Source organism: Oncorhynchus mykiss, chromosome 1 (genome assembly GCF_013265735.2).
Source record: "Oncorhynchus mykiss isolate Arlee chromosome 1, USDA_OmykA_1.1, whole genome shotgun sequence".
Classification (NCBI taxonomy): Eukaryota; Metazoa; Chordata; class Actinopteri; order Salmoniformes; family Salmonidae; genus Oncorhynchus; species Oncorhynchus mykiss.
Window position 1 is genome coordinate 13,032,310 of NC_048565.1, and position 143,838 is coordinate 13,176,147.

A 143,838-nucleotide genomic window follows, 5' to 3' on the forward strand; every position below is an offset into this window, starting at 1 on the left:
TTATGAGCCGTCCTCTCCTCAGCAGACTCCACTGCTATCTGCAGCTTGCTTGCAGAGGATTCCTTGCCCGCCGGATAGCCCTGTTCTTCGTAAGAAATTTTCCAGAATGTTAGGTCTTAATCCCATAATATTGAAGGCAGCTGTTTATCTTCAGACATATAGCCAGTAGCCACCCAAACTAGAAAATCTCTGATCAATCAAATCACCAGGTAGCCTATTGTTCTGGAAAAGATGAGTTAGTAGATTGCAAAACTAAATTTTATATGGATGATGAATGTAGGCCTACTCTGTTTCTGCAAAACTGGAGGAAATTAAACAAGTTCTTTCTGGTCGCTAATCTGGAAATGAGGGCCGCCTTTGCTCTTCAATGCTGATGACTGGTCACTGGTCAACAATCAAGACGCGCAGCTTTTTGGATCTGAAGAATAGATTACACTTTATCGACAACTTGCGGACAGTGGGTTCAGAACAGCAATGGCAAACATTTTATACAAAAAAAAATACAAAATTGGGGGAAATTATAAAACCACTGAAAAGGGCACTTTGGAGACTGGAAGGGCAAAGGGGCATGTGCTCTGCACAGGTAGAGCCCTGTCTGTGCATGTTCATGATGTCAGTATCCTAATTGCGGTCGTAGCTAGCTACCTTGCTAGCTAACTGGATCCCCAACCTAGGGAAAGTGTTATCTGGAAGTTTTATGCAAAGTTCACCTCATTTCCCAAAGGGTTTGGCTGTTTTGAAAAAAAGAGTCTCAAAAGAAGCTCTGAATAAAATTAAAATGTTGCTAAGTTCATAGTGCATAACCTCCAGTTGCACCTCTCTGTACCTCATATTGGGGCGAAGGTTCACCTTCCAACAGGACAACGACCCTAAGCACACAGCCAAGACAACGCAGGAGTGGCTTCAGGGGTCTATGAATGTCCTTGAGTTGCCCAGCCAGAGCCAGAACTTGAACCCGATGGAACATCTCTGGAAAGACCTGAAAATAGCTGTGCAGCGACGCTCCTCATTCAACCTGACAGAGCTTGAGAGGATCTGTGGAGAACAATGGGAGAAACTCCCCAAATACAGTTGTGTCAAGCTTGTAGCATCATATCCAAGAAGACTAGAGATTGCTTTCAAAGATGCTTCAACAAAGTACTGAGGTAAAGGTCTGAATACTTATATAAATGTGGTATTTCAGATTTTTATATATACATTTGTAAATGTTTTTTGCTTTGTCATTATAGGGTTGTGTGTGTAGATTGATGAGGGCAAAAAACAACAACAATGTAATCAATTTTAGAATAAGGCTGTTACGTAACTAAATGTGGGAAAAGTCAAGGGGTCTGAATACTTTCTGAATGGACTGTATATATATTTTTTAATCTGTTGTTGTATAGTACTGTCTTTTTACCAGCTAGGGCCATCTACTTCAAACCCATTCCTGCAGTCAATGGACCAAATCTCCCTCTAGTGGCCTCATGGGTGGGATGTTATTAATATTTTTCATAATATCATAATAATAATTAATAAATGTTATTTTTAAAAATCCACCAAAAATCTGGTGTTTCTATGTCAAACAATGTTGTTATATTTCAGTCTTCTGTGATGTAAATAAAGTGTAATATTGGGATGCAAACTCAAAATGTAATACATTACAACTCTAGATCTGGTATGATACAGGTGTCTTCTTTTTTTATAAGCCCATAACCATGTGTGTGAGGTGTATACTTTTGCTTCAAAGTAGATTTGTTTAAGACTCCCAAGAAGCACTCTGCATGACCCTGATTTAGCCCACTGCTGTAAAAGGCTTTAATTAAGAGCTGTCTGTCTTCCCAGTAGTCTACTTTGTGTGTGAACTGCTGACTGCACATCATTTGCAGCAGACTGTTGACACATCAACCAGGATTACGGGCAGGAATTTATGACTGTTGTCGTTTTGGCAATCAGTGGCTGTATTGGAGAGGGAGTGGTTTCTCCTCTCCTAGGCAATCAGCAATTAGTACCAGGAGGTGTGCTCTTTACCTCTTCTAGGCAATTAGAAATTAGTGTTAGTACTTCAGTCTCCCCTGTTTTCTCAGCGGCAGTCGTGTTAGCTGCAGTCTCATCGCTGAAACAAAGACGATTCCGTGGAGTTGTTCGAGGACGGAAAGATAAGGTTTCATTCACACCACTCTCTCACTTGAGTATTTTACCTAGATTTTTTTGTCATTTTTCTCTTTTGTAGCTTTGTCAACTATGTCTGTGTTTTCTATACCTTGGCCTGTATCCCTTCTCTAGTGAACAAAAATATAAATGCAACATTTTCAAAGATTTTACTGAGTTACAGTTCATATGAGGAAATCAGTCAATTGAAATCAATTCATTGAGCCCTAATCTATTTCACATGACTGGGAATACAGATAGCTTTAAAAACAAATGGGCCTCAGGATCTCGTCACAGTATTCCTGTGCATTCAAACTGCCATTGATAAAATGCAATTCTGTTAGTTGTCCATAGCTTATGCCTGCCCATACCAAAACCCCACCGCCATCGTGGGTTACTCTGTTCACAACGTTGACATCAGTAAACCACTCGCCCACACAAAGCCATACACGTGGTCTGCGATTGTGAGGCCGGTTGGCCGTACTGCAAAATCTCTAAAACGACGTAGGTGATAGCTTATGGAAGAGAAATTAATGTTCAAATCTCTGGCAAGAGCTGTGGTGGACATTCCTGCAGTCAGCATGCCAATTGCACGCTCCCTCAACTTGAGACATTTGCGGCATTGTTTTGTCTGACAACTGCACATTTGAGTGGCCTTTTATTGTTCCCAGTACAAGGTGCACCTGTGTAATGATCATGCTGTTTAATATGCTTCTTGATAGGTCATATCTGTCAGGTGGATGGATTATCATGATAAAGGAGAAATGCTCACTAACAGGGACGTAAACAAATTTGTGCACAATTTGAGAGAAATAAGCTTTTGTGCATATGGAATTTTTTGGGGATCATTTATTTCAGCTCATGGAAAAGGACCAACACTTTACCTCCTGCATTTTTTTAAAAATATTTTTGTTCAGTGTAATTTAGTGTACCCTTCACCCACAACCCATGTGGAACTCCTGGTGTCCGGCAGCATTTGGAAGGCTGAGATGAACTCGGCCTATGCTACCCTTCAATCCCTAGACTTTTTGGCCCTGTTGGAGACACTGCTGCTCTCCATCTGATTATGTGTTCTCTCATATTCCAAGAGCATCTGGTCATTGCGACGGTAGCACAGAGCTACTAATTTCTCCTAAGTGGTTTTATTTTCTCCCTCACTCAGTGATAGAATAATTGGTATGTTTTAAGATAATGGCTAAAGTGTTCCACTCTGAAATTGTGTGTGTGTGTGTGTGTGGGAAATGTTTGAGAATCATAAGAAGATAATATGAAGATGTGTGTAGCTCTGTTAGAATTGTAATACTAGGGTATTATAGTCTTTAGTAGGAGTGTAAGCAGAGTGAAGTTGTAAATCACCATTCTCTATCCAAATTGTAGCATCACTTTGGGAGACTATTATTATTTTCCATGGGGAGGTATAAAGAGTTGTAATTCTAAGTTGATTAGTTATTAGAATTTATTTTTTGATTCAATGTGTTTTTTTTATTAATGACGTATTTGAAAGTGGAAAATGACCAGTTCCCTGAGGTCCTGGTCTTGGGGTACTTATACAGTGGTACTGTGTTCAGGCTGCACATAGAAAGGAAAATATATGTTCATAAGGGATAACAGCAACTTCAAAAGGAATGTGATATGTGTACGGCTATCTTCATGATCTGATAACCATCCTAGAGGTCACCAATAGAATAAGGGAGTATGGATTCATTTAGAAAATAGTTTTTAGCGGTAACATTTATATATTTTTTTACATTTTGTCTTAGAGGGTATAAAGAAAAGGTTAATGTCATAATGCGACATGTAGTCAATGTTTGTCTAGTTTCCTGAAACAGAATTGGTATGAACTTTTATGATCTGTGCTTTTTTTTTTCATGGAAGGTGACGTCAGATCGTGTTTCAATGCATGGTAGAAATAGTTTGACCATAGACGGTGTGTGTTAACCTTAAAACCCTCCCTAATCGGCTGAAGAAAAAGGCAACATTCGCTCCTCATTCACTCCGCCTATTGGCCCAAACCAGTCAGGCTTCAAGACAGGTCACTCCACCGAGACTGCTTTTCTCTGTGTCATGGAGGCTCTCCGCACTGCCAAAGCTGACTGTACAAACTCAGTCTCACATCAAAATTAATGTTCATCCATGTTAATCAAACTCTACATTTTGACGTTGTTCCAAATTTCAAAGTATTTAAGGTTAAGTTTAGGCATTAACTATTAAAGGCTGAAAACAAAAATATAAACAACTTTCTCTATCGCTGGATTCGAACATGTAACCTTTGGAATAAGAAGCCGACGCTTACGCCCATCCACCTTCCCCGCCCACAATGCTTTAGCAAAACCTACTTGAAAGTAAGTGTTCACTGCTGCCCCTTGTGGCCGGTTTCCACATCATCTTCCGACATCCTCAGACATGGATGGACGTCGAATACGGACTTGTATCACGGATGACCTGCTTGGACTCTCTCTCCTGTGTATTCTCCAATATCTATCCACTGCCTTTGACATCATGGACCATCAGATCCTCCTCTCACCGCTGGGCGCTGGCATCTCAGGCTCTGCACACTCTTGGATTTTGTACTACCTGGTGTAACAGTACAAATTTAAACCGTCCCCTCGCCCATACCCGGGCGCGAACTAGGAACCTTCTGCACACATCAACAGTCACCCTCGAAGCATCGTTACCCATCGCGCCACAAAAGCCGCGGCCCTTGCAGAGCAAGGGGAACTACTACTTCAAGGTCTCAGAGCAAGTGACGTCACTGATTGAAACGCTATTTAGCGCCCACGCTAACTAAGCTAGCCGTTTCACATCCGTTACACTGGCAGGCCACTCCTACCAGGTAGTAAACCTCTTCTCTTTCTACACCAAGTCACTCAGCTACGTCATATCCTCACATGGTCTCTCCTATCATTGCTATGCGAATGACACTCAACCACTCCCCCCCCCCCCCCCCCCCCCCCCCTTCTGACACCTAGGTGGTGACACAATTCTGCGCACCTGGCAGATATCTCAGCTTGGATGTCAGCCCATCAGCTCAATCTCGACCAGACGGAGCTGCTCTTCTTCTCGGGGAAGACCCTGCCTTCTTCAAGGACTCTCCATCAAGGTTAAAGACTCCATGATGTCCCCCTCCCAGAATGAAAATAACCTTGGAGTGACATCAAAGCAGGGACTTGCTCCTGCAAGTTCATGCTCTACAATATCCGTGGAGTACAACCCTACCTCACACAGGAAGCGGCGCAGGTCCTAATCCAGGCACTTGTCATCTCCTGTCTGACCTACTGCAAGTTGATGTTGGTTGGGCACCCCGCTTGCCATCAAACTCCTGCAGCTTATCCAGAATACTGCAGTTCAACCTTCCCACGTTCTCCCATGGCAACCCACTCCTCAGCACACTCCACTGGCTTTCAGTTGACGCTTGCATCCACTACAATACCATAGTTTCTTGCCTACAGAGCAGCAAGAGAAGCTGCCCCTTCCTACCTTCAGGCAATGATCAAACCCTACACCCCAACCCTAGTACTCCATTCTGCCACCTCTGGTCTCTTGGTCCTTTCACCTCTACGGGAGGGCAGCTACAGCTCAGCCCAGTCAAAGCTCTTTTCTGTTCTGGCAACTGAATGGTGGAACCAGCTTCCCCTTGAAGGTAGGATAGCAGAGTCCCTTCCCATCTTCTGAAAAAAATCTGAAATCCTACCTCTTCGAATAGTCAACAACAAAAAACATGCCTTTCGTAAAGTGATATGGTGTGTGTGGTCCTCCCACTACAATTCGGGCTCCATACAGTTTTAGGCTACAGATAAATAATTTCATGATTAATTTCCTAGGGTGGTGATAAAACTGCACATTATCTTGATGATACTTTCCAAAAAATATTGAGGGTTTTATTCTGGTCACATGATGATCGATGCTTGACTGCCGTATGACAAATATTCTCACTCTCATCCATAATAATATCATCATGTAGACTTGCCTACCCGCACAACAACCCACACAATCTGCCAGCTGTTGGCTAGAGCACATGTGCCAAGACTAGATTAGGCACATTTTGATATTTAAAGCAACAGTTTTTGTGACAACTATCAGTAGAGTTGAACATGCAATGAAAACACATTGAACTTTAGATTTTTAGTCGGGACATAAGAACTTATGCAACAAAAAAAAGTACATTTTGTGTGCACTGTCATTACGCACAGCTTTTTATCTGCAACAAGTCCGTGTGGTGGAAACACACCACTGGCAGGAAAATGTGCATATTTACTTTATGCAGATTTTTTTTAAAAATATTTGCAAAAGTCTTTTGCCAATTGTATGAAAACCAAGCTAGTGACTTAGATGTGGTTGTCCCAACTAGCTTTCTAAAGATGACTGCACGAACTGGAAGTCGCTCTGGATAAGTGTCTGCTAAATGACTCAAATGTCATATGTGGAAGTTTAAGCTGAGAATGTAATGCACTGCGAAAGCAAATCCCTTGTCATTTTCCCTTGATTCAAGGGAGCTGGGTATACTGTAATGTATTGAACTAAACACTTAGAACAACGCTTTTAACGGTTCCCTTCAAGTAATTACATTCAGTCTCACATAATGTCCTATGTTCTGCTAGGTTAACGTCATCATACTGAGCACCCAGGTCCAGGGCGAGTGTGCGTTTCTGGACCCCTGGGTCTACATCCTCCTGAGGAAGGCCATCCTCCTGAGGAAGGCCATCCTCAAGAAGCTCTTCCTGCTGGTGCACCAAGTCCAACCCCAACCCTCTCAACCACTGGAAGTAGACCAACGGCACCTCCATCAGCAGTAAGCCAGACTGCTTCTACTTGGATGGAAATGTCAGAGGCCTACCAGACACAATATTGTGCTGTACATTCATGAGAAGTACAAGACACTGGCATGTTAGTCATCATTGACAGTGACAAACACTTAATGGCTGGACCCAGATGGACACCTGACGGACACCTATTGATTGCTTCTAGCCAACCTATTAGTACCTTACTACCTAACCTTGAAAGGATGAACTCTGCAATCAGCACTAGGATGTCAATGTTGTCTTCTTGCGTCTTCTCTGAGACAGTTATGGCTTATAAACCCAGCTGCTCAGAACTAAAGACATCTGTAGCTCTAGAGTCCCTCACAGCCCTCAAAGCAAGTGCATAATGACAAGGCCAATTGATTGTTTTACAGCTCAGTCAGTGAGTGATTGAAATATCGCCTCAGCAGGTGTTCCTCTGGTAAAATGAATTGCTCTGTTTCACTGCTGCTGATGTGTCTGGCAGATGGTTGGCAGATTAAAAATTAACACATTTAGGATTCATGTGTCTCTGTCCTAAGTGAGTACTTTTTGTCTGACGGTTTTCTGGATTTTTTTATTTTTTTTCCCAATTTGGTTTAAGTCATTTTAAATATCAAGTTTGTTTTTCAATTGTACAAAATGTATTGTTTTACTCAAACCACCGTCGGATCGGACCCCCTTGCATATGTTTGACACCCCTGCCCTAGGCTATGCTGCCCTACAAAGGCAAAACTCCGTAACCACGCCATCAGCGAAACTGAAATGGCTTGAAAGATGTTTTTACTAGCCAGCCAAATGTGTTCGGTAGATAAGTGAAAATGCAATTATTGAGTAATACTTTATGCATATCAACCATGAACACTGATTTGACCTATGCCCCCTAAAATGCAGATAATGCACTCTGTATTTTGTATGGTATTAAATACCTATATGGGTAATGCAAAGTGCTGTATCTACAATCTAAATCAATTTCTACAACCTTCTTGTTTTCCTGTTTGATGGAAACAGTTAGAAATCTCAAACTACATTCTTACTGTAATGGTTTTGTTACGTTTTTGTATTTTGAATGTTGTATTGTAATAACCTGCAAGTGTATATTTTTTTGCCATAAGGTGCAGAATGTTTATACTTCAACATTTTACTTTTTGCAGTAAATACAATCTAAATGTGTTTATCCAACTTTCCTGTTTTCATATGGTCAGTTATTTGACTTTGGTCATAGGTCAAATGGGTGATCATCAAATTTTTTGGGTCACATACACATGGTCAGCAGATGTTAATGTGAGTGCAGCGAAATGATGGTGTTTCTAGTTCCGACCATGCAGTAATATCTAGCAATTTCACAACTAACTTGTATCAAATTTATTTATATAGCCCTTCGTACATCAGCTGATATCTCAAAGTGCTGTACAGAAACCCAGCCTAAAACCCCAAGCAGCAAGCAATGCAGGTGTAGAAGCACGGTGGCTAGGAAAAACTCCCTAGAAAGGCCAAAACATAGAGAGGAACCAGGCTATGAGGGGTGGCCAGTACTCTTCTGGCTGTGCCGGGTGGAGATTATAACAGAACATGGCCAAGATGTTCAAATGTTCATAAATGACCAGCATGGTCAAATAACAGTAGTTGTCGAGGGTGCAGCAAGTCAGCACCTCAGGAGTAAATGTCAGTTAGCCGGTCATTAAGAGTATCTCTACCGCTCCTGCTGTCTCGAGAGTTGAAAACAGCAGGTCCGGGACAGGTAGCACGTCCGTTATACACACAAGTGTAAAGGAAGGAATGAATAAGAATATGTACATATAAATATATGGATGAGCGATAACCGAACGGCATAGACAAGATGCAGTAGATGGTATAGAGTTCAGTGTATATACATATGAAATGAGTAATGTAGGGTATGTAAACATTATATTGTGGCATTGTTTAAAGTGACTAGTGATACTACATACAATTTACATTTACTACATACAATTTTTAATTATTAAAGTGACTAGAAATTTGAGCCAGTTTGTTGGCAGCAGCCACTCAATGTTAGTGATGGCTGTTTAACAGTCTGATGGCCTTGAGATAGAAGCTGTTTTTCAGTCTCTCGGTCCCAGCTTTAATGCACCTGTACTGACCTCGCCTTCTCGATGATAGTGGGGTGAACAGGCAGTGGCTCAGGTGGTTGTTGTCCTTGATTATCTTTTTGGCCTTCCTGTGCCATCTGGTGGTGTAGGTGTCCTGGAGGGCAGGTAGTTTGGCCCCAGTGGTGCGTTGTGCAGACCTCACTACTCTCTGGAGAGCCTTACGGTTGTGGGCGGAGCAGTTGCCTTACCAGGAGGTGATGCAGCCCGACAGGATGCTCTCGATTGTGCATCTGTAAAAGTTTGAGTGTTTTTGGTGACAAGCCAAATTTCTTCTGCCTCCTGAGGTTGAAGAGGCGTTGTTTCGCCTTCACCACGCTGTCTGTGTGGGTGGACCATTTCAGTTTGTCTGTGATGTGAACGCCAACGAACTTAAAACTTTCCACCTTCTCCACTACTGTCCGATCGATTTGGATAGGGGGGTGATCCCTCTGCTGTTTCCTAAAGTCCACAATCATCTCCTTTATGTTGACGTTGAGAGTGAGGTTATTTTCCTGACACCACACTCCGAGGGCCCTTACCTCCTCCCTGTAGGCCGACTCGTCATTGTTGGTAATCAAGCCTACCACTGTAGTGTCGTCTGCAAACTTGATGATGGAATTGGAGGCGTGCATGGCCACACAGTCGTGGGTGAACAGGGAGTACAGCAGATGCACCATTGTGGGGCCCCAGTGTTGAGGATTAGCGGGGTGGAGATGTTGTTTCCTACCCTCACCACCTGGGGGCGTCCCATCAAAGTCCAGGACCCAGTTGCACAGGGCGGGGTTGAGACCCAGGGTCTCGAGCTTAATGACGAGTTTGGAGGGTACTATGGTGTTAAATGCTGAGCTGTAGTCAATGAACAGCATTCTTACATAGGTATTCCTCCTTTCCAGATGGGTTAGAGCAGTGTGATTTGCATCGTCTGTGAACCTATTGGGGCGGTAAGCAAATTGGAGTGGGACTAGGGTGTTAGGTAGGTTGGAGGTGATATGATCCTTTGACTAGTCTCAAAGCACTTCATGAGGATGGAAGTGATAGTCATTTAGCTCAGTTACCTTAGCTTTCTTGGGAACAGGAACAATGGTGGCCCTCTTGAAGAATATGGAAACATCAAACTGGGAAAATGTTCGTAAACACACCAGCCAGCTGGTCTGTGCATGCTCTGAGGACGCAGCTAGGGATGCCGTCTAGGCCGGCAGCCGTGCGAAGGTTAAGACTTTTAAATGTTTACTCACGTTGGCTGTGGTGAAGGAGAGTCTGCAGGTTTTTGTAGCGGGCCGTGTCGGTGGCACTGTATTGTCCTCAAAGCGAGCAAAGAAGTTGTTTAGTTTGTCTGGGAGCAAGATATCGGGGTCCACGACGGGGCTGATTTTCTTTTTGTAGTCCGTGATTGACTGTAGACCCTGCCACATACCTCGTGCCTGGGCCGTTGAATTGCGACTCTACTTTGTCTCTATACTGATGCTTAGCTTGTTTCATTGCCTTGTGGAGGGAATAGCTACACTGTTTGTATTTGGTCATGTAAAAGCAGTGGTTTGCGCTCTCAGTTTTGTGCGAATGCTGCCATCAATCCACGGTTTCTGGTCAGGGAAGGTTTTAATTGTCTCCATGGGTACAACATCACCGATGCACATGCTAATAAACTCGCTCACCGAATCAATGTCTACATCAATGTTATTGTCCGCCACTATCCGGAACATATCCCAGTCCACGTGATCTAAGCAATCTTGATGCGTGGAATCAGATTGGTCGGACCAGCGTTGAGCAGACCTGAGCACGGGCGTTTCCTGTTTTAGTTTCTGTCTATAGGCTGGGAGCAACAAAATGGACTCGTGGTCAGATTTCCCGAAAGGAGGGTGAGGGAGGGCTTTGTATGCGTCGCGGAAGTTAGAGTAACAAGGATCCAGAAATTTTCCAGCCCAGGTCGACATGCAAATAAAATTTAGGGAGCCTTGTTTTCAGATTAGCCTTGTTAAAATCCCCAGCTACAATAAATGCAGCCTCAGGATATGTGGTTTCCAGTTTACATAGAGTCCATTGAAGTTATTTCAGGGCCGTCGAGGTGTCTGCTTGGGGGGGAGCGGTTAACACGACTGTGATTATAATCGAAGAGAATGTCCTTTGGTAGATAATGCGGTCGGCATTTGATTGTAAGAAATTCTAGGTCAGGTGAACAGAAGGACTTGTGTGTTGTTATGATTACACCATGACTCGTTAATCATAAGGCATACACTCCTACCCTTCTTACCAGAGAGATGTTTGTTTCTGTCGGTGCGATGAGTGAAGAAACCAGGTGGCTGTATCGACTTTGATAACGTATCCCGAATGAGCCATGTGTCCGTGAAACAGAGAATGTTACAATCTCTGATGTCTCTCTGGAAGGCAACCCTTACTCGGATTTCGTCACCCCAATGAAGTTGAAAATTAAAACGGTTAAAGGTAAGGGTTATTATGGTAAAGAGTAGGAATTAAGGTTAGAGTAGGGACATTCCAAGGATTCCAGACAGCACTAACTCTAGGCTATGTAGCCTCTGAATTTTTATGTTTAACTAGGCAAGTCCGTTTAGATCAAATTCTTATTTTCAATGACAGCCTAACCCAGACAACACTGGGCCAATTGTGCACCCCCCTATGGGACTCACAATCACAGCAGATTGTGATACAGCCTGAAATCAAACCAGGGTCTGTAGTGACACCTCTATCACTGAGATGCAGTGCCTTAGACCACTGCGCCACTCGGGAGCCCATACTAACCAGTCTGCCAGACTGATTACCGCTGGTGTGTAGCAAGTTTAAAGTTTTATTGGTCATATGTAGAGGATACACGTGGTATACACCATCCAACAAAATGCTTACTTGCAGTTTCCTTCTTGACAATGCAACAACAATAAGAAGAAGACATTTAAAAATAAGAATAGGTAAATATAATAAAATGCTCAATAGAATAGACATTTTAGCATAAGTAGAATAGAGGAAAGCACAATATTTACATATGTATCATTGGGTCACAAGTGTTTAAATTGTGCAATAGTAAATAAGTCTGGTAGCAGCACAGTGTGTGTGTGTGTGTGTGTGTGTGTGTGGAGAGAGAGAGAGAGAGAGAGTCAGTGCAGGTGGTCAGTCTAGTTCAAGTGTCCAGCAGTCTGATGGCTTGTAAATTGAAACTGTCTCTGAGCCTGTTGCTATTGGAACGTTAGTTCTGATACCATCTGCCGACAGTAAGGAAGTAAACAGCTCATGGCTGGGGTGTGTGGGGTCCTTGATGATGTCTTGGTTATAGGCTATGCTGGCAGGTGATAAAAGTGATTTAATTCAAATTAATTTCCAGTGATGGGATAGGTGATGAGGGATATTGTTTATACAGAGACTTAGAATGGTTCTGTTTAATTGCATTTAAACTAAGAAATCTTATCAAAATGTTGTCTCAGACAGTCCCCTTTATACTACTCCTGTGCGGTAGGGGGATTCGTAAAGGTTTTATGATACCACGGAAGAAGATATTAGTCATATGGTGAGTTACGTCATTTATCGCTCATAGTCATCCTCCATCTTTCGCTGTCGCATGCTTCCTCGGATATCTTCGGATCAGGTATGGTATATCGTGTTTACGTAAATACGAGAGGTTTCGTGGTCTACAATTACATGTGTGTTTGATAGTTGACCGGGAACGAAGTATTTTAGGCGAAAAGAGGCGTTGACACTTCGTGTGATACCCAGCAAGTCCACTAAATTAGCTTGCTAGCCAGCCTGTCTGGTTAACGTTAGCCTGGCTAGCTAATGTTAGTTATATCTGGAAATGTGTTTATATTACGTCGGCGACAGACACCATATTTTGTGAAAGGTGTCGCACGTGGATTAAACTAGTTTTCAAATTGCATGTTCTTGTGTTCGCTACTTACTGTTCACCGTAGTTAGTTACACCCCCCCCCATGTTAAATGTGGTTAGCTAACTAGATAAAGGGCTCATTACTAAACATAGTAAATTAGCTATCCTAGTTAGCAGCAGCCGTATGGGGTTGTAACCTGAGTGGAGAGGTTATCTGACACTGGTCATCTATGGAACACATTGTTTTACTGATATTTGATGATTGATAAATTCCCAACCCATATTGACTGCCTCCAATTGAAAACAGATAAATTGTCATGTTTTACTCTAACTCATAGCCCCTCTCATTTTCCCAGGAAACGTTAGTAACATGAACCAAGAAAAATTAGCGAAACTTCAAGCCCAGGTCCGGATAGGAGGAAAGGTAAGATAATTCTCAATCTTTAGTGATGGTTACTTCCCTTGGTGTGCAGTCGTAATTTCAACAAAAACGGTGCAGTTCTGAACGACAAATTGAAGAATGTGATTATGGAGGCAGGAGTGTTCTTTCAAATGCTCTCACACCCATATTGATCTGGCCACACCCACTGAACAGTAGCATATGTACCACTGAGACTATTGAGGGACATGTGCACCGTTTTGGTGAAAGGTATCATTCAGTATAAACAGTCACGCAACATAAACGTTGAATGAACTGAACACACCCCTGATTTAGGGACTATGGGCTTCACCAGGCAAATTCAAGTCTGAACCTCGACTCAGTGGCACATGATGTTTTAATTCTCCCGCTGTAATGAAGGACTGATTTAGACATGAGACACCAGGGGTGTGTTGTGTTCAACGTTTGCTACATTGCGTGACGGTTTGTACTGAACAACACATTTCCTCAAAATGTTGTGCACAGTCTTCAACAGCCTTTGAGGTATATTTGTTCCTGGTTGATGAGGTGTGGCCTTTTTTATGGCTGTACCCATTTTTAATATATTAAAACTCGTGCAGCACTCCATAGACAATCGCCTTCTGGGCCACCATAATCACTCCTTTCTCCAAATGGTTGTTCAGCAGCCCATTTTCGTGAAATTAAACATTGAACATTGTTCTGTTGTGCAATTCATTATGAGGTAGACCAGAAAACACGCAGTACTCGGGACCTCCAGACTCGGATTTGAATACCCCAGGGCTACAACATGAGATGCACGCACGTGCCATTGAAGGAAATATAGACACGTGGAGTGTCCAAACACTGTTCTTGTTGAGAACCACTGTGTTGGCTGTCTTAGTTGGTTGCCGTTGTAAGCCCAGAGGGACCTTTTTTAAAATAAAAATAAATATTGCTCTTAATTTTGGGGGGCTTTAGGCCTGGTACAAATCACCAGGTGGAGGTCTCAGAGGACTGGATATACCCCTGCTGTGTTTAACCTCTAAGTATGTTCCTACATCTCCCTGTATTGTTTTTAGGGCTCGGCACGTAGGAAGAAGAAGGTCGTACACAGAACGGCAACAGCCGATGACAAAAAACTTCAGAGTTCGCTAAAGAAATTAGCTGTCAACAACATTGCTGGTATTGAAGAGGTAAGCAACAGCAACCGTTTCACACGTCTTTGCATTTCGTAGATAATGTATTGTAACACATGCATTGCGCGTTTCATATATATTTCCTCCCTCCTTTGAGACTCCTGTCTCCAGTTTATAGATTAATTTGAATGAAACGACTGCACTTCTGATTACTCTTGCATGGGCTACAGTCTTGTATGTCAGTCACTTTGGGCACCAAACTTGGAGAAGAATCTGAAGTAACCGAAACCCCCACCTGCTCTGTCACTAGGTAAACATGATCAAGGATGACGGCACGGTGATCCACTTCAACAACCCCAAAGTGCAGGCATCTCTGTCGGCCAACACCTTCGCTATCACTGGCCACGCCGAGACCAAGCAGCTCACAGAGATGCTCCCGGGCATCCTCAGTCAGCTGGGTGCCGACAGCCTCACCAGCCTGCGTAAACTGGCAGAGCAGTTCCCTCGGCAAGGTGGGTTGGCAGATGCAGTAGGCTAGGGTGTATTTACGAGGAACCAAACGGGTAAATAAAAACGGAGGGACCTACCTGAATTTGTCCAATAGAAACTCTTGTTTTTGTTTAACTTTTGCTATAGCTTTCTGCTGTGTGCACTAATGAATACACCCCTGGGGATTATTCTGCAACCTGAGACCCAAAGAACGTCATGATGCTTATTGTGTACAATTTCTTGTTTTGTTTCAGTGCTCGACAACAAAGCCCCTAAAGCAGAAGATATTGAAGAAGAAGATGATGATGTTCCAGGTAAGGATGATTCTGTTTAAGACTTCAGAGGAAACCTCACATCATTTCAACCTGTAAAAACATCCTTTGTTTTCCTCTTCTCTTCAGACCTGGTGGAGAATTTTGACGAAGCATCAAAGAACGAGGCAAACTGATTGATCTTCCCCCTCGAGACCCGAAACAAGGATTGGAATTGCAATTAAGAAAGGCGACTTCTCCTGTGTTTTAACTTTTAGCTATGAAGGCATATCATTTCAAGCACTATCCCGTCAGCCGGAGACTTGTGTATTTTGAAATGGCCCACGGATGCAGCCCTTATCAGACTGGCTTGCGCACTTAAACTCCCAACACATTGGTCAACAGTTCAGTACTTTTGCACCACATTGTCAGTCTCGATCAGGATTGCGGTGGTCTTTAAATAAAGCTAGTCTTCAGAGTTTTTTTGTTTATGAAACAAAATAAAGGTGATTAACATTTTGTACATGGTGCTGTGGTCTTTCTAGCTGTTGAATGGGGGTATTTTGTTTTTGGATACTACAATTTTCACAATGTCTGCCACCCTGGTTCATTATTGTAGTATCAAGATGCATAGCTTTTCTTTGTCACTATATATTTAAATTCAGGTGTTGCCTTCAACTCAAGTAATTCATTCAACTCCAGCATCAGGCTGTGCAGTGGATATCAGACTGACTTGGATGATAATATCACTGGTCAAAGATAATGGCCTTTCGTGGTTGTATTTTTAGACAAATGTTTTCTTTCTGAGGTTTCATGTACACATGACTTGTATTATGATTTAGACTTTAACCACTGGGATAAATACTTTTTAAATGTTTTATCAGGAATCATTAATTGCTATGTGCAGTAGACACTTGACTAGAAGTGAGGGCAAGATTTAGATCAAATTAAACTGGCTTGTGTGGTCTACTGTACATTGTACACTGGTTTAGAAAAGGACATATGAGGACATCCTTGAGTTCATTCAAGAAGACCTGCAGAGTATCAGGGGGGCAGAAGGAGAGGGGGGAATAGAGGGAAAACCTCCCTCTGATAGTGAGCAAGACTGTTTTATTTTCTTCGCTACTGTTACAAAATGTTGAAGTTCTTCAGTGCCCGGGACGATGAGAATGAAAGCCTCTTGGGTGCATTGACAGACGGTAAGGTTTTTAATTCTATTGTATAGAGATGCAAGATGTATTTCAATCAGGGGAAATTGTAGCTGATCTGCAATCATGCGTCTTGCTGCTCGCGACACATTCATAGAACGACAGATCGAGGCACAAGTGAGAATATTGTTGGAATTACTGGAAAAATACGACTATTTTGGGGAATAGCGTGATAAAGATAATATTGTGCTTAATTACTCTGCAACATTTAATGAAGCGAGATGAGCAGCAAATGTCGCATTGCCGTGTTCGCTGGTTGAGGGGATTTAAAACAGTTGCACGTGTGCTGGATACTGAGTCACCGTACCGCAAACGCTCAGTCAGCTGAATAGGTTGGGCCCTATTGTTGTTTAGTAATCGTCAGCATGAATGGAAGGGTTGGGGTGCGATAACGGGGTTGAAGCTGCAATGCAGTTTTACCCCGAAAATAATTCACCAACGCCAGTAAAGGCTATGTGAAATTGTGCAATAGAGGTAATAACCAACCGAGGAGAGATCAATCACAGCATATCCCAAAATCTGAATTATGATTCCGATTTTCTCTCTCACCGTAATAACATTTTGGCGCATTTCAGTCGATAGTGAAGTAGATTTTTTAAACGATGTAGAATTACATTAATATTGTCTTAATTTGTGTTCTTGTCGTTATCCATTAATTATCTTGTCATTAAGCCTATAACTATTTGTATACACCTTGATTCATAATGTAGAATAATAATGCAGGCTACATAATCTAACATGCAATTTTGCCACTGTTGGGGAAGTAGGGGTGATGAGGGTGCTGCAGCACCCCCTGAAAAATATATATATATATTTTTTCTTCACAAAAGTAGTACACTGGGCCTTTGCTAGTATTAGCGGACTGATATAGAAGTCTATAGTGCTGGCATTTTTTTTGCGTGTGCAGTGGTTGTATAAGTAAGCAATAAGGCCAGAGTAGGTGTGGTATATGGCTAAGGGCTGTTGCAGAGTGCCTGGACACAGCCCTTAGCCATGATATATTGGCAATATACCACAAACCCCTGAAGTGCCTTCTTGCTATTATAAACTGGTTTCCAACATAATTAGAGCAGTAAAAATACATGTTTTGTCATACCCGTGGTATACAGTCTCATATATAATGGCTGTCAGCCAATCAGCATTCAGGGCTCGAATCACCCAGTTTATAATTGAGAACAGTATCTTGTAGGATTCAATAGTTAGAATTGTAAGAGTTATTGCCTTGTCCCTTATCTGCAATTGTCATTCTAATGTGATCTAGAAAGAACAAAACCCTGTCCTCAAACATTTACATCAAAAGGTTCAAAGTTATGGGCAAGACACAAAATGTCCACATCAAATTAAATATTTTTCTTAATCAAATTATGTGGAAAACAACCACTTTTTGTGCAGTACTAATTTACCATCCTTACAAACCACTTAATGTAAGTGTACATTACTGTATTGTACATAGGCTGGTCATCTAGGGTTGTACCTGCAGGCTTTTCATCACAATGAAGGAAAATAATGCACAGTGCATTAATTGAGTACATTGAGCCATCAAGTGGTTTGTGATGATGTGATGTGAGGATGTGGCTCAGTTGGTAGTTTTATACAGATACAGATAATTATCAGACTGAAGTTACAAATGCTGGTAAACACTCAAATACATTGTTTACATTTTTCACAAAAGTTGTACACTGGGCCTTTACCGGTCCTGTATTAGCAGACCGATAAAGATGTTTTCAGTCAACCATGGGCTGAATTTTTTATTTAACATTTATTTAACTGAAAAGTTAAATAAAAGTAACATTTATTCAAAAGTAGTGCACTTCATAGGGAATAGGGTCCCATTTGGGATGCAAGAAAAGCTTTCTCAAGGACGACAGTGCACTTATGTTGGAGTCAGTGGATAATTTAACCTAGAGCCATATACAGTGGGGCAAAAAAGTATTTAGTCAGCCACCAATTGTGCAAGTTCTCCCACTTAAAAAGTTGAGAGAGGCCTGTAATTTTCATCATTGGTACACTTCCACTATGACAGACAAAATGAGAAAAATAATCCAGAAAATCACATTGTAGGATTTTTAATTAATTTCTTAGCTAATTATGGTGGAAAATAAGTATTTGGTCACCTACAAACAAGCAAGATTTCTGGCTCTCACAGACCTGTAACTTCTTCTTTAAGAGGCTCCTCTGTCCTCCACTCGTTACCTGTATTAATGGCACCTGTTTGAACTTGTTATCAGTATAAAATACACCTGTCCACAACCTCAAACAGTCACACTCCAAACTCCACTATGGCCAAGACCAAAGAGCTGTCAAAGGACACTAGAAACAAAATTGTAGACCTGCACCAGACTGGGAAGACTAAATCTGCAATAGGTAAGCAGCTTGGTTTGAAGAAATCAACTGTGGGAGCAATTATTAGGAAATGGAAGACCTACAAGACCACTGATAATCTCCCTTGATCTGGGGCTCCACGCAAGATCTCACCCCTTGGGGTCAAAATGATCACAAGAACGGTGCATTTGGATGATCCAGAAGAAGATTGGGAGAATGTCATATGGTCAGATGGAACCAAAATATAACTTTTTGGTAAAAACTCAAATCGTCTTGTTTGGAGGACAAAGAATGCTGAGTTGCATCCAAAGAACATAATACCTACTGTGAAGCATGGGGGTGGAAACATCATGCTTTGGGGCTGTTTTTCTGCAAAGGGACCAGGAGGACTGATCCGTGTAAAGGAAAGAATAAATGGGGCCATGCATCGTGAGATTTTGAGTGAAAACCTCCTTCCATCAGCAAGGGCATTGAAGATGAAACGTGGCTGGGTCTTTCAGCATGACAATGATCCCAAACACACCGCCCGGACAACGAAGGAGTGGCTTCGTAAGAAGCATTTCAACGTCCTGGAGTGGCCTAGCCAGTCTCCAGATCTCAACCCCATAGAAAATCTTTGGAGGGAGTTGAAAGTCCGTGTTGCCCAGCAACAGCCCCAAAACATTCACTGCTCTAGAGGAGATCTGCATGGAGGAATGGGCCAAAATACCAGCAACAGTGTGTGAAAACATTGTGAAGACTTACAGAAAACGTTTGACCACTGTCATTGCCAACAAAGGGTATATAACAAAGTATTGAGATAAACTTTTGAATATTGACCAAATACTTATTTTCCACCATAATTTGCAAATAAATCCATAAAAAATCCTACAATGTGATTTTCTGGATATTTTTTTTTTCTCATTTTGTCTGTCATAGTAGAAGTGTACCTATGATGAAAATTACAGGCCTCTCTCATATTTTTAAGTGGGAGTTATATCACAATTGGTGGCTGACTAAATACTTTTTTGCCCCACTGTATATATAGATCTGGTTCAACCTATTAGATGTGACAAGATAAATGGCCAAGTACCACCTAGGAACACAGCCCGTCAAATCTGGGGTCATGGTCATCGAATGTGTGTGTGTGTGTGTGTGCAAGCATACAACGAACGCTTTTGTGAGTGTATGTATGCGCTTGTGGACTGAATGTTTTATGTTCCTTATAGCCTGTTTTTTCTCTCGGCGTGAAGCAGAATGTCTTTGTCAGGTTCATTTGACGTTTCTCTTCCAATGGTTTTGATCTGCATCCACATCTTTGTATGAACAGATGAATCGGATGCTCCGTCTCTGATGGATGCTAAGCACCACTGGCTCCACAGACCCTGTCTGCTGATGCTCGAAGATGGTGATGTCACAAAGCCAGGACAGCTGGGCTGTGGTCACATCGGATCAGAGTCCCCTGCAAAATCCAAAATCCCAGGGGCGACAAAAGAGGGTCCCATTTCCCAACTAGAGACCCCCACTCAGAGGCTGATGAGACAGCTGGAGGAGGGGAACTGCGCTGTGACAACTCTCTCCACATGGCATTTCGGGAAGGCCTCCACCCCTTTGATGCTCATACCCTCCAAAGTGCCAGAGGTGGAGATGAAGGAGGAGAAGAAGAGGCCTCAGCTGCCCTCCTTCAAGGAGGACTCTGTGGTTGAGGAGAAGGAGCTGGAAGAGAGTGAACGTAAGCTGCAGGACTCACCCAGTGGCTCAGATGGCATAGGTCCTGACCTGGACGCCACGTCTGATCGTCCTGTGGAGGAGCTCTATGAAGGCAGCCAGACCCAGGGGCCCAGACTGGGGCTTCAGAACCAGACCAAAGCCAACGGGCTAACTAATGATGTGACTAATGCCAACAGAGCACAGGTAGACAGTGAAGAGGGAGCTGTGGGGGACTGCACGCCTTCCCCTATGTCTCCGTCAGTGGATCCAGACAATGAGCTACAGGCCGGCCCCACAGGCATTCTGTCCAGGGAGCGAGGCACTATCCTGGGGGAGGTGGCCCCCGTGTGGGTCCCTGACGCCCATACGCTGGTCTGTATGATGTGTGAAGTCAGGTTCACCTTCACAAAGAGAAGGCACCACTGCCGCGCCTGTGGCAAGGTGAGGGTCTTACACTACTTGGTTGTATTTAAATTAAGAAGGGATTGCATGTTTGTCTATGGTCTCTTGTCCCTGAGAAAGGAGGCTGACCCCGTTAGTGTGTGTGTGTGTGTGTGTGTGTGTGCGTGCGTGCGTGCGTGCGTACGTGCGTGCTTGTGTGTCCTACAGGTATTCTGTTCAGTGTGCTCCGGTCTGAAGTTCCGACTAACACACCTGGATGGGAAGGAGGGGCGTGTCTGTGTCTCCTGTCACTCAACTCTAGTGAAAGGTGAGTATCACCTGACAACACTGTTACCATGACACTACAGGCAACAACGGTGTTTTACACAGTTCATTGGTGCAACATGCAGAAACATGTTCCTGTCAATATTATTGACACTCTCTCTTGTTATTTTCTTTAGGAACCCCTCCCAGGGGGAGACGGAGGGTGTGGTTTGCTGATGAAATCCTATCCAATGAGAAATCAGACTCTGCTCCTTGTACACCAATCAGAGGCCCCACCTTCTCACCGCTATTATTGAGGAGAAGTATAGCTGCTACAATCAGAAGCGCCACTGGCTCACCACAGACCAGCAGGAGGACACCAATAGCACAGGGGCCGCCCCTGCTCAATGTATGTAACCATTGTCAGACAAGACTCATTTCATGCCATTGATTTCAAATTAACATAAAATAGCTAAGGATGTGCTCACATGTAGTGTACTATCAGTCTTTCTGTTGATACCTTTGATATCCATAACCCAAAGTAATCTATAAGCTCTCTCTCTCTTTCCTTCCTCCTCCCTCTCTCCTCTTCCTTGGGGCAGCAGGTAGCCGAGAGCCTCAAGGCTAGAGAAGTGGGTCGTTGCTGGTTCTAATCCCATGTCTGACAGGGGGACATCTGATTGAGAGTGTCCTAGATGCCATCGCCTGCAGTTGTGGCCTTGAGCGAGGCACTTAACCCCTAAAGTGCTCACTGGTGTGGTACTAGTAGCTGCCCACTGCTCCAGCCACTGTGTGTGTGTGTGGTACAACAGAAGACCAATGTCTGTCTTGTATGGATGAATAAAGTTTTCTTCTCCCCTCTCCGTATAGCCTCTGCAGGAGGTGTGTGGGCCCTGTGGCTGGGGTACAGCAACCCTGGTCAGTAGCCACATCAGTAGCTCTGCCAACCTCATCCCACTGGATGGCCTCCCTCCCATCCTCACCTCTACTGGAGTCAAAGGAGGTACAACCAGGCTACCAACACTGGAGATGCTTACCGCTAGCTCACTTTAGCTAACCGCTAACTCACAACCCTTATCCTATGAGGACCGGTGCCTGCTGGTTTTATGTTATACCTGATATTTAATTGCAGACACCTGGTGTCCCAGGTCTAAATCAGTCCCCAATTAGAAGGGAACAACAAAAAAACGCAGTGGAACTGGACCTGGCTTCGAGGTTGAGTTTGAGGGTCATAGGGTTAGGTAGTCAGCTACAGGATATGCAGAAGGCTAGCCCACTGCACTGGGATTGTCATAGCGTTAGGTAGTTAGCTACTGGAGATGCTAATGGCTGGCTAGTTCACTGTACTGGGATTGTCAAATGGACACTTCTTTTGAATAGTTTCTAAGGATGTCTAGGTCACCGTTTCATCTGTCTCACCAGACTACACGGTGGAGGAAAGGCCCTCTGAGAGGGTTCTCATCCAGGACCTGGAGAGCGGCAGGCCAAACTCCCTGGTCTTTGTCCTCAATGCCAACCTACTGGCCATGGTCAAGCTAGTCAACTGTATGTGACATTTTTTCTCAACATTCAACCTTTTTTCAGTTATTGACACTGTGTGACACCCTATTTTCATCTTAGCTCACTATAGAATCATTCAAGTCACATGTAACCTCACATTGAAGCGCTACCTCTCATTGGCTTTCCCCAGATGTAAACAGGAAGTGCTGGTGTGTGACGTCGAAGGGCATGCACGCGGTGGGCCAGGTGGAAGTGGTGGTGCTGCTGCAATGTCTGCCTGAAGAGAAGAGCTTCCCCAAAGACATCTTCAGCCACTTTATACAGCTCTACAGGGACGCCCTCACAGGTGAGACTGGCATTGACGTGGTCTGGCAAGTTAGCTACCATTGATCAGCACTGGATTGAGCTCTGAAGCAGGTCTTGAAAGAGTCCCATTTTCCTTCCATTTTACATTTTAGTCATTTGGCAGATATCCAGAGGGATTTACAATTAGTACATTCATCTTAAGATAGCTAGGTCAGACAACAACACATCACAATAGTATCAAGTACATTTTCCCTCAACATAGTAGTTATCAACAAAGTCAGTGTTAGTGGGATGGGTGCACCATGAAGGTTAATTAAGATACTCTTCAAAGAGGTAGGGTTTCGAAAGATGGGCAGGGACTCCGACTTTAGGGAGAAGCTGGTTCCACCATTGGGGTGCCAGCACAGAGATCAGCTTTGACTGGGCTGAGCGGGAGCTTTCGTGCCTTAGGGGTGTGAGGGACCAAGAGACCAGAGGTGGCGGAACTGAGTTGGGATGTAGGGTTTTTAAGCCTGAAAGCTTCTCCACCAAATGGACTTCCAGCCAACTTGACACAACTGTGGGAAGCATTGGAGTCAACATGGGCCATCATTCCTGTGGAACTCTTTCGACACCTTGAAAAATCCATACCCAGACAAATTGAGGCTGTTCTGAGGGCAACTCAATATTAGGAAGGTGTTCCTAATGTTTTGTACAGTCATTGATTATCTTTCCCTCCCTCCATCTTTATTTTTCCCTCCATCTCTCTCTCTCTCTCGCTCTCTCTCTCTCTCTCTCTCTCTTTCTCTCTTTCTCTCTTTCTTTCTCTCTCTCTCTCTTTCTCTCTCTCTCTCGTTCGCTCCCCCTCTCCGCCTCTCTCTTTCTCTTTCTCCCCCTCTCTCTTTCTGCAGGCAAGGTACTGAGCCACCTGGGTCTCTCCCAGTTCTCCAGTAGTTTCCTGGGCTGTGAGGAGCATGCAGGATTCCTCTGGGTGCGCCCCACCCTCCAGTCCCTGCAGGGTCTCCCTATGCCCAACCAGCCCTTTCTCTTTGGCCTGCTGATCCACCGGGCTGAGGTGCCCTGGGCCAAGGCTTTCCCCCTGCGCCTCATGCTCAGATTGGGGGCTGAGTACAGATGTGAGTCAGCGCTCTGGAGGCAGGAGAGAGATGTGTGGCTGGAGAGAGAGAGAGAGAGAGAGAGAGAGAGAGAGAGAGAGAGAGAGAGAGAGAGAGAGAGAGAAACCCCACAGACCACATTGAGCCCCAGGACAACAACACAACCCAGGACAACAACCCAACCAAATCAGGAGAAAACAAAAAGATAATTACTTGACACATTGGAAAGAATTAACAAAAAAACCTGAGCAAACTAGAATGCTATTTGGCCCTAAACAGAGTACACAGTAGCATAATACCTGACCACCGTGACTGACCCACAATGAAGGAAATATTTGACTATGTACAGACTCAGTGAGCAAAGGCAGACCTGGCTCATCCCATATCTATTGGGGGAAATACCACAGTGTGCCATCATAGCAGCAAGATTTGTGACCTGTTGTCACAAGAAAAGGGCAACTAGTGAATAACAAACACCATTGTTAATACAACCTATATTAATGGGAGTTTGTGTGTGTGAGAGAGTGAGAGAGAGAGATAGTGAGAGAGAGAATATGTGTGTGAGTAAGTGAGAGAGAAAGTGTGTGTGCACCTGTATGCATCAGAGACACAGTGTGCAGCTTTTGACGGCCACGTCCAGTGTCATCCCATTAAGGCGTTCCTCTCCCTTTCCAGTTTACCCCTGTCCTCTGTACAGCGTGCGCTTCAGGAAGGCTCTGTTTGGGGAAACCGGCCACACCATCATGAGACTACTAGTAGTAAGTATTTTGCCTCTCATTACACTAACAACAATCAACACCAAGGTTGTGTTCATTAGGGCACACCGTACCAAAGTGTTTTACAACGGAAAATGAATGGAGCGTTTTTTACTGGACGAGTTCAGAAAATCCCTCTCTGTTTAGGTCTGTTTTCTTCCATTTGGGGCCTAATGAATCACACATTTTTGCCTCATTGCTTACCAGGACTTCAGGAATTACCGGTACACTCTGCCAGTGGTGCCTGGACTCACTGTAGATCTGGAAGCTCAGAGGACCTGCATTAAAATCCCTACCAACAGCTATGATGAGGTACAGGCAAACCATGAAGCAGCACTTGGTTACGCTTTATAATAACTGTAATGAATACGGTGTTATAAATGCATATAAATTATAAAGAACTCCGTTATAAACAACTCTTTCAGCAATAGATCAAGGGTTGATATCAATCATGCCTCTCTTTCTACCCTTCCACCTCTCTCTCTCTCTCTCGCTCTCTCTCTACCCCTATCTTTCACCTCTCAATTAAATTCAAGGGGCACGGGAAACATGTGTATACATTACCAAAGCAAGTGAAATAGATAATAGAAAATCTCTCTCTCTTTCTCAGCTGATGAAGGCTTTGAATAAGTCCAATGAGCATGTGCTGGCCATGGGGGCCAGCTTCAACGTGGCGGCAGACTCCCACCTCATCTGTGTTCAGGGGGACGATGGCGAGTACCAGACCCAGGCCATCAGCATCCACAATCAGCCTCGCAAAGGTGGGAGCGCCCCTAGAATCAACAGAGGGCGATGTGAACTAGGGGAGACCTTAATCTCCCATGGGCATGTAATATTTAAAATTGTATATAACTGTCTTAATGTTGCTGGACATTAGCAGCAGCTAATGGGGATCCTTAATAAATACAAATACAAGTCTGAACAAATGATGCAAGATTTTACTTCTAGGTTGCAGAGATTATTAGGGAGACTGAGACAGAGTCCACTGCCTGTCCTGTAATCAAAGAGAACCACCAGTAGAGAAGGAATGCTACACAGCAGCACATCACCTACAATCAGGGAGAGAGAGATTATGGTACAGAGATGTAATACTGACTGCCACATAACATCCACCATGTATCTGTCCTTTGACAGCCGAGGGAAAATCGTATGTATGATTTGCAATGTTTTTAAACGCGCTCACTGCAAGAACTGTGCCTTAGCTACCACTGGAGGGCAATGTGGTGTCATGTGAGAGGGTGAAAGATACAGGTGGAGAAAGCTTAGTTCTGTCATTATTTTTGGTTTGTCCAACTGTAATATTGAAGGTGTTTATATACTAAACTCAGCAAAAAAATCCAAATAACTTCACAGATCTTCATTGTAAAGGGTTTAAACACTGTTTCCCATGCTTGTTCACTGAACCTTAAACAATTAATGTACATGCGCCTGTGGAACGGTCGTTAAGACACTAACAGCTTACAGAAGGTAGGCAATTAAGGTCACAGTTATGAAAACTTCGGACACTAAAGAGGCCTCCCTACTAACTTTAAAAACACCAAAAGAAAGATGCCCAGGGTCCCTGCTCATCTGCATGAACGTGCCTTAGGCATGCTACAAGGAGGCATGAGGATGGCAGATGTGGCAAGGGAAATAAATTGCAATGTCCGTACTGTGAGACGCCTAAGACAGCGCTACAGGGAGACAGGACGGACAGCTGATCATCCTCGTAGTGGCAGACCACGTGTAACAACACCTGCACAGGATCGATACATCCGAACATGATGGCAAAAACAACTGCCAGAGTTGCACCAGGAACGCACAATCCCTCCATCAGTGCTCAGACTGTCCGCAATAGGCTGAGAGAGGCTGGGCTGAGGGCTTGTAGGCCTGTTGTAAAGCCAGGTCCTCACCAGACATCAACGGCAACAACAATCGCCTATTGGCACAAGCCCATCGTCGCTGGATCAGACAGGACTGGCAAAACATGCTCTTCACTGATGAGTCGCGGTTTTGTCACACCAGGGTTGAGGGCCGGATTCGCGTTCATCGTAGAAGGAATGAGCGTTACACCGAGGCCTGTACTCTGGAGCGGGATCGTTTTGGAGGTGGAGGGTCCGTCATGGTCTGGGGCGGTGTGTCACAGCATCATTGGACGGAGCTTGTTGTCATTGCAGGCAATCTCAACGCGGTGCGTTGCAGGGAGAACATCCTCCTCCCTCATGTGGTACCCTTCCTGCAGGCTCATCCTGACATGACCCTCCAGAATGACAATGCCACCAGCCATACTGCTCGTTATGTGCGTGATTTCCTGCAAGACAAGAATGTCAGTGTTCTGCCATGGCCAATGAAGAGCCCGGATCTCAATCCCATTGATCACGCCTGGGACCTGTTGGATCGGAGGGTGAGGGCTAGGGCCATTCCCCCAAATAAGTCTTGCAATGCCTTGGTGGAAGAGTGGGGTAACATCTCACAGCAAGAACTGGCAAATCTGGTGCAGTCCATGGGGAGGAGATGCACTGCAGTACTTAATGCAGCTGGTGGCCACACTGTTACTTTTGATTTTGAACCCTCCTTTGTTCAGGGACACATTATTCAATTTCTGTTAGTCACATGTTTGTGGAACTTGTTCAGTTTATGTCTCAGTTATTGAATCTCGTTATGTTCATACAAATATTTACACATGCCAAGTTTGCTAAAAAAATAAACACAGTTGACAGTGAAAGGACGTTTCTTTTTTTGTTAAGTTTACAAGTCAAGTGGTGATATGTGGTGTTTTGTTTCAGTTACTGGTTCCTGCTTTTTTTTGTTCAGTGGAGCCCTTAAAGCAGCATCAGGATATCTGGCCAAATCCAGCATCGTTGAAGGTACTGTCATCTGTGTGTATCTTCATTTAGATCTGGAACATTACCTTACTAATCATTTTCATCTATTCACATACAGAAATAGTCTTATTAAGAGAGCATTACTACTAGCTTTCATCCTAAATAGGATTTCCTTATTTAGAGTCTCTCAATGTTTGTGTGTATGTGTGTGTCCATGTGCACTTAAGGTGTGTGTGGCTGTATGTATGTGCAGGTGAGTGTGCGTGTCCTTGTTGCTGTCTGTGTGTGTTTTTGCTGTATTGCTGTCCCTCTCTCTAGATGGGCTGATGGTGCAGATCACCGTGGAGACCATGGTGGAGCTTCGCCGGTCGCTACGGGAGATGAAAGACTACAACATTTCCTGTGGGCGGATCGACCAATCAGACAGCCAAGAGCATGTCCAGGTCCAATGGCAAGAGAAAGAATGCACTGTAAACAAGGGGTAATGGTTTGGTCATTACATCTGCCCTGATCAGTGTTCCATGGCTAGTTCTGTAGTCTATCATTATACTACCTTTAACCTCTTACTAACCCTAACCCACTGTCGTTTCATCCAGTCTCCAAGTCTGTCTCAGACCTGTGAGCCCCCTGCCCATTAACCATTCTCTATCGATGTAGGCTACTCTTTATCGTTGCCTGCAACTTTGTATTACCCTGTGTGTGTGTGTGTGTGTGTGTTTCCCCCCAGGGTTATTAGCCCCATTGATGGCAAGTCCATGGAGTCCATCAGCAGTATCAAGATGTTCCAGAAGTCTGAGTACAAGGCCAATGGAAAGGTCATCCGCTGGACAGAGGTTAACCCCAGCCTTTGGACCAAACAATATCTAGGGAATATCTAGGACACATCTAACCACTAGTCTTGACTCCTACTCAAAGCCTCTTTATTACTGTATTCTGTAAGTGCATTGTTGTCTTGTGTCCTTCAGGTGTTCTCCTTACAGAAGGGGGGTCATCCTAAGAGCCAGGGTGACCACCATACAGAACACAGCAGGCTCACAGAGAGACTGGCCCGGGCATTCTGCCTGGCACTGGGCCCACACCTCAAGTTGCTGAAGGAGGATGGTATGGCTAAGCTGGGGCTGCGCGTCACGCTGGACTCCCACCAGGTGAGGGCGCCATTGGCTAGGATGAAGATACTGCACGTAGGTCATTGGCCAATTTAGACCTTTGAGGAAATGTAATCTTTGAAATTGTATATCACTTTATTCCCGCCTGACTTCAATAGTTGTAATACTTCTTGAATGACTAATATGTGAGTGGTTGACCACCTTTTTAATATAAAGTTATTCTTTATTTAAATAGTGATCGGATATAGGCCTGCATAATATTACCAAAGCTAGCAGTTGAACCCATAGATGTGTAGTGGTTAACATCGCTTTTCCATGTTCCAGGTGGGGTTTGTGGCCGGCAGTAATGGCCTGCCCCTCCCAGCCCCATACCTCAAAGCCCTGGAAACAGTGCTGATCCCCATCATCCACAGCAGGGGGCGCAAGAGGAGCGAAGAACCCTTAGTCATGGAGCTCATTTTCTATATCCTGGAGAACATTTCCTAGGGGAAAGGGGGTCAAAGTGCACACACTCATCCCCACATCATCCTCTCTCCTGGTTCTCCATTTGTGCTGGTGTGAGTTCGATAGCTTCAAAACAGCATTGGTTGGAGGAGTAAGCTCTTTCATGGGACATAGTAACTCGCCTCCAGGATATATGTCTCAGCCAGCCTATAAGAACGGGTGGCTGGATGGTAAGGGGTCTGACTCACCAAAGCTCACCCTGCCTTGGCCTCTGCAGCAGTAAATATTACATGGCTTGAGAATGGTACATTTCTGTATATTTTCAATAAATACCCATATTTTGAGAATGCCTTTAAACTGGGGGCTTATTCCGTTCCAGTGGGAAAATGAGAATGACTTGAAATGTTATTTACCAGTAGACCTGTAGCTAGCTGTTTGATGCAAACTGAATTCATTAATGTTTAATAACGTTTTAAAATTCGGATGTATTTTAATTCCTCTCGATTACCCCCAAAATGCTTTACAGTCAACCTAGGGTGAATAAACATGAACACAAAGGACATCATACAAGGATTTGTCAAACATTGTTTGAAATGCTTGTGGAAATCAAGGTATAAAGTTCAATTTTCCGTCAGGATCAGTATCCGAGCAGATGTAAGGAGACAATGTCCACCTTTATTTACAGTGTCAAGGTCTCACAAAAACGCTTTGAAAGAAGCACCATAATGTTGCTCTGTCATGACAAGCAGGTCATTTACCAACTCATTGAGGTTGTTGGACTTACAGCCCTGTGAAGTAAGAATGGCATTAGCCTTGACACGTCATAGATACTGTAGACATTTCCAGACAGTCATTACCATTAGAGGTTGTGTCGTTGGCATTATTAGGTAATTTACAGTACACATGTCACCAGCTCAAAGTCAAACTCATATACCGGTATTATGTGTTTGCCCTAGTCCAACCCTGAACCAGGCCCCTCCCCCACACGAAGAGCTGTGGGTTGGGTGAACAATGACGAGTGAGAAAGTTACAGAGGGTCAAAGATAATGCCAAGACATCAAATTTCCCGTTTTTGGAAAAGCGATTAGCATGTCTGTATGATCTTTGACCCTCTGTAACTTTCACACATCATTATTCACAATTAATTCAGGATTATTGATAATCATGGTAGCATTATCCATAATCAAGTGTTTAGAAACATATTCTATTCTTATTTACAATAAAAATGACAATACATTATTTACCATTCCTTTCTATTGGGCACAAAATAATCTGACACACAATCAAAAACTGCAAATCCAGCCAACAAGTTTGTAGAGTCACAAGCTTGATGTGGTCATTGTGTGCTAGGAATATGGGACCAAATACTAAACTTTTGACTACTTTATTTACAATAATCTTTAGAGGTGTCAATTTTGAACCTTACCTTTTTTAGAAAAAAAAGAGTGTTACTTGTTAAACAAAATCTCTTTCTTTTAGTATAAAATAATATAATTTCCCATTTTTTTTGTATACAATATAGCTCAGTATTTTTATTATTTATTTTATATAGTCATTATTGCTCATCTTTATCATAGGTGGCAACATCAGTAAAGAGATAACATCAGGTCATAGCATGTCTCTTCATAAATTGTGTTCCATAGTAAGTTCAGTTTAAAAAAAAACAAAAAAACGAAATGTGGGACCCCAACCGCAGAAGTCATTGACCTCGTCATTTCCCCAGCTTTTTGTGCTGAATAAAACTAAAAACGATCAGAAAATAAACATAACCAAAACATTCTTTGGAATCCACAGTAGTTTGTGCGGGATCTCGTATTCACGCGTCTCGGATGTTCTTTTCCGAAGACCCTAGGACTTCTTCATCTTGCCCGCATGGGCACTGCCATTTTCGTGGTGACTGGAACCATTGCTTGTGCCATTACTGTTACCTTTCTTGTGGTGCTTGCCATTGGCGACCATGGTGGTCCCGTTGGCCTTGCCGTTGAGGCCAGGCTTGGAGTCCTGCTTGGGCAACCGCTTTCCCTTCACATATGCCTGGTACCAGAAGTTGGAGAAGAGCACGAAGAAGAAGGTACCATACATCCAGATGAGGTGGATGAACAGGGGGACCTGGTAGTCACAGCTGTCCATGAAGTAATACTGGGTGACGTGGAGGGACACCATCACAAACTGAACCTGTTGGTGAAATGAAGAGGAACAAATCGCATATGGAGAAGAATGTTCTGAAGTGGCACAGCTATTGCACTGATCAATAATGGTATCTCACACTAATTATTTTACTACTTTAGTATATTGCATTTTTTTAACTAGTACAGATCACCTTTTAGAGAAACAACAAAAAATGGTTGTACAAATTTATACTGGAAATGACAATGTCATAAACAGCCATTCAAATTAAGAAAACATACCAGTTGGATGGCGGTCATGTACTTCTTCCACCAGAGGAACTTTTGGAAGCGTGGTCCAGCCGCAGACAGGCCGTAGTAAGAGTACATGATGACGTGGACGATGCAATTCACCATGGCATGGAAAGAGCCTATTCCCCCTGAGGTAAAACACACAGAACACTTCAAACCAACCCTGCCCATATTCCACTGGATCCACCAACAACATACCTTTGTCTACTGCAAATAGATTTGTCTTCCCACCATTTTACAATACCAAATATTGTGGACTCACCAGGAGCTAAACTGACACCCCACCACCAGGTCCAGGGCATGAAAGAGTGGTGGAAGACGTGCAGGAAGGTGATCTGGCCATGTTTCTTCCTCAGAACGAAAAACACCTGACCCAACGAGAGAAACGTGTCAAATACAACTATGATGGCCATTACGTGAACAGGTGGGAAAGACTGAAGAGATGCAAATCTGTAGGAAATAATCTGAAGTCTTACCGTGTCCAAGAGCTCAATGAATTTGGAGAACAAGAATAACCAGGCCACTCGAACCATCTAGTGAGGGAACACAGCACACCATGCAAACGTGAGAAATTGGACAAAACAGCCTATTAATAGTAATCTAAAGATAGTATTGTCACAGTGGATCAGTAGGAATATCCTAAGAATGTGTATCTTGTCTTGCATACTTTCTTTCAAAGATGATGCATCTCATGACCATCACGGGGGAGGGGGGGGACCATGTGTGAAGCAAAGACTCAAGACTTACTCTAAGGCCTTGGGGGCTGTCCGAGTAATCAACGGCGTCACATCTCCATGTGTATGTCGTGGCCCAGCCTGACATCAAGAACTAAAAAGACAAGAGAACAAATTGAGACAAACAGATACTGTAGCTACCGGTAGTCAAACTAGATTGGAAAGAAGCCATACTGTTATTAACATAAGCAAGTGTATATTGACTATATGGGTCATCTTCTACATGTAAATCTCAATCTAGGCAATGGTTCCTTTAGCTAATGTTCCAATTATCCAGCACACTCTGGCCAAGTATGGCAATAACCCATTCAGACAGAGCTGCCACATACCAAACACCAAATACACTGCTAGGGAAAAGACTGGCTCCAAGTCCTGTAGAGATGCCTCTCAAAAGAACCAATCAAGAACCCCGATCTTTGAGAGACAAGAGATTTGCATCATAGTGTTTCACCTCATAGACAATAAAGGCGTTCAATGCCACCATGGAGAAGTTGTAAGTGATCATGGCCTCCTTGAGTTGGAAGGGCTTGCGGTTGGCCATGAAGCGAGGCCCAGCAACCAGCACGAAGAAGATGTAGGTCAGCAAGATGGCCGACATGTTCACCGGACTCCCCATGAGTGGGTAACTCCATAGTCGCGGGTCTGAGAAACAAAACATGAGCTGTAAAATAAACTACAAAACAGGTTTATGACCACAAAAAAAAAAAAAAACTTGCTTACAGCTTTCACGGTACACAAAGCAGAGGTATAGTTAAGTAATTAACTAGGCATAAAAATACCTCACCTGTTCCCTTCAAGAGATACTCATAAACCCCCATGGCTCTAGCACCAATGTCCTGAAGCATTTTGACTAGCTTCCGCCTCTGGTATCACCACCCAATAACCTGTGGAAAATCAAATTAATTAGTCATGATGTCATTTTTATGGATTTTGCATTACCCGCTTTAAAAAAAATACATAAAAAAATATATATTATATTGTATATAAATGTTTGTTTTTTTACTCAGTAGAGCTTTGAGATAACTCTGTAATGAAAAGCGCTATAAAAAAAATGACATGTATTATATATAAAAAATAAAATAATACACTACTCCAAATCCCTTACATACTATCTAATGTGATATGCTATTGCAATATCTTTAGGTACTGACTTTACAATATATTTTACCCAAACATCATTCATGGTATTAAACTGCCTGCATCATATTTAATAATCTAGTCACAGTTGTATTTGGCAAAACCATCAACCCTTACTCACAAAAACATGACACAGAACATCACTTTACAGCTAGAATTTTATTTGGTTTCATGACATGAAAGAAGGAGACAGGAAATGTGCTTGTGCTACAGTTGACTAGGTCAACAACAGTGTGTTCTGGTTCTGAACAAATATCACTGACCCAGCATACCACACTCTGCCCCCACATCCCAGCATGCCTTGCCCCTGTCCCGGCAGACATGGCCTGACAGCAGAGAGGAGGGGCTACAGGGGACAGACTGGCACATTTACCTTAGGGTTATAAGGACAATTGGACTGAACTCAGCGACCTGCAATTTATATCAACAACTGAACTACAAGTATCAATACTGGTATAAAATCTTCAAACTTCTAATCTCTCGACACATTGGCTGACTACAATGTGTATACAGTAACACAAAAAAGTGTACACAGGGGCTGAGCGCAGTCTTCACAAAACCTATCCGTATCAAATCTCAACTCCATATAGGGCATGTCGTCAATGTTATTGGTCAATAGCTGGGATGTGTGGGTGCGGTAGCATTCTTGCCCCACTATGGAGCAAGAGGGATCCATTGTTCAGAGAAAACCTACACTGAGCTCTCCCTGCCCTAGGAGTAAAGTCTACCCTAAGCTAATACCATTGGAGGTAATGGAATGTACGGGGGGGGGGGGGGGGGGGGGGGCAACAGCAAAAAGTATAGAAAAGTGTCTAACACAGAGCAAAAACATATATCCTTCCTTAGAGCTGAACACAGTACACAATCAACATGGAATGACAATCAGTAACGTCTGAGCATACAGGGAACAGCAGTAACGTCTGAGCATACAGGGAACAGCTGTAACGTCTGAGCATACAGGGAACAGCAGTAACGTCTGAGCATACAGGGAACAGCTGTAACGTCTGAGCATACAGGGAACAGCAGTAACGTCTGAGCATACAGGGAACAGCAGTAACGTCTGAGCATACAGGGAACAGCAGTAACGTCTGAGCATACAGGGAACAGCAGTAACGTCTGAGCATACAGGGAACAGCTGTAACGTCTGAGCATACAGGGAACAGCAGTAACGTCTGAGCATACAGGGAACAGCAGTAACGTCTGAGCATACAGGGAACAGCAGTAACGTCTGAGCATACAGGGAACAGCAGTAACGTCTGAGCATACAGGGAACAGCTGTAACGTCTGAGCATACAGGGAACAGCAGTAACGTCTGAGCATACAGGGAACAGCAGTAACGTCTGAGCATACAGGGAACAGCAGTAACGTCTGAGCATACAGGGAACAGCAGTAACGTCTGAGCATACAGGGAACAGCAGTAACGTCTGAGCATACAGGGAACAGCAGTAACGTCTGAGCATACAGGGAACAGCAGTAACGTCTGAGCATATAGGGAACAGCAGTAACGTCTGAGCATACAGGGAACAGCAGTAACGTCTGAGCATACAGGGAACAGCAGTAACGTCTGAGCATACAGGGAACAGCAGTAACGTCTGAGCATACAGGGAACAGCAGTAACGTCTGAGCATACAGGGAACAGCAGTAACGTCTGAGCATACAGGGAACAGCTGTAACGTCTGAGCATACAGGGAACAGCAGTAACGTCTGAGCATACAGGGAACAGCAGTAACGTCTGAGCATACAGGGAACAGCAGTAACGTCTGAGCATACAGGGAACAAGCAGTAACGTCTGAGCATACAGGGAACAGCAGTAACGTCTGAGCATACAGGGAACAGCAGTAACGTCTGAGCATACAGGGAACAGCAGTAACGTCTGAGCATACAGGGAACAGCAGTAACGTCTGAGCATACAGGGAACAGCAGTAACGTCTGAGCATACAGGGAACAGCAGTAACGTCTGAGCATACAGGGAACAGTAGTAACGTCTGAGCATACAGGGAAGAGTAGTAACGTCTGAGCATACAGGGAACAGTAGTAACGTCTGAGCATACAGGGAACAGTAGTAACGTCTGAGCATACAGGGAACAGTATGGGAGACATTGTCAAGTGTACACATGGTTGAAATCGGAGGGACCCTACATGATTACAACAATAGTTCAAGTGGGAAGTGTTCGCTCTCAGCTCCCATCCACTGGTATGCTCACGGAAAGAAGCCCTTTCAATTAACCAAACACTAGGCTGGAGGTCTTTCACACAGCAAGAATGTCAAGCAACACCTGTTTTCCAAAGGGAATATTCAAGATAAATGCTTTGTGTACATGTCAATATTTAGTCCTTTATGCACTTTAACATGGTTTGAAACTTTGCCCAACATGATTTGGCTCATGTGGTGTGAACGACAACCTACATATACACGTCAGAGTTGAATCGATGACAAAGAAAAGCTGGTCAACACTCAGTAAAGGGAGCTCTCACAGATAGCATCCAATATTCTAAAGTATGTTGAATAGCAGGCCACTCCATTTATCTACTTTAGCATCTGTACTCAATGAGCCGAATGCAGTCTCTTGTTATTTTTATGTAACAGTGATTATGAACTTAAAATCAGCAGCCAGACATTTTCAGACCAACAGGGCTTTCTATAAGATGTATGGCCTTTAAATCATATAACCTGCACACATATCTGTATGTAAAGTTAACTGGCATTATCTGTACTTCTCTTGAACTCCGGTACAGGTCCGAAGTAGTTTACCAGCAACTAGCCACAACTCACATAAAGAAACACTATAGTATGGTAAAAATACATTAGTATTAATTGTAGTGTTTTTACAGACTTTACTGTAGTACTCACTAGTGTTTACTGTAGCATTTACAGTTAACTAGTCTAAATACTGTAGGAAAATAAAAAATATAATATATACTATAGTAATTAATGTAGTATACTGTAGTATTTACTGTAATGTCTTGGTTTTGCAGACTATAGTGTTTTTTGTTCTATTATCTTTGACATGGAAGTAGAGGCTTTCTCCTGAGGACACCTACTAGAGAAATACTAAAGAGCTATAATTTTCCATAACATGTAGGTAGCTACAGGGACTGGGGTCTGAAAGGATCATTCAGAGCTTCTGCTCTTTTCGGAACACAATATACGGTATGTAGGTTTCTCACTTATGGATGGCACAAATTGTGATATGGGGAGGGGAATGGGCAGGGTCTATGCAAATTAAAAACTGTAGTATTGACTATAGTTAAAAAAGTGTGGTGTTTTTGCTGACACTACTGTAGAATTTACCAGTGGGTTTTTTGTGTGGATGAAACTGTAGTATTTACTACAGCATTCTACAACATGTAAGTACTACACATGATCTAGGGATACTACAGGACCATGCCCCAGGACTACCTGACATGATGACTCCTTGCTGTCCCCAGTCCACCTGGCCGTGCTGCTGCTCCAGTTTCAACTGTTCTGCCTTAATATTATTATTATTTGACCCTGCTGGTCATCTATGAACATTTGAACATCTTCGCCATGTTCTGTTATAATCTCCACCCGGCGCAGCCAGAAGAAGACTGGCCACCCCACATAGCCTGGTTCCTCTCTAGATTTCTTCCTAGGTTTTGGCCTTTCTAGGGAGTTTTTCCTAGCCACCGTGCTTCTACACCTGCATTGCTTGCTGTTTGGGGTTTTAGGCTGGGTTTCTGTACAGCACTTTGAGATATCAGCTGATGTACGAAGGGCTATATAAATAAATTTGATTTAGTATAGTATTCTACAGTTTATTATAGAATTCTAGAGTAAGTACTGTAGTATTCTATAGTAAAACGGTTGTATTGTTTCATCTGGGAAGGTATAGCAAATGCACATTCTCGAAGAGGCAAAGGAATATCCAGTTTGCAAGATCTAATCTAGCAGCTAAGATCACCTGCACATTTTGTTCACCTGGAACCTTCAAGGACACCGATAACAACCACACAGCAAGGGGGATATCAGGCTAAACCGCTATTGTCTTGATTATGAGAACATTCCTGAGAAATCGGAACATGTAGGCCTTTGAACTTAAATGCACATGCCATGGTACATTATGGATGCAATAGGTGAAAACCTCAAGGAAAAGCCTGCAACTAAGGCAGAGGTTGGCATTTACTAAACCACAATTCATTGTGTGTTCCAAGCAGAAAAGCCAAGCTTCATGGGCGCCTACAAGTGATATAGGGCAAAGTTCATTGTATGCAGATTTACAGCGCACCGGCAGGGAGTTTCCTGGTTGTTGAGTGAGTGCTCACCTGTCGGTATGATTCTCATTTCCATGCTAATTTAGACCAGAGACGAAGAATTTCAGAAAGCTCTTACACAAATAGCTGTTGTTCCTTTGGAACCTGAAAACAAGGTGAGTCGGCAGGTGTGCCTCATATCTGTGGTGACAACACACATTTCAGTGCCTCTAACTCGGGCAGATTCAGACATCAATCGTCTGTCTTGATCAGAGGAGTAACACTTGCACATTAAGAGATCATGTGAACATTATGACAAAAGTTAGATATCTATTGATAGTGATAATCTACTGGTCCTTAGTTTGAGTGTACCCATGCGAGGAAGATGAGCAAATTTACATTTTAATTTATTTTTTGAGTCCTCTTTGCGCTTTCCACTTGGAAACGAAAATAGAAAAATGTTTTGGCATCTTGCCTAAATTTCTGACTCAAAGACGAAACCTTTAACTAGGCAAGTCAGTTAAGAACAAATTCTCATTTACAATGACGGCCTACCGGGGAACAGTGGGTTAACTGCCTTGTTCAGGGGCAGAACGACAGATTTTTACCTTGTCAGTTCAGGGATTCGATCCAGCAACCTTTCAGTTACTGGCCCAACGCTCTAACCACTACGCTACCTGCCGCCACTACTTTAAGCCTATTCTGCCGTGCCCCTCTACTTTGACAAAAATATATTCAACATAACCCCCAAGACAACATTACCTAAAACGCCATATCTGCTCAAAAGCAAGTGTGTATAACCCTGAACCGACATGTGATTTGTTAAAAATCTCACTGAAGAACTGGATTTTACTGAATGGAATTCACCACCAGAGATCTGAGTATTGCACACAGAGGGGCAGTTTGCATTGCCAATCTTTCTAGTCAAAAACCTGAACGCCTCTGTGTGAGTATGAGAATGTATAGTGTCAGGGGCTTGTCTTGTGGCTAAGAGGGACCTAACCAGACACAGGAGAACACAACACGATTCTTTCAATCCACATCCGAAGGCACCAAAGAAAGAGACAGACCAGCGAGGAGGAAATAAACCTGTACAATAGCCATAGTGGAGATATCCAAAGAACATCGGAGAGACTAGAGACACCCCATTCTCCTGTCAGAGACCAGAGAAGGAAGACAGGCCAATAACCTAATGAGTGCGGAATATTCAGGATATTTATTTTTACCCTTTTGGCTTCTTGTACGAGTCTATAAATGTATCTAGACTAAAGCAAACAACCACAACTACGGATAGGAAAATCTCAGTCAGGACATTAATTCCAACCTTTAGCAACACCAAACCATCCATCAGAATCTAGTAGTTCAACTTGACTGAGCGGTTAAGCAGCAGAGGACTGTGACACTGTTCATATTTGTTCGATTCACTTTAAAACAATGTGCGATAACAGTAGTCCTTCAGTTCTGATCTGACAGTGCCATCACTTCAATCTGGCAACCTCACTCTACGGAAATGTCTCAAGAGTCCAGACATACCAATCCCATGAGCTCACTACAAACACGTTTAAACTCCACAGTCACATTGTAACAAAGCATTCTGACTGCTACTGTAAAGACTTCCAGGAGAATTTCCTCATGGTGTTGTGACTACTAAGTCAGCAATAATCTTTCCACCAGCACTGTGGTGGATCACAAGGTGGCACTTCCCATCACCCTGACCAGAGAGTCAAAGTCCAAGCACTACACTAATCAAATCTAAGTTTATTTGTCACGTGCGCCGAATACAACAGGTAGACCTTATAGTGAAATGCTTACTTACAAACACTTACCAATAGTACAAAAAAAAGGTATTAGGTGAACAATAGGTAAGTATAGAAATAAAAAAAACAGTAAAAAGACAGGCTATTTACAGTAGCGAGGCTACATACAGACAACGGTTAGTCAGGCTGATTGAGGTAGTATGTACATGTAGATATGGCTAAAGTGACTATGCATATATGAAGAACAGAGCAGTAGCAGTAGCGTAAAGAGGGGTTGGCGGGTGGTGGGTGGGACACAATGCAGATAGCCCGGTTAGCCAATGTGCGGGAGCACTGGTTGGTTGGCCCAATTGAGGTAGTATGTACATGAATGTATAGTTAAAGTGACTGTGCATAAATGATAAACACTACCTCAATTCCATGAAAGAAACGCCATATCGGCATAGCTAACTGTAAAGCGGACAGACAGATGAAGCCAATTAAATGTAGCTCTTTTTGGTATTCCAGTCATCTAACACTGGACTCAACAGGGCTACACAGTTAACAGCCATAAACCAGGAGGGAGGAGACTGTCAGATCACCTCATCCCTCTCCGTTCCAGAATGGAGGGAGTGTAGCTTTCCTCAAAACTATCAACCTATCGTGTGATGATCAGCCATCTCGAGACCTTGAACAGATACAATTCTCTGTGACTACACTATTGACATAGAAAACCCAGAACAGAATTGTGACGCTGGTAATAGGTGGGAGTAAATATTGGTTTAGGAATAACTCTTCAAATCGTCGACTAAGTGCCTCTTTCATGACTTGCAGGGAAGAGTAGCACAGTGGAAAGGGTGGGGAAAATGCATGTGTTATGGAAAGCCTGTCAATTAATCATAGTGATGAAAAAAGGAGCCTTGTTCAAAAGGTTAGAGTTCATGATGAACAAAACGACAGAGGGGAGGGGTAAAAAACGTCCGCAGGGAGAGAGGGAGGGAGCCAATTAGAAAAAAAACACAGTGCAGCTTATGTTTAAAGGCCTAATGCACACGTTTTTATTTCTACATACATTTATTTCTGATTAACAATTATGTAACTTACTGTGATTGTTTTCAATTAAAATGGTCAAAAATAAACAAAAATAGCTTATTAGCAAAGAACAATTTCTCAAGCAATAATTTTTCTAAGGCTGTCTGGGAGTGGTCTGGGTGGAGTGGGGGGAACTGAAAACTAGCGGTTATTGACAGAGAGGTTTGAAACTCTTTCTTACTGGTCTATTAACTAAATTTACTCCATACCAACAAAACAGGCTGAAATGTATTTTTACTTACACTAAAAAAAGTGCATAATCATAATTTTCACAGTATTATTCCAACCTCAGTGTGGGAATATATATATATATATATATAACACAGAAAAATCACGTTTTTGACTGTACTGGGCCTTTAACAGAAGTGTTGGCAGGGATGCTCTACCTACTGTACGCACACACACTGGGTTTTCAAAGTCAAAACAACATCTGTGTGTTTACCCCAGCTTGTTAAGACACATAATATAGGCCTTCCCTGAAGAGATAACGTAAACACAAGACCTAAAAACCCACTTAGGGAAACAAACCCAAACCATTAGCTCAACAAGCGTGCCAAAATTAGATAAAGGGGGAGAAGACGTTAGGGTTCGTTTCCTGGGTACTCCATCTGGTGCTAAGTGAGCAGACTTACCTCGTCTTTGATGTGGTTTATTTCTTGTTCACCTCAGAGCGGGCCAAAGGATGCCAGTGTGGACACCAACACTAAAGAGCACAGCTAGCTTGCTTGCTCCTTTTGGAGAGAAGCGCCAGGATAGCAGTCAAGGGAGAGAGAAAGGGAGTGAAAGAGGAAGCAGGAGTGAGTGAGACAGAGAAAACGGATGAAGTGTGACTGGTACTGCTGTCCTCCCCACCCACCGTGACGCACACACACAGTGAATGAATAACGAGTTCAGAAAGAGAGAGCGAGGCAGGCAGAGAGAGAGAGAGAGGGAGGAGTGTATATGTGTCAGTGTAAATGCAAGCTGGGTGGTTAAGAGAGTGAAAACAAGAGGAAGCTGGCCTTGTATTTCAACCGGCAGTGTGAAAACCTCAAAATAAAGGAAAGGTAGGTGGCCGTTTTGTGACCACAGCCCTGGTCTGACAGGAGTTGCCCCTTCCCCTCTTACCTCCATCCTCCCCCCTCTCTCAAAGCTAAATACAGCAGAATATGGCATCATCCTGCAGGTTTCTCTCCTAGGGGGTGGGCTGATTATATTATTCTCATACACAGCGGGGAGAAATCAGTGGCGACTGTTGTTGTGCCGCTAGTCTCTTTCCCCAGCCAACACCCCGAAAGCAAAGCTAACATCCATTTCACCCTCCATCTGGACTGGAAGTCAAAGTCATTACCAAAATAAACATTTACAACTCCATAATGACACTTACAAAAACAATCATAGGGGCTTTCCAAAATGTAATTTAAAAAATGTATTGATCATCAAACAATATGGAATACTTCTTCTGGAGACTGAACACCAATGAGGAAAAGACCAGTTGGAACTAAAGTATAATTCTACGGGTTACTCAAGGCTGGTTGATAAATCTGCTAACATAGATAAGGCCATTTTGGCTCCTACAGGAAGACAGTGACTTACTGGCAAATATGTAAGCATATTGTACGTTCTGCTTGCTCTCACGCATATGAAATCAGAGTCTGATCTCCCTACCAAGCCCAGTTTTAAAAGGAGGAACAGATATTGAGACAATCTTTAAAGCTATGTAGTTATGACGCTCACTCTCCCTCTAGAACAAACACGTGCAGCACACATACTCACGTCTTGGTGTACCTTTCCAGGCCTAGGCCATACAGAACAGTCAGGTGGGAGTCAGACACACTCCACCCTTTAGTTGTATATTAACAGGTTAAGTAGCCTACAAATTCCTCTCTTACTTTAAGCAAGCTCTCAGATCCTTTGTGATGTAAAACATTTGTCAAACAAGCCACCCCTAACAGAGCGAAGGACACTCGTCAAGTACTGCTCTAATATTTTATCTAACATCAATCTACTTCAATTAGGTACTTAGTCGTGACTAAAAGTGTGCATCACAACTGGCACCCTAGTCCAATCAACTGTTAATAGTTGTGTAGATGTACTTGTCTGGCCTATCTGTGGACAGAGACGGGTTTACCTGTTGCTTTGTCCCAAGGGATTTGATGAGTTTAGGAGTTCTTAGGATCCGCATTAGCCGACGCCAACATCTAGTCTTACTGGGGTCCTACATTTTTTATAAATAAATATAAGACAAGTGTTTGTTTTTTGTTTCCTTGAATTTGTTTTGGACCTGAAAAGACCCCTGGTGACATGTCTGGGGGGGTGGGGGGTAAGTGTATCTGCAGCTTCAATAGGTCTTTCTTTGCAGCACTTGACCATATGACTGGACAATATTAGAGATAAGATAAAACTAGAGCCTGCAGGACTTGCTTTGTGGAGTGTGGTGTCAAAAAAGCAGAGCATTTCTATTATGGACAGACCTCTCCCCATCTTTACAACCATTGAATTATACTACAGGACCAAAAGTATGTGTACACTGCTCATTGAACATCTCATTCAAAAATCATGGTTGGTTGGTCCCCCATTTGCTGCTGTGAAGGCTATCCGCTAGTTGTTGGAACATTGCAGAGACTTGCTTCCATTCAGCCACAAGAGCATAGTGCGGTCGGGCACTGATGTTGGGCGATTAGGCCTGGCTTGCAGTCGGCGCTCAAATTCTTCCCAAAGGTGTTCAATGGGGTTGAGGTCAGGGCTCTGTGCAGGCCAGTCAAGTTCTTCCACACACCGATCTCGACAAACCATTTCTCTATGGGCCTCGCTTTGTGTAAGGGGGCATTGTCATGCTGAAACAGGAAAGAGCCTTCCCAAACTGTTACCCCAAAGTCAGAATCATCTAGAATGTCAATGTATGCTGTAGGGTTAAGATTTCCCATAACTGGAACTAAGGGGCCTAGCCCGAACCATGAAAAACTGCCCCAGACCAATATTCCTCCTACACCAAACTTTACAGTTGGCACTATGCATTCAGACAGGTAGCATTCTCCTGGCATCCGCCAAACCCAGATTCATCCGTTGGACTGCCAGATAGTGAAGCACGATTTATCACTCCAAAGAACACGTTTCCACTACTCCAGAGTCCAATGGAGGCTAGCTTTAAACCACTCCAGCCGATGCTTGGCATTGCGCCTGATGATCTCAGGCTGTGTGCGGCTGAACGGCCATGGAAACCCATTTCATGAAGTTCCCGACGAACAGTTCTTGTGCTGACGTTGCTTCCAGAGGAAGTTTAGAACTCAGTAGTGACGTGTTGCAACCGAGGACAGAGGATTTTTACGCGCTACGTGCTTCAGCACTTGGTGATCCCGTTCTATGTGCTTGTGTGGCCTACCACTTCACGGCTGAGCCGTTGTTGCTCCTAGACTTTTCCATTTCACAATAACAGCACTTACAGTTGACCGTGGCAGCTCTAGCAGAGCTTACTTGTTGGAAAAGTGGCCTCCTATGACAGTGCTACATTGAAAGTATTCAGACACCTTCCCTTTTCACATTTTGTTACATTACAGCCTTATTCTAAAATTGATTAAAATGTTTTATCATCAGTCTACACACAATGTCCTCTAATGACAAAGCAAAAACAGGTTGAGAAATGTTTGCAAATGTATTTCAAAAAAGCTGAAATACCTTATTTACATAAGTATTCAGACCCTTTGCTATGAGACTCAAAATTCTGCTCAGGGACATCCTGTTTCCATTGATCATCCTTGAGATGTCCACCTGTGGTAAATTCAATTGATTGGACATGATTTGGAAAAGCACACACACCTGTCTATATAAAGTTTCCCAGTTGACAGTGCATGTCAGAGCAAAAACCAAGCCATGAGATCGAAGGAATTCTCCGTGGAGGTCCGAGACAGGATTGTGTCGAGGCACCGTACTAAAACATTTCTGCAGCATTGAAGGTCCCCAAGAACACAGTGGCCTCCACCATTCTTAAAATGGAGAACCTGATGGTCACAGAGCTCCAAAGTTCCTCTGTGGAGATGGGAGAACCTTGTAGAAGGACAATCACCTCTGCAGCACTCCACCAATCAGGCCTTTATGGCAGAGTGGCCAGAAGGAAGCCACTCCTCAGTAAAAGGAACATGACAGCCCGCTTGGAGTTTGCCAAAAGGCAACTAAAGGACTCTCAGACCATTAGAAACAAGATTATCTGGCCTGATGAAACCAAGATTAGAAACCAATAACTATTTTGCCTGAATACCAAGTGTCACATCTGGAGGAAACCTGGCACCATCTCTTCGGTGAAGCATGGTGGTGGCAGCATCATGCTGTGGGGATGTTTTTCAGCGGCAGGGACTGGGAGACTAGGTAGGATCGAGGGAAAGATGAACAGAGCAAAGTACAGATGAAAACCTGCTCCAGAGCGCTCAGGACCTTTAGACTGGGGCGAAGGTTCACCTTCCAATAGTACAAGGACCCTAAGCACACAGCCAAGACAACGCTGGAGTGGCCACTCAATGTTCTTGAGTGGCCCAGCCAGTACCTAAGCTTGAACCTGTTCGAACATCTCTGGAGAAATCTGAAAATAGCTGTGCAGCGATGTTCCCCATCCAACATGACAGAGCTTGAGAGGATCTGCAGAGAACAATGGGAGAAATTTCCCAAATACAGGTGTGCCAATTTTGTAGCGTCATAACCAAGAAGACTCGAGACTGTAATCGCTGCCGAAGGTGCTTCAACAAAGTACTGAGTAAAGGGTCTGAATACCTATGTAAATATCAGTTTTCTATTTTTAATACATTTGAAACATTTCTAAAAACCTGTTTTTGCTTTGACATTGTGTGTAGATTGATGAGGGAAAAAAACAATACATTTTAGAATAAGGCTGTAACGTAACAAAATGCGGAAAAAGTCAAGGGGTCAGAATACTTTCCCAATGCACTGTATGTTTTGACAATGAAAGTTTACAATCTAAGGTAACAAGTCATTTATTCCCCTCAACTTGATCAACAGCCACACCATTCATTACCAGATTCCACTGAGGTCTAAAACTTAGGGAAACAAATACAATGCTCTTAGTTTTCGAGATGTTCAGGACCATTTCATTACCAGTGGTGTAAAAGTACCACTTAAGTTGTTTTTTAGGGTATCTGTACTTTTACTATTTATATTTCTGACAACTTTAACTCCACTACATTCCTAAAGAAAATCATTTACCTTTTACTCCTTACATTTTCTCCGACACCCAAAAGTACTCGGTACATTTTGAACGCTTAGCAGGACAGGAAAATTGTCTAATTCAAACACTTATCAAAAGAACATCCCTGGTCATCCTTACTGCCTCTGATCTGGCAAATTCACTAAACACAAATGTTTCATTTGTAAATTGTCTGACTGTTGAAGTGTGCCCCTGGCTATTCGTACCTGAAAAAAAAAATCTGCTTTGCTTAATAAGGAATTTGAAATTATTATTTATACTTTAGCTACTTAAGTATATTTTACTGGGTGACTTTCACTGGAGTCATTTTCTTTTAAAAAGGTATCTTTACTTTTATGCAAGTATGACAATTGGGTACTTTTTCCAATACTGTTTATTACTAGCCACCCATTCCAAAACAGATTGCAACTCTTTGTTAAGGGTTTTCGTGACTTATTATTAGCTGTTGTTGGCTGATACTTATATGGTTGAATCATCAGCATACGTAGGACACACATGCTTTGTTTAAATGCCAGTGGCAGGTCATTGGAAAAAATAGAAAAGAGTAGAGAGCCTAGAGAGCTGTCCTGTGGTACACCACACTTTACATGTTTGACATTAGAGAAGCTTCCATTAAAGAAAACCCTCTGAGTTCTATTACATAGAACATTCTCTCTGCTACCCGCACAGCAAGCGGTACCGGAGCGCCAAGTCTAGGACCAGAAGGCTCCTTAACAGCTTATAACCCGAAGCCATAAGACTACTGAACAACTAACCAAATGGACACCCAGACTATTTACATTGGTGGTGGGAGGGTGGGGTCATTTGTTTTTACACTGCTGCTTTATCTATGCATAGTCATTTTAACCCTACCTACATGTACAAATTACCTTGACTAACCTGTAACCCTGCACATTGGCTCAGTACCCTATGAATATAGCCTCAATACTGTATTGTATTACTTTTGTTAGTTTGGTAAATATTTTCTTAACTCTTTCTTGAATTGCACTGCTGGTTAAGGGCTTGTAAGTAAGCATTTCATGGTAAGGTCTACTACACCTGTTGTGTTCGGTGCATGTGACAAAGTTTGATTTGATTCCACGATATGGCAGAGGTTGAAAAGTCCCACAAGTTCTCAAAAACAGGTTATGGTCAATAATATCAAAGGCTGCACTGAAATCTAACAGTACAGCTCCCACAATCTTCTTATTATCAATTTATTTTAACCAATCATCAGTCATGTGTGTCAGTGCAGTACATGTGGAGTGTCCTTCTCTCTAAGCATGCTGAAAGTCTGTTGTTCATTTGTTTACCGAGAAATAGCATTGTAATTGGTCAAAAGAAAATTCCAACAGTATACTAAGAACTAGCAGGTCTGCTGTTAGAACCAGTAAAGGCCGCTTTACCACTCTTGGGTAGCGGAATGACTTTGGCTTCCCTCCAGGCCTGAGGACAAAGACTTTCCTCTATGCTCAGATAAGAATGGATATAGATTCAGCTACCTCAGTTGTCAATGCCAGGAGGTTTGTCATTATTGATCAATAACAATTTTTCCACCTCTTCCGCACTAACTTTCAAAATGTACATTTTTACAAAATGTATAAAATCTAAACTTTCATTATTTGTTTTTGTGTGCATGAGTACGATGGCTCACTGTTCATTGTTGGCATTTTCTGCCTGTTTGCCCACTTTGGAAAAATGATTGTTATCGATCAATAATGACAAACCTCCTGGCATTGACAACGTAGATGGAAAGCCATTGAGGATGGTAGCTGACTCTATAGCCACTCCTATCTGTCATATCTTTAATCTGAGCCAAGAGGAAAGTCTTTGTCCTCAGGCCTGGAGGGAAGCCAAAGTAATTCCGCTACCTAAGAGTGGTAAAGTGGCCTTTACTGGTTCTAACAGCAGGCCTATCAGCTTGCTGCCAGCTCTTAGCAAACTGTTGGAAAAACTTGTTTAACCAATTACAATTACAACACCTCATCATAACATCTTCTGTAAGCATTACAGAGATATGGCTCTGAATATATATACAGTAACACCTCCCCATAAGCATTCCTGTCTCTTCTATAGATGTTATATCCTTTTATTGCTATATCGTCAAATTAATTATCTAAGTGAGTCCGTGATTGGGAGTCCCATAGGGTGGCAAACAATTGGCCCAAGTCATCCGGGTTAGGGTTTGGCCGGGGTAGGCAGTCATTGTAAATAAGAATTTGTTCTCAACTGACTTGCCTAGTTTTTAAAAAAAAATAATAATAAAAAATAAAAATAAAACTTTATTTAACGTCTGATGTTAGCAAGTTATTGACTTCATTAACCTTATTTCTAAGGTTACATATATTAATATGGGCTGTTTTCAGTCCTGTCCTGGGTAGCTTATCAGAAATAGACAATATGGAAGAGCCAACAAAGTCAGATAAAAAAATAAAAACATAGTGCTTGTTATAAAATACCAAAATAAACAAAATCCTTATCGAAACCCCAAATCATAATACAGACATTCCAAGTAAATGACAAAATATATATATATATATATTTAGATTGTTTATTGAACAAAAGTAGTTTAACAGAAACTCAGATTTGATGTGCAAAAATGTGACCTCCTTCAGTCAATAGCTTGTGGCACCTCCATTAGCAGCAATAACTTGGAGTAAACATCTCCTATAGCCAGTAATCAGTCTCATGATTTTTGCCCACTTCCTTACAGGTTTAAGGGGTGCCTGCCATGAACTGCCCGCTTCAGGTCCTGCCACAGTATCTCGATTGGAAGGTCAATTTTGGACTCGTCGGTCCAGAGAATGGACTTCCAGAAACCTTCAGGTTTGTCCAGGTGGTCTCTGGCAAACTTAAGATGGGCAGTTTGATTATTTGATAGCAGAGGCTTCTTCTTAGCAACCATCCCATGAATGGCATTTCGATTCATGTTCCTCTTATTGTCACCTGAGCTGCAGCAAGGGAAGTCTGCAAATCTATAGATGTTATGTTTGGGTTGGCTTTTACCCTATTTATTATTGTTCTTGTGGCTCTTGGGGATATTTTGGAAGGGCGTCCACTTCTAAGTCGAGTTGCTGACATGTTAAATGCTCTCCATTTGTAGATTATTTGCCTGACAGTGGGCTGATGAAGCTCAAATCTTTTTGAGATGATTTTATAGCCTTCCCCAGACTGATGTCCTCTGAGATCTCCTTCACTCTCGGCATGGTGTGCTTTGTATTCACATGGATGGGTAACACCAAACTGACCAAGTTTCTTACCTCTATTTATCAGAGTCCCGCCCAAACGATCTCTCCTTTGATTGGTTCATTTGGTATCAAATTATTTACCCACCTGATTCTACTTAACTACTTAATTTAACCAATGCAACTTGGGTTCACTTATTTTTGCACCTGCACTAATTCCTTTTTAATTTCGTTTTTTTTACTACATGCATGATTCTCTACACCAACATATGGTATTGGTAAATATACAGGGAAGCAAACTGGTGAGGGCCCACTGAAACATGCAAAACTATGTCTCGGTGTGTAAAATAAAAAGTGGTTCATATGAACCCAACTCACAGCTAAAAAATGTAACGAAAGCAATCCAATGTTATTTGTTGCCTAGACTTTACTGAAAACGACACAAGTCTTGAGAAAGAACAATACACTAATATTGCAGTTAGCCATGAAGGCTTTTATAATAGAATGCTTGTGACCACACAGACCCTTGGGGGGGGGGGGGGGGGGTAGAAATACAATGAAACAAACAGGCATTCTATTTTTGCTCTATTATAGATATCGATCAAGTGCACAAGGCTACATGTGTGCAAAAATAACATTCACTTAGTAAAACATTTCAATAACCCCCCCTCACTCTCGTGTTACTGTCAAGTTCAACACAACTAAAGCTAATATCTTTGGCCTACACTGCCCATTTATTACATTGTATACTTTCTGCCTGTGGACATCTGTTCTACAATGTGCCAGCAGAGCATGATACCCTTTGTTAGCATAATTGATCTCTTTCAGGCAGAGATTACACCTGGCATAGCCCATTTTATCCACGGTATTAAAAATACAGAGGTAATGTTGGTTTTAAATTCACACATTCACCAAAAGCCATTTTATTAAAAAAATCAATATGGTGGACAGCCCCATCAAGAGGTATGGACAGCCCCATCAAGAGGATCCACCTGGTGATGTATTTTGGGAGAGTGGTAAGCAGCCTGAAACTCCTGAAACCTATAGCAGTAGCCATTGCACAGATTGAGGGAGACAATGCCATCTTGTCTGATGTTTAGACTGCTTGCAGATGTAAGAGAATAAATTCGTACTGCCCTGCCCACTTCACTGTTGCTCCAAGCAGAGGAAACTGCAGTTCTGAAATACATCAAAAAGACTTCTGCCTGAAGCTCATACATGCCGCAGCGTGCATGTTGGACGCCACGTATGCTGGCAAGAATATCCTGTCTGGTGCAGAGATCAACAAGGCCTATGGTGTCATAACTACCGTGTCTCGCCACTTTGGCCTGGATGAGGGCAAGGTTCTTGGCAGTCTGGCAAAGTACACTTCCAAGCAAGGGATCGGGATGCAGATGCAAAATGGCAGTGGTGCCAACATATCTCATCAGCTACCTGGTAGAAGTGACTTTGTGGATCTGAGGCTCTTTCCCCTGTTGCCTCCATCACCCTCCAAATCCCACTAACATCAGCTGCCTCAGAGCGCAACTGGTCCTTGTTTGGGAACACACACCCAAGCACTCAACAGACTGACCAATACAAGGGTTGAACAATTGGTGGCCAGCCGGGCAAATTTGAGGCTTTTTGAGCCTGACAACGAGCCATCCTCAACAAGGTTGGAAAGTGACAGTGAAGATGAGGCCTCAGAGTCTGATGTTCAAGAGCTGGACATTGAGGAGGTCCAGGGAGAAGACATGGAAGCCTGAGAGGATGACAACCAAAGCTTTAGTTTCTAGACTATCATTTTATGTATGTTGAAAACGTTTTTGGGAGATGTGATCCTTTCTTTTGTTGTTCAGTGAAGTCATCCCATGTGAAGAGTTAACTCCTTTAATTAAAGTTAAATTTGTAACTAAATTGTTGTTGTTTTTCTATTGGAAGGATTTAATCATTTGCAATTATGTCTTCTTAAGAAAAGGTCAAATGTTTTGTTTGTCTCCATATGATACGGTAAATATATCCAATGCAAAAAACATCCACATTTATTATTAATATTAATTAGCATATTTCCCATATATTCCCATGGAAAGTTTCCACCTCTGAAAGTTCCCCAAAATGTGCAACTCTACTTGATTGAAACACCTGATTGGCCTCTCATACCACAATGCTGTATGTCTGTCAGCATAAACTGCAGCACTAACTCGACCTCTGTTCCCTGCTGGCCTGGAGTGTAATCATAAATCCTAAACATTTTGCAACGGAAATCGTTTACTCAAAACAGAATACGTTTTGCAACAATACAAGAGTTTATATTGAATAAATTCAAGTATGTCCTTTCCCGATTTGTACCGTTTGTTTGAGTCCCCAGTCTGTTGTCTTAACCTGCTTTAAAAGGAGACCACCATCATCCCAGTGCCCAAGAAAATAAAGATGACATGCCCAAATGACTATCGCCCTGTTGTACCAACCCCGGTCATCATGAAATGCTTTGAGAGGCTGGTCATGGCCCACATCAAGGCCAGCACACTGGACCCACTCCAATTTGCCTACCGCTCCAACAGATCCATGGAAAATGCCATTCCCATCACTATTCACGTGGCCCTAACACATCTGGACAAGAGGAACACCTATGTGAGAATGCTGTTCATTGACTACAGTTCAAAATTCAATACTATTGGTTCCTCCAAGCTCGACACCAAGCTCAGAGCCCTGGGTCTGGACACCACCCTCTGCAACTAGATCCTGGACTTCTTGACGAGCAGACCTCATGCTGTGAGGATTGGCAACATCTCCTCCACACTGACTCTTAACACAGGGGCCCCCAGGGGTGAGTCCTCAGTCCTCTGCTGTACTCCCTGTTGGTATCTTCAAGCCATCAGAATGATTAACACTTGAACTGGACTGACCACTTGCTCTGATTCTCTGCACCTGAGCACACACACACACAAAACAACCGCTGCTCCCAGACTCTTATTACACTGCCCCCACATCCCCCGTTCCCCAATACACATGTAAATATTGGGACTATAAAAACTGTGCCTTTCTGTATTATACTTATGCTCAAATGTTTATTCAATCTACTGAACCATTTACTTTATGTTCGTACTCTTATCTTTTATTAATGCATTGTCAAGAAGGAAACTGCAAATAAGCATTTCGTTGGACGGTGTATACCATGCGTATCCCCTACATACGACTAATAAAATCTTGAAACTTGTTTGGTTTCTAGTGAATAGGCCAACGCCCCAGGTTTGTGTGAGTGAGGTTGCGTCAAGTGTCTGTGTGTTCAAATTGTTACACAACAAGTAAGCACATGTCTCCTGATATTTCCACCCGTATGCTGTACTATGGTGCAACACTACCAAGGCCTTCCCCCACTCTCTGAATGGAATGAGCTACAGGCTATGAAATATACAGTAAAATTACCAAGGCAACATGCTGATTTTTCACAAAAGAAGCAGTCTGTTCTGAAATTGAATAATATAGCTGAGCTATTTACGACGTCGCACACCATTTAATCTCAGATGGCAAATTAAAGATCACTTAAATGGCCTAATGTCAAAGTTAAGTCCCATGTTCCACGGCTTCTGTTATGTTGATGAAACTATAGGCCTCAACTCCAAGTGGAGAAGAAAGGTACTGTCTGAAATTCTGGTATTATTAATACGGTACCCATCTTTCCCATTCTTTTGGGATTGAAGAAATAACCTATAGTTTTGGCAAGTCGGTTAGGACATCTACTTTGTGCATGACACAAGTCATTTTTCCAACAATTGTTTACAGACAGATTATTTCACTGTATCGCAATAACAGTGGGTCAGAAGTTTAATTACACTAAGTTAACTTTACCTTTAAACAGCTTGCAAAATTCCAAAAAATGATGTCATGGATTTAGAAGCTTCTGATAGGCTAATTGACATCATTTGAGTCAATTGGAGGTGTACCTGTGGATATATTTCAAGGCCTACCTTCAAACTCAGTGTCTCTGTTTGACACCATGGGAAAAATCAAAAGAAAATCAGCCAAATTGTAGAGCTCCACAAGTCTGGTTCATCCTTGGGAGCAATTTCCAAACGCCTGAAGGTACCACGTTCATCTGTACAAACAATAGTATGCAAGCATAAACACCATGGGACCACGCAGCCGTCATACCGCTCAGGAAGGAGACACATTCTGTCTCCTAGAGATGAATGTACTTTGGTATGAAAAGTGCAACGCAATCCCAGAACAACAGCAAAGGACCTTGTGAAGATGCTGGAGGAAACAGGTACAAAAGTATCTAGAACCACAGTAAAATGAGTCTCGGCAGTATTGACATAACCTGAAAGGCCGCTCAGTAAGGAAGAAGCCACTGCTCCAAAACAACAATAAAAAAGCCAGACTACGGTTTGCAACTGCACATGTGGACAAAGATTCTACTTTTTGGAGAAATGTCCTCTGGTCTGATGAAACAAAAATAGAACAGTTTGGCCATAATGACCATCATTGTGTTTGGAGGAAAAAGGGGGGCGCTTGCAAGCCGAAGAACACCATCCCAACCGTGAAGAACGGGGGTGGCAACATCATGTTGTGGGGTTGCTTGGCTGCAGGAGGGACTGGTGCACTTCACAAAATAGTTGGCATCATGAGGTAGGAAAATGATGTGGATATATTGAAGCAACATCTCAAGACATCAGTCAGGAATTTAAAGCTTGATCTCAAATGGGTCTTCCAAATGGACAATGACCCCAAGCATACTTCCAAAGTTGTGGCAAAATGGCTTAAGGACAACAAAGTCAGGGTATTGGAATGGCCATCACAAAGCCCTGACCTCAATCCTATAGAAAATGTGGGTTCAGAACTGAAAAAGCATGTGCGAGCAAGGAGGCCTACAAACCTGACTCAGTTACACCAGCTCTGTCAGGAGGAATGGGTCAAAATTCACCCAACTTATTGTGGGAAGCTTGTGGAAGGCTACTCGAAACCTTTGACCCAAGTTAAACAATTTAAAGGCAATGCTGCCAAATGAGTGTTTGTAAACCCACTGGGAATGTGATGAAAGAAATAAAAGCTGAAAGAAATGTTGTACTATAATTCTGACATTTCACATTCTTAAAATAAAGTGGGGATCCTAACTGACCTAAGACAGGGAATTTTACTTGGATTAAATGTCAGGAATTGTGAAAAACTGAGTTTAAATGTATTTGACTAAGGTATATGTAAATTTCTGTATGTATATATATATATATATACACACATACATACACATACATACATATATATATATTTATTTATTTATTTTGTTTGATTTAGGCATATTTGTTTAATTTCTATGGTGGAGGGGGGGGGGGGGGGGGGGGGCTTCACCATGACAGTTTAACATTCTAGTCTTTCAGCTCCTAGTAACAGATATTGTAAATCACAAATACCAGTATACTGTTAAGGTTATTATTGCACTATCACTCCCCTCTAGTTATGTAAATTACATGTATTGACTAATAACAGTGATAGAATGATCTACTTACTATGTTGATACCAAAAATTGGTGTTCCCAGGCAGGGACAACCTATCATGTCCCAGCACAGTGTCTCCACTGCGAGTCACCAGCCATTTTATTTGACAGGAAAGGGAAGTTGAAGCCAGGATGTGGTTAAATAACACCCCCAGCATGGTTCTGTATGAACTCGTTCCATATAAGAAGTTGTTTAGAAAAGTGGAACAAGTTCAATTTCACCACTCATTGAAATTAATGTTATATTCTGTTATTTTATGATTGTGCAATGGATCAGAAGCTTGCCTTTGCGCTTTCGCCTCTTTTTAAAAGCACATTTGTATACATAAACAAAAATAAGCAACCCTTCTTTAACCCTATAAGCATACCGCCGCACTAAAAATAACATACCTTGAAATAAAATATTCACTTTTAAAAAGTACATTTCCATCTCTCATTCACTACTTGTGTAAACCACCAAAATGTTTACTCAACATTGCATTACCTTATCTAACTACTCCATCTATTGAATGAATCTTTGTCATACTAAAACCTTAGTGAAAACATCACATATTTGACTACTGGGGGGGACAGACAGTCATTCAGCAAGCCAGCGGGATGGCACACTTTCTCTACAGAGAGAAGTGTCAGTCAGTAGTTTTCCAAGGTTGTGTAGGAGTAGAGCCCCTGGTGACAGATCTGTCAGTTTGGTCACCTACCTCAAACTAGGCTATTCCTGGCATTTGCCTTAAGATAATAACCAAGAGGTAGTACTGATTATTACTCCAACAGCGTCATTCCAAAAACACCCTTCCACAATTATTACTGAAGTATATCTTATCAGAACTGGTTTCAACATAGGATAACATTACCTGCTTCAGATGACATTTGAAAAAGTGCTCATTACAGAATTATAACTGTTCCAAACAATCAGATGCATATGAAACCTGCCTCGAGGATGTTTACTACCCTCTAAAGGTGGGAACAGGGAGGAGGGGTAGAGGGTTTGAGTCACTGGTCAGGATAAATATTTGCAGGTATTTCTCCCTCATCACAATACTAAAACATGTCAATCATTCTTTACAACTGTCATGATTATACCTTTTGGTATCAAAGTGGGACTGTGTGTAGGGTTGACACACACTTCAAAAACACCTTCCTCTTTTAAGTTCTGTATGGGTGGTCACACAAGATCACCACTTCCCTTCTGATAAATAGAAAGTTTTTTTTTTTTACTTATCTCCGCACTTGAAAAAAGGAACTACACTCTGGACACAGATGTCAGTTCAACATCAACATTTTGATTTACATTTGGTTGAGGTGTCAACTATTGTGAATTCAATGTGAAATCAATTAAACGTTTCACCACATCATTGGATTTAGGTTCAAAGTTAAGTGAAAAACAAGTTGATGACTTTTTCCACATTGATTCAACGTCATAATTCTGATTTTTGGGGTTGAAATGGTCTGGGAAAAAAATTTGATTCAACCAGTTTTTGCCCATTGGGTAGTTACTCATTTGCCAGATAAAGGGTTCAACTGACACAGGCTTTCTCAATTCATCTTTCCTAAATTCCTCACATCCTCACCTTTTCTATCACATTGGAGAAGGTCCAAGGTCCCTCCCTAGCATGTGGTTAAAAGGTAACATCCTGAAGTCAGACTTTACATAATAAGCATGAAACACGCCTAGAATCTCACTGCCGTTAGACTGCCAATATCTACTTATCACCAGCCGTTCCTTCATTACAAAAGGATTCTTCAGCTTTCCCCATACGATAACTCTTTTTGGTTCCAAGTAGAACTCTTTTTGGTTCCAGGTATAATCCTTATGGGTTCCATGTCAGCAAGCAGCAGGGTTCCATGTAAAACCCTATGGAAAGGGTTCTACCTGGAACTGGAACCAAAAGGGTTCTATCTGGAACTAAAAGGTTTCTTCAAAGGGTTCTCCTATGGGGACAGCCGAAGAACCCTTTTAAGTTTTCTAAGCACGTAGAACAAAAGCGGTACTTGCTGCTTGCTGACTCGGGAGCGACAAACCTAGTGATTCTACTTGTAGAATTGCAATGCTTGCCAACATCTTGACTTTGAGCCAATCAGACAACATTTTTTCCGTACATCTCCGGATAAGCCAGTCACACTTCATATGCAATGTAGGCTATGGGATAGGAGCTAGGTAAGTGCACAGATGCAATGCACACAACACTAAATACGTCCTCCAAGCTAGCTAATCACAGCAGCTAGTATTGACATTATAATTAAATCATAATGGATTAGCTAGTTTCCATCAAACAGCTGCCTGTGTTAGCTGCCGAGTTAGCAAAGGACACTGCACTAGCTATGTTGTGCTAGCTAGCGAATATGCTGACCTTAACTAGCATGCTAAACATTTGGCTTTGAGCTGGCACTTGCAGTATGGAATTATGGAGAGTGAATAAAATTGTTTCTTCGTCATCTTTCCAGGTAGCTATCTAACTGAGGCCATCTGGCTAGTATCCAGGTCACAGTTTGAAATGAGAACTTGTTCTCAACTGGCCTACCTGGTTAAATAAAGGTGAAATAAAAATAAATAAAAATAGTATCAACAAGGGCTTTCTTACAAAATAACAACATTAGCGCAGCTAGCTTGGAATCAAGACCATAAGCAACACACACGGACATGCAAAGCCAAACAACACTACTGCCACCTTCTGGTTTGGAGTATTTTAACAAGGCTGAGTGGCTGACTGCTTCCAAGGTCTTTGCTGTGTGAACACAAAAGAGGTTGACTGCCGACACTGTTCAGAGGTGCTAAGTGCTGTTGGCAGGCAAACGTTTGACAATCCTACTGGTGCGTCTTGAGCTTTTAGTGTAGAGCAGGTCTCACAGACAGCGTAGGATTATACAAGACTATGTAGGTTACGCAATGTATGGAATGACAGCATCCATAATGTCTGTGAGGAATGCATTGCCTCTTATGAAAATAACTTCCAAACACTAATAAGCACCCCATATCAAATCAATTAATTAATCCATTGAACGCTTATGGTAAACCTAGAATGAGTTGCTCGGGGAAATTATGTTGATGTTCGATCCAGGTGCAGATTTCTTGGCCGTCTGAGGTGACTAAACATTCCACATAGTACAGCGTACGTGAAAGAGAAAGTTGGTTCGCAAAATTCTTACGGAAAAAAAAGTATTCTTCAGTGCCTTCTATCAACTCAATGTGCTGAGGCAAAGTAAGTGATTTCATTTTAGCTATCACGAGGCTCCTCTTAAGGACACAAGCAAATGCCTTAATCTGATGGGAGAGTAGAGCAATTGGCCAACTCTTAAGAGGAACAAGTTAAGCCATTGTCCTCTCTGTATTAAACCGCTGCTCCCGAGTGGTGCAGCAGTCTAAGGGAGCAGCGGTTTAAGGCACTGCATCTCAGCGCTAGAGGCGTCACTATAGAGCCTGGTTCAATTCCAGGCTGTATCACAACCGGACGTGATTGGGAGTCCCATAGGACAGCGCACAATTGGCCCTGCGTCGTCTGGGTTTGGCTGGGGTAGGCTGTCATTATAAATAAGAATTTGTTCTTAACTGACTTGCCTAGTTAAATACATTAACAAATTACTAGATGGCTGAGGGGAAAATTACATGGGTAAAGGAAAGGTAAAGGAGATACCTAGTTAGTTGTACAACTGAATGCATTCAACTGAAATGTGTATTCCGCATTTAACCCAAACCCTCTGCCTTAAATTGACATCCACTGCCTTGCTCAGGGGCAGAACATATTTTTACCTTGTCAGCTCTGGGATTCGATCCAGCAACCTTTCAGGCACCAGTCTTTTGCTTGATGGACAATCAAGCAATGAGCAAGAGCATAATATGATGACCCAAAGACTGTAGGTATAATGTAGGTTTCACAGACAGAGATTAACCCCAGTCCTGAACTAAAAAGCCTATATTTTATTTTGGGGCTTAATCGGTGTCCGGGAATCCGGCTGAAAATGTTCTTACACATCTGATGCAATTGCTTTGCGCAATTCGCCTCGAGACAAGGTTATCCCTTTAGGCAGTAGCCGTTGACACTCATCGGACGATAGAAACATGATGCATACTGTGTGTAAACAGTGACACCGCTCCATTAAGATCCTAATATTTACATTAGCATCAGAAAACAAACAGGGCCAGTCACCTTGAAGCAGTTTCTCACACACCATTCAAATATTTGGCCAGAGTTTCAAACCGTTGCCCCAATGGCCCAAAACATTTACATGTCAAAGAAATGGCCTTGTGATGTGAGAGAGATAACAATCCTCCGTAATCAACATACATGGACGTAACCATTAACAATGGAACAAATCATTTATCCACACTACCATTGAAGAGTTAAATACACAGAATAATCATTAATGTTGATAAGCTGATAGCTGGCATCAGTGTGTATTGTGACAGTGATAGTATCCTTTGACAAAAAGAGAGCAACGGAAAGTGAGAGGAGCCTTCATGGGAAAGTGGAATGCTTTGCAACGGAAGCTCAAGGGCAAGTTGGTTTGCCCTGGCACTTACAGAAGCAATGTGTTCAGTTCAGACTGCAGATTCTCCACACTTGGTTGAGTTGATAACCAAACACAATTCAATATCACATTTTTTTTTTTTTTTTTTTAAATGAGCTTGAAACCAGAGCTTGAAACCCTGGGCCTATTGTATTGTCTATTTTTTGTTTTACTCTGGTTTGAATTGAAACGATAGCGGTTGTTGAATTTGCAAATGCCCAATAGTATTGTCACATTTAATTTGCACTGTTAATCCCAACCTTTGGAATGACTTCAATAGCAGCAGTGAACCTATTTAGGTTTTAAGTGGAGATATCTCAGAAATCAGTCAGTCATTCTCACTATAGCCATTGTTAATAGGCAGTGACAAATAGCATAGCTAAGTAGGGCTGGGCTTGTTAAAACCCTGGCTGGGAGACCGAAGGGTAGCTGTAGTTAAATACATTTTCCAGTAGGAAGTGCTGCCCTGCTTATATATGTTTTCCATCTGATAAGTGGATATCAAAGGTCTGACATTGTTTTAAGGTTAAAACTCAACGTATATTATACAAGGTTTATCTCTGTTGAAATTTGGTTACCATGATGACGTAATCCTGTGGCTGAAATTTTACACTCAAATCAACCGTTTACGTTGATGACTTTCTTCAAATCCAATGCATTTCCCACGTAGATTCCACGTCACAATAGGTCCACAAATTACGTTGAAACGTTGATTCAAACACTTTGTGGCCAATGGGGTGCGCAATGATGTTGACAACAAAACTGTCAAAGTTGTAGGGAATAGGGTCTGCATAGCCACATGACGCAGTTACAAAAATGAAATGTGTAACTTCACTGACAAAGTTTATCAAGTTAAGTGGTTTTCAAATCCCCTACCATGACTAATCATATGCATGGTAATATAATAGGCGACTACAGTGACATTGTCATAGCCAACAATTAGCATATAATGTGGATTGCCTTCAGCCAAATAGGTTACCTGTTTTACAATAGTTAAACTAGAAAAATAAGTTGAATTCGCAAATGAATTTTATACAGAACAGCAAGTATGCTATAATTAGTGAAATAAAAGTTTTACCCACCTGGAACAAAGTGGTGGAGAGCGTGAGAAGTTAGAAGAGAGAACCGTTAAAACAAGTGGTGTGGTGTGTCGTCCTTCAGGGCTGAGTTCAGTACGAAAAAAGGAAATGCAATGTTCAATTAAACGGAAACAAAGTTTTAAAAATGGGTTGGGGAACCCTGTCAGCATGGCCGCTTCGCTATAAATGTCACTCATTTCTTCAAGCCACACTCCGCCACACCCACCAAACGTCTGTTCAAGAACTCTGAAGAACGTTCCGTTCAGCAGAAGCCGTTAGGCAATGTAGCGAACGTTTAATCAAACTGAACGCACCCATCGTAAAACGATTGTACCGCACTCCTTTTTTAACGTTTTGATGAAACAGGAAAGGGTGGGCGGTTAAAGGAAAAGGTGGAGTCTTTTTTCAGTCGAACTAGTTTAGACCCGTACCAATGTGCACGCTGAAACTGATCAGGACATTGATTGTCTGCCCAAACTGAGAAAAAAATATATACATATTTTTTAAACATACACTCAAAAACCTGTTTTAATGATCTCCTAAACTAACCCATCACCTATAGGCCACCCTATGTACCATTTATTACACCGCTTTAGGCCTACAGTACTGGCTCCCGTCTGAAAACTGTAATAATGGCTGCAATTACGCTATTGACATCTTTTGACAGTTGACACCGTAGCCTACTGTAAGGGGTGCAATTTAGCTTTATCCTAGTGATCCTGATCACTTACAGTTAAAGCTTGGCATTGCACACATTTTGTATAAATCGAAAATGAATTTCATCATTGATTATTGGCAATTGCTTATTTTATGTGGGACTTCTGTTTAAGCTCTGGATTTCAAGAGGGACTTCTCTCATTTCTGAGCCCTTGGAAGCAAGATATGTAGCTGATGACATCCTGTGGATGTTGTGGATCACTGCAGGGGGCCTTTCACCTGTAATTCCCTAAACATCTCTTCAATGCAGCTGTGAGATACAGAACTCATGATTTAGAAAAATACACTTTGATTAACAATGTTCAACACTATTTGATTTAGTATTTTTATTCAATAGGCTGTACACATTCCGCGGATGTTATCGCAGGTGCAGCGAAATACTTGTTTCTATCTCCAACAATGCGGAAATACCTGACAATACACACAAATGAAGAAAATAAATAAATACATATATATATATACACACTTATTTATTTTCGTATCCGATCGTGCATGAATATAAATGTACACAGTTGTGTCAAGTTGGCTTTGGGTGGTGGAACATTCTTCATACACACGGAAATGTGTGTGACAGTTCTTGACACAAACCGTGCGCCTGGCACCTACTACCATACCCCGTAGAGACCTGTGGATGGGCATATAGTCCGTATGGATAGTCTGTGGGAGAGCTGTAGTTGTTAGCCAATTAACAGTCTTATGGCCAGGGGATAGAAGCTGTTTAGGAGTCTGTTGGTCTGAGCCTTGATGCACCGGTCCCGCCTGCTGGATGGGAGTGTAGCCGGTTTGGCTACTTTTTCTGCGTTGTAGTCTGCTGTATTTGTAACGAACAGGTCTAGTCTGGACAGTAGTTGTCTTTTATTTATCTGGATTGGATGGAATACATGCAATGCACTGGTTGGTGAGCTTCTCAATACTGCACACCTAACGTGAGGAAAAGAAATGCAAGCAAGTACCTGCACGAGGGAAGTTACATTACAGACAGCCTGCTAGCATGTAAGTTAACTAGCTAGCCTAAAATTACACCACTTCGTAAACTCTTTCAGCAGAATATTTCATCAGAAACGGTTGGCTAGCAACACAACACTATTGGAATACATTATATCACAATTATATGACGATTTACTACTTCTAAACATTTATAACATATACATTTACACATACCTCTCCTCAGTAGAACCAAAACATACTGAGAGGGAACTCCTGCGTCTGACTTGAAGGTACTGCAGGCCAGAGCAATATACTACAGAGCAATCGATACACTCACAATCCATGGATGTGAAAGGATTTAGGTGAAATACACAAGGCAATATTAACACTTGTTACAGGAGCATGTGGAGAACGGTCCAGGTCTCAGTGGCTCGAGTCTATTTTTTTTTTGTAGATTTGTGACGCTTGATTGTGTATGTTGCACCAGACAATACATTTCTGCAAGTCAAAATTGATGGATTTGGTTACATCTTGACAATGGAATAGAAATTATAGCAGGTTGAGGTTTATTGGGATGAATCTGAGCTGAGCTGAGCGGTTTGAGAGGAGTGGAAGAGAGGGCCAGGGTGGCTTCTTCCCACCCCTATAGTACAGGAACCTCCTCTGTTGATTTGTAGGTCTTCCATTCACACATACACACACACACACACACACACAGATACAGCAGGGGCCTAGCAGACAAAGTCAGGATGTGACATCACTCACAGGAAGAGAAGCCAAACAACTTTTTTCAGCTTTTTTTTGTCTGCGCTGCTGTGTAACTGGCTGCTGAGTGAAGTTGGAGCCTCAAGGTCTGTTGGTGGCTGGGAAGGAGAGAGTCTCCATAGGATCCGGAGAGGGACAGATCTGCCTGGATCGTTGTCCAGGGGGAATTAAAGTAAAGGGGGCTGACCACGGAACTCTCCTTGGCCTTCCAAAGACTCCCCACATCATTCCAAGCCATCCACACGGACCCCGGCCAGGTACTGTGGGGAAACTTCCCTTTTTATCTCACGCTCTTTCTCTTTGTTCCATATGACTAGATTTACTGAATTTGTTCCTGTGCATTAGCTACTGTTTTCTCTCTCCCACATACTGTATTTTTGAAGGACCTTGAAAGATCTATTGTTATTCTCCAGTGTCAGAAGGAAATTCCATGGAAAATCAGTAAAGTAATCAGGGTGCATAGCGGACCTGGTCCACCGTCCCACATACATGATCAGACATGCACCAGTCTGTAACTGGAGAGGCATGAAGACACTGAGAAGCAGTGAGGTCATAATCAAAAAGAAAGGACACATATCCCCTATCCCTTGGCCTATATAGATATTTATTTTCTGTCACTGTTATTAAATGACTTTGAGATTTACTGCCCATGACTGGTATTCACATTTGTGGAACTGCTATGGATTTAGACTTAGATACCAAAACTAAGGGAGTGTAGTGGACATCATCAAATCAGTTACCTATCCAGTTGTGGACCAGCTCCTTCTGTCATATGGTCATTCTCCAAGTGAATACCCAATGCCTGATCCACTAGAGATAATATAAATGAAGTACTGAGAAAGAGGATGATCCTGTTCACACCACACATACTGTGTAACAAACACCATACAGATGTGGAGTAAGCTGTCCAGAAGAAGAATGACAGTCATACTTTAGGCCTACTGTTCTGAGTAGTGAGAGATGAAGTTTCTGCTACAGTCTGAGAGCAAAACTACAGTAAAATTACACTCAACCAGGTGGAATTCAACATTTCTACTTTGTCTCATTCTGGATTACTCTGTACAGTTCAGGCTCAGAGCACACAAATATGATTGTCTTACACTGAGTGTACAAAACATTAGGAACGCCATCATAATATTGAGCTGCATCCCCCTTTGCCCTCAGAACACCCTCAATTAGTCGGGGCATGAACTACAAGGTGTCAAAAGTGATCGACAGGGATGCTGGTCCATGTTGACGCAAATGCTTCCCAGTTCCCACATTTGTGTCAAGTTGGCTGGATGTCCTTTGGATGGTGGATTATTCTTGATACACATGGGAAACTGTTGAGTGTGGAAAAACCCAGCAGCGTTACAGTTCTTGACACACTGAAACCGGTGCACCTGGCACCTATTACCATACCCTGTTCAAAGGCACTTAAATATTTTGTCTTTCCCATTCACCCTCTGAATGGCGCACATACACAATCCATGTTTCAATTTTCTCAAGGCTTAAAAATCCTTCTTTAACCTGTCTCCTCCCCTTCATCTACACTGATTGAAGTGGATTTAACAAGTGACATCAATAAGGCATGCCATTCACCTGGGCAGTCTACTTGTATGTTCCTAATGTTTTGTACACTCTGTGTATATACTGTAAGAACATAAACTGGTGCTCAGTTTAACCACACAAGCTGCACCATAACAAACCCAGGAAGTGTTGAGAGTTGCTGTGTGAAACGGGACGTGGGACATAAATGCGGATACAGTCACATCACCACCAGACATTGTCATTTAGAACGGTTGAAAGGAGCAACGGCAGATTCAAAACTATTCTAGAACATCACACTGTTTGTATTATATTCAGAATGCCTTTTGAAACAATATCTGTGTGACTTCTTGAGAGCTGTAAATATGGCTCGACTTCTCAGAGCTCTCCACATGAAACTCTGTCATGGAAACTAACTCAGTAAAGAAAAGGAAACCTTCTAAACCATGGAGCCAAGTAGCTAGATACTCAGTGGGCTACCACTGTCCTGCACTGAACTCCTTCTATAATTCAGAAAGGCAGAGTTGCTGTGTTTCAGTGTATGTACACTAATGACCCACTGGAATTGTGATACAGTGAATTATAAGTGAAATAATCTGTCTGTAAACAATTGTTGAAAAAATGACTTGTGTCATGCACAAAGTAGATGTCCTAATCGACTTGTCAAAACTATAGTTTGTTAACAAGAAATTTGTGGAGTGGTTGAAAAACAAGTTTTGATGACTCCAACGTAAGTGTATGTAAACTTCCGACTTCAAATACATGCATACATACAAGGACCTATTTCAAGGGCCAGATGGTTGTCAGTATTGTAACCTACAACTCATTTTGCATAGCAGCCACCAGAAATGAATGCCACAAATGGATTCTTGTACACTCACTCCACTGTTGGTTTGTCCTCATATTTGGGGTCATATTTTATATTCAGAGCAGTTTCACAATCACAACAATCACAGCTTTGCTTATCAAGTCCTTCAAGCTATTTCCTTTGTAAACAAGCTGACAATACTGTTTATACTTTGCTGATTTAGTTTGCTGATTTCTATCATGTTGCCTAATTTGCAGGCATGATAGTATTGTGGTACTTTGTTTGCAGGTATGATATCATGGGGGTAGAAGCCATTCTAACTTCTCATGACCTTTCTCGTTGTTTTCTCTATTTTTCAGAGAAATGTCCCTGCATTCCCAACCGCCCCCAATGTAGAGGTCACTGCCCTCAGAACTCCTCAGAGAACACCTTAACCTGAACAAACTTATGTTCGTGAAACCTGTCCAATTACCTCTCAGGAACCCCCCGCACCCAACACACACACTGTCCATTAGTCCACCATTAAGACAATGGCGCTCTGTCTCGGACAAGTCTTCAGCAAAGACAAAACGTTCAGGCCTCGGAAGAGCTTCGAGCCTGGGACCCAGCGCTTTGAACTATACAAGAAGGCCCAGGCCTCTCTGAAGTCCGGCCTGGACCTGAGGAAAGTGGTCCAGCTTCCCGAAGGAGAGAACATCAATGACTGGATCGCTGTGCATGTGGTGGACTTCTTCAACCGCATCAACCTGATCTACGGCACGGTCAGCGAGTTCTGCACCGAGCGCACCTGCCCCATCATGTCCGGGGGCCTGCGCTACGAGTACAGGTGGCAGGACGGAGACGACTACAAGAAGCCCACCAAGCTACCTGCCTTGAAATACATGAACCTACTGATGGACTGGATTGAGACCAACATCAACAATGAGGACATCTTCCCCACAAGAGTAGGTGTGTGAGGACCTCATACTAAACCCAGAGGGACTCCTCTGTAGGGGGACTGTCTTTGAAGTTAGAGTTGAATCTATGGGGTGTGTGACCATGGAAGCTACTAGCTATATAAGGGTGCTTCAGGGTGCAAAGGTATATTGATGTTCAGGATACATTCTTGGCTGCAATGGTCCTATAGAAAGTCAATGTACAGAACATTTTACAGCAGTAATTAAAACGAAAGCGCTTTGATGTTGATCTAAGTGGATGATAGTGAATGCTTCTCTGATGTTGCATCATACCCCACCTTCTCTGACAATACCTTTAATGTATCTAGAAAGGTTCAAGGATAGGTTAATTATACAATGAGGGTGGCATTTAGAAGAAATGGAATGAGGTACTCTGAGCCTATTGTTCATTGTTAAAGGGTTGTCATCAACCTCTGTTTAGGGAGGGAGATTATCTAATGCAGTGGTTCCCCTTCAAACATTCAACCTCCTGCTGCGTACCCCCTCTAGCACCAGAGTCAGCCTGCCACACACACACTATATGATACGATACATTTATTGAACATAAGAGTGAGTGTGAGTTTTTGTCACAACCCAGCTCGTGGGAAGTGACTCTTATAGAACCAGGGCACAAATAATAATATTATAATAATCAATCATTTTGTTCTTTATTTAACCATCTTACATATAAAATCTTATTGTTCATCGGAAATTGTGAATAACACACCACAGGTTAATGAGAAAGGTGTGCTTGAAAGGATGCACATAACTCTGCAGTGTTGGGTTGTATTGGGGAGAGTCTCAGTCTTAAATCATTAAATCAAGACAGGCTACTCTGAGCCTCAATTTTCACAGAACCGCTTGTTGCTATTTCGATGAGGCTCTCTTGTTCAGATATTGTTAAGTGGACTGGAAGTAGGGCATGAAAGGGATAACAAATCCAGTTGTTTGTGTTATCCATTTCGGGAAAGTACCTGTGTAATTGCGCACCCAACTCACTCAGGTGCACTCAGGTGCATTGCTATATCACATTTGACATTGTCCTTAACCTCGAGTTCATTTGCACACAAAAAAATCATACAATGATGAAAAGAGCTGTGTGTTGTCCTTGTTAATGCAGACAGAGAAGAGCTCCAACTTCTCAATCATATCCTCAATTTTGTCCCACACATTGAATATAGTTGTGGAGAGTCCCTGTAAAGATTCAGATCATTCAGGCGAGAAAAACATCACTCAGACAGGCCAGACGTCTGACCGCTTGCATGATGACAAGTTTTTCACACGAGTGAAAATGATGGTCAGTGAAGAACTTTAAGCTCGTCTCTCAATTAAAAAAAAAAAAATGTGCCAATACTTTGCCCCTTGATAACTTTTCTCTGTTGTAAAAGCGTTACATAGTCGCAGCCCATATCATTGCATAGTGCAGAAAATACACGAGAGTTCAGGGGCCTTGCTTTAACAAAGTTAACCATTTTCACTGTTGTATCCAAAACGGCTTTCAAGCTGTCAGGCATTCCCCTGCCAGCAAGAGCCTCTCGGTGGATGCTGCAGTTTACCCAAGTGGCATCGGGAGCAACTGCTTGCACGCGCGTTACCACGCCACTATGTCTCCCTCTCATGGCTTTTGCACCATCAGTACAGATACCAACACATCTTGATCACCAAAGTCCATTTGATGTCACAAAGTTGTCCAGTACTTTAAAAATATCCTCTCCTGTTGTCCTGGTTTCCAGTGGTTTGCAGAAGAGGATGTCTTCCTTAATTGACCGCCCATAAACGTAACAGACCTATACCAGGATCTGTGCCAGGCCCGCCACGTCTGTTGACTCATCCAGCTGTAACGCATATAATCCACTAGTTTGTATGCGAAGCAGTAATTGTTTCAAATCATCTCCTGCCATGTCATTGATGCATCGGGAAACAGTGTTATTTGATGAAGACATTGTCTGTATAGTTTTTTTTGTCCTTTTCCCCCAGCATTGCCCCAGCCATATCTGCGGCAACAGGAAGAAATAAGTCCTCCACAATAGAATGAGGCTTGCCTGTCCTAGCCACTCAGTAGCTCACCATATAAGACGCTTCTAGACCCTTCTTATTAATGGCATCTGTTGTTTTTATACATGTCTTACTACTCGAAAGTCATCTTAATTCTCGCTCAAAAAACTCCTGTGGCTTCTTTTTCAAATGGGCATGTTTTGCTTCTAAATGTCTGCGGAAGAATGGTTTCATCAAGTTGTGAGATAGTACTTTTGTGCATATAATCCACTGTGGCTGAGGAAAGGCACTACTCCCAATATATGTGAACCCCAAATCAATGTAGTTCTCATCATATTTGCACCTCTTCGATGGTCCAACGTCCCTGTTTCTTGTTCGGGGCTTTCCCGGGTAAGGGGGTAGTAGCTCTTCGGCTACATCAGATTCACAACTGTCAGTGTCCATACTAGCTGGGCTAACACCAAATGTAGTTACTGATGCTAGCATTGGATGTGCTCATAAAAACAGAATAACTTGTGTCGTTGACAGGTGCAGGTGTAGTACTGCTGGTAGTAGCAGTACTACCAGTAGAGCTGGTACTGTATGTGTCTCTATGGGCCTTACTTTTTTTAATCCATTAATCCATTTTTGAGCAAACTGAATGAGCAGCAGCTACATTTGGCTACATACGGAATGTTAGTGGAATTCCCTCAAGAGACTGATGGGTTATGTGATTGGATGTTAATTATTTGACTAGGCTACCTGTATTTGATATTGTGTAGTTATTTTTGCTGAACACTAGATGAAATGAGGCTACTCAGGCGAGGGGAAAAAACTCACCCAAATGTATAGCCCCAAAGGGTTGCACATTTCCGTAACATTCCCCAAATTCCCAGTTTTTTTTCCTCAAATCCTGGTTGGAAGATTCCTCCATACAGGATTTGAAAATGTGAAGAATTACTATTGTTTAAAAACAATAATGTGAATACCGTTTTTGTTTGACGTACCCCTGACGGCATTGCGCGTCCCAGTTTGGGACATAATGGAACATAATTATGGAATATTATGGAATATAAGGATATTCTGAAAATTACAAACTGATTTTCATTAATGCATCCAGGGATGGTCTCTAAAAGGCATTTAATGTGGTTGCAAAGACGCAATGCTTAATTATAAGGTAACTAACTGTACAGTGTTCCTCCTCATTGACTGTTCTATCCTTCTTGTTGTAGGTGTTCCTTTCCCTAAGAACTTCCAGCAGGTGTGTAAGAAGATTCTGAGCCGTCTTTTCCGGGTCTTTGTGCATGTCTACATCCACCACTTTGACAGCATCTGTAGCATGGGCGCCGAGGCTCACATCAATACCTGTTACAAACACTACTACTACTTCATCTCTGAGTTCAGCCTCATCGAGCACTCAGAACTGGAGCCCCTGGTGAGAGAGGAGGTGTGGTGGTGAGTAGGGTTGCACATTTCCGTAACTTTCCCCAAATTCCCAGTTTATTTCTCAAATCCTGGTTGGAACATTCCTCCATCCATGATTTCTGGAAAACCATCAAATTTGGTGAAAGTTACCTGAATTATGCAACCTTAGGGGTGAGCTTACGGCACGATATTAACTCTGTTACACTGAATACTTATCAAATCAAATAAATTTATATAGCCCTTCGTACATCAGCTGATATCTCAAAGTGCTGTACAGAAACCCAGCCTAAAGCCCCAAACAGCAAGCAATGCAGGTGTAGAAGCACGGTGGCAAGGAAAACTCCCTAGAAAGGCCAAAACCTAGGAAGAAACCTAGAGAGGAACCAGGCTATGAGGGGTGGCCAGTCCTCTTTTGGCTGTACCGGGTGGAGATTATAACAGAACATGGCCAAGATGTTCAAATGTTCATAAATGACCAGCATGGTCAAATAATAATAATCACAGTAGTTGTCGAGGGTGCAGCAAGTCAACACCTCAGGAGTAAATGTCAGTTGGCTTTTCATAGCCAATCATTAAAAGTATCTCTACCACTCCTGCTGTCTCTAGAGAGTTGAAAACAGCAGGTCTGGGACAGGTAGCACAGGTCAGGATTCCATAGCTGCAGGCAGAACAGTTGAAACTGGAGCAGCAGCACGGCCAGGTGGACTGGGGACAGCAAGGAGTCATCATGCCAGGTAGTCAGTCCTGAGGCATGGTCCTAGGGCTCAAGTCCTCCGAGAGAGAGAGAAAGAATTAGAGAGAGCATACTTAAATTCACACAGGACACCGGATAAGACAGGAGAAGTACTCCAGATATAACAAACTGACCCTAGTCCCCGACACATAAACTACTGCAGCATAAAAACTGGAGGCTGAGACAGGAGGGGTCAGGAGACTTATGTAAAAAAGGTATTTCATTTTTATATATATATATATACATATGCAAACATTTCTAAAAAGCTGTTTTCACTTTGTCATTATGGGGCTATGTGTTGATGAGAAAAAAAAGATTGAATCCATTTTAGAATGAGACTTTAACATGAACAAATGTGGAAAAAGGGAAGGTGTCTGAATACTTTCCGAATGCAGTGTAGTGCAGGGGGTATCTGGATATTCATTTATGAGGGAATATCCTTCACATACTGAAGTACAGTCCTTCAGACTTAGATGGTCTAATTTAGCTGTAGTTCAATGAAGGAGGAGCTTTACTGTCATAAAACAGAAGCAGTGGATTGTCACTGTTAGTTTACACCACAAGCGTGTCTGCTCAAACCACAACCTGGGCGATTATACAGAATCACTCTCTGGGCATAGAACATAATGACTAAATCACAGTCTGGTATATGATAATTATACAAGAGATGCTTGTCTTTAATTGTTCCCTTTGCCACAGTCATTGGAATTAGTGATGCACTCACTACTTGTTTCCCAAATTTGAATCATAAAAGAAAATTGTTAGTCTTTGTAAAAAAAAAAAAAGTGTGGTTTGGTGTATATAACCATTATAAGTGAAATTGCAGTCTAGTCAGCCATACGTAAGAATGATGTCACTTTCAAGTTGTTTTCTTTAGTGCAGCGCTTCATTACATCTGAACCGTTGAAGGTAGGAGCTCTGAGGTATACAATGAAAGTCTTCTGTTATCATCATTATGAAGTACAGATTCTACTTATAAATAACAATGAGACATTATGTCAATAATGCAATATGAGGGGAAGTCAACCTTGTTAACATAAGACAGTGTGATGGATTGAGCATTTAGCTTTTCTGCTTTTGGTTGACTATAAGTCATCTGTTTTGTGAGTGGAAACAGCCGAATGAGTTCTCCTCAGATTATGGCTTTAGCCTATCTGTTAGGAAATGATTTTAGCATCATCATATAGCATGTCAGCATAGGCATGTAGTTCTGTCTGTCACCTCAAATGAACAGGGCGATCTGGGATTGGTACATCCATTTTTGGACTTAATGATAGACAGTTATTCTTGAAGAATATGTCTTACCAAAACAGGGACGAGTGACCGCTTTGTTTTTGTTTTCCCAGATGGCCCTTTAATCGTAGCCCTGTTCAATGGAGAAAGCTTTGTAATAACCATTCCTATGTCTTGTTTTTGCAGCAAGGTAGGCATATAATGCAATTATTTGTCAATATCATGTTAATCCCCCAACTCTACTCTATCTTCTCTACCCTCAGAGGGCAATGACAGAGAAGATCTGTAACTAAACCACTTGGAAAATGGAGTTTACATCATTTCAGCATTCCCTGTGGCCTTCAAGAGACCCACAACTTCAATACAACCAAACACCCAAACTAAAGGAATGGATTTTGAGTGGATTTGAAGAACTAAAGTGTTATCCATCCCAAGCATTACAACGTTTGTTCATAAAGTGACATTTTCAGCCAATAGTCTATATGTTTTATGAAAAAGGACTGTTCTGCTTCCTATAGTGCTGTGACATGATGTAGCACTCCAGTCTTCTGAGCTTTATTGTAATTGTAGTAATGTTTAGTAATAACTATTCTAGCTCTGTTTTATTACGCATGTATAGTTCTTGACATCATCAACTTTGGAAATGTTTGCGGCTTCGAGGTGTTTGAGACATTTTGTAATGGATGGAAGGTCACAACCATAGAGATAGATAGAGGATTCATCTTTGTATCTGTGCAATTATAGAGTCTGTGACAGCATGGGCATTGAGGCTATCTCCATTTTTAAGTAGTACATTTTCTTCTTCACAATTGGGTGATCCCTCCTGATGACCTGATTGGACATGACTCCAACAGGGTCACCAGGAGGGATCAACCAATGAAGTTGGAAGTCCAGCCCAGTTGACCACATTAAAATGGTGGAAGCTCTCAATGGAATGGAAGCCCATGCTAAAATGGCCTTTTGGCCACTAGAGGCCTCTATCATTCTCTATGGTAACACCACTAGACCTGTCTCCAGTGTTTTGCATTTTTATGACAAATATGTGTGGAATGTGTCCCAGCCAGACAACTTGAAAAACAAGTGTCCAGGGATGTGCAGAATGACAAGTATGGACTCATACTGGAAATTACTGACTTAATTTTAATTTCCACAAAACCAGTTTAAACCTTGCTCTGTGAGACTGATCTGATGTGTAACTGATTCAATTTCCAAGTATTAAGAGCCTATTTACCCTTCCTGGTCTCTCCTGTTGAGTTAATTGTGTTCATTTTTGAGGAAAATTATTCATTCATCTTAAAATACTCATGACTCATTAATATAACTTGCACTACAAATGTATTTTATTTTATTGAACCTTTATTTAACTTAAATACGACGCCTTAGACTATAATATAACCTACCTTGCTACTACTAGTATATTTTCTATGAATGAGAGTGCTGTCATACACCAGAAATTCCCTATTATGAAATAGGGGAAGTTGTTTTGCAATACCTGACGTCCTAGTGGCTTATTCTTTTCGTCCAATGAATAAACTACAGGACATGCAAGAGGCGGGAGCTCTGCGTTTACCGCCTTACGTCACTAGCTGGATTTCACTCTGTTGTCCACCCTGACCCACCGCAAAACCCAGAGGATGACCGAGGCGCTGGAGGAGGATTTCGGCCTGTTTGGACACAGACTCCAGGTTAGATATATTTTTTAATATCATCAGTAATTCATAACGTCATTAGCAAGACGGATTAGGTGACATAGTAACTAGCCAACGTAAAATAGTTAACTATGTAACGTTACTGTAGCTAGCTAGCGCAAATGTATTTGTTTTGGCTTTTCATAACACACTCATCTGATACAATTATTTTCAGAACATCGTTATGACTGAGCTGATATATGGATTGCTAGACAGCTAATAAGGTCGACCTGTTTATAACCTTATGAGTATCTTTACTATAGTTAGCTAGCTAATGTGTGTGATTGCATAGCCTACTTTTGCTGACTGTTTGATTGAACTAACTATAACGTGTTAGCTAAGTAGCTGTATTTTTGCCGCCTCCAGTCAGGCACGACCAAGTCGTGGCTGCTTTCATCAGCATATTTGGATCTGAGTTTTCTGGAATGACTCAATAACTCACCCAATTATCCAGATAGGTTTGACATATAACCTACAGCTAGCAGAATAACACCAACGTTACAAAAAACCGCCCGGCGTATGTGTGTAAGGAAAGGTCCAACCAGTTCTGGAATGTGTGTTCAAGTGAAAACACATCACATCATCACTGATGGAATTCCTTAGTGTAACTTTGAATACTCTCTCCCTGTTTCTGCCCCCGCCGACATGACTTTACTGTACTAGCTCGCTACTCGAAAACGTGCTAGCTATCTGAAATGTTTCATTATTTTTCAGTTGGCAGATATGGTGAGGCAGAGCACGGTGGCAGAGTTGCAAGCCTTCCAGCACTCTCTCCAGGTAAATCAATATTGCTGTCAGAAATAGCTAGCTAACTAGCTATTTTACAAACTTGTCATAGCTTCTGGTTTTCTCACACTTGTTACTTCCCTTAACCTTTCCTGTTGCTCAGATAAGAGTAGCTTCTAGTAGTAACAGACTGCCGGTAATTATGCTTATCTTAAGGTTAAACTGGATATGTTGCATCATTTTCAATGAGTAATACAAATATGCCTATGCTATCACTGGATGTGAAAGTGTGTTTGGGAATATCCAGGGTCAGATAAGGTCTTTGTAAGCTTTCCTGTTTGTGTTTGCATATCAGTGTACCCTATTGGCAGGCTGCCACAGGGGAAGATAACCTTGTTTTAAACCAGAAGCTTGGTTCTAATTATACTGTATTGTTATTTTATCTAGAATATGCCATATCAGTAGATTTGAAATTGGTTTAGGACTGCACTGGTACTTTAAGAACAAAAGTGACACACTGTGCTTCTTCTTGTTCTTTCTGTCCCTCTCCACCACCTGATCTCTCTTGCTCTGCTCTCACTTTCACACTTTCTCTCCCCACTCTCTCTCTTTCAGTTACAGAGTAACTCTCTGGCCCTTGGCCCAGTAGGGGACAGCTGTGGGGAACAGCAGAATGTGGTGCCCCCCACTGCCACAGAGGAGAGACAGCGCCTCTCAAAGGGCCCTCCAGGTACTGCACTTCAGGCCTCTGACCAGGGCCTTATCAGTAGCAGTGCCTCTTTAGATGATAACGAATAAGATTTATATGGACCGATCTTAGATCAGCACTTCTACTCCGATGCTTTGTGGATACTGACCCAGCTCCACAACCAGCTTCTCCCTGTCTGCTTTGCTATCACATTGGCACATAGCAGTCCTACATGTTAGTCAATATACACATTGCACACACTATGCTTTAAGCAATCATTTATTTGCTGGCACATAGTTAATCCATTCAAGGCTCTATCAATGTGTCACAGTTTTAAACAGTCATTCACAATTTAAGAAAACATTTTATTTTTGTTGATTGGCACATAGTCAATAGATGTTAGTCAGTATGCACGTTGCAAACACTTTGCAATTCAAGCAATATTTTACAATGTAACTGTGGTTGACGTGAATTAACAGTCAACTTGTTTATACAGAGGTGGAAGCTAGCCAGCCAGTAAGCGTCCCAGACTCAGCCAAACCAATGGAAGCCACCCAGCCAGTAAGCATTCCAGACTCAGCCAAACCAATGGAAGCCACCCAGCCAGTAAGCATTCCAAACTCAGCCAAACCAAAGAAGAAGAAAAGGAGGTCAAGAGCAACAGACAGCTTTACAGGAAACTTCAACGGTAATCATTTTGCACATAAATCAGACAAGCCTGTCAAATATCCAATCACTCATGTCATTCAAAATGTAGAGTTTTTTTAATAAATGCACCCACACCATAGATACCAGAGACAGGCTTTTGTGCGTTTCTCTTTTCTCCAGACCTATACAAACTGACAGATGAAATGCTGGGTCAGGGTGCATATGCAAAGGTCCAAGGATGCATCAGTCTTCAGAATGGGAATGAATATGCTGTGAAGGTGAGTCTGAGGCTGCGTATGAAACGGTTCCCTATTCAGGGCACTACTTTTGACCAGGGTGCATAGAGGACATATGGGACTTGTGATGAATGTCATACATCACATGCAAAGGTTTTATTGTCATTCCAGGGTAGTTGAAGTATAATTAGTCACTAACGGATGCTGTTTCAACCCCAAACAGTGTTTTCTTTGCCTGGTTTGTGGTCCAAACGTTGTCCTATTAAACAGTTAAGCGTTATACCAGTGTGCAGATTAGCTTTTTGTTCTACATTGTCCTCTCTGATCCAGCACCTGGGACATATTTTTGTTTTATGGATGTGCACATATACCACCCACTAAGCCAAAGATTTTTTATAACTAATCCAAGGTACACCCACAGCCTGCCATTTCAAATGGGAGCAAGTTAATCATAGTGGGCAGAACTAGCAGGAGGTAGGCAGAGCACGAGCTAATGAGATCCTATTGGTGCGTTCTAGCATGTAGTTGCATATTTCCGTTAGGGAACACCTGTGAAGTGCACTTGTGCATTAGCTCAATTCGCCCTTGGACTCCTAGACAACGTAATTTTTAGAAACTTTGGCAAAGGGTAAAGTCTACAAAACTTAGTCCACTCTGGCCAAACAGATTTTAGTTTTGGGAACAGAAAACTATTGAGATCAAATTTTTCATTGATGAGAAAATGTGCAGATTGTCAGCCAAAATCCATCTGATTCCATATTTTCCCACTGCTGGGAAACATTTATACATCAAGCTCATTGTTCTGTGACTAAGCTTTATTCACTCACTGATACCTGTGTCTATTTGGTTTTGTCTCAGATCATTGAGAAGAACGCGGGGCACAGTCGCAGCCGCGTCTTCCGTGAAGTGGAGACCCTTTACCAGTGCCAGGGCAACAAGTGTGTGCTCTTTCACTCTACAAAGGGAAAGCTCTGAAGGTTAAATAATAATTACAACAAAAAAACGTCACCCACTAATGTGTTCCTATTAACATTTTCAGGAACATTCTGGAACTAATACAGTTTTTTGAAGATGACTCCTGCTTCTACTTGGTGTTTGAGAAGTTGCGCGGAGGTATGTCTTCCTGTTTTTACCATATTATCCCACTTTTGTGAGGGTGAAGATGGGTCATGTTCATTGTGCATAAAATGGAAGAAAAAAGTAAACTGGGGAGATACTGCTGTAACTGAACTTGTCCAATAAAAACAATGTTGTTTTCTGTTGCAAAACATGGTGGTGCTTTGTGGCCTAATGAACATGACCCAGATTACATGAAACTATTAGGTGTTTCTCTGAAAGCTCTCTGCTCCTGAAAGCTCTCCTCTCTCTGCTCCTGAAAGCTCTCCTCTTTACCCATACAGGCTCCATTCTGACTCACATCCAGAACCGTAAGCACTTTGATGAGCTGGAGGCCAGCCGTGTGGTCAGGGACATCTCCAAAGCTCTTCACTTCCTCCACAACAAAGGTAGGACCCCTGAACATGGGGCTGTGCCTGAATAGAATTACAGTGTGATTGTTTCCTCATTAACATTCTCTGTTCTACAGGTATCGCCCACCGGGACCTAAAGCCAGAGAACATCCTGTGTGAGTCTACTGACCAGGTAACCTTTGTTTCCCCCAATGTGCTACGGAACAACAACATGTGTTTTCTGTAGAAAATGTCATGTTTACCAAACAGTTATTGTGGTTATAGCTAGTGAATGCTTGCTATTTTTCTCTCCCTCTGCAGGTGTCTCCGGTGAAAATTTGTGACTTTGACTTGGGCAGTGGAGTGAAGCTTAGCAGTGCCTGTATTCCAATCACCACTCCAGAGCTCACCACACCGGTAAATACCACAACCTGAACCTACCACTAACCCTGATATTTGTGTGTCTGTCTATCTGGCAATGTCTTAATTGTCCCTAAGTGCACATTTTACATTTTTACTGTAAAGAGTGTTGCGATTTTAAATGTACTTTTAAATCAAATTTGATTTGACATATGTCCTCACGGTGTTTGGTTTCCCCGGCTCAGTGTGGCTCGGCAGAGTACATGGCTCCAGAGGTGGTGGAGGTGTTCACAGACGAGGCATCGTTCTACGACAAGCGTTGTGACCTCTGGAGCCTGGGGGTCATCCTCTATATTCTGCTCAGCGGCAGCCCCCCCTTCACTGGTCATTGTGGGACTGACTGTGGCTGGGACCGTGGAGAGACCTGCCGCACCTGCCAGGTACACAAGCCATCACCAGTCTTCTTCAAACTCCCAGTTCACCTTAGATTTTTAAAAAAAATAGTGCTGTAGATGTCTGTCTCGAAGGAACACAAACTCTGGACCTTCAAGACCGTTTATAAAAAATAATTTTAAAAATCTGCCATGCATTTATTGGTGTTATAACCATTATAATTCATAAAAACTAATAGTAATTTAGAAACAGTTTCTGATTCATGTCACAAGTGAATGCCCAAAACATTATACTATTCATGATTTTCCCTTTTAATATATTGTGTCCCACCCCTGCAGAAGAATCTGTTTGACAACATCCAGGATGGCCAGTATGAGTTCCCAGAGAAGGACTGGGCCCACATCTCTGCCCAGGCCAAGGACCTCATCTCCAGGCTGCTGGTGCGGGATGCCACCCTCCGCCTCAGTGCTGCCCAGGTCCTGCAGCACTCCTGGGTGCAGGGGGTGAGTGTCAATTTCCTAACCCTTCTGTACACTGTGTGGGTATATGGTCATAACATACCACACCTGGGTTCAAATACATGTCTATTATTTGTTATTGAATACTTATTTTCTGTGTATCTGAGTATTTTCTAATAATGTGGCTCGAATCACCTACTTCTATTGGAAGTATTTGAAAGTACTTTCCTGTAAATAGCCTAGTATTTTGAGGTAAGTATTTGAAAATACATCATTTCAAATACCTAACAGACCTGGTTGAAATGCATGGGAATTTAATTATTTGTTTAAATACTGTGTATTTGAGTATATAAAAAATATATATATATATATATACACACACACACACACACACACACACTGCTCAAAAAAATAAAGGGAACACTTAAACAACACAATGTAACTCCAAGTCAATCACACTTCTGTGAAATCAAACTGTCCACTTAGGAAGCAACACTGATTGACAATAAATTTCACATGCTGTTGTACAAATGGAATAGACAACAGGTGGAAATTATAGGAAATTAGCAAGACACCCCCAATAAAGGAGTGGTTCTGCAGGTGGTGACCACAGACCACTTCTCAGTTCCTGTGCTTCCTGGCTGATGTTTTGGTCACTTTTGAATGCTGGCGATGCTTTCACTCTAGTGGTAGCATGAGACGGAGTCTACAACCCACACAAGTGGCTCAGGTAGTGCAGCTCATCCAGGATGGCACATCAATGCGAGCTGTGGCAAGAAGGTTTGTTGTGTCTGTCAGCGTAGTGTCCAGAGCATGGAGGCGCTACCAGGAGACCGGCCAGTACATCAGGAGACGTGGAGGAGGCCGTAGGAGGGCAACAACCCAGCAGCAGGACCGCTACCTCCGCCTTTGTGCAAGGAGGAGCACTGCAGAGCCCTGCAAAATGACCTCCAGCAGGCCACAAATGTGCATGTGTCTGCTCAAGCGGTCAGAAACAGACTCCATGAGGGTGGTATGAGGGCCCGACGTCCACAGGTGGGAGTTGTGCTTACAGCCCAATACCCTGCAGGACGTTTGGCATTTGCCAGAGAACACCAAGATTGGCAAATTCGCCACTGGCACCCTGTGCTCTTCACAGATGAAAGCAGGTTCACACTGAGCACATGTGACAGTCTGGAGATGCCGTGGAGAACGTTCCGCTGCCTGCAACATCCTCCAGCATGACCGGTTTGGCGGTGGGTCAGTCATGGTGTGGGGTGGCATTTCTTTGGGGGGCCGCACAGCCCTCCATGTGCTCGCCAGAGGTAGCCTGACTGCCATTAGGTAGCGAGATGAGATCCTCAGACCACTGTGAGACCATATGCTGGTGCGGTTGGCCCTGGGTTCCTCCTAATGCAAGACAATGCTAGACCTCATATGGCTGGAGTGTGTCAGCAGTTCCTGCAAGAGGAAGGCATTGATGCTATGGACCGCCTGTTCCCCAGACCTGAATCCAATTGAGCACATCCGTTGCATCACAGACTGTCCAGAAGTTGGCGGATGCTTTAGTCCAGGTCTGGGAGGAGAGCCCTCAGGAGACCATCCGCCACCTCATCAGGAGCATGCCCAGGCGTTGTAGGGAGGTCATACAGGCACATGGAGGCCACACGCACTACTGAGCCTCATGTTGACTTGTTTTAAGGACATTACATCAAAGTTGGATCAGCCTGTAGTGTGGTTTTCCACTTTAATTTTGAGTGTGACTCCAAATCCAGACCTCCATGGGTTGATAAATTTGATTTCCATTGATAATCTTTGTGTGATTTTGTTGTCAGCACATTCAACTGTGCAAAGAAAAAAGTATTTAATAAGAATATTTCATTCATTCAGATCTCGGATGTGTTATTTTAGTGTTCCCTTTATTTTTTTGAGCAGTATGTATATATATATATGTATGTATGTGTATGTATGTGTGTGTATGTGTGTGTATGTGTGTGTGTGTGTGTGTGTATGTGTATATATATAGACATGTGTGTGTGTATATATATATATATATATATATATACACACACTGCTCAAAAAAATAAAGGGAACACTAAAATAACACATCCTAGATCTGAATGAATGAAATATTCTTATATATATTTCTTAAGTTCCAAATTACTTTTGAAATCAATTGAAATACCCTAAACAGTATATGAACCCAGGTCTGTACTTTATGTTGTTCCCGGTGGATGTCAATATTCTGAAGTGGCTTTCTTGCCTTGTCTATTCTACACTGATCTAAGGCTGAAGGCTGAATGTGTGAAAGAGACATCCAAGAAACCAGTGGGCTTGTTTTCACCAGTACATTTCCTCCAAACTGTATATCTGTGAAGGAAAAGGTACAATTAAAATAAATTAATTCTGTTTTCCTGCTATATCTTATTTAAATGTGTTATTTATTTTCCCCTAGAATGCACCAGAGAGAGGTCTCCCAACCCCACACTTCCTCCAAAGGTAATCCACTCAGTGCTCATTTCACAGAATGTGCAGTACATTACAGCAGATGGCTAATAAAGCCAATTGTTGAAGGGACGTTACACTGCAAAATCAAAGTTTGTTTTCCAGACCTACAAAGTAGCATAATGGACTCAACTTGACATTTTGAGGCCTGAAAACATCGGACACAATTAGATTTAGGAGTGTTCCTGACAAATTGAGTGTATGTCTCCTAGAGCTAAACATGTGATCTATAATTTGATCAATCTCTGACTGATCGCCTGCTCGTTCTCTACAGGAACAGCAGCACCAAAGACCTGACCCAGTTTGCCGCCGACGCCATCGCCTTCAACCGCCAGCTGTCGCAGCACGACGAGGAGCAGGAGGAAGTGGTCACCACCATTGTGACCTCCATGAGGCTTTCGCCCCCCTCCAACTCCCGTCTGGCTCGCAGACGGGCACAGTCCAACGCTCAGCGCACCACCCAGGACTTCCTGCCTGCTGATGACGACAACCTCGACACTCTCGTCACCTAACCAGCTCCTGGTTTAACCCCAAGAAGACCCCGTTTTGGTGCTACTGCAGGCTCGGAGTTCCCTCGCACCTGGTTTATCCTTCTAATATAGTCGTGTGCTTCTAAGATCCCAACAGGGTCAGATTCTCTGATTTAACAATGTCAGCCTCAGAACTGCTGCCAGACTCTTTGTGCCTTCCTTTCCCCTCTTTTGTTTCTCCTCTGTTCCCTCCATCCTGGTGCTAGTCTCTCTTCCTCCCCTGCTCCTCCTCTCTAGGTGGTGTTTACCATGTCACACCATCTGAGATGGACGATAGCTTCCGTTGGCAGGAGACTCCTGTGTAGCTTCACAGGGTTGGTAGCCTCATTGTCCAAGCTCTCATGGCCAGTGGTCTTCTTATCACCTAGAAACAGAGAGACCGGACCACAAAGGGAAGCACTTTTATCCTCTACTAAGCTAACACACACTGAGTCCCAGCTTTGTTTCAGTGATTAGTTTGGGTTGAGGTAGTTTCCTGCATTTGATAATAACCTCAGTCTATACAGAGCGCAATCCCATGTTAAGACGACAGGAATAAAGTCACTAAAACGGGTCTAAGCCTGTTCTAGTGATTCTTTTTCTATGATTAAGACTGCTAGTGATGGTTGCTTAATGCTAGCTATACTTAATTGCACGGTTATTTCCGTTAGGAATGGGTTCTTGATGATGTCCGCATGGGGCATTTAATACACGTACAGTGCATGTAGCTAGCCTGTCTTATTGTAAAAATACTTTTAATTTGAAAAAACATTTTAATTTACGTTGTGTTGGTCAAGCTGTGAAAAGGTTTTAGCGTTATTTATAGAGTTACTGAATGCTGCAAAAGTAGAGCATTACTTTTCAGTCCCTTAATAATGACCCTGTTTTTAGGGCTGGTCATACATAGGCTGTGAGGAGGGTTTCAAAACTTTCCCATAATGTCTTGGTTTTTCCAGAAATCCCAGTTTTAGGATTTTTGGAACCAGCAGGGATGAAGCATCCAACCTCTAATTTTTCATGCAGGATTTCTGGAATATATTTTGGGAATTTTTGGAATGTTTTGAGAATTCTGCAACCCAGTAATGGCAAGGCAAGCAGACACTGTGACTATGGCCTGGTATTCAGGGAATGGACTCTCTCCTTGATTTATCCTAGTAAGCCTTCTGGGGCCCTATTATTGACAGATGGGTCGATATCTACACTATGTTCAGTGTGAGTGTTTTGCCTAGACCGTTTAAGACATTGTGCTTGTGGAAGGTGGGTTACTGAATGATTTGAGAGTGCATCATTCATTTGAAAAGCATTTTATTATTTGAATCACCCTGAAATTCCATTTCTTATCTCCTTATCGAAACATCAGCTACCTGGAACACTTCTATACTTTGAAACAACTCACTCGTCATATGTATTTTGAGATTATTTGAAATGATTGCATTTCATCAGTATTTTAATTTTTTTAGGCATATTTGAAGTATTGATAAACTATAAGGATTACCTCAGAAACCTGAATTGCACTAGCCTGGTTGCCAGTTTGTTTGTGTTATGTTGTCACTTAATGCAAAACATGACATTACAAAGAGTTGACATGATGACACAATCAGATCTGGGGCCAAGCTAGAATTTGTATGATGTCTTTGCACATTTTTTCCAAATGATTACAGGACCATTCTGCCTTTGCTTGCTTCAAATGTGTTTAACTTATTTTCAGTCATACCACTAATAACCTGCAGCTTTCTTTTTACGCAAATTAATTTCTGTTTTGGCTATTCACACTTCACTGAATATTGTTAGAATCTGTTTAAGTGATATAGAAATCTGGAAATGTCTTTTTGTTTTTTAATGTTGTGTTTTTTTAAACGTCCATAACTTAATTTTTTATATATTCTATATTCCAGAGGGGATGCTGTTATAAATATACCTTTCTCTGGCGGAAAGGGAATTCTAGTTTTCTATCAGTTTTTTTTAGTACTAGTTTTATTTGTGTATTGTCGGTTGGTTTGTCAGCAAATGGATCTGAATAAGTGTGCCAAAGAAACCATAGAGACTGATAGAAATAACTTGTGACGACTGTGATTGCTAGCATGTCACATTAATTTGGTTTCAGATTTTTAAGCATAAATTGGTCAGACGGCCATTTCAGCCTGCGTAACATAGTTACTGAAATGCTATTTGGTTACTGAAATGCTCTTTGGTTACTGAAATGCTCTTTGGTTACTGAAATTATTTGATTTACCTCTACCAGTTTGACTGTTTCACCTCTAAGAGCTTGTCATTTTATTAATGTGGGGACACTGATGGAAGTCTAGCACTTATTCCCCTCACCCTTTAACTTCATGTATTGCATCCCCCACCCCCATGTAAAACGGCTTGTACCCAATGCCTGGATCTCCCCCGGTTGCCATGGATACTCAATCGCTATAGCAACCGAGGGGCCTTCCTAAGCGGGCACGGACTCTCCGTCAGAGAGGGTGCAACAGATTAGGGATCTCCCAGTGGCTATGGTAAAGCCCTCTCACTCTCATTAGTCCCAAATGGCACCCTATAGCCCACAGGCCCTGGTCAAAAGTAGGGCACTACATAGGGAATAGGGTGCCATTTGGGACACACACTAAACTCAAATCAGATGGGATAAGATACATTCATTGGCATAAGCTATGCAGCTAAATACCTTATAACCCATGTGGATGAGGTCTTATGGCAAATGTTCTAACAATGTTGCACATCAATAGCCCCTGTGGTATGCTGTTTTCCCAATAAAACCCCATTCTTTCTTATGAAATTCTTCTTTCTCTGACTTCTAGGCAGAACTCTGACATGTAACAAGTTAGGCAGATTGACTGTTCTTCCAGGTTCAGTGTGAGTACATAAACAGAGACTGCTCAGTTTATGGCTGGAAGAACTGATTGAATGGGTTTATTTTGGGCCCATCACTCACCAGTTGCCTATTGTAGCATGTGAATGAAACGGGGACATGGATGATTGTGATTCACCTGACCACACAGTGAAGAGATGAGTGTAGGGGTTGGTCTAGAGCGCCTAAAGGAAGAAGGTAACAGTGAAGAGAGGAGTATGGGGGTTGGTCTAGAGCGCCTAAAGGAAGAAGGTAACAGTGAAGAGAGGAGTATGGGGGTTGGTCTAGAGCGCCTAAAGGAAGAAGGTAACAGGGAAGAGAGGAGTATGGGGGTTGGTCTAGAGCGCCTAAAGGAAGAAGGTAACAGTGAAGATGTACGAGCAGACACTGTTATGGGCCCATGTAGCTCAGTTGGTAGAGCATGGTGCTTACAATGCTAGGGTTGTGGGTTCAATTCCCGCAGGGAGTAGCTTTGGCTAAGAGTGTCTAGTAAAAAGTACATTATTTTCTTTAGGAATGCAGTGAAGTAAAAGTTCTAAAAAATTGAAATAGTAAAGTACAGATATCCCAAAAACCTACTAGTACTTTAAAGTATTTTTACTTAAGTACTTTGTACCACTGTATGGGGTGGGTAGTTCAGAATCATGCTTTGTTGCATTGTGGGTAGTTCAGAACAAAGAGTGGTACAGTTTATCTGGGCTATATGTCTGGATGGTTTTCTAAGCAAGCAATATTTCACAGTGCTTCTATCAGAGTTTGATTATATCCAAAGCATTTGCTTAATTAATAATCCAAATGAACAATAACTATCCCCATAATACATATTGGGCTCTATCAATTCCTGCAAAATATATAATTTGCTTTCATAATCAATTTCTACAGATATCTCGAATACCTTTTTTACATGTTTTATTTGTATAAATACACGTGTCTGTGTTGGTTTGTTCAACCGTTAGTCTCGCTGTACTTGTGTGTGTTCATCAGTGAACGACGCTCAAATGGCGCCCCTAGTGGTTAACCATGCACAAAACTCATGAGCGCTCTTCTCTTTTCCTCTGTCGTATTCCACCTGCTTGGGTGAGAGAGTGTCATGGAAAGTCCACGACTCGATTGAAATGAGAGACAAACGACGGGAATAGTGTTGTATTTCAAACAAGATTACCTGAACTATGGGACTCATCATATGTAAGTAAAAGCAATTGCTGTCAGTGACGTATTTGTTTTCATCACCAAAAGAATATTAAATATTTTCTGTTCTGAATGAATAGTCCAATGCCAATCAGTGATTATAGAATATAAATTGGTCTTTAAACGACCATTTAAATAAAATAACTCCTGTAATGGTAATTATATTTTTTCATTGTTTTATCAGGGTAATCTAATCTGTCAAAATGCTCCAGTTTATTGGCTATGTGTCAGTCTAAGACATATATTTATGTAGTCTAATACACTTTTAACCATGTAATATAAGACCAATACCTCTTCAAAATGTAAATGATCGTCTGCGAACATATCAGAACCCAGTGTACTTATTCATTGTGTACTTAGGAATATATATATATATATATATATGAACAAAAGACAAGAAACTCCAAATTTTTTATTCTCTGAAAAAACTGGGCATCAATATGTTGCAGAGCTGAAGATAATAATACCGTTGATTTATCTAGTCTTTGTAGCATTTATTACTCGTCATGTATGCATAATACATCAGCTTTTCTCCCTCAATGTCAGTTGCCTTTAGACCTGTGTGACAATGATTTATTTTGTTCGAAAACCTATGTCTATGACAGGAACACATCATCTGACTCTTCTGTCTATCTCTTGTAGGGCAGAGAAAACTCAGACCTGTCCTGCATTTGGGCTGGATTATGTTGTCATTAATCAAGACTATTAAATTGTATTTTAGCTGACACCATAAAATAATTAAGTAATATGCAATCCCCAAAATATCTGAATTCGACAGTATACAACATAAAGCCTGGAGAGATGGTCCTTCCCGATAAGAGCTCGGGGCCCAAAACGGTATTCGGGAAACGGCCCCAGATTCTCCCCTCCCCGGCTCTGTGCTGCGCCTGTGGCCTGTGCATTATGCTGGCGGGCATCAACATCACCCTGGTGGGGGCCTTTGCTTTCAAGTCCTTCATCCCCACCAGCAACCCACCCATCGTCATCGGACCCCTCCTCCTACTGGTGGCCCTGTCCTTTTTTGGGGCGTGCTGTGTGTGTGGGCGGCGGCCACCAACCCACAATGCCGGCAAGGCCAAGGGGGACGAGAGCTGGGGTCGGACGCGGATAGGGGCCGGCGTCACATTTGAGATGGAGACGAGCGAGCACACGCTGCAGGACACCACTGCTGTGCAGCTCAGTCCCACCAACTCTCAGAGCTCCTCCCACAAGTCTAGTAACTCCGCCCATGGGGATACCTCTGCAGTAGGGGCCTGTGAGGATGGCCCCGCCCCCATGTCCTGTGATCTCGCCAGCTCAGAGGCCTATGATATAGATGTGAGACCTGATGAACAGCTCTTGACCTCTGAGGACCAGCTCTTGACCTCTGAGGACCAGCTCTTGACCTCTGAGGACCAGCTTTTGACCTCTGAGGACCAGGCATTGACTGCTGATATTGAAGATAAGGGGAGCATCCAGATGACGGCACTATACAAGCCTTGCCCAACGTAGCATGGCTGTCTACTGGCTATTACATAAACTGGTACTATATCCTGTGTGACAATGACCTGTGTATCAATATATATTGACTTGCCTAGTTAAATAAAGGTTAAATATCCCTCTGGTACTATAAACTGGTACTATATACAGTGGGGCAAAAAAGTATTTAGTCAGCCACCAATTGTGCAAGTTCTCCCACTTAAAAAGATGAGAGAGGCCTGTAATGTTCATCATAGGTACACTTCAACTATGACAGACAAAATGAGAAAAAAAATCCAAAAAATCACATTGTAGGATTTTTAATGAATTTTTTTGCAAATTATGGTGGAAAATAAGCATTTGGTCACCTACAAACAAGCAAGATTTCTGGCTCTCACAGACCTGTAACTTCTTCTTTAAGAGGCTCCTCTGTCCTCCACTCGTTACCTGTATTAATGGCACCTGTTTGAACTTGTTATCAGTATAAAAGACACCTGTCCACAACCTCAAACAGTCACACTCCAAACTCCACTATGGCCAAGACCAAAGAGCTGTCAAAGGACACCAGAAACAAAATTGTAGACCTGCACCAGGCTGGGAAGACTGAATCTGCAATAGGTAAGCAGTTTGGTTTGAAGATATCAACTGTGGGAGCAATTATTAGGAAATGGAAGACATACAAGACCACTGATAATCTCCCTCGATCTGGGGCTCCACGCAAGATCTCACACCGTGGGGTCAAAATGATCACAAGAACGGTGAGAAAAAATCCCAGAACCACACGGGGGGACCTAGTGAATGACCTGCAGAGAGCTGGGACCAAAGTAACAAAGCCTACCATCAGTAACACACTACGCCGCCAGGGACTAAAATCCTGCAGTGCCAGACGTGTCCCCCTGCTTAAGCCAGTACATGTCCAGGCCCATCTGAAGTTTGCAAGAGAGCACGTGGATGATCCAGAAGAAGATTGGGAGAATGTCATGTGGTCAGATGAAATCAAAATATTACTTTTTGGTAAAAACTCAAATCGTCTTGTTTGGAGGACAAAGAATGCTGAGTTGCATCCAAAGAACACCATACCTACTGTGAAGCATGGGGGTGGAAACATCATGCTTTGGGGCTGTTTTTCTGCAAAGGGACCAGGACGACTGATCCGTGTAAAGGAAAGAATGAATGGGGCCATGTATCGTGAGATTTTGAGTGAAAACCTCCTTCCATCAGCAAGGGCATTGAAGATGAAACATGGCTGACTCTTTCAGCATGACAATGATCCCAAACACACCGCCCGGGCAACGAAGGAGTGGCTTCGTAAGAAGCATTTCAAGGTCCTGGAGTGGCCTAGCCAGTCTCCTGATCTCAACCCCATAGAAAATCTTTGGACGGAGTTGAAAGTCCGTGTTGGCCAGCAACAGCCCCAAACCATCACTTCTCTAGAGGAGATCTGCATGGAGGAATTGGCCAAAATACCAGCAACAGTGTGTGAAAACCTTGTGAAGACTTCTGTCCTTGCCAACAAAGGGTATATAACAAAGTATTGAGAAACTTTTGTTATTGACCAAATACTTATTTTCCACCATAATTTGCAAATAAATTCATTAAAAATCCTACAATGTGATTTTCTGGATTTTTTTTCTCATTTTGACTGTCATAGTTGAAGTGTACCTATGATGAAAATTACAGGCATATCTCATCTTTTTAAGTGGGAGAACTTGCACAATTGGTGGCTGACTAAATACTTTTTGCCCCACTGTATCCCTGTGGTACTACAAACTGGTACTATATATCCCTCTGGTACTATAAACGGGTACTTTATACTTCTTTGGTACTATAAACTGGTACTATATACCCCTCTGGTATTATAAACTGGTACTATATATCCCTCTGGTACTATATATCCCTCTGGTACTATAAACTGGTACTATATATCCCTCTGGAACTATAAACTGGTACTTTATACTTCTCTGTAGCCACTCCTGTCAACCTGGAACTTTTCAGGCTCATTGGCAGGAATTAACTAGGCCATCATAAAAGTGATGAACGTAAAAGGTGATGTAATGAATGTTTGAAATACAAAACAAATCAATAAGTGCTACTTTGCCTGTTTTTAAATCACTGTTACAGCAGGTCCTTCAAATGTAACCTCGTCCACAGGCAATATTGCTACCACATATAGGGAGCCGGATGGAGGACGAGATGAATTAATACGTGAACGAGGTGTTGACTAGATTATCTCAGATATTATGAGAGCAAGCTCTGTCAGTCAGTCTCAACGTATTGTAAGTTAAAGACTGCATCCCAAATGGCACCCTATTCCCTACATAGTGCACTACTTTTGACAAGGGCCCATAGGGTTTTGGTTAAAAGGAGTGCACTATAAAGGAAAGAGGGTCACATTTGAAATGCAAACAATTTGAGAGAAGATGAAGAAGAGGAGAACTAAGTCTCTGATCTGGTGTAGATTGGTCTCCCTGTCTGGCTGTCTGGCTGAGCTCAGTCATCAATGTTAGAATAATCACTGTTAATCTTGTTGGATGACTCAGATGGTTTACTCAGATCTGGGGACTGTGGGAGGGATGCGGGCTTCATTTACAGCCAAACCGCCTTTAGTGAGGATACAGCTCATATGAAGTACAGTTCAAGTCCACATGCATCACTATAAATCATCATCATGTGTCTAATAAATAACTGTGTTTATTTACTGAAAATAACTCAGATCCCGTTGTGACTTCATGACATGGGCCAAAAGTTCCATCCCACCTGAACAGCCTGAAATTCCAGGCATTTTCAAACAGCGCTTACACAAAAATCTTTTTCACAATTTCATAGTGTTATTTCGACCTCATAATGTGGAAATATAATTTAACTTCACTGCCTCTTTAAAGCAAAAAAAAAGACAGTTCACCCAATAACGTGTACATTTATTTTGCAACACTCGTTGACGCAACGTGGCTGGTCTGGTTTGGGTGTTACCCTGTAAGCAGTATATGGACATGGGAAGACAGAAATACGTGCTTTGGTAAGGAAGACAATATTTGATTTTATAATTTAGGTAAACTATGCCTTTAAGATTTAAAAAACATCACAGTGCTGCTGTGATAGACCCTATAAAAAAGGATGTTATTTTGAGATATTCATCTATTTTTCCTTAGCTTCTTGTTTTGTCCTGTTGTCCTACAGTATACAGTGTTACCTTGAACACTGTATACTGTAAAAGGGACAACTTAGCATCTTCAGCAAAGTAAGGTTCCCTAAGTAATGAAAGCTGATGACTCATTGACTAGCAGTCATTCACACAGAAATGGTGGCTTTTTCCCAAATTGCACCCGACTCCCTACGTAGTACACTACTTTTGACCAGGGCTCTGGTCAGAAGTAGTGTACTATGTAGGGAATAGGGTGCCATTTGGGATGCAATATGTGACTGCTGTCATTTTCTTTGGCTCTTTGTACCGACTACAAGTGCTGCATTTTAATATTAATGTATAGTACAACGTAAACATATATATGTCCTTTGTATTTGATTCTTTCTATGCTGGGATGAAGGAAAGATGTTGTAAAATAGGACTATTGACTATAGAAAGTAATGTTCAGTAATGTTTGTGCAATGAAAGTGATATGTATAATTGCAAAAATGAAGAACCATTTGATGTTTTCTTCTGAAAAATGTACGTACATAAAGAAAATAATGTTTGCACCCTAAAAAACTGGCTCAGATATGTGGAAAGGTGTACAGGTCAGATATACTGGAGGACAAACATTCTGGGAGTCTAAAGTAGCTAGCCTCGTGCACCAGACTTCCTCCCCGTAGCCTGGGAATGAGGTTAGCATGTAGGTTACACCAGACTTCCTCCCCCTAGCCTGGGAACGAGGTAAACATGTAGCTTACACCAGACTTCCTCCCCCTAGCCTGGGAACGAGGTAAACATGTAGCTTACACCAGACTTCCTCCCCCTAGCCTGGGAACGAGGTAAACATTTAGCTTACACCAGACTTCCTCCCCCTAGCCTGGGAACAAGGTAAACATGTAGGTTACACCAGACTTCCTCCCCCTAGCCTGGGAACGAGGTTAACATGTAGCTGACACCAAACAGTACACGTTTCAGACAGGCCAGTATAGTCTAGACCAGGCAGAATGTGTGGACAGTTCTGTCTAATCAGAGAGGAGCAAGCCTGGACAGCCAATGCAAACAGCTCCTTCAGCTCTTTCCCCAGCATGATGCCCAACACTAACACTTGACATTTTACGCAACAGCTGGTGGCAAGATGAGATTGTTTACTCATCCACCATCCACAAACACAGCTAGCCACCCAACTACACATTACAACAAGCAGAGATCACAGCAGACAAGACTGTCCACAGAGGAAGATGACACAAAATGGCCATCTGGTATCACAAAAACACAGTATAGATCTGGCGACTGGCTTTGTTGGCAGTCTTGAGATGGAGGAGGGACAGCACAGCAGAAGTTAGGATGATTTATGTTTCCTGTGATCTAATTTGGCTAGGATGCATTCAGAGAAGATTAGATGTGTTATGATGAGCCACAAGTGCATCCTAGATAACACCTATTTGGGGCACAGGCACGGTCATAGTGGCCTTAGATTAATTCTATACCTTCATGGGAATATTCTTTACATATTGTCCATATCACAATCACTGGCTCCAATAATTGCTTACAGAGAGAAATTCAAATGTGATTTGAATGCCATCTCCCTGTCTCTCCTCTCATTGAGACTAAAGGCCTAATCACTTGGTTGTCAGGGGCAGAGCACAAGACTATTGGTTAGATAATTCAGAAAGACATTGCATCACTTATTAGCCCTGTGCTAAGGACCATTACAAATGTATTAAGCAACACTTGTCATGCAAATGTGACGCTTTGAATAAAGAATGCATTCAGTACTCTGACTCGGAGGTAAGTAAAGTGGGGTATTGGAAATACAAATATGTGGGTTTGATAATGTGTCATTCCGATCATTCTCATTCTTGTCATCAGAAAAAAAGAGCAGTATGCATGGTTGAAACCAGAGCATGTGAGCGGAGCAAGGCGCTGAGCGTGCCCAATTTGACTGGAACATGGAGCCAGATTCCCAAAGTCTGGAGCATCGGCTTTCTCACCCACTCCAGTTTCGTTCCAGTAGTGCTCACGTCACGAGCCCAGGGCTTGCCCGCCCCAGCATGCATTTGTAGTGTACTTGTGTTCTGCTATAAACCTTGCTTTAGCTCCTGTCATGGAATTCGCAAAATATTTTAACCAACTGATAAAAGACACGTGCTAAATCAAGGTGACTTACAAAGAGAGGACCAAAAGCAAGAGAGAATGTGCGGTGATGTCGGCTAGTGTCCATAACTGAAGAATCATTGTGGAATCTGAAAAGACACATTTCCCGAAAGCATGATGATGTACTTAATATGTGCACATGCTAATATAAAGGAACGAGGTGGGGAGATAACTAAGTGTGTCATTGTAGCAAAGTAGTTATAAACAAAAAATAGGATCTCATTAACGTTTTGTTCATTTTCGTTCTATTATCTACACAATGGCCCAATAGGCCTGGCATATTCCCACGTTCAATGAGCTTTCCGTTTCGATTGTGAAATGTTGCTGAAAAAACATTAGACCTACCTATACATATATTTTTTAAACAACTCTGCATCTCTACCCAGCCTGGCCAGAGAAGCCTACATGGTGTTTAGCATCTGCAGTGGCTCTACTAGTGTGGAGAGGAAATTCTCCGCTGCTGGCCGGCTCTCCAGGCACCAACGCATGAGCCTGAAGCCCCAGACTGGCCAAACTCGTGTTTCTAAAAATGAATTCTAAAAATGAATTCAAAGGCACTAATAAGTCACTTTTCGTTTTAATGTGTATTTCATTATAAGTAAGTCACAGCCTCTATGCGCAATTTATAGACTATAATGATTTAATACAACGAAATGTTGTTTATTGCTGAACGTTGTATGTCCCTTCCAGCCTCTTGTGTCTCACTCGTAAATCATTCGCACTGTATTTCGTAGTAGCCTTAAAATAATAGAAATAATATAGTCTAAATAATTCATTTTCGTTACTTAGGCTCCCTGTCTGTCTGGCTATTTGACATTATGTTTGCTTCTTACATTCAAATACTTTTCTTTCAAATCCTTATGGTTTGGGTTCAATACTTCAATACTAATAAAAAACAATTGGTAGGTCCAGTTAGTCACAAAAATAGATGGATGTTGGTTAAATTGGTATTTTGATGAATGGTGCGAATTTGGAGCATTTTACCTGTGAGTGCTGCTTAGCAGTTTTTAACAGAGCGGTAGGAAAGGACATGGAGCGGTAGGAAAGGACATGGAGCACCAGGAAAGGACATGGAGAGGTAGGAAAGGACATGGAGCGGTAGGAAAGGACATGGAGAGGTAGGAAAGGACATGGAGCGGTAGGAAAGGACATGGAGAGGTAGGAAAGGACATGGAGCGGTAGGAAAGGACATGGAGAGGTAGGAAAGGACATGGAGAAGTAGGAAAGGACATGGAGCGGTAGGAAAGGACATGGAGAGGTAGGAAAATACATGGAGCGGTAGGAAAGGACATGGAGAGGTAGGAAAGGACATGGAGAGGTAGGAAAGGACATGGAGCACCAGGAAAGGACATGGAGTACCAGGAAAGGACATGGAGAGGTAGGAAAGGACATGGAGCGGTAGGAAAAGACATGGAGCGGTAGGAAAGGACATGGAGCACCAGGAAAGGATATGGAGCACCAGGAAAGGACATGGAGCGGGAGGAAAGGACATGGAGCACCAGGAAAGGACATGGAGCACCAGGAAAGGACATGGAGCGTTAGGAAAGGACATGGAGCACCAGGAAAGGACATGGAGCTCCAGGAAAGGATATGGAGCACCAGGAAAGGACATGGAGTACCAGGAAAGGACATGGAGAGGTAGGAAAGGATATGGAGCGGTAGGAAAAGACATGGAGCGGTAGGAAAGGACATGGAGTACCAGGAAAGGACATGGAGTACCAGGAAAGGACATGGAGAGGTAGGAAAGGACATGGAGCGGTAGGAAAAGACATGGAGCACCAGGAAAGGACATGGAGCACCAGGAAAGGATATGGAGCACCAGGAAAGGACATGGAGTACCAGGAAAGGACATGGAGAGGTAGGAAAGGACATGGAGCGGTAGGAAAAGACATGGAGCGGTAGGAAAGGACATGGAGCGGTAGGAAAGGACATGGAGCACCAGGAAAGGACATGGAGCACAAGGAAAGGATATGGAGCACCAGGAAAGGACATGGAGTACCAGGAAAGGACATGGAGCGGTAGAAAAGGACATGGAGCACCAGGAAAGGACATGGAGCGGTAGGAAAGGACATGGAGAGGTAGGAAAAGACATGGAGCACCAGGAAAGGATATGGAGCACCAGGAAAGGACATGGAGTACCAGGAAAGGACATGGAGAGGTAGGAAAGGACATGGAGCGGTAGGAAAAGACATGGAGCACCAGGAAAGGACATGGAGCACCAGGAAAGGATATGGAGCACCAGGAAAGGACATGGAGTACCAGGAAAGGACATGGAGCGGTAGAAAAGGACATGGAGCACCAGGAAAGGACATGGAGCGGTAGGAAAGGACATGGAGAGGTAGGAAAAGACATGGAGCACCAGGAAAGGATATGGAGCACCAGGAAAGGACATGGAGTACCAGGAAAGGACATGGAGAGGTAGGAAAGGACATGGAGCGGTAGGAAAAGACATGGAGCACCAGGAAAGGACATGGAGCACCAGGAAAGGATATGGAGCACCAGGAAAGGACATGGAGTACCAGGAAAGGACATGGAGAGGTAGGAAAGGACATGGAGCGGTAGGAAAAGACATGGAGCGGTAGGAAAGGACATGGAGCGGTAGGAAAGGACATGGAGCGGTAGGAAAGGACATGGAGCACCAGGAAAGGACATGGAGCACCAGGAAAGGATATGGAGCACCAGGAAAGGACATGGAGCGGTAGAAAAGGACATGGAGCACCAGGAAAGGTCATGGAGCGGTAGGAAAGGACATGGAGAGGTAGGAAAGGACATGGAGAGGTAGGAAAGGACATGGAGCGGTAGGAAAGGACATGGAGCGGTAGGAAAGGACATGGAGAGGTAGGAAAGGACATGGAGAGGTAGGAAAGGACATGGATCGGTAGGAAAGGACATGGAGAGGTAGGAAAGGACATGGAGAGGTAGGAACATGGAGCATGGAACATGGAGCACCAAACACTCAACTCCGCTCACCTGCGCTGGTTGAAACACATCGTACAGCATTATTACAACTCAGGCAAGAGTTTTAATTGAAAGTCAGACTAAGTTTATCAATCCTCATCTAGTGGATATGAGTGGGGGGGAAGACACCAACAGTTAGTTTGTATGTAGCGTACAATTTAGTCACTAGAGGGAGGTCTAACCATTCATAGTACAGGACAGAAGGCAGAAAGTGTGAGTGGAATGCTTTACTAAAGCTGGGGTGTCAAACTCATTCCATGGAGGGCCTAGTGTCTGCTAGTTTTTGTTTTTTCCTTTCAGTTAAGACCTGCCATCCAGGACCTCTATACCAGGTGGTGTCAGAGGAAGGCCCTAAAAATTGTGAAAGACGGCAAGCAGTACCAGAGCCCCGAGTCTGGGACCAAAATGCTCCTTTACAGCTTCTACCCCCAAGCCATAAGAAGGCTGAACAGTTCATCAAATGGCGAATGCCAAGAGTGTGCAAAGCTGTCATCAAGGCAAAGGGTGGCTACTCTGAAGAATCTCAAATATAAAATATATTTTGATTTGTTTAACACTTTTTTGGTTACTACATGATTTCATATTTGTTATTTCATAGTTTTGATGTCTTCACTATTATTCTACAATGTAGAAAACAGCAACAATAAAGAAAAACCCTTGAATGAGTAGGTGTGTCCAAACCTTTGACTGGTACTGTAGATCAAAGGATTATCATTTATTGATCGAGTTTTTCCCAGAATCCTGATTGGTATTCTGCAACGCTGGAGAGGAATATTAATGCAATGTCCTTGGCACCCAATTTCTCCAACTTTTTGTTCGGAGAGAAAGAGAGGACGTGCCCTCCATTGGCCCTGAACCGCTCTAGTCTGCCCACTTGACGTGCTAAAACACACATTTCCCAGGGGAAATATACCAATGTGCGAGATGATTCTGGAAGATGGAACAATAGCAAGGTGAACATGTCTTTTGACGATCTTTGGACAAAGCTATCAGCTGCAGGTGAATGACCAGGAGTATGAGGGTAACAACTCCACTACAAGGCCTTCAGAAAGTATTCACACCCCTTGACTTTTTGTTGTTGTTACAAAATGGGATTCAAATGGATTTAATTGTAATTTCTGGTCAACGATCTACACAAAATACTCTGTAATGTTAAAGTGGATGAAAAATTCTAACATTTATAAAACACTAATATCTGGTCAACGATCTACACAAAATACTCTGTAATGTTAAAGTGGATGAAAAATTGCTGATTAAATAAGTATTCACCCCCTGAGGCAATACATGTTAGAATCACCTTTGGCAGCGATTTACAGCTGTGAGTATTTTTGGGTAACTCTCTAAGAGCTTTGCACACCTGGATTTAACAATATTTGACCATTATTATTATAAAATGTTGTCATACTCTGTCAAGTTGGTTGTTGATCATTGCTAGAAATACATTTTTCAATCTTGCCATAGATTTTCAAGCCGATTTAAGTCAAAATTGTAACAAGGCCACTCAGGAACATTCAATGTCGTCTTGGTAAGCAACTCCAATGTAGATTTGGCCTTGTATTTTAGTTTATTGTCGTGCTGAAAGGTGAATTAGTCTCCCAGTGTCTGTTGGAAAGCAGACTGAACCAGGTTTTTCTCTACGATTTTGCCTGTACTTAGCTGTATTCCTTACTGATGACTAGCATACTCATAACATGATGCAGCCATCACAATGCTTGAAAATATGAAGAGTGGTACTCAGTGATGTATTGTGTTGGACTTGCCCCAAACATAACGCTTAGTATTCAGGACAAAAAGTGAATTTCTTTGCCACAATTTTTGCAGTATTACCTCAGTGCCTTGTTGCAAACAGGATGCATGTTTTGGAATATTTTTGTGCTGTACAGGCTTCCTTCTTTTCACTATATTTAGGTTAGTATTGTGGAGTAACTACAATCTTGTATAATCTCCACCCAGCGCAGCCAGGACTGGCTGCCCTTCAGAGCCTGGTTCCTCTCTAGGTTTCTTCCTAGGTTCCTGCCGATCTAGGGAGTTTTTCCTAGCCACCGTGCTTCTACATCTGCATTGCTTGCTGTTTGGGGTTTTAGGCTGGGTTTCTGTACAGCACTTTATAAATACAGTTGATTGATTGATTGAATGTTGTTGATCCATCATCAGTTTTCTCCTATCACTGCCAACTGCATTAGGGAAGAAGCTTGTATTGAAAAGAGTGTCGTAAAGAGAGGGTACAGTCCTAAAGAGAGGGTACAGTCCTAAAGAGTGTCGTAAAGAGAGGGTACAGTCCTAAAGAGTGTCGTAAAGAGAGGGTACAGTCCTAAAGAGAGGGTACAGTCCTAAAGAGAGGGTACAGTCCTAAAGAGTGTCAGAAAGAGAGGGTACAGTCCTAAAGAGTGTCGTAAAAAGAGGGTACAGTCCTAAAGAGAGGGTACAGTCCTAAAGAGTGGGTACAGTCCTAAAGAGTGTCGTAAAGAGAGGGTACAGTCCTAAAGAGAGGGTACAGTCCTAAAGAGAGGGTACAGTCCTAAAGAGAGGGTACAGTCCTAAAGAGAGGGTACAGTCCTAAAGAGTGTCATAAAGAGAGGGTACAGTCCTAAAGAGTGGGTACAGTCCTAAAGAGAGGGTACAGTCCTAAAGAGAGGGTACAGTCCTAAAGAGAGGGTACAGTCCTAAAGAGTGTCGTAAAGAGAGGGTACAGTCCTAAAGAGAGGGTACAGTCCTAAAGAGTGTCATAAAGAGAGGGTACAGTCCTAAAGAGTGTCGTAAAGAGAGGGTACAGTCCTAAAGAGAGGGTACAGTCCTAAAGAGAGGGTACAGTCCTAAAGAGTGTCGTAAAGAGAGGGTACAGTCCTAAAGAGTGTCGTAAAGAGAGGGTACAGTCCTAAAGAGAGGGTACAGTCCTAAAGAGTGGGTACAGTCCTAAAGAGAGGGTACAGTCCTAAAGAGTGGGTACAGTCCTAAAGAGAGGGTACAGTCCTAAAGAGAGGGTATAGTCCTAAAGAGTGTCGTACAGAGAGGGTACAGTCCTAAAGAGTGTCGTAAAGAGAGGGTACAGTCCTAAAGAGTGTCGTAAAGAGAGGGTACAGTCCTAAAGAGTGTCGTAAAGAGAGGGTACAGTCCTAAAGAGAGGGTACAGTCCTAAAGAGAGGGTACAGTCCTAAAGAGTGTCGTAAAGAGAGGGTACAGTCCTAAAGAGTGTCGTAAAGAGAGGGTACAGTCCTAAAGAGAGGGTACAGTCCTAAAGAGAGGGTACAGTCCTAAAGAGAGGGTACAGTCCTAAAGAGAGGGTACAGTCCTAAAGAGTGTCGTAAAGAGAGGGTACAGTCCTAAAGAGTGTCGTAAAGAGAGGGTACAGTCCTAAAGAGAGGGTACAGTCCTAAAGAGTGGGTACAGTCCTAAAGAGAGGGTATGGTCCTAAAGAGAGGGTACAGTCCTAAAGAGTGTCGTACAGAGAGGGTACAGTCCTAAACAGTGTCGTAAAGAGAGGGTACAGTCCTAAAGAGAGGGTATGGTCCTAAAGAGAGGGTACAGTTCTAAAGAGTGTCGTAAAGAGAGGGTACAGTTCTAAAGAGTGTCTTAAAGAGAGGGTACAGTCCTAAAGAGTGTCGTAAAGAGAGGGTACAGTCCTAAAGAGTGTCGTAAAGAGAGGGTACAGTCCTAAAGAGAGGGTACAGTCCTAAAGAGTGGGTACAGTCCTAAAGAGAGGGTACAGTCCTAAAGAGAGGGTACAGTCCTAAAGAGTGTCGTAAAGAGAGGGTACAGTCCTAAAGAGTGTCGTAAAGAGAGGGTACAGTCCTAAAGAGTGTCGTAAAGAGAGGGTACAGTCCTAAAGAGAGGGTACAGTCCTAAAGAGTGGGTACAGTCCTAAAGAGAGGGTACAGTCCTAAAGAGTGGGTACAGTCCTAAAGAGAGGGTACAGTCCTAAAGAGAGGGTATAGTCCTAAAGAGTGTCGTACAGAGAGGGTACAGTCCTAAAGAGTGTCGTAAAGAGAGGGTACAGTCCTAAAGAGTGTCGTAAAGAGAGGGTACAGTCCTAAAGAGTGTCGTAAAGAGAGGGTACAGTCCTAAAGAGAGGGTACAGTCCTAAAGAGAGGGTACAGTCCTAAAGAGTGTCGTAAAGAGAGGGTACAGTCCTAAAGAGTGTCGTAAAGAGAGGGTACAGTCCTAAAGAGAGGGTACAGTCCTAAAGAGAGGGTACAGTCCTAAAGAGAGGGTACAGTCCTAAAGAGAGGGTACAGTCCTAAGGAGTGTCGTAAAGAGAGGGTACAGTCCTAAAGAGTGTCGTAAAGAGAGGGTACAGTCCTAAAGAGAGGGTACAGTCCTAAAGAGTGGGTACAGTCCTAAAGAGAGGGTATGGTCCTAAAGAGAGGGTACAGTCCTAAAGAGTGTCGTACAGAGAGGGTACAGTCCTAAACAGTGTCGTAAAGAGAGGGTACAGTCCTAAAGAGAGGGTATGGTCCTAAAGAGAGGGTACAGTTCTAAAGAGTGTCGTAAAGAGAGGGTACAGTTCTAAAGAGTGTCTTAAAGAGAGGGTACAGTCCTAAAGAGTGTCGTAAAGAGAGGGTACAGTCCTAAAGAGTGTCGTAAAGAGAGGGTACAGTCCTAAAGAGAGGGTACAGTCCTAAAGAGTGGGTACAGTCCTAAAGAGAGGGTACAGTCCTAAAGAGAGGGTACAGTCCTAAAGAGTGTCGTAAAGAGAGGGTACAGTCCTAAAGAGAGGGTACAGTCCTAAAGAGTGGGTACAGTCCTAAAGAGAGGGTATGGTCCTAAAGAGAGGGTACAGTCCTAAAGAGTGTCGTACAGAGAGGGTACAGTCCTAAACAGTGTCGTAAAGAGAGGGTACAGTCGTAAAGAGAGGGTATGGTCCTAAAGAGAGGGTACAGTTCTAAAGAGTGTCGTAAAGAGAGGGTACAGTTCTAAAGAGTGTCTTAAAGAGAGGGTACAGTCCTAAAGAGTGTCGTAAAGAGAGGGTACAGTCCTAAAGAGTGTCGTAAAGAGAGGGTACAGTCCTAAAGAGAGGGTACAGTCCTAAAGAGTGGGTACAGTCCTAAAGAGAGGGTACAGTCCTAAAGAGAGGGTACAGTCCTAAAGAGTGTCGTAAAGAGAGGGTACAGTCCTAAAGAGAGGGTACAGTCCTAAAGAGTGTCGTAAAGAGAGGGTACAGTCCTAAAGAGAGGGTACAGTCCTAAAGAGAGGGTACAGTCCTAAAGAGAGGGTACAGTCCTAAAGAGAGGGTACAGTCCTAAAGAGTGTCGTAAAGAGAGGGTACAGTCCTAAAGAGAGGGTACAGTCCTAAAGAGAGGGTACAGTCCTAAAGAGAGGGTACAGTCCTAAAGAGTGTCATAAAGAGAGGGTACAGTCCTAAAGAGAGGGTACAGTCCTAAAGAGAGGGTACAGTCCTAAAGAGAGGGTACAGTCCTAAAGAGAGGGTACAGTCCTAAAGAGTGTCGTACAGAGAGGGTACAGTCCTAAAGAGTGTCGTAAAGAGAGGGTACAGTCCTAAAGAGAGGGTACAGTCCTAAAGAGAGGGTACAGTCCTAAAGAGAGGGTACAGTCCTAAAGGGAGGGTACAGTCCTAAAGAGTGTCGTAAAGAGAGGGTACAGTCCTAAAGAGTGTCGTAAAGAGAGGGTACAGTCCTAAAGAGAGGGTACAGTCCTAAAGAGTGGGTACAGTCCTAAAGAGAGGGTACAGTCCTAAAGAGAGGCTACAGTCCTAAAGAGTGTCGTACAGAGAGGGTACAGTCCTAAAGAGTGTCGTAAAGAGAGGGTACAGTCCTAAAGAGTGTCGTACAGAGAGGGTACAGTCCTAAACAGTGTCGTAAAGAGAGGGTACAGTCCTAAAGAGAGGGTATGGTCCTAAAGAGAGGGTACAGTTCTAAAGAGTGTCGTAAAGAGAGGGTACAGTTCTAAAGAGTGTCTTAAAGAGAGGGTACAGTCCTAAAGAGTGTCGTAAAGAGAGGGTACAGTCCTAAAGAGTGTCGTAAAGAGAGGGTACAGTCCTAAAGAGAGGGTACAGTCCTAAAGAGAGGGTACAGTCCTAAAGAGTGGGTACAGTCCTAAAGAGAGGGTACAGTCCTAAAGAGAGGGTACAGTCCTAAAGAGAGGGTACAGTCTTAAAGAGAGGCTACAGTCCTAAAGAGTGTCGTAAAGAGAGGGTACAGTCCTAAAGAGTGTCGTAAAGAGAGGGTACAGTCCTAAAGAGAGGGTACAGTCCTAAAGAGAGGGTACAGTCCTAAAGAGAGGGTACAGTCCTAAAGAGAGGCTACAGTCGTAAAGAGAGGGTACAGTCCTAAAGAGAGGCTACAGTCCTAAAGAGTGTCGTAAAGAGAGGGTACAGTCCTATAGAGAGGGTACAGTCCTAAAGAGAGGGTACAGTCCTAAAGAGAGGGTACAGTCCTAAAGAGAGGGTACAGTCCTAAAGAGTGTCGTAAAGAGAGGGTACAGTCCTAAAGAGAGGGTACAGTCCTAAAGAGAGGGTACAGTCCTAAAGAGAGGGTACAGTCCTAAAGAGAGGCTACAGTCCTAAAGAGAGGGTACAGTCCTAAAGAGAGGCTACAGTCCTAAAGAGAGGGTACAGTCCTAAAGAGAGGCTACATTCCTAAAGAGTGTCGTAAAGAGAGGGTACAGTCCTATAGAGAGGGTACAGTCCTAAAGAGAGGGTACAGTCCTAAAGAGAGGGTACAGTCCTAAAGAGTGTCGTAAAGAGAGGGTACAGTCCTAAAGAGAGGGTACAGTCCTAAAGAGAGGGTACAGTCCTAAAGAGAGGGTACAGTCCTAAAGAGAGGCTACAGTCCTAAAGAGAGGGTACAGTCCTAAAGAGAGGCTACAGTCCTAAAGAGAGGATACAGTCCTAAAGAGAGGCTACATTCCTAAAGAGTGTCGTAAAGAGAGGGTACAGTCCTAAAGAGAGGGTACAGTCCTAAAGAGTGTCGTAAAAAGAGGGAGCTTGGATAGCCAACCCATGACCGGCAGCCATTTAGCCATCATGTGCCAATTCTCCTCCTCCTCTTCTCTGTGCCTGACCTCAAATCAAAATGGGGCCCTGATTGACTGTGCTGCTCTGATTAATATCCAAGCGTTTTTTTCTCTCTATCTCTCCCTCCCCAGTTGCCTTGACATATTTCCACGGAATGAGCATTTCTATCCTGTTTTTGATGAGGACTGGCCACGCAGCGCCGGAGGGTGGCGGAGATGCCGATGCTTCACAGCGGACGGAAACCTCAGACAGCGGTGGTGTGTGGTGGCAGCCTGGGCCAACGGAGCCTCCTGTGACTGACAGGGCTAACACTTAGAGAGATGTGTGATAATGAGTTTTTCCCAAATGATACCCTATTCCCTTAGTAGTGTGCTACTTTTGACTAGGGGCCATTAGTCTGAGTGTACAAAAAAATAGGAACACCTTCCTAATATTGAGTTGCGCCACCAGACCCCTCAATTCGTTGGAGCGTGGACTCTACAAGGTGTTGAAAGCGTTCCACAGGGATGCTGGCCCATGTTGACTCCAATGCTTCCCACAGTTGTGTGAAGTTGGCTGGATGTCCTTTGGTTGGTGGACTGTTCTTGATACAAGAAACTGTTGGGAAACTGTTGAGCGTGAAAAACTCTGCAGCGTTACAGTTCTTGACACAAACCGGTGCACCTGGCACCTACTACCATACCCCGTTCAAAGGCACTTACATCTTATGTCTGGCCCATTCACCCTCTGAATGGCACACAGACACAATCCATGTCTCAATCCTTCTTTAATCTGTCTCCCCCACTTCATCTACACTGCTTGAAGTGGATTTAACAAGTGACATCAATAAGGGATAATAGCTTTTACCTGGATTCACCTGGTCAGTCTGTGTCATGGAAAGAAAGAGTGTATAGGACGCATCCTATGACTGGGCTGATAGAGGGCTGATAGAGGGCTGATAGCTCTGTAATGGGTTTTAATACTGGAATTCAACCGAGGGCCCCACCGGGACAGGCTGCTTGATGTGCAGCCAGACAGGTGGGTTTTTCCACAAGGAAGGGAGCAACTCTCTTGGGTTCTGAGGGGAGGATTAAGGGCAGAGGAAAGAAGAGGAGAGAGGCTCAAATGTAAACAGGCCAGCAACGGATCCAGTTTAACACAAGGAGGAAATGTAAACAGGCCAGCAACGGATCCAGTTTAACACAAAGAGGAAATGTAAACAAGCCAGCCACGGATCCAGTTTAACACAAGGAGGAAATGTAAACAGGCCAGCAACGGATCCAGTTTAACACAAGGAGGAAATGTAAACAGGCCAGCCACGGATCCAGTTTAACACAAGGAGGAAATGTAAACAGGCCAGCAACGGATCCAGTTTAACACAAGGAGGAAATGTAAACAGGCCAGCAACGGATCCAGTTTAACACAAGGAGGGAATGTAAACAGGCCAGCAACGGATCCAGTTTAACACAAGGAGGAAATGTAAACAGGCCAGCCACGGATCCAGTTTAACACAAGGAGGAAATGTAAACAGGCCAGCCACGGATCCTGTTTAACACAAGGAGGAAATGTAAACAGGCCAGCAACGGATCCAGTTTAACACAAGGAGGAAACGTAAACAGGCCAGCAACGGATCCAGTTTAACACAAGGAGGAAATGTAAACAGGCCAGCCACGGATCCAGTTTAACACAAGGAGGAAATGTAAACAGGCAAGCAACGGATCCAGTTTAACACAAGGAGGAAACGTAAACAGGCCAGCAACGGATCCAGTTTAACACAAGGAGGAAATGTAAACAGGCCAGCCACGGATCCAGTTTAACACAAGGAGGAAATGTAAACAGGCAAGCAACGGATCCAGTTTAACACAAGGAGGAAATGTAAACAGGCCAGCCACGGATCCAGTTTAACACAAGGAGGAAATGTAAACAGGCAAGCAACGGATCCAGTTTAACACAAGGAGGAAATTAAGTCGTTTTCCACTGGATGATGGACCTGTTTTTTATCCTCCATATTCCTGTACGGTGTCCATATTTGGACAATCTCAGTCTCCGCAAGACTTGTTTCAATGTCAGGCTGTACTAATATGGACACCGTACTGCTGCTCTTTACTTTGGTCTAGTAGAGAAGCCGTTTAAAAAATAAGTTGTATTTTGTTTTGGGTGCATTCTCAGTTGTAGTAGGGGACTTAAACAAATCAGGATGAAGGGGAAATGATCTCCACTGTCCAGATGATTGTATTTCCTAAATGGTGAAGTGATGAGTTTTCAAATGGTTTTAATCTGAGATGGCTCAATGGCAGTAGGGATCTCATTTTTAAAACAATATACCCGTCCTGTGTTGCATTGTGACAACGGATCAATCGGTATGCTGCTCACTCAAGCTGCGCAGAGTTCTAAAATCCAGAGAAAAAAACGTAGCTATATTTTGCGCATATAACAAGAAACTCTTTTGAGTTATAAGACAGGCTAACCCATCGGGGGTGTTACTGTTAAAACCAGTGGGATATTTTATGGAGAGATTAGAGAGAATGAATCAAAGCTCCGACAGAAACGGAGCGGTTGTCTGGTGCTGGGTATCGACGGATGGCTGATGCTTCATGGTTTTAAAAGCACGAAGGGCTTGGAGCAGAGCTTTGGCAGCCTGTTTTGAGTTTGCATCCAAAATGGCATCTCATTCCCTATTTAGTGCACTGCTTTTGACCAGGGCTCATAGGGGCATCCTGTTCCCTACATAGTGGGGCTCACGAGTGGCGCAGCGGTCTAAAGCACTGCATCTCAGTGCTAGAGGCGTCACTACAGACCCCGATTCGATTCCAGGCTGTATCACAATCGGCCGTGATTGGGAGTCCCATAGTGCGGCGCACAATTGGCCCAGTGTCCTCCGGGTTGTGGTTTGGTAGGGGTAGGCCGTCATTGTAAATACGAATTTGTTCTTGACTGGTTAAAAAATGGGTGACTGTCTCAGCAACACTACTACCAAAGCTACTCTTATTTTCTCTTTGGCTCTACAATTGAGAACGAATGGGTCACTTGAAGACCATCGTGGACCCGGAGAGCCCAAGTCACGGGGAAGATTTAGAGGGGCATTAGCCAACAGCAGCCCAGTGGTGGTGTTGGACAGCATAACTCACATGAGGGAGGATATGGATAAATAATGTCTTCCTAGCCTGTTTCTGATTTGGCCACATGAATCTCAAGTTACATCCCAAATGGTACCCTATTCCCTGTATAACACACTACTGACCAGAGCCTTATATGGGTGCCATCTGATCAGAGTCTTATATTGGTGCCATCTGTCATGAGTATTATATTGGTGCCATCTGATCAGAGTCTTATATTGGTGCCATCTGTCATGAGTATTATATTGGTGCCCTCTGTCCAGAGTCTTATATTGGTGCCATTTGTCCAGAGCTTTATACTGATTCCATTTGTCCAGAGCCTTATATTGGTGCCATTTGTCCAGAACCTTATATTGGTGCCATTTGTCCAGAACCTTATATTGGTGCCATTTGTCCAGAGTCTTACATTGGTACACTGCTGCTACACACAAAGCAGATACCGAGAATGAAAATAGAACTGGAATGGAAATAGTTTTTATCTGGATTTTCGATCAATGGTTCAGAGACATGACTTCTGAAATAGGATACTTGTTATTTGGCCATTGGCTAGTTTTATTGCAAGGAATTCTAATTGGTCAACCATAGGCTAGGGCTGGGTTATAAAACTACATGCTCTTTCTTTGTTCTGTGGAGAGAGAATCACTGGAGAGAACCATTATTTTGCCGCTATGGCCTATTTATTGCCTTACCTCCCTAATCTTACTACATTTGCACACACTATATATAGACTTTTCTATTGTGTTATTGACTGTATGTTTGTTTATCCCATGTGTAACTCTGTGTTGTTTGTGTTGCACTGCTTTGCTCTATCTTGGCCAGGTCGCAGTTGTAAATGAGAACTTGTTCTCAACTGGCCTACCTGGTTAAATAAAGGTGAAATAAAATAAATAAATAAACATTCACATTCATCACAAAGCCTCCAGTCAGAGCAGTGGCTTGAGGGAGTAACACAACACAGACACTCTTACTGCAGGAGGTGTGTGTGTGTGTGCCTCTTACTGCAGGAGGTGTGCGTGTGCCTCTTATTGCAGGAGGGGTGTGTGTGCCTCTTACTGCAGGAGGTGTGTGTGTGCCTCTTATTGCAGGAGGGGTGTGTGTGCCTCTTACTGCAGGAGGTATGTGTGTGCCTCTTACTGCGGGAGGTGTGCGTGTGCCTCTTATTGCAGGAGGGGTGTGTGTGCCTCTTACTGCAGGAGGTGTGTGTGTGCCTCTTATTGCGGTAGGTGTGTGTGTGCCGCTTACTGCAGGAGGTATGCGTGTGCCTCTTACTGCGGGAGGTGTGTGTGTGCCTCTTACTGCGGGAGGTGTGTGTGTTCCTCTTACTGCAGGAGGTATGTGTGTGCCTCTTACTGCGGGAGGTGTGTGTGTGCCTCTTATTGCGGGAGGTGTGTGTGCCTCTTACTGCGGGAGATGTATGTATATACCTCTTGTGCCTCTTACTGTGGTAGGTGTGTGTGTGCCTCTTACTGCGGGAGGTACGTGTGTGTGCCTCTTACTGCGGGAGGTGTGTGTGTGTGCCTCTTACTGTGGGAGGTGTGTGTGTGCCTCTTACTGTGGGAGGTGTGTGTGCCTCTTATTGCGGGAGGTGTATGTATATACCTCTTGTGCCTCTTACTGTGGTAGGTGTGTGTGTGCCTCTTACTGCAGGAGGTGTGTGTGTGAATGGCTGTGTATGATTTCTGCAGCGGGCTTAAGTGACAGGTAAATTGCAGGTTAAGTGGGAAACCGCCTTTTAACAAGAGGCTTCGGGCTCTTGCAAATCCTTCTTAGTCTCTAATCTGAATACAAAAGGCAGGGGCGGAGGGGGATTAAAGATGACCCCTCAATGTGCTGTTTGTTCCTTGAGTGGAGGGCTTTGGAGGGTCCGGAGAGGAGGGAGAGGCCCCCAGGTTTGCCTTTGTGTGACGCGTCAGCATTTAAAAACAACGGCCCCCACAATGAAGCCTCTTCAGTCGCTAATTTCACCCAGGACGACAAAAGAAAGGCTTGAGTCGTTGGCTTTGCCCCCAGAGTTCTTTGTCACCAAGCCTTGAGAAAGGGAGGAATGGAGGCAGGAGCCCGAGCAGGCTTCGGTGGCAGAGAGAGAGAAGGGGGAGATTCAGAGATTCTTAAAAAGGACTGTTTATTTAATTGCGGATGAAATGCCATATAACGTGGCAGCCATTATCACTGGCTGCAAAAGTGAAAACAAATCCTACAGTAGGATCTTAATTTGATCACTTTTTTGTTGCTGAGAATGTTTCTGCACAGCAGGAAATGCAAACTTGTAGTTTGAGTTTTTTAGTTTTTAAAATGCTTCAAAAGTTTTGTCATTTCCACTTTGAAATATCAGACTTTGTTTGCCCTAACAAAAAACTCCTACCTAAATGTCCAGTAATTATAATCCATATAATAATTCACATTCCCTGTTGCAGGATTTTATTTTCCTGCTGTAGCAAACTGGCTCAAATTAATATCCTACATCTGTAGCTTTATTTAGAGACAGAAGAAAAGAGGAGAAGAGAGAAGTGCTGGGGTGAGGCAGGCAGGCAGTAGGAGTTCGAGGAAAGAGAGAAAGGCGCTTTGCGTTGTCAACGTTTTAGAGGCTTACAGTCAAACGTATCCGGGCTCAGGAGAGAGGAGGCTGGGTGTTAGGAAGGCAAAATGAAGGAGTTTGAGGCACAAGTGTCCAGGAATCGTCTTGGCTCCTGGATGAGGAGAGGACTAATTGATTCTCTGAAGTTTCCTGACGTAGAGCCCGATTACAGGTGTGACCGGATTAAAAAAGGAGAAGAGAAAAACAAGGGATCTGGAGGACTGTTGAGAAATCAAAGAGGAGAGAAGCTGAAGGCTGCCACCATACAGATCAGGGGGAATGTTTGTCTATCTGTGTGCGTGCGTGTGTTTGCTCTTTTCAGTGTAAGCTTTGACCAAGGCCCACTTCTCACTGTATCAAATCAAATGTTATTGGTTACATACACATATTTAGCAGATGTTATTGTAGGTGTAGTGAAATGCTTGTGTTCCTATATCCAACAGTGCAGTAATATCTAACAAATCACAACAATACACACAAATCAAATGTTATTGGTTACATACACATATTTAGCAGATGTTATTGTAGGTGTAGTGAAATGCTTGTGTTCCTCGCTCCAACAGTGCAGTAATATCTAACAAATCACAACAATACACACAAATCAAATGTTATTGGTTACATGCACATATTTATCAGATGTTATTGTAGGTGTAGTGAAATGCTTGTGTTCCTCGCTCCAACAGTGCAGTAATATCTAACAATACACAAAAATACACACAAATCAAATGTTATTGGTTACATGCACATATTTATCAGATGTTATTGTAGGTGTAGTGAAATGCTTGTGTTCCTCGCTCCAACAGTGCAGTAATATCTAACAAATCACAAAAATACACACAAATCAAATGTTATTGGTTACATGCACATATTTATCAGATGTTATTGTAGGTGTAGTGAAATGCTTGTGTTCCTCGCTCCAACAGTGCAGTAATATCTAACAAATCACAACAATACACACAAATCAAATGTTATTGGTTACATGCACATATTTATCAGATGTTATTGTAGGTGTAGTGAAATGCTTGTGTTCCTATATCCAACAGTGCAGTAATATCTAACAAATCACAACAATACACACAAATCAAATGTTATTGGTTACATGCACATATTTATCAGATGTTATTGTAGGTGTAGCGAAATGCTTGTGTTCCTAGCTCCAACAGTGCAGTAATATCTAACAAATCACAACAATACACACAAATCAAATGTTATTGGTTACATGCACATATTTATCAGATGTTATTGTAGGTGTAGTGAAATGCTTGTGTTCCTATATCCAACAGTGCAGTAATACCTAGCTAAATGCTTGTGTTCCAACAGTGCAGTAATACCTAGCTAAATGCTTGTGTTCCTATATCCAACAGTGCAGTAATACCTAGCTAAATGCTTGTGTTCCTATATCCAACAGTGCAGTAATACCTAGCTAAATGCTTGTGTTCCAACAGTGCAGTAATACCTAGCTAAATGCTTGTGTTCCTATATCCAACAGTGCAGTAATACCTAGCTAAATGCTTGTGTTCCTATATCCAACAGTGCAGTAATACCTAGCTAAATGCTTGTGTTCCTATATCCAACAGTGCAGTAATACCTAGCTAAATGCTTGTGTTCCTATATCCAACAGTGCAGTAATACCTAGCTAAATGCTTGTGTTCCTATATCCAACAGTGCAGTAATATCTAACAAATCACAACAATACACACAAATCAAATGTTATTGGTTACATACACATATTTAGCAGATGTTATTGCATGTGTAGTGAAATGCTTGTGTTTCTAGCTCCAACAGTGCAGTAATAACTAGCTAAATGCTGGTGTTATTAGCTCTAACAGTGCAGTAATAACTAGCTAAATGCTGGTGTTATTAGCTCTAACAGTGCAGTAATAACTAGCTAAATGCTTGTGTTCCTATATCCAACAGTGCAGTAATACCTAGCTAAATGCTTGTGTTCCTATATCCAACAGTGCAGTAATACCTAGCTAAATGCTTGTGTTCCTATATCCAACAGTGCAGTAATATCTAACAAATCACAACAATACACACAAATCAAATGTTATTGGTTACATACACATATTTATCAGATGTTATTGTAGGTGTAGTGAAATGCTTGTGTTCCTCGCTCCAACAGTGCAGTAATATCTAACAAATCACAACAATACACACAAATCAAATGTTATTGGTTACATACACATATTTAGCAGATGTTATTGTAGGTGTAGTGAAATGCTTGTGTTCCTATATCCAACAGTGCAGTAATATCTAACAAATCACAACAATACACACAAATCAAATGTTATTGGTTACATGCACATATTTAGCAGATGTTATTGTAGGTGTAGTGAAATGCTTGTGTTCCTCGCTCCAACAGTGCAGTAATATCTAACAATACACAACAATACACACAAATCAAATGTTATTGGTTACATGCACATATTTATCAGATGTTATTGTAGGTGTAGCGAAATGCTTGTGTTCCTATATCCAACAGTGCAGTAATATCTAACAAATCACAACAATACACACAAATCAAATGTTATTGGTTACATACACATATTTAGCAGATGTTATTGTAGGTGTAGTGAAATGCTTGTGTTCCTATATCCAACAGTGCAGTAATATCTAACAAATCACAACAATACACACAAATCAAATGTTATTGGTTACATGCACATATTTATCAGATGTTATTGTAGGTGTAGTGAAAGGCTTGTGTTCCTCGCTCCAACAGTGCAGTAATATCTAACAAATCACAACAATACACACAAATCAAATGTTATTGGTTACATGCACATATTTATCAGATGTTATTGTAGGTGTAGTGAAATGCTTGTGTTCCTCGCTCCAACAGTGCAGTAATATCTAACAAATCACAACAATACACACAAATCAAAAGTAAAAGAAGGGAGTTAAGAAATATATAAATATTAGGACGAGCAATGTCGGAGTGGCATTGACGAAAATGCAGTAGAATAGAGTACAGTATACAGTGCCTTGCAAAAGTATTCACCCCCTTTGCCGTTTTTGCTATTTTGTTGCATTACAACCTGTAATTTAAATGGATTTTTATTTGGATTTCATGTAATTGACATACACAAAATAGTCCAAATTGGTGAAGTGAAATGAAAAAAATGTAATAAAGTCCACGTGCACAATCTAAGTGACACATGATCTGTCACATGATCTCAGTATAGGGTAGCCTAGTGGTTAGAGCATTGGACTAATAACCGAAAGGTTGCAAGTTCAAATCCCCGAGCTAACAAGGTACAAAATCTGTCGTTCTGCCCCTGAACAGGCCGTTAACCCACTGTTCCTAGGCCGTCATTGAAAATAAGAATTTGTTCTTAACTGACTTGCCTAGTAAAATAAAATAAATATATACATCTGTTTTGAAAGGCCCCAGAGTCTGCAAAAAGATAACCCTGAAGGAGCTTTAAAGCTCCACAGCGGTGATTGGAGTATCTGTCCATAGTACCTATTTAAGTCATACTGTCCACAGAGCTGGGCTTTATGGAAGTGGCCAGAAAAAAGTCATTGCTTAAAGAAAAAAATAAGCAAACACGTTTGGTGTTTTCCAAAAGGCACATGAGAGACTCACCAAACATATGGAAGAAGGTACTCTGTTGTTGCTTTTTGGCCATCAAGGAAACGCTATGTCTGGCTCAAACCCAACACCTCTCATCAATCCGAGAATACCATCCCCACAGTGAAGCATGGTGGTGGCAGAATCATGCTGTGGGTATGTTTTTCATCGGCAGGGACTGGGAAACTGGTCAGAATTGAAGGAATGATGGATGGTTCTAAATGCAGGGAAATTCTTGAGGGGAACCTGTTTCAGTCTTCCAGAGATTTGAGACTGGGACAAAGGTTCACCTTCTAGCAGGACAATGACCCTAAGCATACTGCTAAAGCAACACTCGAGTGGTTTAAGGGGAAACATGTCTTGGAATGGCCTAGTCAAAGCCCAGACCTCAATCCAATTAAGAATCTGTGATATGACTTAATGATTGCTGTACACCAATGGAACCCATCCAACTTGAAGGAGCTGGAGCAGTTTTGCCCATTCTTCGGGCAGAAATCCCAGTGGCTAGATGTGCCAAGCTTATAGAGACATAATCAAGAGACTTGCAGCTGTAATTGCTGCAAAAGGTGGCTCTACAATGTATTGACAGTGGGGGGGTGAATAGTTATGCACGCTCAAGTTTTCAGTTTTTTTGTGTTATTTCTTGTTGGTTTCACATTAAAACATATTTTGCATCTTCAAAGTGGTCGGCATGTTGTGTAAATCAAATGATATCATCCCCCAAAATCTATTTTAATTCCAGGTTGTAAGGCAACAAAATAGGAAAAATGCCATAGAGGTGAATAGTTTCGCAAGGCACTGTATACATATGAACTGAGTAAAGCAATATATAAACATTATTTAAGTGATTAGTGTTCCGTTATTAAAGTGACCAGTGATTCCATGTCTATGTATATAGGGCAGCAGCCTCTAAGGTGCAGGGTTGAGTAAACAGGTGGTAGCCGGCTGGTGATGGCTATTTAACAGTCTGATGGCCTTGAGATAGAAGCTGTTTTTCAGTCTCTCGGTCCCAGCTTTGATACACCTGCACTGACCTTGCCTTTTGGATGGTAACGGGGTGAACACTACCAAGGCCCACTTCTTACTGTATCAGATATATAGGTCACATTACCAAGGCCTACTTCTCACTGTATCCAATCTATAGGTCACATTACCAAGGCCCACTGCTCACTTTATCCAATCTCACACTGTACTTTAACTCTCTCCATCATCACTATGGTTACAGCGTCTAAGAGCCGAGGGGCATGTGTATACCCACCAGCCCCACCATTGTCCACCCCAGCTGGGTGAAGATTGAGTGCCGAGGCATGGGGAAACCACCGTACAGAGCTCTGAGAAAGGATGCTACAGAAGCAGTAGGAGAGTTAGAGCTCATACTCACAAATTCAGACCCTAAGCTGTCACGCACCCTGGACGTAATGGTTTGTTTAGTGCCTGAAGCCCAATCTGGGGCCCCAGAGAGCCAATATTCCCGAGAGTATCGATAGACCACCGGCGTCTCAGGGCCCCTAGGGGCCTCTGTCCTTGATCCTGTGTTGTAATAAGCGTACTCGTCTCAAGGCGATAATTATCATTAATCTTGACCCGCTGTGACAGAGGCCAGGGTAGGGGCCTTGCTGTGTGATTCCTACCCCAGCATGGACTGGGGAAGGCTGCTTCCCAGACGCCCAACCCACCATTCTCTTTCATTTTCTTTGTGGACACTACTATGGCATGGTTAGCCCTGTGGATACGAGAGGGAGGGATGGGAAGGTGGGTGGAGGTGGAATTGGAGCAGGGTGCAGACACTCCTAATTTCCTGTCGGATCTGCTTCTGAGTTGTACTGCAAGTTTTTTTTTAATTGCTCTGCAAGACAAGAGCATATCAATATGACATAAATGCACTGTGTCACTCAATATCTCACTCACACACAAGACTTCTATGGTATTCTACTTGTGAGAACAACAACTACAGGCATCACAAAGCATTCGCCCAATAAAATGACTAAATATATATTTTAACAAATTGGTACTACATGCACTAAGCACACAGTGTGTGATGCCTGGGTCTCTCTCCTCTCACTCAGCTGTAGATGATCACAGTGACGGATCAACAGTGATAAATCTGTCCCCCTCAACCCTTACACACATACACATACACAGACACAGACACAGACACAGACAAGGACGGGCGGACTGATGGACAGACAGAGATGGGAAGAGAGAGAGCGAGAGAGATGGGGAGAAAGAGAGATGGGGAGAGAGAGAGATAGAGAGAGAGAAAGAGGGGGAGAGGGAGAGAGAGAGATGGGGGAGAGAGAGAGATGGAGAGAAAGAGAGATGGGGAGAGAGAGAGAGATGGGGAGAAAGAGAGATGGGGAGAGAGAGAGATGGGGAGAGAGAGCGAGAGAGAGAGAAAGAGGGGGAGAGGGAGAGAGAGAGATGGGGAGAGAGAGCGAGAGAGATGGGGAGAAAGAGAGATGGGGAGAGCGAGAGATAGAGAGAGAGAGATGGGGGACAGAGAGCGAGAGAGACAGAAAGAGAGAGATGGGGAGTCCTGGGCCGGGGTGGAGGGGAGAGAGAAAGAGAGAGATGGGGAGTCCTGGGCTGGGGTGGAGGGGAGAGGGAGAGAGAGAGATGGGGAGTCCTGAGCCGGGGTGGAGGGGAGAGGGAGAGAGAGAGATGGGGAGTCCTGGGCCGGGGTGGAGGGGAGAGAGAGAGATGGGGAGTCCTGGGCCGGGGTGGAGGGGAGAGGGAGCGAGAGAGACAGAAAGAGAGAGAGAGAGAGAGAGAGAGAGATGGGGAGTCCTGGGCCGGGGTGGAGGGGAGAGAGAAAGAGAGAGATGGGGAGAAAGAGAGATGGGGAGAGAGAGAGAGATGGGGAGAGAGAGAGATGGAGAGAGAGAGAGATAGAGAGAGAGAAAGAGGGGGAGAGGGAGAGAGAGAGAGGCGTGGCGGAGGATGCTCCAGTGAGACGTGGCGGAGGACGCTCCAGTGTGACGTGGCGAAGGACGCTCCAGTGTGACGTGGCGGAGGACGCTCCAGTGTGATGTGGCGGAGGACGCTCCAGTGGCGGAGGACGCTCCAGTGTGACGTGGCGGAGGACGCTCCAGTGTGACGTGGCGGAGGACGCTCCTGTGTGACGTGGCGGAGGACGCTCCAGTGTGACGTGGCGGAGGACGCTCCAGTGTGACGTGGCGGAGGACGCTCCAGTGTGACGTGGCGGAGGACGCTCCAGTGACACGTGGCGGAGGATGCTCCAGTGTGCTCTGGCAGGACTACACCCCTGCTCCCGCTGCACCGAACGAGTTCATTGAAGAGTACATAGAGAAAAAAATTGGTCATGCCACACCTGAATGTTTTATGAAAATCTGGGAATATTTGGCCAAGGAAACTTTTGTTGTTGGTCTCAGGGAATGTCATTCAGTTTGGAAGAGAGGCTTTTAAAACAGGATTGAGTGAAGTAGCAGCAAATCTGTTGAAGGAGTAGTGGCATGCATTCATGAAGCCAGGCATCCCAAAAAATGGACCTAGAAAAAAAATTAAAAACATACCGAATAATGTATCTTTCGTCTCTCTGTGTTTCATAATTTCCCTTCAATTCAAAATAGGCTGAATGTATTTCAATGGAGAAAGCAAGCGAAACAGCGCCCCTCTGTCTCTGTATATGTAGGCCATCTATTTGATGCTGTCTGGTCAAAAAGAATATGACATTGTTGCCACCCGCAGCATTGAATGCAAGGGAAGCCAGCGAGCATTTGGCCTCCGTTGATTAAAAAAACTATAAAATAATAGCCAATCAGCGTTAGGCTAAACTGAGTGAGCTCAACTGTGATTGGTCCTGGCGCACCAGAAAGACGTGTCAAGGGAAGTCAGATGGGATTCCCTCATATTTCATCAAGAGCAAAACGTAATTAACAGACAAAAACTTGAATTGTTGCATTTTGTTGTGTTTTTGTTCTCCGGTAGCTAGCTAGCTAGTTAAAATTGTCCCTTTCCTAAATTAGCCACGGATGGAGATAGGGATTTGGATGCACGATGCAGAAATCGCTCTGCCTTTTACTGGTTGTTAAAAGTCTAATAGTTTGCCTAATTTCAGTTTTTGTGATAAAACAAGCAAGTATAGTGTAGAGAATCATTGTACCATTTAAACTGCTGTGAAATATATTTTGTAAATATTGTATTTTCAGCTGTTTGAAGCTGGTGTACAAAACCGAAGGTAAAAGATGCAAAAACGAACATAACGGCCCAACTGGAACAGTTGGATTTGAATCTGAGGCATTTAACTGAAAAATGTTAAGATCTCCTCAATTTAAAGTAAGGTTAGTCTAAATTGATATTGTTTTATGATGATACCATCTCTCTTTTCATATTTGTGCAAATCTTTCTAAAACAGAAAATGGGCACAATTCAATGGATATCAATCAACAAAGAGGTGAGAATATGTCGGCTATAAGAATATGTTGAAGGCTAACTATATTGGATGCAGATGACTGAACTGCTCGCTTTTGTGTCTGTGTCTGCAGGTATACAGACGAGGAGGCATACAAAGGTATGTAAATTGGTATTGTTATGTTATGCAGATCACATGTACCATCCTCTTCCCTTACCTCTTCAACAAAAATAGGCCTCTACATTATGGACAAGGTATGTGTATGAAAAACTTTATCAAAACAGATTTTTTTTTTCATTCACATTTACCACAAAAACGAAGGTATGAATGTTTTGTTAAACATCTGTATAATATATTGTTGTTATTGTTATGTGTATTATTATAAATAATAATAATAATGGGGGCGGTGTATTTTTAGATTGTGGTAAAAGAGAAGAAACGAGAGAGAGAGAGAAAAGAGGGAAGAGAGATGGAGGGGGTTTTGGAGGCAGGCAATCAGTGTTGTCTGTGTTGTCTGTGTTGTAAATAATTATAAAATACAGGATCTGGTTTGGGTTCCATTTCCTAGGCTAATGCATACAGTATGCATAATGCATACATTTAAATGAACCTTATTTTCTATTTATTTATTCACATGAAATTATTTGCAACATCACCTAATCATAAGGGAGTCGCCATGTGATTGGATCATTGCATTTCCCTCATAAAAGTTGTCTGTGTTGTCCATTAGCTGTGTGTATTTTATATGGCAGAGCAGTGATGTGGCTGAGTTTAGTAGAGCTGCCTCCCAAATAGCACCCTGTTCCCTATGTGCCCCTGGTCAAAAATAGTGTACTAAACAGGGAATAGGGTGCCATTTGGGATGCACCCTAGAACCTCCACCCTATGTAATCTAACCCCATTAGTATCCAATGTCTTTTCAGGAGCAGAGCCGGCATGGTTCCCTATCATTACCATTACATATACTGTCCCCCTCTACACTTCTGCTCTCTTCAATCGCATGACACGGGTTGCCTTGATGAGAAGACTCAATCACCTGTTTTTTTTTTATTCCATGTCACTCTGTGGGTTGCTCTATTTGTTTCAGCGTTAAGATGTTTGAGCAGTTCCGATGTTTGAGCAGTTAAGAGGTAATTGTGTGACATTGTCGGGGGAAGGCATGCTTTTGGCTGCCCACCCGCTGAACCGAGAGGAGGAACGAGATGAGAGGGGCGATAACAAATGAGGGCTATTTGTGTGTGTTTGCATATCAAAACAAGTCTTGATTATATCGTGACTACTCCATGCTCGGCTAAAGGTCATTTGAATAGACATATTGTATCCTGGTCTAAGTTGTGCCTTTTCCTCAAAAACAAAGACACAAACCTAATCCAGAGTCTATATAGTCAATCAGATAAGGATGACCGCTATTGTGAGACCATTCCTCTTTTAAACTCTTCGTACAGTGATTCCCAGTCCTCAACTCTCACTGGCTTGGATAGTGCCAGACATCATCTACAATCCTCCTTTTCTCATAGTTGAAGAGAGAGAGAGAGTGAGAGAGAAGAGAGAGAGCAAATATGTGAGCTGTGGCTTTAACTCCCCCTCTCCTTCTCTACCAGATACACCAGTCACTCACTTCACTGTTGTAACCGCAAGGAAGTAACAGGAAGGAAATAGGAAGTGAGGTAGGAGGAAGTAGCGGACCTGACCAGTCCAGAGAGGACCGAACAGGCCCGACCAGTAGAACCAGTCCAGTTGTGTTTCTTACTTTGACCACTACGCAGCACTGTGCCTCTCTCTCTCCCTCTCTTTCTCCCTCTGTGTGCCAGGGAATAGGATATCTCCCTCTGTGTGCCAGGGAATAGGATATCTCCCTCTGTGTGCCAGGGAATAGGATATCTCCCTCTGTGTGCCAGGGAATAGGATATCTCCCTCTGTGTGCCAGGGAATAGGATATCTCCCTCTGTGTGCCAGGGAATAGGATATCTCCCTCTGTGTGCCAGGGAATTGGATATCTCCCTCTGTGTGCCAGGGAATAGGATATCTCCCTCTGTGTGCCGGGGAATAGGATATCTCCCTCTGTGTGCCGGGGAATAGGATATCTCCCTCTGTGTGCCAGGGAATAGGATATCTCCCTCTGTGTGCCAGGGAATTGGATATCTCCCTCTGTGTGCCAGGGAATAGGATATCTCCCTCTGTGTGCCAGGGAATAGGATATCTCCCTCTGTGTGCCAGGGAATAGGATATCTCCCTCTGTGTGCCAGGGAATAGGATATCTCCCTCTGTGTACCAGGGAATAGGATATCTCCTTCTGTGTGCCGGGGAATAGAATATCTCCCTCTGTGTGCCAGGGAATAGGATATCTCCCTCTGTGTGCCAGGGAATAGGATATCTCCCTCTGTGTGCCAGAGAATAGGATTTATCCTTCTGTGTGCCAGGGAATAAGATATCTCCCTCTGTGTGCCAGGGAATAGGATATCTCCCTCTGTGTGCCAGGGAATTTGATATCTCCCTCTGTGTGCCAGGGAATAGGATATCTCCCTCTGTGTGCCAGGGAATAGGATATATCCCTCTGTGTGCCAGGGAATAGGATATCTCCCTCTGTGTGCCAGGGAATAGGATATCTCCCTCTGTGTACCAGGGAATAGGATATCTCCTTCTGTGTGCCGGGGAATAGGATATCTCCCTCTGTGTGCCAGGGAATAGGATATCTCCCTCTGTGTGCCAGGGAATAGGATATCTCCCTCTGTGTGCCAGGGAATAGGATATCTCCCTCTGTGTGCCAGGGAATAGGATTTCTCCTTCTGTGTGCCAGGGAATAAGATATCTCCCTCTGTGTGCCAGATAATAGGATATCTCCCTCTGTGTGCCAGGGAATAGGATTTCTCCCTCTGTGTGCCAGGGAATAGGATTTCTCCCTCTGTGTGCCAGGGAATAGGATATCTCCCTCTGTGTGCCTGGGAATAGGATATCACCCAGGGTGTCACAGGAACGGCAAGAAGAGCATCAAGGACCTCAGCCACCTGAGCCACGGCCTGTTCACCCCGCTACCATCGAAAAGGCAGAGACAGTACAGGTGAATGAAAGCTGGGACCGAGAGACTGATAAACAGCTTCTATCTCCAGGCCATCAGACTGTTAAACAGTCAACACTAGCTGGCCTCCGCCCAGTACCCTGCCCTGAATCTTAATCACTATTCTAGCCTGTTATCACCTGGTACTCTGCCCTGAGCCTTAGAGACTGCGGCCCTATGTACATAGTCAAGGACCACTGGTCACTGTTTTACCCACTTTATATGTAAACTCAGCAAAAAAAGAAACATCCTCTCACTGTCAACTGCATTTATTTTCAGCAAACTTTACATGTGTAAATATTTGTATGAACATAACAAGATTCAACAACTGAGACATAAACTGAACAAGTTCCACAGACATGTGACTAACAGAAATGGAATAATGTGTCCCTGGTGTGGTCACCAGCTGCATTAAGTACTGCAGTGCATCTCCTCCTCATGGACTGCACCAGATTTGCCAGTTCTTGCTGTGAGATGTTACCCCACTCTTCCACCAAGGCACCTGCAAGTTCCCGGACATTTCTGGGGGGAATGACCCTAGCCCTCACCATCCGATCCAACAGGTCCCAGATGTGCTGGGACCTGTTGTGCAACGTTGTTGCCGGTGATTTCTGGTGAGGACCTGCCTTACAACAGGCCAACAAGCCCTCAGTCCAGCCTCTCTCAGCCAATTGCGGACAGTCTGAGCACTGATGGAGGGATTGCGTGTTCCTGGTGTAACGCGGGCAGTTGTTGTTGCCATCCTGTACCTGCCCATCAGGTGTGATGTTCAGATGTACCGATCCTGTGCAAGTGTTGTTACACGTGGTCTGTCCTCACCTGTGAGGACGATCAGTTGTTCGTCCTGTCTCCCTGTAGTGCTGTATTAGGTGTCTCACAGTACGAGCATTGCAATTTATTGCCCTGGCCACATCTGCAGTCCTCATGCCTCCTTGCAGCATGCCTAAGGCACGTTCACGCAGATGAGCAGGGACCCTGGGCATCTTTCTTTTGGTGTTTTTCAGTGTCAGTAGAAAGGCCTGTGTAGTGTTCTAAGTGTTCATAACTGTGACCTTAATTGCCTACCATCTGTAAGCTGTTAGTGTCTTAACCGTTCCACAGGTGCATGTTCATTCATTGTTTATGGTTCATTGAACAAGTATGGGAAACAGTGTTTAAACCCTTTACAATGAAGATCTGTGAAGTTATTTGGATTTTTACGAATTATCTTTGAAAGACAGGGTCCTGAAAAAGGGATGTTTTTATATACTGTATTCTAGTCATGGCTAATCCTATATAACTACTGCTATACACACCTTTTCTATTCCTATACTGTCCATACAGTCTATACACATTTCTTAATTAAAAAAAAATGTCTGTATTATGTGTGTATATGTAACGGATGTGAAACGGCTAGCTTAGTTAGCGTGGGCGCTAAATAGCGTTTCAATCAGTGACGTCACTTGCTCTGAGACCTTGAAGTAGTAGTTCCCCTTGCTCTGCAAGGGCCGCGGCTTTTGTGGCGCGATGGGTAACGATGCTTCGAGGGTGACTGTTGATGTGTGCAGAAGGTCCCTAGTTCGCGCCCGGGTATGGGCGAGGGGACGGTCTAAATTTGTACTGTTACATTGGTGCCGTGACAGGGATTACTGGTTGCTGCGGAAAAAGGAGGAAGGTCAAAACGGATGTGAAACGGCTAGCTTAGTTAGCGTGGGCGCTAAATAGCGTTTCAATCAGTGACGTCACTTGCTCTGAGACCTTGAAGTAGTAGTTCCCCTTGCTCTGCAAGGGCCGCGGCTTTTGTGGCGCGATGGGTAACGATGCTTCGAGGGTGACTGTTGATGTGTGCAGAAGGTCCCTAGTTCGCGCCCGGGTATGGGCAAGGGGACGGTCTAAATTTGTACTGTTACATATAGTTTCTTACATTTATTTTGTAGATAGGTATTGCTGCACTGTTGGAACTAATAACATCAGCATTTAGCTAGTTATTACTGCACTGTTGGAGCTAATAACATCAGCATTTAGCTAGGTATTACTGCACTGTTAGAGCTAATAACATCAGCATTTAGTTAGGTATTACTGCACTGTTGGAACTAGAAACACAAGCGTTTAGCTAGTTATTACTGCACTGTTGGAGCTAATAACATCAGCATTTAGCTAGTTATTACTGCACTGTTAGAGCTAATAACATCAGCATTTAGCTAGGTATTACTGCACTGTTGGAGCTAATAACACCAGCATTTAGCTAGGTATTACTGCACTGTTGGAGCTAGAAACACAAGCATTTAGCTAGTTATTACTGCACTGTTGGAGCTAGAAACACAAGCATTTAGCTAGGTATTACTGCACTGTTGGAGCTAGAAACACAAGCATTTAGCTAGGGATTACTGCACTGTTGGAGCTAGAAACACAAGCATTTAGCTAGGTATTACTGCACTGTTGGAGCTAGAAACACAAGCATTTAGCTAGTTATTACGCACTGTTGGAGCTAGAAACACCAGCATTTAGCTAGGTATTACTGCACTGTTGGAGCTAGAAACACAAGCATTTAGCTAGGTATTACTGCACTGTTGGAGCTAGAAACACAATCATTTAGCTAGGATTTACTGCACTGTTGGAGCTAGTAACACCAGCATTTAGCTAGGGATTACTGCACTGTTGGAGCTAATAACATCAGCATTTAGCTAGGTATTACTGCACTGTTGGCGCTAGTAACACCAGCATTTAGCTAGGTATTACTGCACTGTTGGAGCTAGTAACACCAGCATTTAGCTAGGTATTACTGCACTGTTGGCGCTAGTAACACCAGCATTTAGCTAGGTATTACTGCACTGTTGGAGCTAATAACACCAGCATTTAGCTAGGTATTACTGCACTGTTGGAGCTAATAACACCAGCATTTAGCTAGGGATTACTGCACTGTTGGAGCTAATAACACCAGCATTGTCACGCCCTGACCTTAGAGATTGTCATGACTCCGACCGAAGGACACTCCCCTTCCCGTTCGGGTGGCGCTCGGCGGTCGTCGTCGCCGGCCTACTAGCTGCTACTGATTATTTCCTCCCCCTCCTTATGTGTTGATTGTGTGCACCTGTTTTGAGTTAGGTAGTAGGCTTTATTAGTCAGCCGGCCCGCAGGGTTCCTTGTGCGGGATTAATTATTGTGATCGTCTGTTTGGTGTACTTGTGTGCACATCTATTGGGTTTTGTGGTTTCCCATTTTGTGGGTTTTTCCCTGGACAGTTTAAGTCCCCCTGTTTGGGGCATTTGTTTGTTCAGTACGCCCTGTGTTTTTGTGAGGGTTGGCTTATGTTCAGCGTTTATTCAGTGCATTAAAATAGCACTCCCCTGAACTCTCTGCTTCCTGCGCCTGACTCCTCACCCACTTCACTCAGACCGTTACAGAATCCCGCACCGCCTGGAATGGAGTCAGCAGGAGCAACAGCCACTCCCCTCCCATCGATGGAAGAGAGGGTTCTACATCACACCACCGTTCTCCATCGGATCGGAACGGCGATGGATCTGGTGATGGAGAGAATGGACCGATGGGAGAGAAGCGGTCTCCTCTCTCCACCTTCGGCCCCCCTCTCTCCACCTTCGGCCCCCCCTCCTCAGGACTCCCCATCTCCCGACTCCAGCACCCTCCATCTTACGCTTCCAAGGGTCTATGATGGAGCGGCAGCAGGGTGCCAGGGGTTCTTACTCCAGCTAGAACTGTACCTGGCCACCGTCAGACCTACTCCCTCGGGAGCGGAGAGGGTGAATGTCCTCATCTCCTGCCTCACGGGTCGTGCTCTGGAGTGGGCAAATGCAGTTTGGAACGGCCCAGACTCAGCGAAGGAGCACTACCCCGAGTTTTCTCGCCGTTTCCGCGCCGTGTTTGACCATCCTCCAGATGGCCGAGCGGCGGGAGAACGACTATTCCATCTCCGGCAGGAGAAAAGGAGCGCCCAGGATTACGCGTTGGAGTTCCGTACCTTGGCAGCAGGATCCGGGTGGAACGACAGGGCCCTTATCGACCACTACAGGTGTAGTCTCCGGGAGGACGTCCGCAGGGAGCTAGCGTGTCGGGACACCGCTCTTTCCTTGGATGAGCTAATTGACATGTCCATCCGACTGGACAATCTGCTGGCTGCCCGCGGGTGTTCGGAGAGGGTCCTGTGTGTTCCACCACCCAGCACCTCCACTCCTGTTACGATGGAGTTGGGAGGGGCTTTGCCGAGGGGTACCGGAGGAGGAGGCTCCCTCTGCACCAACTGTGGTCGGAGAGGACACACGGCCGATCGGTGCTGGGGGGTCCGTCTGGGAGTCGAGATGGTAGGCGGAACATTTCTCGATCACCCCAGGTGAGTCAGCACCAAACTCACCCAGAACCCCCTGTTGGTCACATGTTTGTCTTGATTTTTTTCCTTAAATTTTTCCCCTCTTCCCAGCATAGGGCGCTAGTCGATTCAGGCGCAGCTGGGAACTTTATGGATCGCGGACTAGCTATTAAATTAGGTGTTCCGCTTGTGCCGATAGATTCTCCCTTTCCCGTGCACTCCCTAGATAGCCGGCCATTAGGGTCAGGGGTGGTCAGGGAGACCACAATCCCACTGGACATGGTAACGCAGGGGAACCATAGGGAGCGTATCAGTCTCTATATTATTGATTCGCCTGCGTTTCCAGTGGTGTTGGGGATTCCCTGGCTGGCCCGGCACAATCCTAAAATTTTGTGGAGACAGGGGGTTCTCAAGGGGTGGTCAGAGGAGTGTTCTGGAAGGTGTCTGGGAGTTTCCGTCGGTGCCACCTCGGTGGAAAGTCCAGATCAGGGTCCCACAGTGTGCATTCCCCCCGAGTATGCCGATTTGGCAATCGCTTTTAGTAAAAAGAAGGCGACTAAATTACCACCACATCGACCGGGAAGAGATTGTGCGATAGATCTCCAGGTAAACGCTGCGCTTCCCAAGAGTCACGTGTACCCATTGTCCCAAGAGGAGACGTTGGCTATGGAGACATATATCACGGAGTCTCTGGGACAGGGGTACATTCGGTCCTCCATTTCACCCGTCTCCTCGAGTTTCTTTTTTGTGAAGAAAAAGGAGGGAGGTTTGCGTCCTTGTATTGATTATAGAGGTCTAAATGCCATCACAGTGGGGTTCAGCTACCCACTACCTCTCATTGCTACGGCAGTGGAATCCTTTCAGGGAGCGCAGTTCTTCACAAAATTGGATCTCAGGAGCGCGTATAGCCTGGTGTGTATTCGGAAGGGAGACGAGTGGAAAACCGCATTTAGTACCACATCGGGCCACTATGAGTACTGCGTCATGCCGTATGGGTTAAAAAATGCTCCAGCCATTTTTCAATCCTTTGTAGACAATATTCTCAGGGACCTGCACGGGCAGGGAGTGGTTGTTTATATCGATGACATTCTGATCTACTCAGCCACTCACGCCGCGCATGTGTCTCTGGTACGCAAGGTGCTTGGTAGACTGCTGGAGCATGACCTCTACGTCAAGGCTGAGAAGTGTGTGTTCTCCAAACGAGCCGTCTCCTTTCTGGGTTATCGCATTTCCACCTCGGGGGTGGAGATGGAGGGTGACCGCAGTAAGGCCGTGCGTAATTGGCCGACTCCAACCACGGTAAAAGAGGTGCAGCGGTTTTTGGGTTTTTCCAACTACTACCGGAGGTTTATCCGGGGTTTTGGCCAGGTAGCGGCTCCAATTACCTCACTGCTAAAGGGGGGCCCGGTGCGGTTGCAGTGGTCAGCAGAGGCGGACAGAGCTTTCAACAGGTTGAAGGTGCTGTTCACGGATGCACCCGTGTTGGCGCATCCGGACCCCTCTCTAGCATTCATAGTGGAGGTGGACGCGTCCGAGGCTGGGGTGGGTGCCGTGCTATCACAGCGCTCGGGTACGCCACCAAAACTCCGCCCCTGCGCTTTCTTCTCGAGTAAGCTCAGCCCAGCGGAGCGTAACTATGATGTGGGGGACCGGGAGTTGTTAGCGGTGGTCAGGGCTCTGAAGGTGTGGAGACACTGGCTTGAGGGGGCTAAGCACCCCTTTCTCATCTGGACCGACCACCAAAATCTGGAGTATATTCGGGCAGCTAGGAGACTGAACCCGCGGCAGGCAAGGTGGGCCATGTTCTTCACCCGATTCCGGTTCACTTTATCATATAGACCAGGCTCCCAGAACGTGAAGGCAGACGCACTGTCCCGCTTTTACGACACGGAGGATAGGTCCACCGAACCTACTCCCATCCTTCCGGCCTCAAAGCTGATGGCACCGGTGGTGTGGGAGGTGGACTCGGACATCGAGCGGGCGTTACGGGCTGAACCAGCGCCTCCTCAGTGTCCGGCGGGGCGGAGGTACGTGCCGCTTGGTGTTCGGGACCAACTGATTCGGTGGGCTCACGTCCTACCCTCCTCGGGTCACCCTGGGGTGAGGAGGACAGTAGGGAGCCTTCGGGGGAGGTATTGGTGGCCTACCTTGGCTAGGGACGTTAAGGTTTATGTCTCCTCCTGTTCGGTATGCGCCCAGAGTAAGGCTCCTAGGCACCTTCCTAGAGGGAAGTTACAACCCCTCCCCGTTCCACAACGGCCATGGTCACATCTATCCGTAGATTTCCTGACCGACCTTCCCCTGTCTCAGGGCAACACCACGGTTCTGGTGATTGTGGATCGGTTCTCTAAGTCCTGCCGTCTCCTCCCGTTGCCCGGTATCCCAACAGCCCTACAGACTGCGGAGGCATTATTCACCCATGTCTTCCGGCACTACGGGGTGCCGGAGGACATCGTTTCTGATCGGGGTCCCCAGTTCACGTCCCGAGTATGGAGGGCGTTCATGGAGCGTCTGGGGATCTCGGTCAGCCTGACCTCCGGTTATCACCCTGAAAGTAATGGGCAGGTGGAGAGAGTAAACCAGGAGGTGGGTAGGTTTCTGCGGTCGTACTGCCAGGACCGGCCAGGGGAGTGGGCGAGATACATCCCCTGGGCGGAAATGGCCCAGAACTCATTACGCCACTCCTCTACTAATGTGTCCCCCTTTCAGTGTGTGTTGGGTACCAGCCGGTCCTGGCACCGTGGCATCCGAGCCAGACCGAGGCTCCTGCGGTGGAGGAATGGGTGCAGCGCTCCAAAGAAACCTGGAGGGCCGTCCAGGAATCCCTTCAACAGGCTAGTGGACGGCAGAAAAGGAGTGCTGACCGCCACCGCAGTGAGGCCCCCGTGTTTGTACCAGGGGACAGGGTCTGGCTCTCGACCCGAAACCTACCCCTCCGCGTGCCCTGCCGGAAGCTTGGGCCGCAGTGTGTAGGGCCGTTCAAAGTCCTGAGGAGAATAAACGAGGTGTGTTATCGATTACAACTCCCTTCCTATTATCGTATTAACCCCTCGTTTCATGTGTCTCTCCTCAGGCCGGTGGTAGCTGGTCCCCTACAGGACGGTGAGGTGCTGGAGGTCCCTCCTCCCCCTCTGGACATCGAGGGGTCCCCGGCGTATACGATACGGGCCATTCTGGACTCGAGACGCCGGGTGAGGGGCCTGCAGTACCTCGTGGACTGGGAGGGGTACGGTCCGGAGGAGAGGTGCTGGGTACCCACCAGGGACATTTTGGATCCGTCAATGTTGAGGGATTTCCATCGCCTCCATCCGGATCGCCCTGCGCCTCGTCCTCCGGGTCGACCTCGAGGCCGGTGTCGGCGCGCTGCGGGAGCCACGCGTCAAGGGGGGGGGTACTGTCACGACTCCGACCGAAGGACACTCCCCTTCCCGTTCGGGTGGCGCTCGGCGGTCGTCGTCGCCGGCCTACTAGCTGCTACTGATTATTTCCTCCCCCTCCTTATGTGTTGATTGTGTGCACCTGTTTTGAGTTAGGTAGTAGGCTTTATTAGTCAGCCGGCCCGCAGGGTTCCTTGTGCGGGATTAATTATTGTGATCGTCTGTTTGGTGTACTTGTGTGCACGTCTATTGGGTTTTGTGGTTTCCCATTTTGTGGGTTTTTCCCTGGACAGTTTAAGTCCCCCTGTTTGGGGCATTTGTTTGTTCAGTACGCCCTGTGTTTTTGTGAGGGTTGGCTTATGTTCAGCGTTTATTCAGTGCATTAAAATAGCACTCCCCTGAACTCTCTGCTTCCTGCGCCTGACTCCTCACCCACTTCACTCAGACCGTTACAGAGATCCTTTTAATTCTCTATTTGGTGAGGTCAGGGTGTGACTAGGGTGGGCAATCTATGTTTTCTATTTATTTGTTGGCCGGGTATGGTTCCCAATCAGAGGCAGCTGTCTATAGTTGTCTCTGATTGGGGATCATACTACATACTACTTTTTTCCCCACCTTTGTTGGTGGGATCTTGTTTTTGTACTGTTGCTGTCCAGCCCTACAAAACTGTGCGTTTCGTTTTGTATATGTTGTTTTTTTCAGTGTCATCAATAAAAGAAAGATGAACGCCTACCACGCTGCACCTTGGTCTACTCCTTCCAACGACGAGCGTAACAAGCATTTAGCTAGGTAATTCTGGACTGTGGGAGCTATTAACACCAGCATTTAACTAGGTATTACTGCATTGTTGGAGCTCGAAAGACAAGCATTTAGCTAGGTAATTCTGTACTGTTGGAGCTAGTAACACCAGCATTTAACTAGGTATTACTGCATTGTTGGAGCTCGAAAGACAAGCATTTAGCTAGGTAATTCTGGACTGTGGGAGCTATTAACACCAGCATTTAACTAGGTATTACTGCATTGTTGGAGCTCGAAAGACAAGCATTTTGCTACACCTGCGATAACATCTGCAAATCTGCGTATGCGACCAATAAACTTTGATTTGATTAGATTTTTTAGCATGCTCAACTCATCCATCTTTCTCTCTTATTTCTCTCGTCTGTTATTCTTCTCTCAGAGTGCTGATCCAGAAAGGAAGAAAAATAACAAGGGAGGAAGAAGGAACTGAATGGAAAGAAAAAAGGAGGACGAAAGAAGTCTTTGGGTGACAATCTGGTGAGAGGCTGCAGAGTCAGTGAAACAAGCTGCAGTAAAGTGTAGCTGAATGCAGTAAAGACTTTCTGCGCATGCAGTGGATCCTCAGGATGCTTTTTTTCTTATTGCCCTGCTTTACTATGCACAGTTGGGTTTCTGTAGAGAACTGGTGACTATGGAGGCGTGGACTGTGTTGGAGTGGCAAAATACAATATATATATAGGTCTTCACAGTAGGGCGTCATACAATGTTGTTTTTGTTCCCATGGCCTCTAGATTCAAACCCAGTGGACAGATGCAAAGTTAAATTGTAATTTGATACAAGGCCCGAAGCATCTCACTCACATGTTTGATACACAGCTTGATGCATCATTTTGCTATCCTCCTAGGTTTCATTACTTATTCTCAGGAGAAAAAAAACTAACTTCTATGGATTAAATATTTCCCTAATGCACAAATATCCTAAATACCCATTCTTAATATGAGGCTTGAGTGGCATGCAAACCAACACAGAGAGCGTAAAAAGCACTCTTCCCCTCTCCTGGTTGAATATCAATAAAAGCAATCCCAAAAGCGTAACACTCCTTGATAACAACACTCCATGGAGGTCAGTGAGTATACTGAGCTAGGAGGAGGATGGAGGGAGGGGAAAACATATTTACATTCCTCTCGCTGCCTCCCATTAACGGACAGAAGCTATGTGACAGGTGCTTACTTAGGCAAGATAAAGAGCGAGATGAGAGCAAGTGGAGGTGGATTAGAGAGGGAGGAAGAGGAGTGAGACCACCAAGGCCAGGGGAGGCAGGGGAGAGGGGGAGGGAGGGAGGGAGGGAGGGGGGTTGGAGGCAATGGCATGGGAGAGGGGGGGTCGTGGAGGCAAGGGGAGGGGAGGCAGGGGAGAGGGGGGGGGTTGATGTTGGCAATGGGAGGGGGGGCAGGGGAGGCAGGGGAGAGGGGAGGGGAGGTTGTGGAGGCAAAGGGAGGAGAGGCAGGGGAGTTGATGTCTGTGCTGGTTGGATATGGGGGGAATATTAATCTGGGTTTAGTGTGAGCAGGACCCCACAAATGGCTCAAGCAAACAGAGCTCAGATGAGGCCAAGTCTCTGAGAAAGTCCTAAATCTTCACATTAGCTCCCTGCGTTTCTTCTGCTGAACCCGTAAGCTCTTTTTCTAAAGGACAGCACAAACAAACCGCAACCCCCCAATATTACCCCTTGCCAGTCCCGCGCCCCCCCCCTCGCTCCTCTCTCACAAACACACGCACATACACGTACACACACACACACTCTCTCAAAATCAAGACGGATTTGAGAATTCCAGATTGCTGAGAGTGAATAAATCCGAGGCCCAAGTAGGTAGGGACAATTTAGAAGGGCGGCCCTTTTAGAAGGGCGGCCCTTCTCTTTCTACCATTTGCCCGACTTTTGTGTCACTTAAGAGATAGCAAGCACAGACACATATTGGATGATGGGGAGGTTGAGTGTCTTGATAGCCCTTCCCCCAAAATTCAACTTTACAAAATGATGAGTGTTGAAACCATTTTGGTGATTTTTTTACTGTCCAATGATACAAATAAATAAATAAACTGCTCTTCTGAGCTCTCTGAGCTATAGGTACAGTTGAAGTCAGAAGTTTACATACACTTAGGTTGAATTCATTAAAACTCATTTTTCAACCACTCCACACATTTCTAGTTAACAAACTATACTTTTGGTAAGTCGGTTAGGACATCTACTTTGTGCATGACACAAGTAATTGTTCAAACAATTGTTTACAGACCAGATTATTTTACTTATAATTCACTGTTTTACAATTCCAGTGGGTCAGAAGTTTACATACACTAAGTTGCCTGTGCCTTTAAACAGCTTGGAAAATTCCAGAAATGTATGTAATGGCTTTAGAAGCTTCTGATAGGCTAATTGACATAATTTGAGTAAATTGGAGGTGTACCTGTGAATGTATTTCAAGACCGACCTTCAAACTCAGTGCCTCTGCATGACATCACGAGAAAAGAACAACAGCAAAGGACATTATGAAGATGCTGGAGGAAACAGGTACAAAAGTGTCTATATCCACATTAAAACGAGTCATATATCGACATAACCTGAAAGGCCGCTCAGTAAGGAAGAAGCCACTGCTCCAAAACCGCCATAAAAATGCCAGACTACGGTTTGCAACTGCACATGGGGACAAAGATGATACTTTTTGGAGAAATACCCTCTGTTCCGATGAAACAAAAATAGAACTGTTTCGTCATAATGACCATCATTATGTTTGGAGGAAAAAGGGGGAGGCTTGCAAACCAAAGAACACCATCCCAACCGTGAAGTACGGGGTGGCCGCATCATGTTGTTGGGGTGTTTTTCTGCAGGAGGGACTGGTGCACTTCACAAAATAGATGGCATCATGAGGTAGGAAAATTATATGGATATATTGGAAGCAACATCTCAAGACATCAATCAGGAAGTTAAAGCTTGATCGCAAATGGATCTTCCAAATGGACAGTGACCCCAAGCATACTTCCAAAGTTGTGTCAAAATGGCTTAAGGACAACAAAGTCAAGGTATTGGAGTGGCCATCACAAAGCCCTGACCTCAATCCTATAGAAAATGGTGCACAAATATATACTTTTAAAAGCCTGTTAAATTAAATGAAGTGCCCTTTAATAAAGATCACATAGAGAATTTAATAAATATGGTTTTTAATATGAATAAATTCTTGCTAAAGTGCTAGAATTCTACATTTTGGCATGTACGTTCATCAACCCTGTGTCACTTCTAGGAAGATTTCAATCCACTCAATTCCAAACTGTCTCCATGTTTCACCATCATTGTGAAGCCCTTGTTATTTTGTTAGTGATTCATGTACGTCTGTCCCACATTTAAGGTCAACCCTGTTACATGAATTCAACTCTCATTTATATGGTGAAACCATTTCTTTTTAAATGTTGTGTTTTCTTCAAAATAATAGTAGTCAATTCATAATACAAGAGCAGGTGAGCTGGTTCTACTCTTTTTGGCAATTTTCTGGTGTTTAGTGGTGGAAAACTGTGCAGGTCACATTTTTGTGTTGTTGTTGTGAAGCTTGCATTCAATTTCCACCCCCTGTTGCATACAACAAGCATCCATTCCCACAAGATGATTTATGGCTGATTTAAGATTCAATCATCAACCCTGTTATAGTCAACCCTGTTACAGTCAACCCTGTTACAGTCAACCCTGTTACAGTCACAGTCAACCCTGTTACAGTCAACCCTGTTACAGTCAACCCTGTTACAGTCAACCCTGTTACAGTCAACCCTGTTACAGTCAACCCTGTTACAATCAACCCTGGTACAGTCAACCCTGTTACAATCAACCCTGTTACAGTCAACCCTGTTACAATCAACCCTGTTACAATCAACCCTGTTACAATTAACCCTGTTACAGTCAACCCTGTTACAGTCAACCCTGTTACAGTCACAGTCAACCCTGTTACAGTCAACCCTGTTACAATCAACCCTGTTACAGTCAACCCTGTTACAATCAACCCTGTTACAGTCAACCCTGTTACAGTCAACCCTGTTACAGTCAACCCTGTTACAATCAACCCTGTTACAGTCAACCCTGTTACAGTCAACCCTGTTACAGTCAACCCTGTTACAATCAACCCTGTTACAGTCAACCCTGTTACAGTCAACCCTGTTACAATCAACCCTGTTACAATCAACCCTGTTACAGTCAACCCTGTTACAGTCAACCCTGTTACAGTCAACCCTGTTACAGTCAACCCTGTTACAGTCACAGTCAACCCTGATACAGTCAACCCTGTTACAGTCAACCCTGTTACAGTCAACCCTGTTACAGTCAACCCTGTTACAGTCAACCCTGTTACTTTATTTAGCACCAAAAAGGCCCTTTTTATTTAACCTCTTGAGATGGGAAAACGTGTTCTTATGAAGTTGAACATTTATGATAGAATGGAAAAATTAGGTGAAATGTAACTTTTTTTTGGACCAAGTTACACTTCTCAAATGGCACCGAATTGGTGGAATTATCCAAATGTTGTCATTTTAAACTGCAAGGTCCTTTAAAACAATTAAAACAACACAAAAATGGTAGAACTGTAATCAATTGGAGATGGTGTAGAGAAGCCATATCTGAGCAGCTTGAGAACCTAGAGAGGGTCTCCCATGCTGCTGGTGGAGAGTAGAGAGGGGTGTTGGCGGAGGTAGGGGGGAGCCGCTGAACCTCATCCCGTCACCTGCAGCTTCCTGGCGTGGTGGGAACCAGGCGATGCTCCCTCCTGACTGAGTTTCATTAACTTGACGGCAGGTGCCAAAGCTCTGGTATTATAGTAAGCTCTGGTATTATAGTTACACACACACACACACACACACACACACACACACACACACACACACACACACACACGTAGCTTGTCTGCACACGCACTCGCACGTGCACAACCACACACAAACTGAATAAAATATCAGACTCCACCATGCCACCATATACCCGAAATTGAATCATTTTAAAGGGGGTGGTATTAGTTACAGTAGACCAACCATAATTTAATGTTTTGGCAGTGTGTCCAATATTTTGGGTCACATGGTTAGATATTACTCTTGAGTGGAAGTGATTTAAACATCAAATGGAACCTTAAATGGTTTTCCCACCTCACGGATGCGATTTCCCCTTATTTGAAGTTATCTATCAACTCTCAAGACTAAAGTATATTACTTACTCATGAAGAGATAAACATATATTGTCACTTCAGGTCTTAAAACTACAAGAGCACATTTCAAGTTCTCAAGGACTGCAGTCTCTGATGGTTTCCACCCTTGCCTTTCATGTAATCAGGGGCGCAACTTTGGTTTTAGAAGTGGGGGGACATGCATATGTATTTTTTGGGCGGATAAACACTCCAAACAGCCTACCCGACAGATTGGAGGCGTCCGCATGGTCCTAAAGCACACCTGTATCACATTCCAATGATAAAACTGGGGGGGGGGGGGGGGGGGGGGGGGTGGACAAAAAGGCCATTTCAGAATGTGGAGGTGGACATGTCCCCCGTCCCCAGTGAAAGTTGCGCTCCTGTATGTAATCAATAACTTAATTCATACCCAGGTGACCAGGTAAGTGAAATCTATGGCCAGTCATTGACATCATTTGATATATTTAGTGCCAGGGAGAAACAATAAAGATTTGCACATCTGATGTACTGTTGGCAGAGCCCCACCTGTTTTGAGCCTCACCTGTTAGCTCCGACGTGGAAAATACCTTCTGAACGGTCATCCAACTCGGAATTTCAAGTCAGGAAGATCACTGACGTCATGATTCAACCTTGTTTATTTTTGAGTTCCCAGTTGTCTTGAAAGCACCATAAATCCAGAGAGTGCCTGGAGTGTGAGTCCCAAAAATGTCTTGCATGCTGTTGCAAAATTATGTAATGTGCCAGGGAGATATGTATACTGTAGCTAAGAAAATAATACTAAGTGTATGTTGTGTAGTAAGCTGTCAGAAGCCCATTTGCCTTACCCTAATAATTTGGTTGCATTCCCCCTCTTAACTTAGCCTATTGTTCTGTCTTGGTATGTAGCCTGTTTTAGAGAAATGTCATCATCGAATATTGTAAGCGCTTTCATTGTCTGCTAATATGCCCCTTTTATTTATCCTACAGTTCCTACTTGGTGTACAGGGAAAATACTGTATGAATGGCCCATGTTCTGAATTCTGTCGCTGTATATTTCAAAAGGGCTGAAGAAACAGTAATATTGACTACCTCTGTCCTAGATCGCTCATTAATGTCTTAATCGGAATTACCGATTGCCTCTTATCCGCTCGTCGTTTCCTTATGCCATGGTTTGTACATCTCAATTGTCAGTAGAAGCCACATTTGTTTAAGCAAGTCAGCCATATCAGCTAGGCAGAAAATGAGGCTGAATGACCTGCTTCGCTGCCAGACAAGGCTCTGCTGATAGCCAGGTGTAGCAGTAATAAGGATTCACTCCATGATGCTGAATGAAAGCTCTGCTGTTGGGACAGCTTTATGTAGGCCCTAACAGTTTGTGGGCACCATCATCCGGAACAGCTGATGCTCTCATACATATTTCAGTGTTACTTGCCTTGAAGCGAGCATAGAAGTGATTTATCTCGTCTGGTAGGCTCGTGTCACTGGGAAGTTCTCGGCTGTGCTTCGCTTTGTAGTCTGTAATAGTTTGCAGGCCCTGTCACATCCGACGAGCTTCGGAGCCGGTGAAGTACAATTCGATCTTAGTCCTGTATTGACGCGTTGCTTGTTTGATGGTTCGTCGGAGGGCAATAGAGGGATTTCTTATAAGCTTCCGGGTTAGTGTCCCGCTCCCTGAAAGCGGCAATTCTAATGTTTAGCTCAGTGCGGATGTTGCCTGTAATCCATGGCTTCTGGTTGGGATATGTACGTACAGTAACTGTGGGGACGACGTCATCAATGCACTTATTGATGAAGCCAGTGACTGATGTGGTGTACTCCTCAATGCCATCGGAAGAATCCCGGGAATATTTTCCAGTCTGTGCTAGCAAAACTGTCCTGTAGCTTAGCATCTACTTCATCTGACCACTTTTTTTATTGACCAAGTCACTGGTGCTTCCTGCTTTAATTTTTGCTTGTAAGCAGGAATCTGGAGGATAGAATTGTAGTCAGATTTGCCAAATTGAGGCCGAGGGAATGCTTTGTACATGCCTCTGTGTGTGGAGTAAGGCTGATCTCGAGTTTTTTCCCTCTGGTTGCACATTTAACATGCTGGTAGAAATTTGGTAAAATGGATTTAAGTTTCCCTGCATTAAAGTCCCTGACCATTAGGAGCGCTGCCTCTGGATGAACGTTTTCCTGTTTGCTTATGGCCTTATACAGCGATCTTAGTGCCAGCATCGGTCTGTGGTGGTATGTAGACAGCTACAAAAAAATACAAATGAAAACTCTCTAGGTAGACAGACTCTACCTCAGGTGAGCAAAACATCGAGACTTCCTTAGATATCGTGCACCAGCTGGTGTTAACAAATATACATAGACTGCCACCCCTTGTCTTACCAGAGGCTGCTGTTCTATCCTGCTGTAGGAGGACGGGCTCAATGTAATGAATGAAACAGTATCAAACACATGAAACATATGGAAAGCACATGTTCCACTCTGTTCCATTCGTTCCTTTCCATACATTACACTGAGCCTATCATTCTCCTGTGATATATATACATGAGGGGCAGGAAACTAACTCAATATACTTGTAAATCACTAAAACTAAAACACAGATGTGTACTGATAATGAACCAACATTCATACAGTGTCTTGACTGTGTCCAGCTCACCAATAATGACCCAAAATAAAGCTATATACAGTCAGGAAGTATCAAAAATTCCCAAAACTATGGATAGAGTGCTGTCTTTTTCAAATGTTTACAGTAAATATAACACATTTTCTGTGCTGCCCTCTGTACGTCATTGAAGAACGAATGCGGCCCCCGTGCAAAATGAGTTTGACACCCCTGCTCTAGATGGAGGGGGCCCTGGGGGCTCTGCGGAGCCAGCAGAGGATAACCAGGTTTCAACCCAGGCAGGTTCACCCACTCTGCAGACAGACAGCCCACATCAAGCCAGCGCCCTCCACAGATCCATCTTCCTCTGACACTTCATTTAGACTGCATTAATGTGGAATTAGAGCCCATTATGGGCTATTGGCATATCCTGTCAGTTGTATAGTACCAGCGGTCATCCTCCTCCTCTCCTGAGAGGGAGTGAGAGAGAGAGAGAGAGAGAGAGGGGGGGGGGGGGGGGGGGTAGGGAGGGAGGGAGGGAGGGAGCGAGCGAGCGAGGGAAAGGGAGAGAGAGAAAGAGAGGGAGAGAGGGAGAGGCCAAACTCTGATTTTGTATAGGACCAGACAAAGCGTTTTCAGCCCTATAGCCACAAAGCTGCAGTGGTGATTAGATTTCTCTCTCTCATTCATCATCAGTCATCAGTATTGCTAATCAACTAAAGGAATGTTTTTTTCTGCCATCTGCTTTAGTCGTCACAGATTCAAAAGAGATCATAAGGACCAACAGAACCGTTTGTAGACATCAGCTCTATAGGGCGGGCGATAAAGTTATAAATCTGTTTTTTTGACTAGTCACCTAATTATCAAAACTCAGAGGTGGACTGTAAAAAGCCTGGCGAGTGCGTATACTATACGGCTTAATCCAGATCACTCACTACCTCTATTCACATGGGCTTACTGTATCTACTGATAAAAGGTGAAGTAAGAACTAGCTAGATCCAATGTTCATCTCCATGCTCACAACCGAACGTAGCGAACAGCGTTTGGTAAGGAGTGTTTGCGTGTTGTGTTTGCATTCAGATGATATCAGATCGGATTATGAAGACACACAGTGTGCGAGAGTCACTTTGCTCCACTGAGACGTGTTTAACACCTGTCCACCAAATGTCGTGCACAACTTTGACCTCTGAGAGTCAGGGGCAGACAAACACAGAAATATCACACACAATCTGGCTCACGCTTTCATATCTATACTTAAATACATACATACAGTACCCACACACACACACAACATCCATGCATACACTATAATACTACTCCCACTCAACTCCTCATCAAGGAAATTCACACAATACTATAATTTCCATTATCAAGGGCTCCATTCCTCTGCCACCATTACCCTTCCAAACTCCGGCATGATAAGTTATTCCAAGTAGATATCAGTGTTAGAGCTCTCCATGATGTCTGAGGAGTCGATCATTGAATAGGAGTAGGGTCAGCCCTCGTCCGTCCTCCCCTCCCGCCCTCGTCGCACCCCAAACTGTCTCAGGGGAGTTCATGGCGAGGGCCCCCACTGCGCCTCCCTCACTGACCAGGCGGCTGAGAGGCACAAAGATACCCTTAAGGAGCTTTGCGCTCTGGAGGAAACATAATCTTTTTTAACGCCATCCCTGAATAGAGAATGGAGTTTGGGTAGAGGGAGGAGCCGGCTACAGAGTATCTCCCAGACCACATGGCAGCCCAGCCCCAAATCTGAATATCTGAGCCATGGCAAAGAAGCTGAGGCACTCCCGACACCAGCATAGGAATTAGCCCTCCGACAGACTGTGCTAAATCCCAACTCCTCTCCCTCCGCTCTACGCTCTCACCTAACCATAGATACTACGACCCCTACTTTATTTCTGACCCCTCCCCCCCCTTCCACTCTGCACGGTACATGTCTATTGGGTTTGGGGCCTGAGAGACAGAGGGTGAGAGACAGAGGGAGAGAGACAGGCAGACAGACACAGACACCACAGACAGAATTTAAAATAAATAAAGTGAGAGAGAAAGAGAAAGGAAGAGAGAGGAAGAGAGAGGAAGAGAGAGGAAGAGAGAAAGAAAAATAAAGAGGGAAAGAAAGAAATAAAGAAAAAAAGGAGAAAGAAAGAAAGAGAGAAAGAAAGAAAGAAAGTGAAGAGCTTTCATTTAAACTGTTACTGTGATGGAGATGATAGCCATTACTTCCCAGCTTAAGTATTCCTATTGAAGACACTCATTGTGCGTCCATCACCAGAGTCATTCCTCATCATGTCTTGGTTTGGCGACAAATTCAGCAGCAGAGGACAGACACAAAGAAGACATGCGGCATATAAAGAAAGAATCTCTCGTGACAGACTCGTGCAAAAAATCTCTGAGCCCATTATATTTGGAGGGAGGTGTGACAGATTACCGGAGAGGCGGACTCTTTAGTGATGAGAGGTAGAGAACCCTCTTTACCCAAACACTTTAGGAGCAGTGCTCTGACATGCTCCTTTAGCACCCGGTCAGAAGACTATTCACAAAGCAAACACAGTCAAGGGCTTCTCTCCACAAGTCAGGCCCTGCCTGGTTGGCCCTGTCCGGGGGTATCGTTGGACGAGGCCACAGTGTCCCCCAACCCAACCCACCCCACCCATGTCCCCGTAGAAATATATTCAGATTTGAGATTGCCTCCCTATATTACGCTTTATAAACATCACAGAAGACTGAAATATCACAAAACCGATTGACACAGAAACACTGGATTTTCTGCATTTAAAAATAAATTATATTAATTATTTGTGAAATTATGAACAATATAAATAACATTCCACCCACTAGGCCATTTGACTGCAGGAAAGGGCTACATCTCATTAATAATAAACATGTTTTATATATAAAAATGTTTTATTTCAACAAATCAACAATGACTGTTGTGTGTTTTAGGATAGTGTTCTCTGTGTGTTATTGTGATTCTATATGCTGTCATTCCATGATCCATATCTGAGTTGGCACAACTACAGAGTGTGTCTAGAATGTGCACGATCAAACTCGCTCAATAAGTGTCATGGTGTTTTGTTTTTACTGACCACACCTTGGAATTAACATCTCACCTCCAAGTGGAAAAGATCAATGGAGCGCCACTGGGATATCATTTAGGATGTCAAGGAGGCTGCTCAGAGCTCAAACAGTAGGGGTTGGAGGGGGGGGGGGGGGGGGGGGTTGTGAGCTGAGTTGTGTCCCAAATGGCACCCTATTCCGTATATAGTGCAATACTTTGGGTCAAAATCTCTATGTAGAGAATAGGGTGCTATTTGGGACTCAGCCCTGTAGTCAGAGTGAGAACTATTTCAGCTGAGCTGACATGGCTGGCCTAGATCACAGAGTCTCTCTCTCTTTCTCTCTTATAGAAGAGATTAAATGTGAATGGGCAATTATACCTGTATATAAATGTAGGATCTTAATTTGATCATTTTATTTTTCAGAGAATTTTCCTGAGTATATTTGACATTTTAAAAGGCTTCTCGTGTTTGTAATTTCCACTTACAAATTTCTGACGTGATTTGCACAAACAAAAACTTGATCAAACCCTAAAAAAAAATTCATTAATTATAATCTACATAATAATTCACATTACCTGTTGCTGCAGGATTATTTTGTTCAGGGGCAGAATGACAGATTTGTACCTTGTCAGCTCGGGGGTTTGAACTTGCAACTTTCCAGTTACTAGTCCAATGCTCTAACCACTAGGCTACGCTGCCGCCCCATTTATGATTCATTGTGAAAATTATTGGTGGTGGAGTTGGTGGGGGGGATAATCACACTGTTAAGAAACACAGTGCACTGAGAAATTACTCCATATACTTTTTGTTTTACTCCAACTCTAACCGTATCTAATGAAATTCACAGACCGCTGTCCAGTCTTACAACTGTGTAGTACAGTTGTGGCCAAAAGTTTTGAGAATGACACAAATATAAATTTTCACAAAGTTTGCTGTGTCAGTGTTTTTAGATATTTTTGTCAGATGTTACTGTGGAATACTGAAGTATAATTACAAGCATTTCATAAGTATCAAAGGCTTTTATTGACAATAACATGAAGTTGATGCAAAGAGTCAATATTTGCAATGTTGACATTTCTTTTTCAAGACCTCTGCAATCCGCCCTGGCATGCTGTCAATTAACTTCTGGGCCACATCCTGACTGATGGCAGCCCATTCTTGCATAATCAATGCTTGGAGTTTGTCAGAATTTGTGTTTTTTTGTTTGTCCACCTGCCTCTTGAGGATTGACCACAAGTTCTCAATGGGATTAAGGTCTGGGGAGTTTCCTGGCCATGGACCTAAAATATCAATGTTTTAGTGCCACTTAGTTATCACCTTTGCCTTATGGCAAGGTGCTCCATCATGCTGTAAAAGGCATTGTTCGTCACCAAACTGTTCCTGGATGGTTGGGAGAAGTTGTTCTCGGAGGATGTTTTGGTACCATTCTTTATTCATGGCTGTGTTCTTAGACAAAATTGTGAGTGAGCCCACTCCCTTGACTGAGAAGCAACCCCACACATGAATGGTCTCAGGATGATTTACTGTTGGCATGACACAGGACTGATGGTAGCGCTCACCTTGTCTTCTCAAGACAAGCGTTTCTTCCGGATGCCCCAAACAATCGGAAGGGGATTCATCAGAGAAAATGACTTTACCCCAGTCCTCAGCAGTCCAATCACTGTACCTTGCAGAATATCAGTCTGTCCCTGATGTTTTTCCTGGGGAGAAGTGGCTTCTTTGCTGCCCTTCTTGACACCAGGCCAACCTCCAAAAGTCTTTGCCTCACTGTGCATGCAGATGCACTCACACCTGCCTGATGCTCTACCTGAGCAAGCTCTGTACTGGTGGTGTACCCGCAGCTGAATCCCCTTTAGGAGACGGTCCTGGTACTTGCTGGACTTTCTTGGGCGCCCTGAAGCCTTCTTCACAACAATTGAACCACTCTCCTTGAAGTTCTTGATGATCCGATAAATGGTTGATTCAGGTGCAATCTTACTGGCAGCAATATCCTTGCATGTGAAGACCTTTTTGTGCAAAGCAATGATGACGGCATGTGTTTCCTTGCAGGTAACCATGATTGACAGAGGAAAAACAACGATTCCAAGCACCACCCTCCTTTTGAAGCTTCCAGTCTGTTATTCAAACTCAGTCAACGTGACAGAGTGATCTCCAGCCTTGTCCTCGTCAACACTCACACCTGTGTTAATGAGAGAATCACTGACATGATGTCAGCTGGTCCTTTTGTGGCAGGGTTGAAATGCAGTGGAAATGTTTTTTGGAGATTCAGTTCATATTCATGGAAAAGAGGGACTTTGCAATTATTTGCAATTCATCTGATCACTCTTCATAACATTCTGGAGTATATGCAAATCGCCATCATACAAACTGAGGCAGCAGACTTCATGAAAATTAATACTTGTGTCATTCTCAAAACTTTTGGCCACGACTGTACATGAGGCTCAAATGTAACGCCTTCATACTTGACCAGAGACCTGACAGAGAGCTTCTGTGATGTGTTGTGTGATGGACATCTCCCCTTTGCCACTTTGTGTCAACTGTGTCAACCGTGTTCTATTCTCCTCAGTGAATGAGCCCAGGGAAGAAACCTCTGTCACCCCTCTGACACTATTATTTTAGAATGGGACTTAAGACTACATTTCAACAGGGAAAACAGGATAAAATGAGGAGTCAGTAATTCAGAATTTCTTTTAGCCATTCATCCCTCTGTGGAATCACCTCTATTGGAATTAAATGTTGTTGCGTGTGTGCATGCGTGAGTGTTTGTGTGTGTATGTATGTGTGAATGAGGATGGCTGGAGGGGGGAATATTGGACCCCCTTTTATAAAATCCCTCGCCTCTCTAGCCTGCCTGATGGGCTCTCAAATACATTCCTCTTGAGCCTGGAGCAGACTTAGATACATTTGTTATATAATCAAATGTGAAATACAATGTAGTTTATGGTGAAAGGGGCCAGGGACTTTATTCGAGAAGGAAAGGGGGAAATAATTTACTTTTTTCTCTCTTTTCCAGCAGCTCTAACCAGCCTGTTACTGCTTTCATGTCGTTTAGATGAGGGGTTAATAAGGCAGAGCGTTGAAGAGATTATGATCCGGTTGGGCAACACAAGGAGGGGTAAGAGGGGTGGAGTTTAAAGCTTCTGAGAAAGGGTCAAGGGGTGAAAATAAGGGTGGTGGTGTGAGGTGTATAACACTAGGATGTGGTACGTACAACACTAGGCTGATGGGGTGTATAACACTAGGATGTGGTACGTACAACACTAGGCTGGTGGGTGTATAACACTAGGCTAGTGGGGTGTATGACACTAGGCTGGTGGGGTGTATAACACTAGGATGTGGTACGTACAACACTAGGCTGATGGGGTGTACAACACTAGGCTGGTGGGGTGTATAACACTAGGCTGGTGGGGTGTACAACACTAGGCTGATGGGGTGTACAACACTAGGCTGGTGGGGTGTATAACACTAGGCTGGTGGGGTGTATGACACTAGGCTGGTGGGGTGTATAACACTAGGCTGGTGGGGTGTATGACACTAGGCTGGTGGGGTGTATAACACTAGGCTGGTGGGGTGTATAACACTAGGCTGATGGGGTGTATAACACTAGGCTGATGGGGTGTATAACACTAGGCTGCTGGGGTGTATGACACTAGGCTGGTGGGGTGTATGACACTAGGCTGGTAGGGTGTATAACACTAGGCTGGTGGCGTGTATAACACTAGGCTGCTGGGGTGTATAACACTAGGCTGGTGGGGTGTATGACACTAGGCTGGTGGGGTGTATAACACTAGGCTGGTGGGGTGTATAACACTAGGCTGATGGGGTGTATGACACTAGGCTAGTGGGGTGTATAACACTAGGCTGATGGGGTGTATAACACTAGGCTGATGGGGTGTATAACACTAGGCTGGTGGGGTGTATAACACTAGGCTGATGGGGTGTATGACACTAGGCTAGTGGGGTGTATAACACTAGGCTGATGGGGTGTATAACACTAGGTTGGTGGGGTGTATAACACTGGGCTGGTGGGGTGTATGACACTAGGCTGGTGGGGTGTATAACACTAGGCTGGTGGGGTGTATAACACTAGGCTGATGGGGTGTATGACACTAGGCTAGTGGGGTGTATAACACTAGGCTGATGGGGTGTATAACACTAGGCTGATGGGGTGTATAACACTAGGCTGGTGGGGTGTATAACACTAGGCTGATGGGGTGTACAACACTAGGCTGATGGGGTGTATAACACTAGGTTGGTGGGGTGTATAACACTAGGTTGGTGGGGTGTATGACACTAGGCTGGTGGGGTGTATGACACTAGGCTGGTGGGGTGTATAACACTAGGCTGGTGGGGTGTATAACACCAGGCTGATGGGGTGTACAACACTAGGCTGATGGGGTGTATAACACTAGGTTGGTGGGGTGTATAACACTAGGTTGGTGGGGTGTATAACACTAGGCTGATGGGGTGTATAACACTAGGTTGGTGGGGTGTATAACACTAGGCTGATGGGGTGTATGACACTAGGCTGGTGGGGTGTATGACACTAGGCTGGTGGGGTGTATAACACTAGGCTGGTGGGGTGTATAACACTAGGCTGATGGGGTGTACAACACTAGGCTGATGGGGTGTATAACACTAGGTTGGTGGGGTGTATAACACTAGGTTGGTGGGGTGTATAACACTAGGCTGATGGGGTGTATAACACTAGGCTGATGGGGTGTATAACACTAGGCTGGTGGGGTGTATGACACTAGGCTGGTGGGGTGTATGACACTAGGCTGGTGGGGTGTATGACACTAGGCTGGTGGGGTGTATAACACTAGGCTGGTGGGGTGTATAACACTAGGCTGATGGGGTGTACAACACTAGGCTGATGGGGTGTATAACACTAGGTTGGTGGGGTGTATAACACTAGGTTGGTGGGGTGTATAACACTAGGCTGATGGGGTGTATAACACTAGGCTGATGGGGTGTATAACACTAGGTTGGTGGGGTGTATAACACTAGGTTGGTGGGGTGTATAACACTAGGTTGGTGGGGTGTATAACACTAGGCTGATGGGGTGTATAACACTAGGCTGATGGGGTGTATAACACTAGGTTGGTGGGGTGTATAACACTAGGTTGGTGGGGTGTATAACACTAGGCTGGTGGGGTGTATAACACTAGGCTGGTGGGGTGTATAACACTAGGCTGGTGGGGTGTATAACACTAGGCTGATGGGGTGTATAACACTAGGCTGATGGGGTGTATAACACTAGGTTGGTGGGGTGTATAACACTAGGTTGGTGGGGTGTATAACACTAGGCTGGTGGGGTGTACACTACTAGGCTGGTGGGGTGTATAACACTAGGCTGGTGGGGTGTATAACACTAGGCTGGTGGGGTGTATGACACTAGGCTGGTGGGGTGTACAACGCTAGGCTGATGGGGTGTATAACACTAGGCTGGTGGGGTGTATAACGCTAGGATGTGGTACGTACAAAGCTAGGCTGGTGGGGTGTATAACACTAGGCTGGTGGGGTGTATAACGATAGGCTGGTGGGGTGTATAACACTAGGCTAGTGGGGTGTATGACACTAGGCTGGTGGGGTGTATAACGCTAGGTTGTGGTACGTACAACACTAGGCTGGTGGGGTGTGTAACACTAGGCTGGTGGGGTGTATAACACTAGGCTAGTGGGGTGTATGACACTAGGCTGGTGGGGTGTATAACACTAGGCTGGTGGGGTGTATAACGCTAGGCTGGTGGGGTGTACAACACTAGGCTGGTGGGGTGTATAACACTAGGCTGGTGGGGTGTATAACACTAGGCTGGTGGGGTGTATAACACTAGGCTGGTGGGGTGTTTAACACTAGGCTGGTGGGGTGTATAACACTAGGCTGGTGGGGTGTATAACACTAGGCTGGTGGGGTCTATAACACTAGGCTGGTGAGGTATATAACACTAGGCTGGTGGGGTGTATAACACTAGGCTGGTGGGGTGTATACCACTAGACTGGTGGGGTGTATAACACTAGGCTGGTGGGGTGTATAACACTAGGCTGGTGGGGTGTATAACGCTATGATGGTGGGGTGTATAACGCTAGGCTGGTGGGGTGTACAACACTAGGCTGGTGGGGTGTATAACACTAGGCTGGTGGGGTGTATAACACTAGGCTGGTGGGGTGTTTAACACTAGGCTGGTGGGGTGTATAACACTAGGCTGGTGGGGTGTATGACACTAGGCTGGTGGGGTCTATAACACTAGGCTGGTGAGGTATATAACACTAGGCTGGTGGGGTGTATAACACTAGGCTGGTGGGGTGTATAACACTAGGCTGGTGGGGTGTATAACACTAGGCTTGTGGGGTGTATAACGCTATGATGGTGGGGTGTATAACGCTAGGCTGGTGGGGTGTATAACGCTAGGCTGGTGGGGTGTACAACGCTAGGCTGGTGAGGTGTATAACGCCAGGCTGGTGAGGTGTATAACACTAGGCTGGTGAGGTGTATAACACTAGGCTGGTCTGGTGTATAACACTAGGCTGGTGAGGTCTATAACACTAGCCTGGTGGGGTGCATAACACTAGGCTGGTGGGGTGTATAACACTAGGCTTGTAGAGTGTATAACACTAGGCTGGTGGGGTGTATAACGCTATGATGGTGGGGTGTATAACGCTAGGCTGGTGGGGTGTACAACACTAGGCTGGTGGGGTGTATAACACTAGGCTGGTGGGGTGTATAACACTAGGCTGGTGGGGTGTTTAACACTAAGCTGGTGGGGTGTATAACACTAGGCTGGTGGGGTGTATAACACTAGGCTGGTGGGG

General features: G+C 43.7%; 6 protein-coding genes and 1 non-coding gene across 23 annotated transcripts; 5 read left to right on the plus strand and 2 right to left on the minus strand.

Annotated features, from left to right (window-relative positions):
- Positions 1 to 2,051: 2,051 nt before the first annotated feature.
- Positions 2,052 to 15,615, plus strand: btf3l4 (basic transcription factor 3-like 4). Of its 3 annotated transcripts, none has more exons than XM_036944948.1 (6): positions 2,052 to 2,168; positions 13,196 to 13,263; positions 14,298 to 14,411; positions 14,665 to 14,866; positions 15,098 to 15,157; positions 15,245 to 15,615. In XM_036944948.1, the coding sequence occupies exons 2-6, from the start codon at positions 13,210 to 13,212 to the stop codon at positions 15,289 to 15,291; spliced, it is 477 nt and encodes a 158-aa protein (XP_036800843.1). In that variant the 5' UTR covers positions 2,052 to 2,168; positions 13,196 to 13,209; the 3' UTR covers positions 15,292 to 15,615. The 3 variants fall into 3 exon arrangements, with proteins under 3 accessions (XP_036800843.1, XP_021479838.1, XP_021479752.1); XM_021624163.2 differs by having other exon boundaries at positions 2,052 to 2,140; XM_021624077.2 differs by lacking the exon at positions 2,052 to 2,168 and adding an exon at positions 12,486 to 12,602.
- A 516-nt stretch (positions 15,616 to 16,131) lies between these two features.
- zfyve9b (zinc finger, FYVE domain containing 9b) lies at positions 16,132 to 30,621 on the plus strand. 9 transcript variants are annotated; one of them, XR_005036094.1, is made up of 16 exons: positions 16,134 to 16,293; positions 19,934 to 20,754; positions 20,923 to 21,022; positions 21,156 to 21,367; positions 21,829 to 21,961; positions 22,381 to 22,503; positions 22,649 to 22,804; positions 23,655 to 23,879; positions 24,534 to 24,616; positions 24,821 to 24,925; positions 25,224 to 25,374; positions 27,379 to 27,459; positions 27,645 to 27,887; positions 28,145 to 28,250; positions 28,383 to 28,562; positions 28,848 to 29,115. XR_005036094.1 is itself a non-coding variant. In XM_021623328.2 (16 exons), exons 1-16 carry the CDS (start codon positions 16,230 to 16,232, stop codon positions 29,007 to 29,009), a joined length of 2,865 nt encoding a protein of 954 aa, XP_021479003.1. In that variant the 5' UTR covers positions 16,139 to 16,229; the 3' UTR covers positions 29,010 to 30,621. The 9 variants fall into 9 exon arrangements, 6 of the variants coding, with proteins under 6 accessions (XP_036800368.1, XP_021479089.1, XP_021479209.1 ...); XR_005036095.1 differs by having other exon boundaries at positions 27,407 to 27,459; positions 27,671 to 27,887; XM_021623328.2 differs by having other exon boundaries at positions 16,139 to 16,293; positions 27,736 to 27,898; positions 28,848 to 30,621.
- elovl1b (ELOVL fatty acid elongase 1b) lies at positions 29,623 to 59,920 on the minus strand. Of its 2 annotated transcripts, none has more exons than XM_021623933.2 (8): positions 59,706 to 59,920; positions 32,903 to 33,002; positions 32,570 to 32,760; positions 32,132 to 32,212; positions 31,861 to 31,917; positions 31,647 to 31,752; positions 31,376 to 31,512; positions 29,623 to 31,142 (listed from the first exon to the last, which is right to left on the minus strand). In XM_021623933.2, exons 2-8 carry the CDS (start codon positions 32,961 to 32,963, stop codon positions 30,816 to 30,818), a joined length of 960 nt encoding a protein of 319 aa, XP_021479608.1. In that variant the 5' UTR covers positions 32,964 to 33,002; positions 59,706 to 59,920; the 3' UTR covers positions 29,623 to 30,815. The 2 variants fall into 2 exon arrangements, with proteins under 2 accessions (XP_021479608.1, XP_021479525.1); XM_021623850.2 differs by lacking the exon at positions 59,706 to 59,920 and adding an exon at positions 40,928 to 41,145.
- On the minus strand, positions 36,272 to 36,326 carry LOC118966746. Its single transcript, XR_005053623.1, has one exon. It is a non-coding gene; the product is annotated as a U7 small nuclear RNA (small nuclear RNA).
- A 1,444-nt stretch (positions 59,921 to 61,364) lies between the features above and the next one.
- On the plus strand, positions 61,365 to 72,279 carry LOC110537958 (MOB kinase activator 3C-like). 6 transcript variants are annotated; one of them, XR_002475703.2, is made up of 4 exons: positions 61,365 to 62,368; positions 64,806 to 65,390; positions 68,588 to 68,810; positions 71,010 to 72,279. XR_002475703.2 is itself a non-coding variant. In XM_021624571.2 (4 exons), coding segments are annotated over exons 2-4 (642 nt in total). In that variant the 5' UTR covers positions 61,365 to 62,368; positions 64,806 to 64,976; the 3' UTR covers positions 71,011 to 72,279. The 6 variants fall into 6 exon arrangements, 4 of the variants coding, with proteins under 4 accessions (XP_021480246.1, XP_021480327.1, XP_021480493.1 ...); XR_002475701.2 differs by having other exon boundaries at positions 68,588 to 68,790; XM_021624571.2 differs by having other exon boundaries at positions 64,806 to 65,394.
- mknk1 (MAPK interacting serine/threonine kinase 1) lies at positions 72,195 to 83,163 on the plus strand. Its single transcript, XM_021624280.2, has 14 exons — positions 72,195 to 72,431; positions 73,149 to 73,211; positions 73,776 to 73,890; positions 74,345 to 74,536; positions 74,677 to 74,774; positions 75,591 to 75,670; positions 75,772 to 75,845; positions 76,133 to 76,237; positions 76,318 to 76,373; positions 76,502 to 76,597; positions 76,786 to 76,980; positions 77,272 to 77,436; positions 79,826 to 79,869; positions 80,150 to 83,163. Exons 1-14 carry the CDS (start codon positions 72,381 to 72,383, stop codon positions 80,385 to 80,387), a joined length of 1,572 nt encoding a protein of 523 aa, XP_021479955.2. The 5' UTR covers positions 72,195 to 72,380; the 3' UTR covers positions 80,388 to 83,163.
- Positions 83,164 to 85,009: 1,846 nt separating this feature from the next.
- LOC110538273 (transmembrane protein 275-like) lies at positions 85,010 to 86,054 on the plus strand. Its single transcript, XM_021625024.2, has one exon. It carries the CDS (start codon positions 85,171 to 85,173, stop codon positions 85,912 to 85,914), a length of 744 nt encoding a protein of 247 aa, XP_021480699.2. The 5' UTR covers positions 85,010 to 85,170; the 3' UTR covers positions 85,915 to 86,054.
- The last annotated feature ends 57,784 nt before the right edge of the window (positions 86,055 to 143,838 follow it).

Coding starts and splice junctions, on each gene's coding strand:
- btf3l4 (XM_036944948.1), top strand. CDS start 13,210: ATGAACCAAGAAAAATTAGCGAAACTTCAAGCCCAGGTCCGGATAGGA. Junction 14,867..15,097: donor AGAGCAGTTCCCTCGGCAAG/GTGGGTTGGCAG, acceptor GTTTTGTTTCAG/TGCTCGACAACAAAGCCCCT. Junction 15,158..15,244: donor AGAAGATGATGATGTTCCAG/GTAAGGATGATT, acceptor TCTTCTCTTCAG/ACCTGGTGGAGAATTTTGAC.
- zfyve9b (XM_021623328.2), top strand. CDS start 16,230: ATGTTGAAGTTCTTCAGTGCCCGGGACGATGAGAATGAAAGCCTCTTG. Junction 20,755..20,922: donor ACTGCCGCGCCTGTGGCAAG/GTGAGGGTCTTA, acceptor TGTGTCCTACAG/GTATTCTGTTCAGTGTGCTC. Junction 23,880..24,533: donor ATTGGGGGCTGAGTACAGAT/GTGAGTCAGCGC, acceptor CTCCCTTTCCAG/TTTACCCCTGTCCTCTGTAC.
- elovl1b (XM_021623933.2), bottom strand. CDS start 32,963: ATGCTTCAGGACATTGGTGCTAGAGCCATGGGGGTTTATGAGTATCTC. Junction 32,761..32,902: donor GTATCTCTTGAAGGGAACAG/GTGAGGTATTTT, acceptor TTTGTTTCTCAG/ACCCGCGACTATGGAGTTAC. Junction 31,513..31,646: donor GGGTGTCAGTTTAGCTCCTG/GTGAGTCCACAA, acceptor GTTTTACCTCAG/GGGGAATAGGCTCTTTCCAT.
- LOC110537958 (XM_021624483.2), top strand. CDS start 64,977: ATGGCGCTCTGTCTCGGACAAGTCTTCAGCAAAGACAAAACGTTCAGG. Junction 65,395..68,587: donor CATCTTCCCCACAAGAGTAG/GTGTGTGAGGAC, acceptor TTCTTGTTGTAG/GTGTTCCTTTCCCTAAGAAC. Junction 68,791..71,009: donor ACTCAGAACTGGAGCCCCTG/GTGAGAGAGGAG, acceptor CTCTACCCTCAG/AGGGCAATGACAGAGAAGAT.
- mknk1 (XM_021624280.2), top strand. CDS start 72,381: ATGACCGAGGCGCTGGAGGAGGATTTCGGCCTGTTTGGACACAGACTC. Junction 75,671..75,771: donor TACCAGTGCCAGGGCAACAA/GTGTGTGCTCTT, acceptor TAACATTTTCAG/GAACATTCTGGAACTAATAC. Junction 77,437..79,825: donor AGCACTCCTGGGTGCAGGGG/GTGAGTGTCAAT, acceptor ATTTTCCCCTAG/AATGCACCAGAGAGAGGTCT.
- LOC110538273 (XM_021625024.2), top strand. CDS start 85,171: ATGCAATCCCCAAAATATCTGAATTCGACAGTATACAACATAAAGCCT.